The 144179-nt window shown below is 42.2% G+C and overlaps 4 protein-coding genes, 1 long non-coding RNA gene and 1 pseudogene across 16 annotated transcripts in view; 3 read left to right on the top strand and 3 right to left on the bottom strand.

Moving 5' to 3' along the window:
• pank1b (pantothenate kinase 1b) overlaps nucleotides 1-10326 on the bottom strand; it is a 14390-nt gene extending 4064 nt beyond the window's left edge. Inside the window, exons 1-6 of one of the 3 annotated variants that reach the window (XM_029629019.2) lie at nucleotides 10232-10326; nucleotides 3650-3996; nucleotides 3070-3329; nucleotides 2339-2515; nucleotides 2124-2247; nucleotides 472-597 (exon numbers count right to left, since the gene is read on the bottom strand). In XM_029629019.2, coding sequence (XP_029484879.1) covers nucleotides 472-597; nucleotides 2124-2247; nucleotides 2339-2515; nucleotides 3070-3329; nucleotides 3650-3979 — 1017 coding nt within the window. In that variant the 5' untranslated portion in view covers nucleotides 3980-3996; nucleotides 10232-10326. Of the gene's footprint in view, nucleotides 1-471; nucleotides 598-2123; nucleotides 2248-2338; nucleotides 2516-3069; nucleotides 3330-3649; nucleotides 3997-6684; nucleotides 6939-7685; nucleotides 8371-10231 lie in introns of those variants that run through there. The other 2 variants (XM_029629017.2, XM_029629018.2) reach the window with 2 other exon arrangements.
• LOC115106365 (5-hydroxytryptamine receptor 7-like) lies at nucleotides 8993-13080 on the top strand. The gene is made up of 2 exons (XM_029629020.2): nucleotides 8993-10469; nucleotides 11128-13080. Exons 1-2 carry the CDS (start codon nucleotides 9988-9990, stop codon nucleotides 11882-11884), a joined length of 1239 nt encoding a protein of 412 aa, XP_029484880.1. The 5' UTR covers nucleotides 8993-9987; the 3' UTR covers nucleotides 11885-13080.
• A 35176-nt stretch (nucleotides 13081-48256) lies between these two features.
• On the bottom strand, nucleotides 48257-60260 carry LOC115106366 (kinesin-like protein KIF20B; annotated as a pseudogene).
• Nucleotides 60261-60357: 97 nt separating this feature from the next.
• On the top strand, nucleotides 60358-65267 carry LOC115106369 (uncharacterized). 6 transcript variants are annotated; one of them, XR_010460667.1, is made up of 5 exons: nucleotides 60358-60840; nucleotides 60931-60987; nucleotides 61095-62666; nucleotides 62755-62830; nucleotides 63986-65267. It is a non-coding gene; the product is annotated as an uncharacterized LOC115106369 (long non-coding RNA). The 6 variants fall into 6 exon arrangements; XR_010460668.1 differs by having other exon boundaries at nucleotides 61095-61160; nucleotides 62598-62666; nucleotides 62755-65267; XR_010460666.1 differs by having other exon boundaries at nucleotides 61095-62830.
• On the bottom strand, nucleotides 65146-94776 carry LOC115106367 (ankyrin repeat domain-containing protein 1-like). Of its 2 annotated transcripts, XM_029629023.2 has the most exons (10): nucleotides 94728-94776; nucleotides 83168-83268; nucleotides 68679-68819; nucleotides 68273-68401; nucleotides 67631-67738; nucleotides 67419-67517; nucleotides 67138-67236; nucleotides 66650-66748; nucleotides 66142-66240; nucleotides 65146-65897 (listed from the first exon to the last, which is right to left on the bottom strand). In XM_029629023.2, the coding sequence occupies exons 1-10, from the start codon at nucleotides 94732-94734 to the stop codon at nucleotides 65778-65780; spliced, it is 1002 nt and encodes a 333-aa protein (XP_029484883.1). In that variant the 5' UTR covers nucleotides 94735-94776; the 3' UTR covers nucleotides 65146-65777. The 2 variants fall into 2 exon arrangements, with proteins under 2 accessions (XP_029484883.1, XP_029484884.1); XM_029629024.2 differs by lacking the exons at nucleotides 83168-83268; nucleotides 94728-94776 and adding an exon at nucleotides 69318-69402.
• LOC115106368 (polycomb group RING finger protein 5-B-like) lies at nucleotides 94241-111221 on the top strand. 4 transcript variants are annotated; one of them, XM_029629027.2, is made up of 9 exons: nucleotides 94244-94413; nucleotides 95452-95780; nucleotides 98911-99007; nucleotides 99399-99454; nucleotides 99596-99655; nucleotides 100224-100375; nucleotides 102964-103062; nucleotides 103888-103977; nucleotides 106844-111221. In XM_029629027.2, exons 2-9 carry the CDS (start codon nucleotides 95669-95671, stop codon nucleotides 106889-106891), a joined length of 714 nt encoding a protein of 237 aa, XP_029484887.1. In that variant the 5' UTR covers nucleotides 94244-94413; nucleotides 95452-95668; the 3' UTR covers nucleotides 106892-111221. The 4 variants fall into 4 exon arrangements, with proteins under 4 accessions (XP_029484889.1, XP_029484887.1, XP_029484888.1 ...); XM_029629028.2 differs by having other exon boundaries at nucleotides 99599-99655; nucleotides 100221-100375; XM_029629026.2 differs by having other exon boundaries at nucleotides 94245-94413; nucleotides 100221-100375.
• The last annotated feature ends 32958 nt before the right edge of the window (nucleotides 111222-144179 follow it).

Here is a 144179-nt window from a genome sequence, read left to right on the forward strand (position 1 = left end):
CTGAGCCATAAGACTGCTGAACAATTAATCAAATGGCCACCCATACCAACACATTGTCACTTTACCCCGACCTACATGTACAAATTACCTCGACTAACCTGTACCCCCGCACATTGACTCGGTACCGGTACCCCTGCATATAGCCTCGTTATTTTATTGTGTTGCTTTTTTATTTGGTTTATTTAGTAAATATTTTCTTAACTCTATTTCTTGAACTGCCTGGGCGGTTAAGGGCTTGTAAGTAATCATTTCACGGTAAGGTGAACACCTGTTGTATTCGGCGCATTTGAAGTGCTTAAATAAAAACGTGTAAAAAAGCATAGATTTCCTCAGTCTGAATCGGCCCCTTCGAGCATAGAAACATCCCTCACACTACACATACGTTATAATAGCATTGTGAAGTGACTCAGTGACACTGCCCTTAGATCAACGCATTCCAATGAGCATATGACCATATCGCAAACTACTTACCTCATGCTCTAAGAAGAGAGCTTTTAATTGTCCTTTGGACCAAAAATCCATGGCATAAGCAAGCAGCTTCGTTGACACAGTATTGATTCTCAGGAAATTCCCAACAAACACCACTCTTTCAATTTTCTGAAAGACAACATTGAACCATTTGTAAACCAGACTTTTTTAGAATGACTGTTTCACAAAGCAAGATGGAATGAGATATATTTTCAAAGTAAGATATGTCCACAAAAATATTTGTTTGAAGACCTTGGGCTTGCTCTCAGATTAATAGCATAGATGGGTGTCTGACTGCCATCTAGGGCTCCCAAGTGGCACAGCGGTCTAAGGCCCTGCATCTCAGTGCTAGAGGTATCCCTACAAACCCTGGTTCGATCCCGGGCTGTTTCACAACCGGCTATGATTGGGATCCCAAAGGGCAGCGCACTATTGGCCCAGCGTCGTCCGGGTTAGGGTTTGGCCCGGGTAGGCCATCGTAAAATAATAATTTGTTCTTAACTGACTTGCCTAGTTAAATAAAATGATTAAGATGAAATAGGGGAGAAAACCTGAAGTAGCAGTAGAATCAATCTTAAGCTTCAGTGACTCAGCAGCAGGGGAGAGAAAGGTTGAGCAGTAGCCAATAACGAACGGCTCAACTTCTGTTAATTACATAGTTACGGGGCTGCCAGAATGACAAGACTACTCACTCTAAATAACAATCCAACAAAGCAAAAAGGTGGTGCACTGTGCAGGGAAGTCAAAAGACTTCCTCCAATTCATACACTGTTCTCTACATGCATAAGTAGCTAGAAAGCTGAATCAAATGTACACTTGTGTACATTGCACTCAAAACATTACAATGGGGTTGCTCAAAGGGGAAGATAATCTTGCAGTGAACTGCACCACAGTACGAATTGAATCGGACTGAGACCACCCTTTTTGAGCGAACCACGGTGCGTTGTTTAGTGTGCTATTTAGTGTGCTCGCGAGTGTGGATGGTGTTCACACCAGTCCAAACACACCGATCTAATGGGTTAAATGCACCAGAGCTCAGAAAAAGCCCCCCCTAAGGTTCTATCTGCAAAAAGATGATTCTGAGATAATTGGCTTTAATGTTCCGAAACCTCATTGGTTTGAATGGTGTCGGCAATTTTAACTTGTATCCTTTTGAACGTAACAACATGAAATGAGCTATTTAGAGCACCATATACTGTAGGTAGAGAACATCATACAGAACAAGGCTATGTCAAAAAGTACATTTTGACAAAAATGTAGATAGAAACTTATAGTCCCAAGCTCTTGATTTGTGTCAGAAAGCTTACTGTTGTTGTTCTGTGTGCTTTGATAGCCCTGTACAATGCTGCTTGATCTCCATGCCACAAGGCAACACTGTAAAGAAGCTGAAAGCACACAGAGTCCATTCCCATCATCCATCACACTGGCTGTCCACTTCACTCCATTGTTTTATGATGAAAGAAAATAACTTTGTGAGAACTTGAACCCTTCTGTCACACCCCAGTGTGCTACAGGTAACTAACAAAATAAAAGAAACACCAACAAAGTGTTTCCATTATTCTTTTCAGTTACGTGTATCGTCACACTATTAGAATGACTCAACGAAGTCAAATGGAATTTGATTGCTGATGTGACAACAACCTTTGCCTTTGTACCTCATTAACCGCACACATACGAGCAATAGAGCCAATGTTGTTGGTGATGGTGACGAGAGTGGCTCGGGCTAGGTCCTCCTTACTGATGCTGTCACGCTTCTCCTTGCTCATCATATGACCAAAACTGCAATACATTAACAAATTGGGTTAGTTTCCATAATACTCTGTTTTCAAAGCATACGTTTACTTGAGGTATTAGTTAACTTAAACTTCACCTAGATGCAACAGTAGACCCCTGGAGACCGAAGCGTTCATAGTCTCCTCCGTAGATGTCCTTCACCAGTTTGTCCACGTTGCTGCTGTCCCCCTTCGCCGCCATTTCCAGGGCCTCCTCAAATGTCTCGCAGCCAGTCAGCAAGCAGCATAGGCCTAGGAACGTCCCACCTCCCAAACTGTGGGGGACAGGCAATTATGTGAGCTTCTACTCTATGGGTTGTGCACATCTGTTTAGCTTGCAGGAAACAACCCACTGGGCACAGACATAATTTCTACATCTAGTTTTGGTTTACATTTGGTTGAGTTGTCAACTAATGTGAATTCAACATGAAAACAAAACAAAAAAATGGCACTGTGTCATTGGATTTAGGTAGAAGTTTGGTGAAAAAACAAAATTCTAACTTTGATGACTTTTTTCAAATCCATGCATTTTTCCACTTTGATTCAACGTTAAATAAGATTATATAAAAACATTGAATTTTTTGTTGAAATTACATGGAAACAACATTGATTCAACCAGTTTTTTCACAGTTGTTTTGTTATATTTGTCTACGTTAGGAACCATGGTAACTTATCTACACTCAAAACATGAATACATCGAATACAGAAGGATGTGAGCAAAGGTATTGTGACAGAACTGTGTTATCAGATCAAATACATACAGCTATCATGACATTGAATGACACGATTACCTTGGTTTACCTAGAAGCAACAGATTACATTTGTTTACCTGGTGCCTGTGACCCGTTTGTAGTTGTCCTTCGAATAGACTGCCAGCATGCTGACGCCTGAGCCAATGTTTACCAACAACATGGGGAAGGGGTTGTCAAGGCAACATGTTTTCTTGACACAGTTCTCACTCTCGGGGTCGGAGGGGTTCTCGAAAAAGTAGCACTCTGGATGGCCATTGAACCCTACTGAGTCCACATAGAGAAGACCCTGGATGAGACAGTCCAGTTCATCCAGCTTCTGGAGCTTTAGGTTGGCGATCTGGGAGATGGAAAGCAGAAGATGTATAAGACTATAGGGCAGGAGTAGAAACTGGAGTGGTTTTGATATGCAATGGTAACTGCTCCAACTTTGAGCATGAGCTGTCTGTAACTAGACCAGGCGAGTCTGAACCAACCACATACATCAACTCTCATCTAATCACATGAGAAACCATGTTGCCTTCAATGATCATGCCACGCAATCTTTAACTGACTAATGACACATGTAATAACATGCAATAAACAAATACACATCGTCTGTCACTATCAGTCAGTCTCCCTGTCTGACAACACCCAAAAGTTCTTCCAACCATCACACACCGTCCTAAAGTCGTCCTCAAACTTGTAGGCCCCTCCGCCGGTGGCACAGAGTGTGGTGTGCAGGCTGGAGAAGTTCTTATCTCGGCCCATCTGGATGAAGCCCAGCATGTCCTGGGTGGGGAAGCGGATGAAGTGCAGGTTGCCCTTCCGGCCGCACATGGTTAGGTTCTTGAGCTCCAGGTGGACGTCGCGGATGCCCGTGTTGCCGTAGGCCACGTTGGAGGTCAGGAAGTGGCGGATGCTCTTCAGGCTCTCCACCTCCTCCTCCTCCGCCGTGAAGTCCTTGGGCTCGAAGTAGACCAGCTTCACCAGAGTGCCGCCGATGTCCATCCCAAACCAGGGGAAGGCTGGAATAGAAAACAAAATGTTTTTTAAGAGATGAATTGGAGCTTAGTCACCTTTGTCTGTAGAAAAGTACTGTTTAGCTCTTTAGAAGTTATGCTAAATTATCTTTCAACAAATGGATACACAAGCTCTCAAAAGAGAGGGCTCTAGTGTTCTGTCTATGTCACAACTAAGCTATTGCTCCATATAGGTCAGGCCTACCGATCAACCGTGCAGACCTATGTTGCATTTTCTAACTTGATTTCATTGAAGACGAAACCATCATGTCATACTATGCACACATCATGTCTTCTTATAAGCGATCACTGACATGTTCCTCTCTTTTTTGGAGAGAGGGAGGAAGGGAGCGAGAGGGGAGGAAGGGAGAGGAGAGGAAGGGGGTCCTCAAATTCACAGCAGTGTGTTCATTCTGCAACAAAAGCTGAGGGCTTTGTTGCCATGGAAACACCAGCATGGAGAGAAGATTGCCTGGAGAGTCTGCCCAACCCTCAAGTTACTACTGATTGTACAGTACAATGAATACTGTATGTAGTCAATACACAGGCAGGCTGGTTCCTTCCCCCTAGCTTTTCAATCAATAGCACTTCATTTGACAGAGGGGTGTAAAGTCCCTTATGGCTCATTCCACAAACCAGACTGGTTACATTCAACTCTGTGCAAAGCTACAGAAAAACTGTAACCAAAAGACATTCGTGGGTGCTTAAAATAGTCAAATTTGAGATGTAATTGTTGATATCAGAGGTGTAATGGTGGTGGACAATCAATTTCTAGTATATACTCTGGAATCTTTACTGACTTAATCACCCGATTTCAATACATCAGTCAGCGGTGCTACAGACAGATCTTGCTTTGCAATGATTTCACTGTTATTTTACAGAGGAGGTATTTGACTGAATGTTTCCATTTATGCCACTCCTCAGTTAATGTCTGAGCCCAGTCTCAATTGCTTTCATGAGCTTTTTCTCTCTCTGCCCTGAGTTTAAGACAAGGGTTTAGCTATCTTGGAATTAACAACATTTCCAAGAACTTTATTTTCTGATTTCTTCTTAACTTTTTGAAACATAAGAAATAGCGCAATGACATTTCCAATAACCTTTTTGAGGAATAGCAACTTGCTTAAATTTCTTCTAAAGTCTATAGTTAAAGAAAATATGACAGTTAATTAAGACATTTCTTCTTAATAAGGTTTTGTGAATCAGGGGCCCAGGGCTGTAACCAGGGCCCAGATTCACAAAACACTTCTTACGTAAAAACGTTAAAAAGTTCCTAAGAAACAAAAATAATTTAATTAGATAGTTTGTGAGTTCAATTCCTCAACAATATCTTAAGATTTTATGATTTTCTTACAACCTCAAATATCTCTTACAAATCTTCTTAAGATGTGTGTTGCTAGGCAACCATTTTAGCTAGCTATCTAGCTAGCAATGGCAATCATACTAGCATTTGTCTTACTGAGATTACTGTTCTAAAACATGTTCTTGGGTTTAAAATAATCCATGCTGAAATTTACAGATGAAGTATGTGAGTGAATTAAACATGTTCAATTGCTTTGATTAGCTTTTATCTCACTGCCCTGAGTTTAAGACAAGGGTTTAGCTATCTTGGAATTAACAACATTTCCAATAACTTATTTTCAAGAATCTGATTTCTTCTTAACTTTTTGCTTAAGGAGAAACATAACAAATAGTGCAAGTACATTTCCAAGAACCTTTTTGAGGAATAGCAACTTTGCTTATCTTTCTTCATAAGTCTATAGTTAAGGAAAAAATAACAGTTAAGAATAAATGTTTTCCTCAGAAGGATTTGTGAATCTGGGCCCTGGAAGCCAGGGCACCGTGACTGGCAGCACTTATAGGTGAAAGGTGTGTTTATTCCCCCACCCAGAGAGCAAAGTTCTCAGCAGCTAGTCAGAGTAGAGCCTAACAGTAGCCTAATATTAATGTGCAACAAAAGTCAAGGATTTAACACTATATATTTTCATAGTTGAGTGACTGGCACAGCATAACTTCATTTGCTATTCAATTTGTTGCATATAAGGGGAACTACCAATAAGCCGACATCAGCAAAGCATATTATGCTTATTCGATTGATCATACTGGAGGGCAGAGGAGGCTGGAGGGAGGAGCTATAGGAGTACAGGCTCATTGAAATGGCTGTAATGGAATAATTGGAACGATATCAAACGGATCAAACATATGGAAACCACGATCGACTGTTCCATTGATTCCATTCCAGCCATTACAATGAGCCCGTCCTCCTATAGCTCCTCCCACCAGCCTCCTCTGCTGGAGGGAAAACATGTGTATTTGTCTTCATGCCAAGTGCATTTTATCAACTTGCAGCTCTTGTTCACAATCAATACTATCCAATGATATAATAGAAGCTGTCTGTTTGGATTCCAGACATATTTGAACAGTGCCCAGAGGAACACAGACAAGCCAGCATAGTGTAGCAACTTCTTGGAATAATGGTTGAGCTGCATGCATTCACCACACAGATAAACCAGCCAAATCGTTCCTGAAGCACGCCCAAAGTGTATAGCATTGCAGTATTCAAGAAATTAGGAAAATTGCTGTTTGTCCGCTGAGATTTGATTCAGCCAAGGGAGCAAGAGATGTTAATATGCAAATAAAAGTAAGTAAATAAGTACATTTCAGCCCTTTAAAATACAATACAGTAGAAACACTTACCTGGTTTTTTAACAATAAGCTTCATTGTGATCCTCAGGTCAAAGTGCTTATGGTCAAAGAAACTTCAATCCAAGACTTGGGCTATAAGTAGTAGTATCACTCAATCAGCCCTATTGCATTGTGGCATAATGTCGTCACAGCAATAAAGCAGGCTACACTTAACTGACATGGTGAGTGACAAACTTGTTTTACAGTGTTATAATGCAAACAGAGAAACATACTGTGCTGTTAATAAAGCTGGCTGCTCTGTTAGTTTCTTCAGCCAACCCCCCTTATTAAGCAAGTACTGTCGGCTGATTGGTCAAAGGGAGTTGGCTCTCATATCAGCAGCGATTTCAACACACCTCCTGACTTTGAAACGACCAATGAAACGGTTCAACGGATAACATCAAAGATCTCACAATAGCAAGGGGGAGGGAGGATACACCTCATGTTCTATTACCGGGAGTGTTACATTGTGTCAAACAATATGATCGTCATATTAGTATATGATAAACATGTTTATAAACAATACAGAATTACTTATTTATGGTTCTTGATTCTTATTATTTGTGCATTTCTTAGAAATAGCTAGAATGTAGTTTGAGGATACAGGAATAGGCCTTCAAATGATTTCTCCACAGACATAGGCCGACATGCCGATTATTCGTTACAGAAGCAGTATACATTGGGGAATTGGGCGGTTAGGCTTGCTTGTTGACATTCTTGGCAAATCTTTAACACAAAGCGATATTCTATCATGCAGCAGCAAGTCTGACTGGTTCATTGTTTCATGAAAAGAGACATACCACCATAGAAAATCCAGGCGATCTTCACTTTCGATGTGTAATATCGGAAACACCGAATTATGTGCAATCAATGCATTGACAGAAAACCCTGCTGTGCTTGACATTTATGAGAGGATGCTTAGAAAGTGTAGGCAGACTTGACCGAATGTGTACAGCCGACATGACAGTTAGCATTGAGGCTGAAACGTTGTATTCAAATTGTATTCTACTTACGCGGTCTACTCTTTTTGCCAGAATCCATTCTTCTTCTGAGTCTACAGCGCTTTGGAGGCGACCCATTATTATGGACGTCTTCCTGGAACTGAAGATCGTGGAAATGTTCAATTCCATTATGTCCACTACCACCAGCAGCACTACTACTACTACTACTACTACTAATACAACACCCGCCACTGGTACTGGTTCCATTTGAACATAAGGCACTGCAGCTCCCGTTGCCAGTTTGTGTAGGATGGAATCCATTTGTCAAACCATTATCTTGGCAAACGCCTGTTCTTTTCTGATCCGATGCTTTGCCATTAGCGTTATCCATTTTTGGGGGGCGCAGGGAAAGCACTAGCGGGCAGTTTCAGACAATTGATCCGCTTTCCTCCGCGATGTTTCTTCAAAAGGACCGATGTCAGGCTATTTGGTAAATATCTATTGCGACAGAAAATAATGATGGCCCTTGGGTCGAAATGGATAGTGGAACAATGCAACAACTGCTAGGACGTTCGGCTGAGGTCACTGTCGTTCATTTTGCTTCTTCATGCTCATCTCCTGCAGCAGCTTCGGAGTTAAACAGCCGGCAGCCTACGTCATTGTACAGTCTGTTTCGTAGATCCTCCAAATAATTACATTTTTAAACTTCTCTTATTGCCATCTCCCATGGTCCAAATCAATTGAAGTTACACATGAACTGTTACACATGAACTGACTGGGCAAAATGGACAGTAGGCCTAATAGGAACAAAGTAACACGTATCATTACAATAGGCAACATTGTAGTCTACCTACAAGTAGGTTTAATAATTATATCGGTTACCCAGAAGCAAAACTCTCGCGAAAATATAATCTGTCCAAGCGAGATTAGCCTAATAAGGACACAGGGGTTTCCCAGTTTAAAAAAAATCTAAAACATAAATAGACAAAATAGCTAGCCCACATTTCTTGAAGTCTTTAAATTGGAAATCCGCAGACAATAACAATTAACAAAGCCTGTTTCGGTAAAAATCTGAGGGAAGACCATCCGTTATATGAAAATTATAGTTTTAACCATGGTATGCAGTGTTTGTTTAGATTTACTTTGTTTACAAACATTGGAGTATAACCATTTTATATTTTGGGTTCTGATGGAGTATGACAGTTTAACTAAATTAATTAGGCATTTCTAAATTCTATTCTCCAAGAATCAATGGGTAGGCCTATATCATTCATTTATAAGTCCCCCAAAAATGTATGCCGCAACTACAGATTGCCACTTTAAGATTACGTCCATTGTCATGTAAATATATCAATCCTAAATATAATAAAATCACTATTTGACAGTGTGAAAAAATGTGGATATTGTAAAAACATTTTGACCTATAATAAAGCCTCAGGATGGCGCCAAAGTGCATAAATCTGATACTCTCGCGATCTCTCTCAATTAAATTAAATTCAAGGGGCTTTGTTGGCATGGGAAACACATGTTTACATTGCCAAAGCAAGTGAAATGGATAAAGAAAGGTGAAATAAACAATAAAAAGTCAACAGTTAACAGTAAATAATCTCTCTCTCCCCCTCTCTCACACACATGCATGCACACATAAACACTAGCTACAATTGGTAAAATAATGGCAACAAGGTGTTGCTCCGTTCTAAAAACCCCAATAAAATATAAACTTCTGTGATATGCATATGCTTTATATTTATAGAATAATTTCCAACTAGACTGTTTGTCACTAGTTAGCACAGCCACAAAGTCAAAATTGTCTATATCCCAAAAATTCATGGTCTTAATTTAAGGTTTGTGTTAGGCATAAGGTTAGCTGTGTGGATAAGGTTGGGGTTAAGGTTAGGTTAAACATCTGATTATAAGAAGAGAAATTGTAGAAATAGACGGGGTTTAGCCATAATTATGACTTTGTGGCGACGATTAACTAGGCTAGCCTACACCTCTGCGGGTTCTTCTGACGTCATCCCGGTATATTTCCCTCCAGTCTAGCCAATACAACATTTCCAGAGTTCTTTCTGCGCTAGCCACTCGTGCGATGGTCACCATTGAACCGCCTTACATTTTACAATGTATCACAAACCAAGCTTGTTAACCGGAGTCTGTTTATCCTATTAATTTACTCTATCCCATTAACCTGCTGCCTTGGCGCCGCTGCATGGATAAGGGTACTACAGGGACTGGTAATTTGGAGAAATTATGGAAAAGACTAATGAATCAATGAAGTTGGGGGGAATAATCATTGTGCATTGATGGATTCCCAATGCATTATTAATAACGGATTAATATATAAGAATGGAACCAATTAAATCTTATTAATCTCATGAGATCATCTTTGACCAAAGACCTGATGAAGGAACTTGCCAGGACCAGTATGACTACAGCGGAGATGGATCTGCGTCTGCTGAGGGCGCACCAAACAACCACTGCAACTTTGCCAATTCTGAGCCCCACGGAAAATGACACGACATGCGGGATGCAGATTCTCAGCCACGGGAATGTGGAGAAGGTTCTTATCGGAGGAGTTCTCACTGTGCTCACGTTGCTCACCATTTGCGGTAACTTACTTGTGGTGATATCCGTGTGCTTTGTGAAGAAGCTGAAGCAGCCCTCCAATTATCTCATCGTCTCCCTGGCGGTCGCGGACCTGTCTATAGCCGTGGCGGTGATGCCTTTTGTCAGCATCACGGACCTCATCGGGGGACAGTGGATCTTCGGACAGGTGTTCTGCAACGTTTTTATTGCCATGGACGTGATGTGTTGCACTGCATCAATCATGACCCTGTGTGTAATAAGCATAGACAGGTGAGTCAAATGTTCTTCTTTTTGTCTTCCCCCAAACCATTATTTATCCAGGTTAGTCTCATAAAAAAAGTCAACAGCAATTAGCACCAATGAACAGACTTGCTTATGTTTTTTTTATTCAACCATTGAGGAAACACTGAGAATGGATTATTGTATCTATACCAACCCTGTCAACCCTATACCAGGGGTGGCCAACCCTCCTCTTGAGTTTCTGGGCTGGGGGAAGGTGCAGGTTTTTACTGTAGCCCTGCTCTAACACACCTGCTTCTAATCAGCTGCTCATCAGGTCCTTGATTAGCATAATCAGGTGTGCTAGAGAAGGGCTGGAGCAAAAGCCTGCACTGCAGCAGGAAGATGGTTGGCCACCCTTTGATCTACAGTATACCAGGGGTATTCAACTCTTGCCCTACGAGGTCCAAAGCCTGCTGGTTTTCTGGTCTACCTGATAAATAATTGCACCCACCTGGTGTCCCAGGTAAGTCCGTCCCTGATTAGAGGGAACTGGCTTCACTGTGTTCTTTCATTGTTTCCCTCTAATCAGCTTCAAGGTCCATAGTTGAGTTTGAGGAATCTATACTATCCTGTGATTATTTTGTCAATCATATTACTTCCATCGGAGACTTCTCAATATTTAAAACAAATCTCTTTGCCGTTACAGGTACCTAGGCATAACTAAACCCTTGACCTACCCTGTGCGACAGAGTGGGAGATGCATGGCCAAAATAGTTCTGTCTGTGTGGCTGCTGTCGGCCTCCATCACCCTTCCCCCGTTGTTCGGCTGGGCCCAGAACGTCAACGACGACAAGGTGTGTCTAATCAGCCAGGACGTGGGCTACACTATCTATTCCACCGCCGTCGCGTTCTACATCCCCATGTCGGTGATGTTGATGATGTACTACAACATCTACCGAGCGGCCAAGGTGAGTGCCGCCAAGCACACCATCCTAGGCTTCCCCAAGGTGGAGGACGAATGCAACAGTGTTGACTGCGTGGCAGCGGCCTTTAAGCTCCAGAAGGAGGTAGAGGAGTGCGCCAGTTTCTCTCGTCTGCTGAAGAACGACAGGAAGAACATCTCCATCTTCAAACGGGAACAGAAGGCGGCCGCCACCCTGGGCATCGTGGTGGGGGCCTTCTCCGTCTGTTGGCTGCCCTTCTTCCTTCTGTCCACGGCCAGGCCCTTCATCTGCGGGCCAGAGTGTAGCTGCGTTCCCCTCTGGGTGGAGAGGTTCCTGCTCTGGCTGGGCTACGCCAACTCCCTCATCAACCCCTTCATCTACGCCTTCTTCAACAGGGACCTGAGGACCACCTACCGTAACATCCTACTCTGCAGGTACAGGAACATCAACCGCAAACTCTCCGCCGCCAGCATGCACGAGGCCCTCAAACTGGCTGAGAGACCAGATCTGGTGATCTAGCTAGAACAGTGTTTCTTAAACTTCTCGTTTCACTCACAGAGACCGGCAAGCTATGGTTTGGATGAAAAATTGTATTTGACATTTGACTCAATTGAGGCAGATAACCCTCTGGACCAGTCAGCAAACATTGCTCTAGACTGAGGAATCCTATTCAGTTCACGAATAGAGGAAGGCTATATAAATGTATAGAAAATAACTGTTATTATTGTTCACACCTGGCACACACAAGAACATTAGCTCCACATTTTGTCAGGTTATTGGGACAGACCCAAACCAAGCGTCAGATTACAATCTTCCCTCAATCAATTATTTTCAATCGAGTGTTCTGATAGGCATTCTGAATGGCTGTTCTTCTGCATTTTAGAGCACACTGTCAGAAATTAAATGTTAGATGACGGTGAAATGCAGAGAACATTTTTAGATAGCATGGCACACTCTGATGTATTGGATGAGAGGACAAATAATAGGCTATGGCTGTGGTAGGACAAATGACGCCGTCATGTTATTTTGTTAGATATATCACTGTGCATTTGGTACTTGAAATTGAAAATCACACTCGATGCATAAAGTTTGTGTGAGAAATGTATTTTAAAAAAAAGAATAAGAAGAAACATTTTAAAGTTCAACAATATGCACCACAGATGGTGAGCCGTGGTTCCAGCTATGTATATTGAGCAACAGGAAAATTAATTGTTTTATGGTGTGTTCAATGAACCACCTTCGAAACCATTTGTGAAATTGTAATTATTATGTGTAGAATTTTGACCAAACTCAGTCATGCAACACAATTATGTTAGTAACATATTTATATGTGCTTGACAGTTGGTCATATGTACATATTTCGTCAAATGTACCATGTACTTTAGAGCATAACTAGTTTTGAGCCTTCAGCAGGGCACTTAGCCCTAATTGCTCCTGTAAGTCTCACTGGATAAGAGCATCTGCTAAAATGACTCAAATGTACATGTTGATATGTTAAGGACTGGGATTAACCCTTCATTGTACAGCACATACTGTGAATATATTTGATCAATGTATTACTATTTGATCAGTCATTAAGCTAGGCCTTTTTCAAGTATACTGAAATATTCAATGTTCAATGTATATTCAAGTATATTGTAGAGAAAAACCTTATGTTGATAGGGATGACATTGGCCAAGGTTGACTAGGGTGAATAGTGGTACATAAATGTTTGATTGTAATTGTTTTGATTTGTTCATTTATTCCAGATGTTTTTTAAATTTTTATTTAAATAGCATATCTGAGAACGAGAAGGAACAGGTTGTACAGTATGTAGGAACATTATATATTTTTAGTAGTAGTTCTTGTTCTACCTTAAAGTTTTGCGTTACATTATTGATAAAATCTAACTATTAGAAATGTTTATATTTTACGTCAAAATACACTAGGTCAACACATCATGCTACAACTCTAAATTGTGTTAATTTGACAGTGACGTGCTAGACTCTGTGCTTGTTTTCATGCCAAAGCTCAGTCAAACACCGTAGTAAATGTTGAAGCACCAAAAGGAACACAATGTACTAGAAGAGACCAGAGGATCATAGATGATCACACACTTTCATTTGGAAACATGCTGGGCTGGCCTCAACAGGGAGGATCACTATTATTATTATAACCAAGGCATTAATTGTCTTGCTAGGGGGGAGGCACTTGACATCAGGGAACCCACAGCTTCCACGTGAGTCATTGCATCTGAAGCAATTGGCTTGGCTATTTCTTTGAAGTGGCATTTGTTTTGAGGTGTGAATCATAGACCAGCGAGGGATAGCTTAACTTATAGTATTTGTATTATCTTGTGGTTAAATCTAAAATGTTCCTCTTGTGCACCCTGTGGATCAGCAACAAAAAAAAGCCATTAGGATTTAGACAAATCTGCTGTAAGGGAGGATTTTGGATCGCTCCATTCTCCCGTGCTAAGATGTGAACAGAGCTACCATTGAAACACATAGAACCTTACAACAACTATGGCATCATGATGAGGCCGTGGAACTGAAAGATATTACCACAACTCGAAAACCACATGAGAGAACTATTAAAGCCATTTACATAGTTTTCCAAAGGAAAGACTCAAGGAAAAAGTAATGGGATTGCATGAGGACTGACAAAAATACAGCAATAGAAGTTGAAGCCCCTACAATGAATCTGCCTCTGATAATAAGCAGGCTTTGCACACTCTCCGGCCTTTTATTGCCAAAGCAGACATCAGGGAGTGTCCTCTCTGAGTAAATTAAATGTATATCCGGCTACAGTGACGGTCGCATCACTGAGTCAGTCAGGATAATGGAACCAGGGCGTACAAACGATGACCTTGAGGTTTCTCGTCCTTCGGGTTCCTAGATGCACTCTAACCATAAATCAGAGATTCTGACACCTCTGAATTACCCTTTCAAATGGATCGTCCTCTTAAATTACTCAACGATATGTCCTTTTCAATGACCCAACGCTAACCTGACCAGTTCTGAAAAGAGAAGGAAAGCCACAGAATTGAGCTGAGGATACAGGTTGTTTCCATTTGTGCCTCTTTAAGGGGTAATTCTCAGTGATAATGGGTGGGTGGGAGTACTGGATGGACATTGCATTCCTGAGAAATTGCTCTACCTGGTGGGTCCTTGTTTTTAAAAAACTTTTGCTAATAATTACCCCAATGATGAACACTTTTAAAGACCCCTAAATGTTGAATTAGGGTGGTCCACAGTCCACACTCTGAATCAGTTTATCTATAAAATCCCAGAATTTTATAGACTGGTTTATTTAAAACTGGTTTATTTATGTATTATTCCCCTGGGTACAATTTGAAATAATTCCTTTGTCTTGTCAGAGTAAATCAGGAGTTCTCATTGCAATATACTTAATAGATTGTCCATGAAATACTTTTAATAATTGTATCTGTGCTTATAATCCCTCAAATGGCATGGTCACGTTCCCTGAAATGTACCTCATCTCTCTTTCACTAAAATGAATGTAACATTTTTGGTGTATGGACAGACATCCAAAGAATGAAAGTGGCTTTTAAACCTCCTAGTCAATAGCAAATTCAAGGTATTGTAACTTCTCTTGCTATGAAATATCCACTGAAATGAATGGACAGTGTGACCGGAGAGCGTACAACTCCGAACCTTGTGTCTTACATATGAAACCCACACGAAAAAGATGTTCACTGAAGACCTAGAGAAGATTTGAAAGGACAGATTCAACTCTGAGGCTGTGGTTTTTTTAGGCACCCCAATTCTGATGAGAATTGGCCTGCTTGTGGAAACGCAGCCTGAGTGGCCTGGGTGTTTACGTCCAGATAGGGCTCCGGCACACTGAATAATCCACCGCAGATAAATTACATCTGTATATTCATAGGCAAGCTGTTTAAACTCCAATGTTTATAATACACTGTAAATTGGCTGATTTTCTTGTCACATTTCATTTAAAGCTTCACCTACAGCATATGGCTCCACCTTTTGTATCTGCGCACATGCAGATTTTCAGCACAGATATGCACATTCAAGGTATAATTGCAGTATGACAAATGGCATACCATGAAACAGCACGTCAAATGAAATCCTCTGTGTGGGGAAAAATAACATGATATTGCTCATTACTGTCTCCACGCTGGAATTTCCTGCCATCTTTCTAATTTACCTTTCCACAGGCAGCGTCACAAAATCCTGTTCCAGTGTAGACTATTTATTGCTCTAACTTCTCACTCTAATAGGCATCCTAATGAATCAATATTCTAATTAGAATTAAGAATTGGATTTAAAGCTAACAATTAATAAAGGGGAAGTTGGGGTTCAACTTGAATAAAAAGCCCTTGGACGCCTGGTGTATGGACTTCCTGAAGCAGCGTCTGCTTTAATGATTTATAAACAGTATACATTAGAGTGACACACAGGGGGCGCTGTTTTGAAGTCACCACGCCTCTTTTTACGACTGCCATAATTTGGCACTCCCCAGTAGGAGCAGTCCACCATTGTAAAAAAAAATATTTTGGAAGCTTCCAGAAAGGCGTTTAATGTATACATTCGTTTTTTCTACTTATATTATATTAAAGACACCTTAATGCATACGTTTAAATTATATTATGTGAGCTTAACATACAAATAAATAAAAAATGTAGAAAGATTTTCCTAAAAGTAGAATTTTTGGAGCGTGTTAATATTAATGTCCCCACTACAACAACAAAAATACTTAAATACATGTAATTTTGTCTTGCAAACATTTAATTGAAATACTGTAGATTTCCATTCATTCCAATGGAGGACTGCTCCTACTGGGGAGTGCCAAATTATGGCAGATAGGTAGTTTCAAAGTCTCTCATTGGCCAATACATAGCATAAGATATCTAGTGTTTATATACTGTACATCATTGGTCTACTCCCCTCCACCCATGGTGGGTGAGCTAAACATGGGCAGACCCTGGTTCTCAGAGACAAAGCAATTTCAGGTCCAGTAAATCATAGTCCTGTGGAATATTCCCCCATGCATTTAAACAAGCAGGTGTCTGTATTAACAGACCACCACTATCAGAGTTCTGACACACGAACTGGACATGTGAGCTCACCAAAGACTCTTTTAGCTCAAGAAAGAGGAAGGGGACACTGTTTGTGGGGATCGGCAGATAGAGGGTGTAGGCTACATGCTACCAGTCATCATCATCATTAACATTGGATCAGTGTGGGAGGGGGACACACTGGTAGCAACACCTTCTGTGAACCGTGAGCAACATGCACTGGGGGGAGAAACATTGAGATACATTGCATTCTGAAAGTATTCAGACCCCTTTCTTTTTCCACATTTTGTTACGTTACAGCCTTATTATAAAATGGCTTAAATGGTTTTTCTCCTCTTCAATCTACACACAATACCCCATAATGACAAAGCGAAAACAGGTTTTTATAAATTTTTGCAAATATATAACATTTAAAAAAACGGAAATATCTTATTGACATAAGTATTCAGACCCTTTGCTATGAGACTCTAAATAGAGCTCAGGTGCATGCTGTTTCCATTTATCATCCTTGAGATGCTTCTACGACTTGATTGGAGTCCACCTGTGGTAAATTCAATTGATTGGACATGATTTGGAAAGGCACACACCTGTATATATAATGTCCCACAGTTGACAGTGAATGTCTGAGCAAAAACCAAGACATGAGGTCAAAGGAATTGTCCGTAGAGCTCCGAGACAAGATTGTGTCGAGGCAAAGATCTGGGGAAGGGTACCAAAACATTTCTGCAGCATTGATGGTCCCTGAGAACACAGTGGCCTCCATTACTCTTAATTGGAAGAACCTTAGAACCGCCTAGACTCTTCCTAAAGTTGCCGCCCGGCCAAACTGAGTAATCGGGGGAGAAGGGCCTTGGTCAGGGAGGTGAAGGACTCTCAGACCATGAGAAGTGACTCTCAGACAATGAGAAACAAGATTCTCTACTCTGATGACACCAAGAAAAAAAAGTGAAATATAACATTTACATAAGTATTCATGCCCTTTATTCAGTACTTTGTTGAAGCACCTTTGGCAGCATTTACAACCTCGAGTCTTCTTGGGTATGACGCTACAAACTTGGCACACCTGTATTTGGGGAGTTTCTCCTGTTCTTCTCTGCAGATCCTCTCAAGCTCTGTCAGGTTGGTTGGGGAGCTATTTTCAGGTCTCTCCAGAGATGTTCATTCGGGTTCAAGTCCAGGCTCTGGCTGGGCCACTCAAGGGCATTCAGAGGCTTGTCCCGAAGCCACTCCTTTGTTGTCTTGGCTGTGTGCTATGGGCTGTTGTCCTGTTGGAAGGTGAACCTTCACCCCAGTCTGAGGTCCTGAGCGCTCTGGAGCGGGTTTTCATCAAGGATCTCTCTGTACTTTGCTCCGTTCATCTTTGCCTCGATCCCGACTAGTCTCCCAGTCCCTGCAGCTGAAAAACATCCACACAGCATGTTGCTTTCCACCACCATGCATCACCATAGGGATAGTGCCAGGTTTCCTCAAGACGTGATGCTTGGCATTCAGGCCAAAGAGTTATGCATAGTTATGCACGCTCAAGTTTTTCACAATAAAAAATATTTTGCATCTTCAAAGTGGTACGCATGTTGTGTAAATCAAATGATACAACCCCCCAAAAAACTGTTTTAATTCCAGGTTGTAAGGCAACAAAATAGGAGAAATGCCAAGGGGGTGAATACTTTCGCAAGCCACTGTATATCACAGGCGGCCGGTGGCACCTTAATTTGGGAGAACGGGTTCATAGTAATGGCTGGAATGGAATTAATATAATGGTATCAAACATATGATTTCCATTTGTTTGATACCATTTCATTCACTCCATTCCAGACATTATCATGAGCAGTCCTCCCCTCAGCAGCCTCCTGTGATTAATACAACTCAAATGGGGGAAATCATCCAAGTGTCTCTAGACCTTAATATGTCCTTAAATGACACAACATGTCTGAAACCTCCCAGGCCTCTTTGTGACTGTCCATCTGTCCAGTGCCTTACTGCCACCCTCTGTCCTCTGCCCTGACGGGTCATGTCATTAGTGTCAGACTGGGAGGGATATCTGAGAGAAACTTTGACAGTAGGCAGGTTTCTATTGACCCAGGTTTATGTGAAGAAAGCAATGTTGCAAAAAATATAATTGTGTAATGGAACCAGCAGATATGAGACATTTTCTAAAGATCAACAACATTTTTATCCTGTTTGACAGGGTTGGATGATTGTTATTTTGTCGAGCTTTTCTTGATTTCTTTCTTCATCTTTATTCAGGGATCCCGAGAAGCGCAGCGGTCTAAGGCACTGCATCTCAGTGATTGGGAGTCCCATAGTGCGGCGCACAATTGGCCCAGCGTTGTCCGGGTTTGGCCGGTGTAGGCCGTCAATGTAAATATGAATTTGTTCTCAACTGACTTGCCTAGTTAAATTAAGGTTAAATAAATAAACAATTGCGACAAATGATGATGGAAACTGTGTTTTTCGAATAAATGATGATTGCCGAATCATTTGAGGGGCACGTAATGTCATGCATAACTATGAAACTCCACTCCTCATTTAATTGGAAACGCCTACTTCGTACAAAATAAAAAATGCAAACTATAAAAATAATGTTTCTTTGCAGGACAAGGATTGTCCTGACTTTCAATAATGCCCTGCTTTTCTGGTTGGCTGGATACAAGCTTCACCATCCACTTATTTCCGATCTACAGGAGTGCAAGTTTCACCATGGCGATACATTCAGGTACATGGGAAGTATTAGAATATGGCAAATATTAGTCAGTTATTGGATTCTATCCATTCTGGCTTTCTCGGGCTTCCTGAGACATAAAACAGATAGGTGGGAGTGGATACAGGCTGTAGCCAATTTATTTATGCGCAATTTTTCTAAATGGGTAACAGAAACGCTTCAACCACTACATTTTTATTTGACACTAGTTTTTTTTCTCTCGGTGAGATGCCATTACGTACAGCTGTTTTTAAATGCACCCTAGCATGCCATTGTCGCATCTATTTTCTATGCGATCCTTCTAAATGTCTACAAAAAAAACGAGTGCACAAGTTAATGGAAACCTAGCTGTGATTAATTCCAGAGGACAAAAGTTAGAGATAAACGGCTGACAGCAATTTAAAAAGAAGAGATCCTTGCCGGTTTATGCTACTCTCGACTGCACTCAGCACATCTGTAATTCATCCGCATTGAATTCATCACACTTGGAACCATCGCTTTAAAAAAAATGTAGGCGTGAACAGGATTCATTTGATGATTAATTGAAATGCACAAGGGACTGCTAGACTAGTTGAAAAAGCCATATTTGTGATGAGTCCAATAGGACAACTAATTTAACCCTATTCAGAGACAGAGAGAGCATAACTACATGCACTCTTCCAAGATAATAATTTCCTCCAGGCAATATCATGCCAATTCAACGTCAAAATGCTCAGCAGTGGTAGGTATTCAGGCATTAATTCATATCAGATGGCATGATCAGCTGATAGCCTATTTAAATTATAGGTCCTTCAACTTCTTCAAGGTGTTTGTTGGACAGCAGAGATCACAGTTCTAATTATCCCATCTTGTCACTCTGGTTTGTGGACAGCCCCATCAACTGAGACACTGCAGACTACCGATACCAAATATATATATTCAATTACGAGCTCTACTATTCTATATTTCATAACCAATACAATTTTTTTACCACATTGAAATTGCCGGTAAAATGTACGTATCAAATCTAGACAGTAAATGCATAAAATGTAATAGAAAGTAGCACTTCCTTATCACTTGTGTATCATTTTAATGAGGAAACTTGGTGAACCAGAGTTCCTCCACACAGCATACAGCAAGCAGCCTGTTCTCACACATCCCTGTGGAATCCTAATCAGACTGCGGACAACAGCATGGCAAGGTTGTTACAGACCCCTCCCCCCAGTGTCCAATTCCACCTTAACAAATTCCGATCGTGACCGCATAACCGCTGACCCACTAGCAGAGATGCAACAAATGCCTCAACAAAAACATTAATCAGTGTGGTGGGGCACCTGTGCTTTGCCGTGCTCCGTCTGACTGTGAGCCTTGTTTGAATATCAGGCGACCTAATTTGGACTCAACATGCATCCTCAGGGAGACGTTTACAGGGCTAGTGTATGAGCACTTAACATGGCCTGCATTTCTATAGACTTTTAAAAAGGCTCTCCCGCTTTGCTGCTTGGTAGAATTCAGTGTTAATTGGGCTATTTCTGTATCTACAAACACTAATTTAGTTTGTAGAACGCAATTAAACACTACATAAGCAAATAAATAAAAACAGGTCTTGAATAATACTGTAGCTAGTTTCATGCAACTGTGCCCGATTGCATAAAACACCTGACCCCTGGGTGCTGTTGGGCGGTGGTTTAAAATAGTATTCAAAGCGAAAGGCTCTACGTTGCCCTACTTTGTGGACCTGTAACTAACTCTAATTGGAGCGCAGCTCTTGTTTACCTTCTCTCTCTGAGCTCAAGGACTTTGCTCAGATTGACAAGGTGACAGGGTTCATGTCCAGGATTACAGCTGGCAGGTTTATAGTTTAAATTATGAACTGGATGGTTCGAGCCCTGAATGTTGATTGGCTGACAGCCATGGTATATCAGACCGTATAACACGGGTATGACAAAGCATGTATTTTTACTGCTCTAAATACGTTGGTAACCAGTTTATAATAGCAGTAAGGCACCTCAGGATTTATAGTATATGGCCAATATATCACAGCTAAGGGCTGTATCCAGGCACTCAGCGGTGCACATAAGAACAGCCCTTAGCCGTGGTATATTGGCCATATACCACAAACACCCGAGGTGCCTTATTGCTAAATCAGACACCTCTATAAAACATCCTCTCCGTGCATGTTTTTCAATGAGACAGCAAGAGGTCTGATTATTCAACACACATCAGGAGCCAACGGAAAGCTTAAAGTGGCAATATGTCACTTTTTGGGCGACCTGACAAATTGTACATAGAAATGTGAGTTATAGATCTATCATTCTACTTGAAAGCAAGTCTAAGAAGCAGTAGATCTGTTCTATGTGCGCTATTTCTATGCTTCCCGTTTTGTTTTTACCTCTTTTACTTTTGGTTTTGTGCGCCAGCTTCAAACAGCTGAAACAACAATATTTGTGGGAATGGAAAATATATTTCACAGCAGTTTAAATGGTACAATGACTCTATACACTATATTAACTTATTTTGTCACATAAACTGAAATTAGGTAAACTATTAGAGTTTTAGCAACCAGGAAATGGCGGAGCGATTTCTGAATAGTGAAACTCTAATATCCGCTCAAAAAGACAAGTTCCAAACATCAAATGTGTCATCTGTGACAACAGTTTACAGCAGAGGAAGTGTCAGTGTTAGAGATGTGTGCAGAATCAGAGTGCGAGGAGGAATCAAGGAATCTTCATTGACATGGCACTTGCATGACTGAGGATGGATATCAGCAGTACCTGATTGCTCAGGGGCCCATAAATCATCATAGCTGTTATGCTCTCTGGGAACTCTTGTCCTAGGGATTATTGCAGTGAGTGAAAGATTCTAACAACTGATACTGGTGGGCTAGTGGCTGTAGCCAAACTCTGCTGCCATAAGTATGAATGAGGAGGCCTGCAATGTCGCTCTGAGGACAGACTTGATTTGGCAGATTGATTCATGATGAACAAATCAAAGTTTATTTGTCACGTGCGCCAAATACAACAGGTGTAGTAGACCTTACAGTGAAACGCTTACTTACAGGCCCTAACCAACAGTGCAATTTTTATGTAAAAAAATAGGTATTAGGTGAACAATAGATAAGAAATAAAAACAGTAAAAAGGCAGTGAAAAATAACAGTAGAGAGGCTATATACAGTAGTGAGGTTATAACAGTAGAGAGGCTGTATACAGTAGAGAGGCTATAACAGTAGAGAGGCTGTATACAGTAGTGAGGCTATAACAGTAGAGAGGCTATAACAGTAGAGAGGCTGTATACAGTAGTGAGGCTATAACAGTAGTGAGGCTGTATACAGTAGTGAGGCTATAACAGTAGAGAGGCTATAAAAGTAGAGAGGCTGTATACAGTAGAGAGGCTATAACAGTAGAGAGGCTGTATACAGTAGTGAGGCTATAACAGTAGTGAGGCTATATACAGGCACCAGTTAGTCAGGCTAATTTAGGTAGTATGTACATGTAGGTATGGTTAAAGTGACTATGCATATATAAAAACATTGCCCAGTTCCATAGATGAAACATCAATTTCAATAAAAATAGCCTTGTACTTTAGCTATAAAGTCCTCCAAGTGACTTCAAATCAAGTAGACTACTACTGAGGTATATTGGGAAATTACATTAAGGTAAGGTTATCCCGACTGTTCTTAAATGACCATCATGTAAATGACAAGGTCAGCACATCCCATCTTTATTGCCATAAGCAATCTTGACGTTTCAACCCATTAAAAAAAACGTGTCTTCAAAGCTTTCTCAACTCACTTTCAAATGCATCAGCAAACATTTCCTCTGCATTTTTAGCCAAAAAATAATCAACTGTCAGGGAGTTATTACTTGGTAATAGAATTGAGACATTTTCAATCTTGAAATGGAATGACTGGGCAAATTAGATGAGGGGCTCCTATAGAATCAAACTCAATCCCAGAACTCAGGACACGGACATGACTCCTCAACTCCAAATGCCTGTTCACCGGTCTAACGTGAAAAGCCAATTTAATTCCCAATTTATTTGTTGGATGACAGACAGGTTATATTGTATGCAGCTATTGCAGTCCAATATTCAGAGTAAACCAGAACTACTGTATATTTACCCTGATATGTTCATCGAGGGTCTGAAATTTCTCCCCTAAGAAAATGTAAGAAAAAAAATACATATCTATTTGCACTTTAGGAAATATCAATAAAACCAATGGGGGGGGAAGGGGTTAACAAAACCTCTCAACATTGAAACTCCTACATCAATTATTCTAACCCTGAAAAGCATTCCAACTAACATAGCTCATGCATTTGTAATAGGTTTTCACCCCGACCCCGCCATTCTGGAAACATCTTTCCCAAAGCTATGGATCATGTTCTGAGTGCCTGTTATTTTACGCACATATTTTTTCTAAGTAGCTACTGTGCACACTCACCCCCTCTTCACCCACCCAATTGGCCCAGCGTCGTCCAGGTTAGGGGAGGGTTTGGCCGGCTGGAATGTCCTTGTCCCATCGCGCTCTAGCGACTCCTTGTGGTGGGCCGGACGCATGCACTCTGACATCGGGCTCCTCCGACAAATTGGTGCAGCTGGCTTCCGGGTTAAGCGAGCAGTGTGTCAAGAAGCAGTGCAGTTTGTGTTTCAGAGGACGCATGGCTCTCGACCTTTGCCTCTCCCGAGTCCATAAGGGAATTGCCGCGATGGGACAAGATTGTAACTTCCAATTGGGGAGAAAAAGGGGTAAAAAGGAAAAATAAAAATGTTGACAATATGAACTTATGTGAAAGTACATGAAGTTTTGACTGTAATTGACTGCACGTTTCTGCAGATGATCTTCACCAACTTCATCCTGCAGCCATCGCCTGCATTGTGGGATGCTCTTTTGTTAACTAATCATTAGGGTGTTTTTGTTTGATCCCTACGAATGTGACATGACTAAAACAGGAACCAACTTTTCAGTGATTCAATGTATACAGTAGATATATAAACTCAGCAAAAAAATAAACGTCCTCTCACTGTCAACTGCGTTTATTTAAAGCAAACTTAACATGTTTAAATATTTGAGTGAACATAACAAGATTCAACAACTGAGACATAAACTGAACAAATTCCACAGACATGTGACTAACAGAAATTGAATAATGTGTCCCTGAACAAAGGTTCAAAATCAAAAGTAACAGTCAGTATCTGGTGTGGCCACCAGCTGCATTAAGTACTGCAGTGCATCTCCTCCTCATGGACTGCATCAGATTTGCCTGTTCTTACTGTGAGATGTTATCCCACTCTTCCACCAATGCACCAGCAAGTTCCCGGACATTTCTGGGGGGAATGGCCCTAGCCCTAGCCCTCACCCTCCGATCCAACAGGTCCCAGACATGCTCAATGGGATTGAGATCCGGGCTCTTCGCTGGCCATGGCAGAACACTGACATTCCTGTCTTGCAGGAAATCACGAACAGAATGAGCAGTGTGGCTGGTGGCATTGTCATGCTGGAGGGTCATGTCAGGATGAGCCTGCAGGAAGGGTACCACATGAGGGAGGAGGATGTCTTCCCTGTAACACACAGCATTGCGATTGCCTGCAATGACAACAAGCTCAGTCCAATGATGACCAGACCATGACAGACCCTCCACCTCCATCCTGCTCCGCTCCCGCTCCGTGGAACGCTCATTCCTCTGATGATAAATGCGAATCCGACCAGTCCTGTCTCGTTCAGCAATGTTGCGTTTGTGCCCAGAGGTGATGTCTACTGAGGACCTGCCTTACAACAGGCCTACCAGCCCTCAGTCCAGCCTCTCTCAGCCTATTGCGGACAGTCAGGTGTGATGCTCGGATGTACCGATCCTGTGCAGGTGTTGTTACACGTGGTCTGCCACTGCGAGGACGATCAGCTGTCCATCCTGTCTCCCTGTAGTGCTGTCTTAGACGACTCACAGTTTGGACATTGCAATGTATTGATTGCCCTGGACACATTTGCAGTTCTCATGCCTCCTTGCAGCACGTCTAAGGCAAATTCACGCAGATGAGCAGGGACACTGGGCATCTTTCTTTTGGTATTTTTCAGAGTCAGTAGAAAGGCCCCTTTAGTGTCCTAAGTTTTCAAAACTGTGACCTTAATTGCCTACCGTCTGTAAGCGTATAGTGTCTAAACGACCATTCCACAGGTGCATGTCCATTAATTGTTTATGGTTCATTGAACAAGCATGGGAAACAGTGTTCAAACCCTTTACAATGAAGATATGTGAAGTTATTTGGATTTTTACGAATTAAAGACAGGTTCCAGAAAAAGGGACGTTTCTTTTTTTGCTTTACAAATGAATGTGATATTTGAGGCTCTCCCACCAATTGATTGTACAATGAACACACTTATGATTTCAGTTTGTAAGTGTGTGATATGGGGGTTGGAGACAAAGAAACACTTTTATAAACAATGGCAACCCTGCCATGTTGCAGTGAGCCTTGCTGTTGGAAAACCACATCAGTGTCTGACTTTCGCCTGTTGCAGATGCACCTCTCCCGACTGCAGACTTCGACTTTCGTCTGCAGTCGGTTTGCTTCAGCCATACCACTCAAATGAGCATTACAGCCTCATATTTATTTGATTTATTTAAGCTACCTCATAACAGCTGAAATAAAAAACCCTGCAGCGATCTGAACGAACATTCAAGGCCATTATGAAGGCTTCAACTTTCTTTGTCTTTTGTAAGAGATACTGCAGTTGCACAAGCAGGGCGCAGTCCCTACACATTGTATAGGAGCTTTAAAACAATCTGCGTTTTGTGTGATGATGTAGGTAGGCTAATCTGTGTAGTTGCTGCCATATCGTAGCCACTAGCCAGAGTTGCTGAAAAATAACTACTACTTACAGTGCCTTCAGAAAGTATTCATACCCCTTGACCTTTTCCACATTTGTTGTGTTACAACCTGAATTTAAAATGGATAAAATTATTCAAAAAATATTCCCAAAAATGCATCCTGCTTGCAAAAAAGGCATTAAAGTAAAACTGCAGAAAATGTGGCAAAGAAATACACTTTATGGCCTGAATACAAAGTGTTATTTTTGGGGGCAAATCCATCATAACAACTTACTAAGTACCACTCTTCATATTTTCAAGCATGGTGGTGGCTGCATCATGTTATGTGTATGCTTTACATCGACAAGGGACTAAGGAGTTTTTAGGATGAATAAACGGAATAGAGCTAAGCACAGGCAAAAAAGGCTCGTACAGTCTGCTTTCCAACAGACACTGGGAGACAAATGCACCTTTCAGCAGGGCAATAATATAAAACACAAAGCCAAATATAAACAGGAGTTGCTTACTAAGACAACATTGAATGTTCCTGAGTGGCCTAGTTCCAGTTCTGACTTAAATCAGCTTGAAAATATATGGCAAGACTTGAAAATGGCTGTCTAGAATTGATCAACAACAAACTAGGCAGAACTTGAAGATTATTAGTTAAAAACAATGTGCGAATATTGTACAATCCAGGTATGTAACGCTCTTAGAGACCTACCCAGAAAGACTCACAGTTGTAATAGCTGCCAAATGTGGTTCTGTTGACTCAGGGCTGTGAATACTTATGTAAATGAGATATTTACAGTTGAAGCCGGAAGTTTACATACACCTTAGCCAAATACATTTAAACTCAGTTTTTCACAATTCCTGACATTTAATCCTAGTAAAAATGCCCTGTCTTAGGTAGGTTAGGATCACCACTTTATTTTAAGAATGTGAAATGTCAGAATAATAGTAGAGATAATTATTTATTTCAGCATTTATTTCATTCATCACATTCCCAGTGGGTCAGAAGTTTACATACACTCAATTAGTACTTGGTAGCATTGCCTTTAAATTGTTTAACTTGGGTCAAACGTTTTGGGTAGCCTTCCACAAGCTTCTCACAATAAGTTGGGTGAATTTTGGCCTGTTCCTCCTGACAGAGCTGGTGTAACTGAGTCAGGTTTGTAGGCCTCCTTGCTCGCACACACTTTTTCAGTTCTGCCCACAAATTTTCTATGAAATTGAGGTCAGGGCTTTGCGATGGCCAGTCCAATACCTTGACTTTGTTGTCCTTAAGCCATTTTGCCACAACTTTGGAAGTATGCTTGGGGTCATTGTCCATTTGGAAGACCCATTTGCGACCAAGCTTTAACTTCCTGACTCATGTCTTGAGATGTTGCTTCAATATATCCACATACTTTTCCTGCCTCATGATGCCACCTATTTTGTGAAGTGCACCAGTCCCTCCTGCAGCAAAGCACCCCCACAACATGATGCTGCCACCCCTGTGTTTGACGGTTGGGATGGTGTTCTTCGGCTTGCAAGCCTCCCCCTTTTTCCTCCAAACATAATGATGGTCATTATGGCCAAAGAGTTCTATTTTTGTTTCATCAGACCAGAGGACATTTCTCCAAAAAGTACGATCTTTGTCCTCATGTGCAGTTGCAAATCGTAGTCTGGCTTTTTTATGGCGGTATTGGAGCAGTGGCTTCTTCCTTGCTGAGCAGCCTTTCAGGTTATGTCGATATAGGACTCGTTTTACTGTGGATATAGATACTTTTGTACCTGTTTCCTCCAACATCTTCACAAGGTCCTTTGCTGTTGTTCTGGGTTTGATTTGCACTTTTTGCACCAAAGTACGTTCATTTCTAGGAGACAGAACGCGTCTTCTTCCTGAGCGGTATGACGGCTGCGTGGTCCCATGGTGGTCATACTTGCGTACTATTGTTTGTAAAGATGAACGTGGTACCTTCAGGCGTTTGGAAATTGCTCCCAAGGATGAACGAGACTTGTGGTCTACAATTTTTCTCTGATGTCTTAGCTGATTTCTTTTGATTTTCCCATGATGTCAAGCCAAGAGGCACTAAGTTTGAAGGTAGGCCTTGAAAAACATCCACAGGTAAACCTCCAATTGACTCAAATTATGTCAATTAGCCTATCAGAAGCTTCTAAAGCCATGTCGGAATTTTCTGGAATTTTCCAAGCTGTTTAAAGGCACAGCCAACTTCGTGTATGTAAACTTCTGACCCACTGGAATTGTGATCCAGTGAATTATAAGTGAAAGAATCTGTCCGTAAACAATTGTTGGAAAAATTTGTTGTGTCATGCACAAAGTAGATGTCCTAACAGACTTGCCAAACTATAGTTTGTTAACAAGAAATTTGTGGAGTGGTTGAAAAACGAGTTTTAATGACTCCAACCTAAGTGTATGTAAACTCTAACTTCAACTGTATGTATTTCATTTTCAATAAATGTGCACACGTTACATGTATTATGATGTCATTATTGGGTATTGTCCATTTTTAATTCAGGCTGTAACGTGGAATAAATCAAGGGGTTTGAACACTTTCTGAAGGCACTGTTTGCAATGATAAATAAAACAGAATATTAATCTTGCTTGGTTTTGATATGCTACCGAGATAAATGCATGTAACTCTTGCATTGGGGCAACAAACAATCTACGAGTTTGTATGAACATGTTGATGATGTTTTCAGACATGTAGCCAAACTCCCCTCCGAACAAAGAACATGAAATCACGCTTTGGCTTAATATCCTACCGAGGCATAGAACGCAGTAGTTAGAACATGCCCTTTGTGTACAACATGAAGTTCGTATGCTACACCAGACAAAGGCGTTCACCAGAGGAGCGGCTGCTACGTAGGCAACGGAGTGTATCTTTAGCCACGGCAAATTGGGTTTCCAGAAACTCCAGAACAGCAGCCATTTTGTTTTTAATAAGGGACAGGAGAATCAAATACAAAACATCAATATTGCCTTTGATAATGTCTTTAAACTGGAAATACAAGAAATCCAATCACAAGGTTCCATATCAATGATACCTCTCTGTGCCATTTCTAAATAATTGGCCAGAGTTGAAAGACTCTGGAAATGAATCACAAGCCAAATGCTGCATGTTGAGATAGATTGGGGAGGAAGAGCACTCAATGGAGAAACTGGTTCTTAGAATCCACATACAGTATCAACACTTATCACCTCGGTGAACTGAGATTTTCCCATTATCCACCCTTGTCCTCAAAGTCGACCACAGATTGACCACAATCACTAGCGTAGCTATATATTTCTATGAGCATAGATAGTGTTTTCAACAGCTAAAAGGTTGACTTTCTTGTGGGTGACTGGCTGCCTAGCTAGCCTACATGCATGAGAAAGGGGTGGGCAGTTATTCTCAACACTGTACTGATGTGCTGTGCTGTGACCCCTTCAATCTCCCCAGGAAATTCAGGATAGGAAGTTCAGCCCGAGACTAACGGAGGAGAAAATCCAAACTGACTTGGAAACGACAATTTCAATATTTCATGTCTCCATAAGTCAATGTCAGTCTGCCCACAAGGTACGATGAAAACTATTACAGACAGGTTTTAGTCCTGCCCACCCATGCATGTTAAAAAGCATGTAGTGGTAGGATTGTTTTTGATTGATTGTCATATTCAGAAGTATAAACGTCATTGTTTCCCCTTATACCAGAGATGCTGCATTAAACTTACACTAGTGAAACAGTAAATCATTATATCAGATTCATTTGATTCAATGCAATTCAATCTTTGAGGACAGCAACCATATAAATACAATTTATGTATGCTTATTATTCCATTGTCAACTCCCAGTCTATGGTTATTTTGCTGACTGTCAATTGCACTGTTACCCTGTTTACATAGGCATATTATTGATATTTGTTTGCAAATGCAACTGGGGCCATGTAAATAACTGACCATAAATTGACCATAAATGTCGGTGTGCAACCGGGCACAGTAAAATCATTCGGTTGCTTAAAGTTTCTGGCTTGCCATAGAAGGCCCCTCACCATAGAAAGTAACTTCTATTGTGATACATAGTTGCCATGGTAATTCGGAATGTCCAGTCAATTATCATTATGGTTAATGTAGTTATTCTACAGATTCAAAATTGGCCTACAAACACTTATATCTGTCACGCCTACTCCCGCTCCCCCGCTCTGGCACTCAACGTCACTGGTCTACTAACCACCAGTCCTGGCAATCATCATTATTCCAATACTCCCGCTCCCCATCGTTAAGCACACCTGGACCTCATCATCACCTTGATTACTCTCCCTTTATTTAGCCCTTAGTAGCCTCAGTCATGATGCAGTACTGGTTTTGGTCACATTCAGTACGTTTCTCCTGTTTTAGTTTATCTGCCTTTCTTATTATTAAACTCACCTTCTTCACCTGCTTCCTGACTCCAAGGGTATATGTTACAATAGAATTTTCATTATGACAGCTAAATTTCTCATAGCAACAGTCATTCCAAATGGGAAAATATATATTTTTAAAAAAAGAAAAGAATGTCCTTCTTTTGTCTTTTAAGAAAGAAAATTTAAGAGCACTTAAAGTAATCAGGGAGCAAACACACTACAGATGACATTTCCTTGAGATGCTTATCCTCACGGGAAAAAGACAGGCTCTCAGGCTACCACCTATAATTCATGGTGATGTTTCTGTGTGGACACCCCTTCAAATTAATGGATGTGGCTATTTCAGCCACACCCGTTGGTGACAGGTGATAAAGTTGAGTACACAGCCATGCAATCTCCATAGACAAACATTGACTGTAGAATGGCCTTACTGAAGAGCTTTGGATTTTCGACGTGGCACCGTCATAGGATGACACCTTTCCAACAAGTCAGTTCATCAAATTTCTGCCCTGCTAGTGCTTCCCAGGTCAACTGTAAGTGCTGTTATTGTGAAGTGGAAAAATATAGGAGCAACAACAGCTCAGCCGCGAAGTGGTAGGCAACACAAGCTCAACAGAACGGGACCACCGAGTGCTGAAGTGCGTAGCACGTACAGTATGTCCTTGGTTGCAACACTAACTACCGACTTCCAAACTGCCTCTGGAAGCAACGTCGAGACTGTTCATCGGGAACTTAATCTTACAAGGCTAAGATCACCAAGCGCAATGCCAAGTGTCGGCTGGAGTGGTGTAAAGCTCGCAGCCATTGGACTCTGGAGCAGTGGAAACGTTCTCTGGCGTGATGAATCACACTTCACCATCTGGCCGGACGAATCTGAGTTTGGAGGACGTCAGGAGAACGCTACCTGTCCCAATGCATAGTGCCAACTGTAAAGTTTGGTGTAAGAGGAATAATGGTCTGGGGCAGTTTTTCATGATTCGGGTTAGGCCCCTTAGTTCCAGTGAAAGGAAATCTTAACGCTACAGCATATAATGATATTCTAGACGATTCTGTGCTTTTGTGGCAACAGTTTGGGGAAGGCCCTTTCCTGTTTCAGAATGCCAATGCCCCGGTACACAAAGTGAGGTCCATACAGAAATGGTTTGTCGAGATCGGTGTGGAAGAACTAGAGCCCTGACTAAACCCCATTGAATACCTTTGGGATGAATTGGAACGCTTGACTGCAAGCCAGGCCTAATGAATGGAAGCAAGTACCGGCAGCAATGTTCCAACGTCTAGTGGAAAGCCTTCCCAGAAGAGTGGAGGCTGTTATAGCAGCAAAGGGGGGACCATCTCCATATTAATGCCCATGATATTGGAATGAGATGTTTGACGAGCAGGTGTTCACATACTTTTGGTCATGTAGTGTAATGTAGAGAATCCATTGGGTGATTCCTTTGTACGTGGAATGAGGAAGAGCTCGGTTTTGTTTGTTTGGAAAGTTAGTTGTTTAAAAGTATATTGGAAGTTCTTGGTAGCTACCTAGCTTCTTATGTTGGATCCCGCGACACAGTTGGCATCTGTTTCTGGGACTGCTTGTATCTTTCCAGTGATCCTGCCAACCAAGGATGGGTCTGAGGAGCTATTTGGCATCGCAGCTAGCCTAGCTGCTAGCTAGCTAGACATCAAGCTAGCGAGGTGTTCTTGAACGCAGCCCGCGACGCGGTTAGCCATTGTGGTTGTGACCACGGATTGTCCAGGGTTTGTGGCTGTCTAGATCCCTGCTGTTTGTTGTTTTAAAATTTTCCCGTGACCTGCCCTGTCTGGAACTGCGAGGAGTAACAGCCTAACACACGTTGCTAGCTACCATGACAAAGACCAAAGCCGGCGGGAGTACTGTTGGGGACAGTGCCAGTGGAGTCTCTCTATAACACGTGAAGGATCTTTTAAACATACAAAAAGAGACCTAGAAGCAGTTGCTACAACAACAAGAAAATAGTTTCAAGTGTTTTGTCCAAATACTCGTGGATTCTACTAATAAAAGAATGGATGACCTGACCAGAGAGTTCCAGGACCTGAAGAACAGTTTGCAGTTGAAACAAGAAAACGGCAAGATGACAGCAATCTGTAAGTCATTGAGAGAGGACACCAGTTCTGTGTGTGAATCCATGATAGCAATGACAGATAAATTAGATTATCTCGAGGGACAAACAAGGTGAAACAACATGGTTGTGGACGGAATTGCAGAATCTCCACATGAGACCTGAATGGAGTCTGATGAAAAAGTGAGTGAAATGATCTCTGAGAAATTGAAGATAGACCACAGGAAGATTGAGGTGGATTGGAAAACCCACCACCAGCCCAGGTAATAGGCCCAGGCTGATAGTGTTCAAGTTCATGAGGTTCAAAGACAAGGTAGCTGTGCTGGGAAGAGCCAAGAACTTGAGAGAAACGTGAATCTTCCTCAACAAGGAATATCCCGAAGCTGTGCGCCAGAAGAGGAAAGAACTGATCCCAGCCATGAAAGCTGCCAGAGCGCGTGGGGACGTTGCGAACACCCACTATGACAGACTCATTGTCCACCCTCCCTCCCAGAAGCCTGGAAGGAATGAGATAGCCAAGCCTATGGGTTCGTAGCCTTAACCCTGCAGCACACACACACACCAATTGATTAATGGACTGCTGAATGTATATATTTTTTTCTTGATTTGTCTGCTCTTTTCAATATTATGTCTATGTCTTTTAAGCTAACCAGGAAAGGGCTGAAAATAGCCCATGTTAATATATGCGGCCTTAGAAATAGATAATATTCATATATTAACCATTTCTGAGACTCACTTAGATAATTCATAAGATGATACATCAGTAGCAATACAAGGATATAACATTTATAGAAGAGACAGAAATGCTTATGGGGAGGTGTTGCTGTATATATTCAGAGCCATATCCCTGTAATGTTTATAGGGGAGGTGTTGCTGTATATATTCAGAGCCTTATCCCTGTAATGCTTAGAGAAGATCTTATGTCAAGTGTTATTGAAGTGTTGTGGTTGCAGGTTCACTCGGCACATCTAAAGCATTTTCTTTTGGGGTGTTACTATAGACCACCAAGTGCTAACAGTCAGTATCTAAGTAGTATGTGCGAAATGCTTGATAGTGTATGTGATGTAAACAGAGAGGTCTACTTTCTTGGTGACCTGAATATTGACTGGTTTTCATCAAGCTGTCCACTCAAGAGGAAGCTTCTCACTGTAACCACTGCCTGTAATCTGGTTCAGGTTATTAATCAACCTACCAGGGTGTTTACAAACACTACAGGAACAAGATCAACCACATGTATCGATCACATTTTTACTAATACTGTAGAACTTTGTTCTAAAGCTATATCTGACCCATTGGATGCAGTGATCACAATATAGTTGCTATATCCAGGAAAGCCAAAATTCCAACAGTTGGGCCTAAAATAGTGTATAAGAGATCATACAAAAGATTTTGCTGTGACTCTTATGTGGATGATGTTAGAAATATTAGTTGGTCTGATGTGATTAATGAGGAGTATCTAGACGCTGCACTTGATGAATTTATGAAATTGGTTCTTACAATTATTGATAAACATGCACCTGTTAAGAAACTGACTGTTAGAACTGTTAAGGCTCCATGGATTGATGAGGAATTGAAAAACTGTATGGTTGAAAGAGATGGGCCAAAAGGAGTGACTAATAAGTCTGGCTATACATCTGACTGGCTTACTTACAGCAAATTTAGAAATTATGTGACTAAACTCAACAAAAAGAAGAATACACTTTGTTATGAAGCCAAGATCAATGATATAAAAAACTTTGGAACACTTTAAATGAAATTATGCCCAGAAAGACAAATTCAACTCCATCTTTCATCAAATCAGATGGCTTATTCATCACAAAACCATTCGACGTTGCCAATTATTTTAATAATTATTTCATTGGCAAAGTGGGCAAAATTAGGCAGGAAATGCCCACAACAAACAGTGAGCAATTATATTAATGCATAAAAAAACAAAGAATGAAAGAAAAGCAGTGCAAGTTTGGAAAGATTATTGTTAACGATCAATAATGACAAACCTCCTGGCATTGACAACTTAGACGGAAAGCTACTGAGGATGGTGGCTGACTCTATAGGCACTCCTATCTGTCATATTTTTAATCTGTGCCTAGAGGAAATTCTTTGTCTTCAGACCTGGAGGGAAGCCAAAGTAATTCTGCTACCCAGGAGTGGTAAAGTGGCTTTTACTGGTTCTAACAGCAGACCTATAAGTTTGCTGCCAGCTCTTAGCAAACTGTTGGAAAATATGGTGTTTTACCAAATACAATGCTATTTCTCTGTAAACAAATTAACAACAGACTTTCAGCATGCTTATAGAGAAGGGCACTCAACACCTACTGCACTGACACAAATGACTGATGATTGGTTGAAATAAATAGCTAATAAGAAGATTGTGGGAGTTGTACTGTTAGATTTCAGTGCAGCCTTTGATATTATTGACCATAACCTGTTGTTGAAAAAACTTAAGTGCTATGGCTTTTCAACCTCAGCTCTGAATCCACGATATGGCAATCTATCTCATAGAACTCAAAGGGTTTTCTTTAATGGAAGTGTCTCTAATGGCAAACATGTAAAGTGTGGTGTACCGCAGGGCAGCTCTCTATGCCCTCTACTCTTTTCTATTTTTACCAATGACGTGCCACTGGCATTAAACAAAGCATGTGTGTCCGTGTATGCTGATGATTCAACCATATACGCATCACCAACCACAGCTAATGAAGTCACTGAAACCCTTAACAAATAGTTGCAGTCTGTTTTGGAATGGGTAGCTAATAATAAACTGGTCCTGAACATCTCTAAAACTAAGAGCATTGTATTTGGTACAAATCATTCCTTAAATGCTAGACCTCAGCTGAACCTGGTAATGAATGGTGTGGCTGTTGACCAAGTTGAGGAGACTAAATTACTTGGTGCTACCTTAGATTGTAAACTGTCATGGTCAAAACATATAGATTCAATGCTTGTAAAGATGGGGAGAGGTCTAGCCGTAATAAAGAGATGCTGTGCTTTTTTTGTGACACCACACTCCAAAAAGCAAGATCTGCGGGCTCTAGTTTTGTCTAATCTTGATTATTGCCCAGTCACGTGGTCCAGTGCAGCAAGTAAAGACCTAGTTAAGCTGCAGCTGGCCCAGAACAGAGCAGCATGTTTTGCTCTTAATTGTAATCAGAGGGCTAATATAAATACTATACATGCCAGTGTCTCTTGGCTAAGCGTTGAGGAGAGACTGACTGCATCACTTCTTCTTTTTATAAGAAACATTAATGTGTTGAAAATCCCAAATTGTTTGCATAGTCAATTTACACACAGCTCTGACAGACACTTATCCCACCAAACATGCCACCAGGGGTCTTTTCATAGTCCACAAATCCAGAAAAAATTCAAGAAATCGTACAATATTATATAGAGCCCTTATTGCATGGAACTTCCTTCCATCTCATATTGCTCAAATAAACAGCAAACCTGGTTTCAAAAAGCAGATAAAGCAACACCTCACAGCACAACGCCTCTCCCCATTTGACCTAGATAGTTTGTGTGTATGCATTGATATGTAGGCTACATGTGCCTTTTTTTTAAATGTATGTAGTTCTGTCCTTGTTGTTCTTGTCTAACGATGTTCTGTATTATGTCATTCTGTATTATGTTTCATGTTTTGTGTTGACCACAGGAAGAGTAGCTGCTGCTTTTGCAACAGCTAATGGGGACCCTAATAAAATACCAAATACCAAATATATTTATACCCACATAGCAGTCAGCACAAACTGATATCCATAGACATGACAAATTGAATAGGCATATCAACTGCATTTATAATGTATTAGCCTCGGGGGCCCAGGTTTCTCACATTCTGTTGTAAGGATGGCCCCGCGAGACTGATAATGCACAGGCCAGCACACAGACAACAACGTGCAGTGTGCTGATAATGCAACTTTTCCTGCTTTGGCCTTGTTCCACCACAATTTCATGCAGCAAAAGTGTCATGAAAAACAACCACCCTCAAATTATGTAAGAATAATATGCTTCACCCCTCCCCCCAAGTGCTTACTGTGTGGCTCACCTCAGTCGTGTTGTTTCTGTACTGTGTTGCTGAGGTGGTCACTCTTCTCTGCTTCTTTCCGTTAGCTGCCCAGAGAGGAGCATGATGAACGGCCATGTCCGAGCTAAGCTGTCAGTCAATCAATCACTCAGAGACTGGGACAAACAGAAAGGCCAACTAATCCCTGTATTAATCATTGCCTCAGAGTTTAGGGAAGGCAATGCCAATTCAATAGAGTAGCTCTAATATACTTAATGCATCATTTGGGGAGTGTTGTTGCTATCTAACGGTTATTAAAGTGCTGATGGTAGTGAACTAGCTACATAAATCAATGGCCTTGCTAACCTTTAATCCTGAGCAGATGGGGAACTCTGAATGAAGTCTCAGATCTTCTAAGGGTTCCATCTTTTTGCTTCTTCTGGTCTGCTTTTACACTGACAACTGTAGGGGTCTGTTGACATGGGACAAGATATTGTGTAAGGCCAACAAGTGCAGTTCAACAGAGATTAGGCATCAATTTGTAACATATTGAAATATTTGAGCGTGGATCCCATATTATTTTCATCTCACCTCCACATTAACTCTGTTGTTGCCCCTCAACCGGATGTTGTTCTTGAGCTCACTCTCCACGGGGTCCTGAGACGCAGATTGCTATCTAACCCTGTTTAAAAAGTGCTGATGGTAGTAAACAAGATAGATCAATGCTCTTGTTACCCTGCTAAACAGATTGTGATTCTCTTTTAATGTGGCCTCTTTAACTCCTACGTCAAATAAAAGGTGACCATTTTCCTTCCACAGCATACACAAGAAGCATAAAATGGAGGTGCACCAGAGGTAATGCATTAACTCTGAACAACCTAATGCCATTAATAGTCAGTTTTGCAACGCCAAGGTTTTCTTGAGGACATCACATCTAGCTAGATGTATACTGTAGGCCTATTATGGATTCTCAATGGGGAGGGGGGTTACAGGTACAATATTCATGTCAATTTAAACACTTAGTTTATACCACAAGTACCGTAGACTGCCCCCCAGAAAAAAACAGGGAGAAATGATCATATTAATCACACAGGGTTTTGTAATAATAAAATGTCAAGGAAAAGAAAGAGGTGGGCCAACATCCATAGCATATATAGAACACCTCCCATATCTATATATTTTGTATTTTTTTATTTCACCTTTATTTAACCAGGTAGGCTAGTTGAGAACAAGTTCTCATTTACAACTGTGACCTGGCCAAGATAAAAGCAAAGCAGTTCGACACATACAACAACACAGAGTTACACATGGAATAAGCAAACATACAATCAATAATACAGTATACAGCATGTGCAAATGAGGTAGGCTAAGGGAGGTAAGGCAATAAATAGGCCATGGTGGCGAAGTAATTACAACATATCAATTAAACACTGGAATGGTAGAATGTGCAAGTAGTGAGGGAGGTAAGAGTCTCCAGCTTCAGTGATTTTTGCAGTTCGTTCCAGTCATTGGCAGCAGAGAACTGGAAGGAGAGGCGGCCAAAGGAAGAATTGGCTTTGGGGGTGACCAATGAGATATACTTTCTGGAGCGCGTGCTACGGATGGGTGCGATAAGGCGGGGCTTTACCTAGCAGAGACTTGTAGATGACCTGGAGCCAGTGGGTTTGGCAACGAGTATGAAGCGAGGGCCAGCCAACGAGAGCGTACAGGTCGCAGTGGGGGGTAGTATATGGGGCTTTGGTGACAAAATGGATGGCACTGTGATAGACTGCATCCAATTTGTTGATTAGAGTGTTGGAGGCTATTTTGTAAATTATATCGCCGAAGTCGAGGATCGGTAGGATGGTCAGTTTTACGAGGGTATGTTTGGCAGCATGAGTGAAGGATGCTTTGTTGCAAAATAGGAAGCCGATTCTAAATTTAATTTTGGATTGAGATGTTTAATGTGAGTCTGGAAGGAGAGTTTACCGTCTAACCAGACACCTAGGTATTTGTAGTTGTCCACAGAACCGTCCAGAGTAGTGATGCTGGATGGGCGGGCAGGTGCGGGCAACGATCGGTTGAAGAGCATGCATTTACTTTTACTTGCATTTAAGAGCAGTTGGAGGCCACGGAAGGAGAGTTGTATGGCATTGAAGCTCGTCTGGAAGTTAGTTAACACAGTGTCGAAAGAAGGGCCAGAGGTATACAGAATGGTGTCGTCTGCGTAGAGGTGGATCAGAGAATCACCAGCAGCAAGAGTGACATCATTAATGTATACAGAGAAGAGAGTCGGACCGAGAATTGAACCCTATGGCACCCCCATAGAAACTACCAGAGGTCCGGACAACAGGCCCTTCGATTTGACACAATGAACTCTATCAGAGAAGTAGTTGGTGAACCAGGCAAGGCAATCATTTGAGAAACCAAGGCTGTTGAGTCTGCCAATAAGAATGTTGTGATTGACAGAGTCGAAAGACTTAGCCAGGTCGATGAATACGTCTGCACTGTAATGTCTTTTATTGATGGCGGTTATGATATCGTTTAGGACCTTGAGCGTGGCTGAGGTGCACCCATGACCAGCTCTGAAACCAGATTGCAAAGCTGAGAAGGTACGGTGGGATTCGAAATGGTCGGTAATCTGTTTGTTAACTTGGCTTTCGAAGACCTTAGAAAGGCAGGGTAGAATAGATATAGGTCTGTAGCAGTTTGGGTCTAGAGTGTCTCCCACTTTGAAGAGGGAGATGACCGCGGCAACTTTCCAATCTATGGGAATCTCAGACGATACGAAAGAGGTTGAACAGGCTAGTAATAGGGGTTGCAACAATTTCTGCCGATCATTTTAGAAAGAGAGTGTCCAGATTGTCTAGGGGTCTGATTTGTAGGGGTCCAGATTTTGCAGCTCTTTCAGAACATCAGCTATCTGGATTTGGGTGAAGGAGAAGTGGGGGGAAGCTTGGGCGAGTTGCTGTGGGGGGTGGAGGGCTGTTGATCGGGGTAGGGATAGCCATGTGGAAAGCATGGCCAGCCGTAGAAAAATGTTTATTGAAATTCTCAATTATAGTGGATTTATCGGTGGTGACAGTGTTTCCTAGACTCAGTGCAGTGGGCAGCTGAGAGGAGGTGCTGTCTCCATGGACTTTACAGTGTCCCATAACTTTTTTGAGTTTGTGCTACAGGATGCAAATTTCTGCTTGAAAAAGCTAGCCTTAGCATTCCTAACTGCCTGTGTATATTTGTTCCTAACTTCCCTGAAAAGTTGCATATCACGGGGGCTGTTTGATGCTAATGCAGAACGCCACAGGATGTTTTTGTGCTGGTCAAGGGCAGTCAGGTCTGGAGAGAACCAAGGGCTATATCTGTTCCTGGTTCTACATTTTTTTTTGAATGGGGCTTGCTTATTTAAGATGGTGAGGAAGGCACTTTTGACGAATAACCAGGCATCCACTACTGACAGAATGAGGTCATTATCATTCAAGGATACCAGGGCCAGGTCGATTAGAAAGGCCTGCTCGCTGAAGTGTTTTAGGGAGCGTTTGACAGTGATGAGGGGTGGTCGTTTGCCTGCAGACCCATTACGGATGCAAGCAATGAGGCAGTTATCGCTGAGATCTTGGTTGAAAACAGCAGAGGTGTATTTGGAGGGCAAGTTGGTTAGGAGGATATCTATGAGGGTGCCAGTGTTTACGGATTTGGGGTTGTACCTGGTGGGTTCATTGATAATTTGTGTGAGATTAAGGGCATCAAGCATAGATTGTAGGATAGCCGGGGTGTTAAGTATCTACTTCCCACCCCACCCCCTACATCCAAAGTTGCTTTTACATCCATCCTTCTGCTCAGGTGGATCCATTTTATATATATATATATATATATATATATATATATATATATATATATATATAGTATACAGATTAGATTTGATATATATATCATATATATATATACACAGTGTATATATATACCAATCAAAAGTTGTTCTTTATTTTTACTATTATCTACATTGTAGAATAACAGTGAAGATATCAAAACTATAAAATAACACACATGGAATCACGTAGTAACCAAAAAACTGTTATACAAATCTACGTAGCCACCCATCGCCTTGATGACAGCTTTGCACACTCTTTGCATTCTCTCAACCAGCTTCATGAGGTAGTCCCCTGGAATGCATTTCAATTAACAGGTGTGCCTTGTTAAAAGTTCATTTGTGGATTTTTTTCCCCTGCATTTGAGCCATCAGTTGTGACAAGATAGGGGTGGTATACAGAAGATAGCCCTATTTGGTAGTTCATATTATGGCAAGAACAGCTCAAATAGGCAAAGAGAAACAGCAGTCCTTTACTTTAAGACACTAGGAAGGTGTCAATGCGTAAAATGAAGAACTTTGAAAGTTTCTTCAAGTGCAGTGGCAAAAACCATCAATCGCTATGATGAAACTGGCTCTCATGAGGAACGTCACAGGAAAGGAGTTACCTCTGCTGCAAACAAAAAGTTAATTAGAGTTACCAGCCTCAGAAATCGGCATTTAACTGCACCTCAGATTGCAGCTCAAATAAATGCTTCATAGAGATCAAGTAACAGACACATCTCAACATCAACCGTTCAGAGGAGACTGTGTACATTTGTATTTTTTCAAGTTTATTTTACCATATAGGCCAGTTGAGAACAAGTTGTCATTTACAATTGCGACCGGGCCAAGATAAAGCAAAGCAGTGCAACAAAAACACATGGCCTTCATGGTCGAATTGCTGCGAAGAAACCACTACTAAAGGACACCAATAAGAAGAAGAGACTTGCCTGGGCCAAGAAACACGAGCAATGGACATTAGACCAGTAGAAATATGTCCTTTGAGATTTTTGGTTCCAACCGCCGTGTCTTTGTGAGATGCAGAGTAGGTGAACGGATGATCTCCGCATGTGTGGTTCCCACCGTGAAGCATGGAGGGGGTAGTGTGATGGTGCTTTGCTGGTGACTCTGTGATATATTTAGAATTCAAGGCACACTTAACCAGCATTGTTACCAGAGCATTCTGCAGAAATATGCCATCCCATCTGGTTTGCACTTAGTGGGACTATTATTTGCTTTTCAACAGGACAATGACCCAAAACACACCACATGGCTGTGTAAGGGCTATTTGACAAAGGATAGTGATGGAGTGCTGCATCAGATGACCTGGCCTCCACAATCACCTGACCTCAACCCAATTGAGATGTTTTGGGATGAGTTGGACCGCAGAGTGAAGGAAAAGAAGCCAACAAGCGCTCAACTATTGTAAAACTATTGTGTTTGTAAAATGTGTATAATATATATAAACTGAAGGTAGAATCCTAAGTGTTATTGTTTAGTAGTTTACTCCAATTGGGGTAGGGGTGGTAGGGTTTGCGGGGAATAATAAAGGTATATTCAACTAAAAAAAAGGTATATGTACAGTTGAAGTCAGAAGTTAACAATACACCTCAGTTTTCACAATTCCCTGTCCTAGGTCAGGTAGGATCACCACTTTATTTTAAGAATGTGAAATGTCAGAATAATAGTAGAGAGAATGATTTATTTCAGTTTTTATTTCTTTCATTACATTCCCAGTGGATCAGAAGTTTACATACACTCAATTAGTATTTGGTAGCATTGCCTTTAAATTGTTTAACTTGGGTCAAACGTTTCATGTAACCTTCAACAAGCTTCCCACAATATGTTGGGTGAATTATGGCCCATTCCTCCTGACAGAGATGGTGTAACTGAGTCAGGTTTGTAGGCCTCCTTGCTCGCACACACTTTTTCAGTTCTGCCCACAAATTTAAGATGGCTGTGTGGCATGTCCATGTTCAGGACCTCCCATGGATGGAGTTGAGGGCCTGGGATGCATCATGCTCAGTTCCCTAACTATAAGAGCACTTCCTGCCCCCCGTGCTTGACGGTTGGGATGGTGTTCTTCGGCCTGCTCCCCCTTTTCCCTCGAAACATAATGATGGTCATTATGGCCAAAAAGTTATATTTTTGTTTCATCGGACCAGAGGACATTTCTCCAAAAAGTACGATCTTTGTCCCCATGTGCAGTTGCAAACCATGGTCTGGCTTTTTTTATGGAGGTTTTGGAGCAGTGGCTTCTTCCTTGCTGAGCGGCCTTTCCGGTTATGTCGATATAGGACTAATTTTACTGTGGATATCGATACTTTTGTACCTGTTTCCTCCAGCATCTTCACAAGGTCCTTTGTTGTTGTTCTGGGATTGCACTTTTCACACCAAAATATGTTCATCTCTAGGAGACAGAACGTGTCTCCATCCTGAGCGGTAATGACAGCTGCGTGGTCCCATGGTGTTTAGACTTGCGTACTATTGTTTGTACAGATGAACGTGGTACCTTCAGGCATTTGGAAATTGCTCCCAAGGATGAAGCAGACTTGTGGAGGTCTACAATTGTTTTCTGAGGTCTTGGCTGATTTCTTTGGATTTTCCCATGATGTCAAGCAAGAGGCACTGAGTTTGAAGGTAGGCCTTGAAATACATCCACAGGTACACCTCCAATTGACTCAAATTATGTCAAATAGCATTTCAGAAGCTTAAGCCATGACATTTTCTGGAATTTTCCAAGCTCTTTAATGACACAGTCAACTTAGTGTATGTAAACGTCTGACCCACTGGAATTGTGATACAGTGAATTATAAGTGAAATCTATATATAAACAATCGTTGGAAACATTACGTGTGTCATGCACAAAGTAGATGTCCTAACCAACTTGCCAAAACTATAGTTTAACAAGAAAGTTGCAGAGTGGTTGAAAAACAAGTTTTAATGACTCCAACATAAGTGTAGGTAAACTTTGACTTCAACTGTATATATGGGTATGTTTGGGGTCTCTTAGAAATGTCCCTGTTTTTGAAAGAAAAGCACCTTTTTTGTCCATTATAATAACATTAAATTGATCGGATACACAGTGGAGACATTGTTAATGTTGTAAATGACTATTGTAGCTGGAAACGGCAGATTTTTTAATGGAATATCTACGAAGGCGTACAGATGCCCATTATCAGCAACCATCACTCCTGTGTTCCAATGGCAGGTTTGTTTGCTAATCCAAGTTTATAATTTTAAAAGGCTAATTGATCATTAGAAAACCCTTTTGCAATTATGTTAGCACAGCTGAAAACTGTTGTTCTGGTTAAAAAGCAATAACACTGACCTTTAGACAAGTTGAGTTTTAGGAGAATCAGCATTTGTGGGTTCGATTACAGGCTCAAAATGGCCAGAAACAAAGATATTTCTTCTGAAACTTGTCAGTCTATGCTTGTTCTGAGAGATGAAGGCTATTCAATGCGAGAAATTACCAAGAAACTTTAGATTTCATACAACGCTGTGTATTACTCCCTTCACAGAACAGCGCAAACTGACTCTAACCAGAATAGAAAGAGGAGTGGGAGGCCCCGGTGCACAACTGAGCAAGAGGACAAGTACATTAGAGTGTCTAGTTTGAGAAACGGACACCTCACAAGTCCTCAACTGGCAGCTTTATTAAATAGTACCCGCAAAACACCAGTCTCAACGTCAACAGTGAAGAGGTGACTCTGGGATGCTGGCCTTGAAGGAGTTTCCACATGTAGAAAATGGTAAAAATAGAGAAAAACCCTTGAATAAGTAGGTGTTCTAATACTTTTGATTGGTAGTGTATACTGAACAAAAATATAAACGCAACAGGTAAAGTGTTGGTCCCATGTTTCATGAGCTAAAAAAAAAAAAGAGATCCCAGAAAGGTTCCAAAAAGCTGACTTCGCTCAAATTTTGTGCACAAATTTGTTTACATCCCTGTTAATGGGTATTCCATCCTCCTGACAGGTGTGGCATATCAAGAAGCTGATTCAACAGGATGATCATTACACAAGTGCACCGTGTGCTGGGGACAATAAAAGGGCACTGTAATATGTGCAGTTTTGTCACAACACAATGCCACAGATGTCTCAAGTTGAGGGAGCGTGCAATTGGCATGGTGACTGCAGGAATGTCCACCAGAGCTGTCGCCAGAGAATTTAATGTTCACATCCGGCTTCACCTGCGGGGATCATCTGAGACCAGCCACCAGGACAGCTGATGAAACTGGAGTATTTCTGTCTGTAATAAAGCCCCTTTGTGGGGAACAAAACCAATTCTGTAATATTTTAATCATATTAATGAAATTGGAGTCAAGTCCCATATGTTCCCAAACCGACCAAAGATATTACCACTCTAGTCTATCAAAAGCTTTTCATGCGACGAGAGATTGGAGTTTTGGCTTCTGATGAAGCATATAAGATATGTAATAGACTGAGGTTATCTGAGGATAATAGCTTAACAAACCTGCTTTGGTACAAATGTACCAATTTGGGTAAGTAAGTTTCAAGGTGGGATGGCAGAATTTTGGAAAATGGTTTAATATCTGTGTATACCAAAGATAGAGGACGATAGTGAGAGCACTGGGTGGCATCCTTATGTTTAGTTTATAAAAGCTGAATTAGTGCTGCATTTACATCCAGTCCAAATGAACAGCTGTGTTCATCATTTCAGTTCAGTGGACCCAATTGGTTCCAAACTGTTTAAAATATACCTCAGAAGCCATTTGCCTTTATTCATGTTATACAATACCCTTTTGAGTTCATGGAGAGAGATTTGGGTACGCTGGCTTCCTCAGTTGAGAGAAGAAGAGTTCTTATATCTTTTCAAAAGGACTCAATCTGGCTTGGTGAGGATTTACAATCAGAGGTGTACAATTCATTTCTGGTTCCGGTGGCATGTATTGAAACTGGTGGCCTATTCGTGTCTTTTCTTTTGGAAATTACTATGAAGTAAATGACTTATTTCCTAAAACTTGTCAATACTAAACATCATATTAAGGTGTAGGACATTAATTTCGTGACAAGCAATAACTAGCAGGTCTATTTAGGCTCCAGCAGGTAGAATTTGTCTGTCCACAATTCAACTGTGGGAACTTGGCGACTCTCAATAGTTGATAGTTGGTAAGGAGATTGATTATCTCTGCCCTCAATTTACAATTAAAACCGGTAAATTAATTATTGGTTGATCCCTATTCAACCAAAGTGGAAAGTCTGGAGGAGAGAGCCAATCCAACAGAGGTGCGACTCCATGACCTGGAAACAGCACAAGCTAAGTTGGAAAGGATAATCAAACTCCTAAAAAACAGAATCGCTCTAAAATAATTCCTGTAAATTCAATGTGCGGGTCACAGAACTTGAAATTGGTGTGGAAGCAGGCAACTCAACTTCCTTCATGAGCAATCTTTTCTATGAACTGTTCGGCTGGAGTAGCTGGTTCCCATGCCACTGATTAACATTGCGCACCGCGCCGGTCAAATCTGCAATGGCTCTGGTTGTATGATTGTATGGATCCAGAGCTTTGAAGTCAAGAGACAAATTGTTTGCCTTGCAGCGGAATCTGGAGGTCTGACCTACAAAATATGCAGGGAAGAGGAGCCGCATATACCCAGACCTGAGTGCCAAAACAGAAGGTGACCTACAACATGGTGAGATCCCAACTATGCAAGCTAAACCTGAGCTGTGGCTTCATCCACCCATCAAAGCTCACCTTAACCTTCCAGAACACAACAAATGTTTTCCACTGCTAAGGAGGCTCAAGACTTCGAGAAGCACATCAAACCCAACATGCAAGGGGACAAGCCGACAAAAAACAACAGCCAAGTATTGCAGAGAACAAAAAGCATGTAATCATTGGAAACATGTTTTCAATGACAACAGCAATGACAGACACAAACACTGGCCAATGTCCCATTAATTGCCCACCGGAGGCTGAACCACTGTGAGTGGGACCTGTCAGGGGCCCACCACAGAGAGGGGGCGAGGGGTGAGAGATGAAATGTATCACTCTCCTTAGATGACAGCCACACCTGGGTGCCACTGAGAATAAATGACCGTGACATACACTTGGCCCCAGTCGAGCAGGATTAAACCACGCCTACTCTATCCCCCAATGTGTCCCATGTGTACTGCTCTCTGATCACGGGCTGCATCGCCAATGTACATTGACAAAAACGTATGGCATTTGTCATGTTCCCTGTAGTGTGTACACTTTTTTGTCAATATAAAAATAATTTCTTCTAAAAAGCACAATTCAGTTTTTTTTCTCTCAAACATAATGGAAAATGAGAAACAAAATGACAGTATTCACATACGTACATAGGTTGTTAGAAAACCAAAACACTGATTTCCAAAAGAGGGTAATTTTTTTAAAGTATATATGTCTATACAGTGGGGCAAAAAAGCATTTAGTCAGCCACCAATTGTGCAAGTTCTCCCACTTAAAAAGATGAGAGGCCTGTAATCTTCATCATAGGTACACTTCAACTATGACAGACAAAATGAGAAAAAAAATCCAGAAGATCACATTGTAGGATTTTTAATGAATTTATTTGCAAATTATGGTGGAAAATAAGTATTTGGTCACCTACAAACAAGCAAGATTTCTGGCTCTCACAGACCTGTAACTTCTTCTTTAAGAGGCCCCTCTGTCCTCCACTCGTTACCTGTATTAATGGCACCTGTTTGAACTTGTTATCAGTATAAAAGGCACCTGTCCACAACCTCAAATAGTCACACTCCAAACTCCACTATGGCCAAGACTAAAGAGCTGTCAAAGGACACCAGAAACAAAATTGTAGACCAGCACCAGGCTGGGAAGACTGAATCTGCAATATGTAAGCAGCTTGGTTTGAAGAAATCAACTGTGCGAGCAATTATTAGGAAATGGAAGACATACAAGACCACTGATAATCTCCCTCGATCTGGGGCTCCACGCAAGATCTCACCCCGCGGGGTCAAAATGATCACAAGAACGGTGAGCAAAAATCCCAGAACCATACAGGGGGACCTAGTGAATGACCTGCAGAGAGCTGGGACCAAAGTAACAAAGCCTACCATCAGTTACACACTACGCCGCCAGGGACTCAAATCCTGCAGTGCCAGACGAGTCCCCCTGCTTAAGCCAGTACATGTCCAGGCCTGTCTGAAGTTTGCTAGAGAGCATTTGGATGATCCAGAAGAAGATTGGGAGAATGTCATATGGTCAGATGAAACCAAAATATAACTTTTTGGTAAAAACTCAACTCGTCGTGTTTGGAGGACAAAGAATGCTGAGTTGCACCCAAAGAACACAATACCTACTGTGAAGCATGGGGGTTGAAACATCATGCTTTGGGGCTGTTTTTCTGCAAAAGGACCAGGACGACTGATCCGTGTAAAGGAAAGAATGAATGGGGCCATGTATTGTGAGATTTTGAGTGAAAACCTCCTTCCATCAGCAAGGGCATTGAAGATGAAACGTGGCTGGGTCTTTCACCATGACAATGATACCAAACACACCGCCCGGGCAACGAAGGAGTAGCTTCTTAAGAAGCATTTCAAGGTCCTGGAGTGGCCTAACCAGTCTCCAGATCTCAACCCCATAGAAAATCTTTGGAGGGAGTTGAAAGTCCGTGTTGCCCAGCAACAGCCCCAAAACATCACTGCTCTAGAGGAGATCTGTATGAAGGAATGGGCCAAAATACCAGCAACAGTGTGTGAAAACCTTGTGAAGACTTACAGGAAACGTTTGACCTCTGTCATTGCCAACAAAGGGTATATAACAAAGTATTGAGATAAACTTTTGTTATTGACCAAATGCTTATTTTCCACCATAACGTGCAAATAAATTCATTAAAAATCCTACAATGTGATTTACTGGATTTTTTATTTGTTTTTTATCTGTCATAGTTGAAGTGTACCTATGATGAAAATTACAGGCCTCTCTCATCTTTTTAAGTGGGAGAACTTGCACAATTGGTGGCTGACTAAATACTTTTTTGCCCCACTGTATGTATGTATGTATGTATATATATATATATATATATATATGAGAGAGTAAGAAATAAACTCTCAGACACTTTGGACCAAGTTTGTAATCATTTCCTTGCTGTTCTCGACCATAGCTGCCTCTTGATAATGAGACGGTTGCTTTCTCTCATCTTGATCAAGACCAAGGATCTGCAACATAAGAACAAGACAACCCAATGTTAGCTCACACCAGTGGTTTGTTAATACCACCTAAATAGATAAAGATTTGACACAATCCATGTCCAATTCATCTTTTTAATATTTTCACATTAAAAGAGCAAACTATCCAAGTCCTATCTAGTCTCGCGAGGCCATCCTTCCAAATCTTGTCTTGTTGACACGAATATTAGAAGTATGGAAAACGTGTATTTTGCATTTGAATGGAAACCCTGGCTGTTAATGCTCGCATTTGATTCGCTATTACATTTCCCCTCGGGAGAGGCATTTCCTTGTTTTTCCTACCATGTCGGGCAGAGTTTTAGAAGCCGATGCAGTGTTACTTATTTGTATCTTATGCTAGCTAGCTGTTTGCAAGTGGGGAATATTTTCCGTTTGGTGCTCTACCTACATGAAATATTTATTAAGCGGCTACATGTCACTAGTTCCCATCTACACTCCACCATATTCTAGTCCCTTTTATCGTCGTCTGAGGAGAACTTTCCCAGGCTTTCAAACAGACCGTGAAAAGCCTGGGCTTCGGAGGCCAAGTCCCACTCAGTTGTCACTCACCAGATGAGACGGGATGTTCAAAGGGGAGGAGATGTCGGTCTTGTACAGTTTCCTCTTGGTCCTCTTCGGTTTCACTGCTGTGTCTTTCTCTCGCTCTGTAGGTCTTCCACTTACAATCCCCATAATTGTCTTCGCTATGGAGAGATAGACCGTTATAAAATAGAATAACATTTTGGCAGAATGTCTGATGTGTGTGCAGTACAACAGTGAAGGAGAACAGCCAAGTCTTGCTAACCTTTGCTTCCGAGCAGACTTGGGGAACTCTGGATGAAGTCTCCAATCTTCTGGAGGTTTCCATCCTTTTTGCATTTCAGACTTGCTGGGGTCTGTTGCTTCTTCTGGTCTGCTTTTACACAGAGCACGGTCGGCGACTGTTGACATGACGTACACACAGGTTAACCTTTACTAGTGGCTTTCAAATGAGTTATGACAAAGATCAAAGTTGTAACATATTTAAATGTTTGTCTAGATTCTCTTCTTACCTGCATGTTCACTCTGTTGTCCCTCCTCAACTTTATATTCTTTTTGTTTTCACTTTCCACAGGGTCCTGAGGCACAGAGAGACCATTTTAGAATTTGTGAGAGGACACACACACACACATTGTTGTATTACAATGAAGGGCTCAATTCGTCAGGCAATCAAGTCAGAATGATGCAGTCCTTTGATGAATGTATAGCATAATTGAGATCTTAATTTCAAAGGGATCTGGTTAAATCTGTGTTATGGGCAATTCCATTGTTTGACATACTTTTGACCCACACTTGGGCTCCCAAGTGGCGCAGTGGTCTAAGACACTGCATCTCAGTGCTAGAGGCCTCACTACAGACAACCTGGTTTGAATCCAGGCTGTATCACAACCGGCCGTGATTGGGATTCCCATAGGGCGGCGCATAATTGGCCCAGCGTCGTTCGAGTTTGGCCGGTGTAGGCCGTCATTGTAAATAAGAATTAGTTCTTAACTGACTTGCCTAGTTAAAGAAAGGTAAAACATTATTTTTTTTTTTACATTTTAAAGTGAAAAGTCTCAGCATCATTCAGTTACCGTGGAATTGCGCTTATACTTTTTTCCAAAATAACTTAAAAAGGAGGAATTGCAACCAGGACCTTGAAATACTATCCAATCTGTCACGAGACTGGAATGTGAAGGGATTGCGCCTGTAGTTTTCCAGGTTCTCACAACTGTTTATAAACCCATTATCTGTTGGCATTACTCTTGCTTCTTTGGCACAACTCAATCCTGCTGAACAGAGAAGGGTGCTTTTAGGTAGTTTCTCAGTTTAGTGAGAGTGGAGACATTGACCAGGTTTACATGCACACCAATATCCCATTATTATTCAGGATACGCATATAAACATCATATCCTGTTTGAAATAACCCAAATAAGCTTGTATCCTGGTTTTGAGAAACCCCAATAAGATGCTTGGGAAATGCTGATCTTCGACGGGATACTGTGGCATGTGAACATCTTATCCAGTTCGCTTAGTACCAACTTTTGATGTTCAGATAGAAAGAGTAATAGTTGGAATAGTAACTTATGTGGAACGGACTGTATGCCTCTGATAATATTAACTCCTGCAGAATGAAGTGCTTCTTGCAGTAAAATTAGAGACCAAATGTTAATTTGAGAAATACCTCATTTGAGAAATACCGTGAGAAAATGCTAATGCACGCTTAGGGACTGTATTGTAAAGGCCAAAAAAATGTTACCGTCATAAAAGCTGACTTAAAAAATAAAATAAAAAACTTTCAACCACAGAGTCGAAGACGAACTGAAATACTACCAGAAACATCCCAAATAGTTCACAGCTTTTCATTTCCTTAAAACAAACTGATGTCATTTCAACATTTTTGCACGGAAACTCCCCGGTACCTAAACGTTTTCGCTCTGCGAGAGAAACAGAAATGAAAGACAACTTTACCGATGTCAACTAGATTGTTGATGCATTCATTCTATTGATTTATGACATCATTCTGGTGAGCAAGGCTTTATTTTGTATTCTAGATCATCAAGTAATGACAAGGGAAACTGCAGGTTTCTAACTATAGACTACATGGAACTCTTCCACATCAAGTACCTCAAGCTAGCAGTAAAATCAGATTTATAAACACTGATAAAACACCTCATGGCACAACGCGGACTGTAAAACCACAAACACATTGTAATACTGTACATTTTATATTGTACATTTGTAGTGACAGCGTAGTGATGTAATAACTTCTTGTATGATGCATTGTTTTGTTTATGATGTAGGCCAGGGGTGTCAAACTAATAGGCCCGCATTCGTTCTTCAACAAGGTCCGGAGGGGCGCACGGAAAATTGGTTATATTTCCTATACATCAAAACGTATGTTTTTGTTGTTGTAGCTTTCGTTTCAGTGATTATTAGCGAGCTGGACAAAAAAAAACTGTACGAATGCAGGTCCATTATCCTTCCTACACAGTTTCAGTTTGGTTCTTGTCATTTTTTTCTCAAACTACCCACGGGCCAGATTGGACCCCCGCACGGGCCAGATCTTGCCATACGTTCAACACCCCTGATGTAGGTGGTTAAGTTGTTGTTGTTATAAACCTGTTTGGACACCAGGAAGAGTATATGCTGTAAGAGTAGGTGCACGTTAACACCTTATCCTGAATAAGACCTTAACCGGGAAATGAGCAACTATCTGGAATACTGTGTGAATGTAAACGTGGTCACTGTCGTGTTTGTTGTGCATCTGCTGCTTGCTCTCTGGAAGGGCTGGATTCTGGGTAATACCCAGCAGTCTGTTGAGATGTTCTCATCCTCTCACATGCATGCACAAGCACAAACAAAATAAAAAATGCAGGTCAACCCCAGGCTTTCCATGTCTAACATTTTGAGGAAGTGTAATGAGATTCAAGAGATATGCAAATGTTATGGTTTTCAGTCAAATTAACTTGAGATCTACTGGACCTTATTTTCAGATATTCTATCTGTTATCAAACACACACTTTGATCTGTACCTTCTCCATCTCGTTGCTTTTTCTCTTCCTGGCTGAGCGGGTGATTTTGTCCTCTCCCTGCCTCCGGATGTTCAGCTTGTTGGGTTGCAGAGTGGTGAATTGGATCTCCAGCTCTGGTTTGGGGAAGCGATGCTCTCGGCTGCCGTCTGTGGACACCTCCGAGAAGTCCAGTTCCTGCCCAGACAGACAGGCCAACATTATACACACAGACCACAAAATATAAAATAGGAATGTTCTTTTTACACCCATATTGGGATGAGTCCAGGGGCTAAAATGAACACCTGCCAAATGCTGGGAGATTTTTGAATTATCAGGTAAGATGTCTACTTCACCAGCCATGTTGGTGGGTGGTCAGGGCTCCACATTGTGAGCATTTCACTCATATTTGTGAATAAAAAGTCAAGTATGATCACATTTATAGCAAAATAAATGCTGCAGTAGCTGTTTTCAAAGTCTTTCTGCGCTGCAACACTGCCTGGCTGGGGGCTGTGCTTACGCACGTGAAGCGCTGAGACTAGGACTAAAGGAACAATTCATCAAAAGGGCCACCTGGACTATTTACATTGACATATCCCCCCCAGTGTTTTTACACTGCTGCTACTCGTCGTTTATTAACTATTCATAGTCACTTTATAAATTACCTCGCACATTGACTCGGTACCCCCTGTATATAGCCTCGTTATTGTTATGTAAATATCGTGTTACTTTCAGATTACATTTTTTTTCAGTCGGCATTTCACAGTAAGGTAAAAAAAAGAAGAAGAAAATCTACCTGCCAAAGTGGCTGGTGGACCAAAAAGTTACATTTAGGCCCTGGATGAGTCTATCCCTGATGTTGTGGCTGAAAAATGACAAGGAAACAGTCAACCACTCAGAATGGGAAGCAGCCCAATGATCCTCTGATCTATACTGACCTCTTGTGTTTGGAAGTTGGCGTGCTCGTTGAGCTCCCTGAGTTCTCTCTCTCGGTCTGCTTTCCTCTCCTGGAGTTTCTGCATCTCTAATTTGAGGGCCTCCACCAGAGAGCCACTCTCCTCCCTGCTCTCTTCTTTCCCAGAGGGCTGCTTTGGCAAGGTCTCCTGAAAACAGAACTATTAGAGGCCGACAGTCCTTATGGTGAGACATACTGTCAATTGCACCTGTCTGAAATTGCACCAGCTTTCCCTGCAACTACATATCATTTCATTGGAATAATGTGATAAGACATAGGCTGGTAATATTCTGCTGAAGAGGTCTCTACACTACATCAGATGGATCGAAGATCATGCGACTAGGGCCTCCCGAGTGGTGCAGCGGTCTAAGGCATCGCAGTGCTAGCTGTGTCACTACAGATCCTGGCTCGATACCAGGCTGTGTCGCAGGGAGCCGGGAGACCCACCGGGAGACCCATGAGGCGACGTACAATTGGCCCAGAGTCGCCCGGGTTAGGGGAGGGTTTGGCCGGCAAGCATGTCCTTGTCCCATCGCACTCTAGCGAACTCCGTGGCAGGCCGGGCGAATGCACGCTGACACGGTCGCCAAGTGTACGGTGTTTCCTCCGACACATTGGTGCGGCTGGCCACCGGGCTAAACGTGCGTTGTGTCAAGAAGCAGTGCGGCTTGGTTGGGTTGTGTTTCGGAGGACGCACGGCTCTCGACCTTCGCCTCTCTCAAGTCCGTACCGTACACGAGTTGCAGCGATGGGACAAGACTAACCACCAATTGGATAACACCAAATTGAGGATTAAAAAAACTACAAAAAAGCAACTTGAATATAAGTGATGAGGTAAAAGGTTTCCAATGAAAACTAGACTGTCACAGAGACTCCAAAATGCTATTTCTGTGACCTTATTCTGTACTCATTTCATCAAAGGAAGTTCCCGCTGCACATTCACTGCCTACGCAGTCAAACTGTTAAGTACTGCGTTTGACCCAGAGACGCCATTACAAGCCCAGCAGTTCGAATGCGTTCATTATTCAGAGTCAGAATGATCCCATTTACCTCTTCAGTCTGCAGCTGACTACAGCGGAGCTCTTCTGAACACCCTCTCAAGAACTCCAGGGCCAGGCACGGACTCTTCTCCTCCTCTGGCCCATTGGCTACCTTCATCAGAATGGCCTTCTCTTCAAGCCACCTCTCCGACTCATACTGTTCATTAGACAGCTAGGAGGATATCAAAAGGAATGGTTACTTTCCTCACCACGTGTGCGTACACCGTCCCATCTCAGACAGAAACGTAAATGGCTCGAGTTTCAGGAGGGACGTCGAGTAGTGATCTTACCCTCAAGCTCTCTTCGGTCCGTTGACATTCCCACTTCACGTTCTCGCACTGGCCGGGACAGTCGTTGAGGACATGGGAGGACTTGGCACCGTTTGTGTTTTTCTGTAGGCAGCCACCCTTCAAACTTGTCAGCTCTTAAATCCAAAATTTAGACATTCCAGACAAATCCACTTAATGTTTTTGAATGAAGATACATGTTGAAATCAATGGGGGAGGGGGTGGGGGGGAATTCTACAAAAGTGTATGACCACTCACCTTCACTTAAAGCCTCAATCTCTTTCATCTTGGCTTCCAGAATCTGCTCTTGTTCGGTCTGTGTCCTCTCCTGCTCTGTCAGTGCAAGACGCATGTCTTCAATCACCTTTTCCTTGGACTTTCCATGACTCTCCACCTCCTCCAGTTTCCGTTGAGCCTCTTCTAGTCTCTCTTGCAGAGCTCTGCACTGGGCCTTCATCTCAGCCAGCTGCTTCTCCAACTCTACAACCCTCCCCGAGCTGCCTCCAGAGGCCTGCACCTGCACCTCCAGGTCCACGATCTGCTCCTTCTGGTAGCCTGACACCTTTTTGAGGTCGGCGTAACTCTTCATAATTTCATTTGAAGCCCCGTTCTCTAATTCGTAGCCCTGTAGGTTGAATTGGGCCTCCGACCACTGTGTCTCCAGCTGGTTGCAGAGTTCCTCCTGTCCAGAGAGCTGCTCTCTGACCTGGTTGAGCTCCTGCTCCAGGTCAGCTATCCGCTGGCTCTTCTGAACCGACTTCTCCACCAAGATCTCACACTGCCTCTTCATGGCATCTATGGTGTCATGGAACTTGGAGTTGTTCCTCTGTGCAGAAGAGACCTTCAGTTCCTCCGCATCCTTCCGGAGTCGTTCTGTTTCCAAAGTCAAAGATTCAATGGTTTGGTATTTTTGGTTGGATTTGTCTTTAAGACCCTTCGAGAGTGCTCTGGCTGCTTCTAGCTCCTCTGGAAGCTTGGCGGACCTCTCAGTCTGTTCGGTAAGTTCTGTTTGGAGAGTTTTCACCGAAGACTCCACTTTCAATGATGTCTGCTGGAGCTGGAAAATGCCGTTGACCAGAGCTTTGTTGTCTTTGGAGAGCCTGGCTGTCTCTTTTTTTTTTTTTGGAGGCCAAAACAGCTTCACAACAACCATTCTGCTCCTCCAGATCATCGCTGAGCTTCTGGACAGTCTGTTCGAATGAAACCCTCTCACGTTTGAGCTCTTCAGCGACTTCGTTCTTTATCTCTCCTTTGACAGTCTCCAACTTCTGAACCGTCGCCTCGTTTTCTTCTTTTAACTGTGAAATGGTCATGTCTTTTTGGCGACATACCACCTGGAGTTTCTCCAACTCGTCTGCCAGAATGAGACGCTCGACCTCAAGACACCCTGGAGAGAGTAAAGGAGAAGGTCAGACAGATACAGAACCCTATAAGTAAATGGAAACATAAGGACTATTAGCCTGATACAAGATGAAACCCTTTTGGGGTGGGGGGGGGGATACGACGACGACGACTACCTTTCTTCAGGGCAGGCTGATCATCAAGGTCTTCCAGGACATCTGCATGGCGTTTTCTGCCCTCCTCAGAACTGGGACTGCCCCGGTTCATACATTTACAATTCTGTTTCAAGCTCAGGATCTCCTCCTTGATGGAGTCAACCAAGGCCCTCTGTTGACAAAAACAGTGAAAGGGAATGCATATTATCATATACAGAGGTTCTGTGATGGATCATACTACATACACTTCAACTGATAACAATGCAACCCCACATATGCCATTAATGCAGGTGCAAGTATGAAATAATTTACTTACATCCCTAGTTGAAGCCTCACTATTCTGGTCCATTGCTTCCTGCAGCTTGGTTATCACATTGTCTTTCTCATGGCAGGTTTCCATTAAGGCCTCAAAATTCTGCGTCTGAGATTCCAAATTCTGCATGCAATCAAAATATGGAAAACCATCAAGTCTAACCCAACCTTTCATTCAGTGCTCATATGCAACAAAAGACATCAGGCATCAATATCAAGCCAGGCTTACCTCCTTTGCTTCCTCTAGCTGTCCGCACAATGTTTTCATTTCAATGCTCATTTCGGCCATTTCTGTAAACAGAAGGGAAACACACTTGAGCTAAATACAGAATATTTATCATGATCAAATCCCAGTAAGTGAGACACATTATACATACCATTGGTTTTGAGTTTGAGTTGCTGTTGGGTCTTGAGGAGCTCCTCTGATAAGTCGTCCACTTGCTTCATCAGGCTGGCCACAGTGCCAGGTGACTCAGGAAGGTCCACCAGGCAGGTCTGTGCAGCCTCCGCATCCCTCCTGATTCTAGCCAGGTCGTCTCGCATAGTGTCAACGATCCCCTCCAAGAGCCCTACCTTATCCTCCTGTGATGGAAAACAAAGATATCAGAAATAATTAATCATGCTATTCAAACAAGAACAGGTAAGGATGATAGTGGTGAAGTTGTATTTTCTGCCAGATCTGATATTATGACCTGTGATCTGAATGAGACTTACCCTTGTTGTTTCCTTGTCACAAGAGACACTTGCACACTCGCTGACACTCTTGCCGACTAAATTTTTCAGGATTTCCAACCTCTTGTCCACTCGGTCCTCTGTGATCTCCCTCTCTTTCGCAAGACGCTCGCTGCAAGACAAAAACATTGTTCAGTCAATGCATCTACAGACAACAGCTAAGATTGACAACTCTTTTAAAGAGAGGGAAATGCATTGACTACTTACTTGTAATCACTTTCCATTTTGGAGAATAGCTCCATGAACTCGATGGTGACCTCTTCACGGATGTGAGACTCCAAAGCCAATTTCTCAGCTTCCTCCTTCAGAAGCTTCTGCTTTAGTTCCTCCACCAGAGCAATTAAAATACACAACAAAATCAATATTTAACAGTCAGTGAAAATTAATTAGTATCACAACATATTGAATATGGACAAAACATTGCTGAAGTCTTCAAGTGCCATCTTGTCCTCTTCTCTCACCTCAAGAATGGTTTCCTCTGCCATTCCCTCATCACAACTTTCCTCTTCATCATCCTCATCTTCCTGCAAATCCTCCAGAGTGGTTTCCCAAGCCACCATGGAGCTCTTCCTCCTACTCCATAGGTCTTTGCAGTCAGCATTGTTGATGATGAGGGACACCTCTCTGGCAGATATATTTGGGGCAAGGACTGGTTTGATATTGAGGACCACCACCTGAGAGACCATAAAGAAATAAGATAAATGAGCATTTTTCCCCACCTATATTACCAACCACAAGCTTACGCTTCCTTATAAAGCTCCACCGACTGACCTTTTGGGCGACAGCGGAGAACTTGAGGACGTTGAGCGTCTCGTCGTACATGGAGGCGCATTGGTTGATGTTGATGATCATGCAGGCTTTCCCTCTACCAGAGAAAAAGCCCTGGAGGTAGTGTGTGAGCTTGCTCTCTCTGAAGGGCACATGTTGTCGGAACCTGGAAGATATGTACATAAAAGGAGCATTATATTGGTTTATTAGAAACAAACACGCAGTCAGTGTGTGTAAAAGCATTCATCTCTATACAGGTCAAATACTCACTTGGCTTGCTGGTTGAGCCTCAGAGTGTTGATGCATTTGCCCAGAATCAGCAATGAGGTGTTGATGTTGCCAGCCTCTTTTAGCTGCACTCCTTTATTCTGAGTCCTTCCACATCTCTCCGATCCAGCCAGATCACACAACGACAACCTTAGACATAACACACAACCATGAATAAAAACAGGACAACCTGGAGAAGAGCAAGGGGGGAAAAAAACACTGAATAACTTGGTCACGTACTCGCTAATTGTGTGGACTCTGGGTACACCAACATCTTCAATACGCAAGATCCGAATGGAGAATATGCTATGGCTTCTGCTGGAGACGTTGTTGAGCTTCGTGCAGGAGAAACTCTGGTTCTTCTTTCCGATCTTCATGATTTTGTACGCCTCCTCGAAATTGCTTACTTGAACCCACTTTAGAGCTACAAGAGAAACCATGTGTATGTTCCGTATGAACTGAAATCTAATAGTATCTAGACTAATACCTCGCATATTCAATCAAAGGGATATTACCTTTCACAAAGGTGTTGCCATTGATGTCCTGGGACAGCCGATGGACGGTTCTCCTATGTGAGCCATTAGGAATGGGCTCCAGTAGGTCGTGGATATTCTCATTGTAGATTTCACAGAAGGACACCCACACAGAGTATTTAGTGTGAGAGTCCACATCCAGGCAGAACCTGTCTCCTTCCCCCCGATCACTGACATCGCTTAAGGAAGAACCTGTCAATCAGACAACAAATCTTACATTGATATAACAACAGTGTCAATTAAAGTGTTTATTTGGTGTCAAAATGAGTATCAAGAAATTCTCAAAATACATAGCTGCTGTACTTAAAATATTCAAAGCCTGAAAAAAAGTTTCTTACCCTCCAGTATTGTTGACCTGCAAGCGGAGCTCATCGTACTTTTCAGAAAACCACACTGAAGAAAAGAAAGATGGAAAGAAAGTAGTCAGACTCATGTACATTCAGAGAGAAAGCAAAGTGGGCATTGTGCATGAGGTTTTACTGGTAAACCTCACCTCCTTTGACAGTCTCAAGAGGTTTAGCTTATTTGTAGTCTCTTCATCTTGCTGGAACTTTGTGAGCCTGGTGAAGTCTCTGCATCGATGTGGTTTGACATCGTTCCGCGTGTAGACTCTGCCCTCAATGCTGTTGAAGATCACGTTCAACGACCTTGGCAAAATTCCACCATCACTCTCAGGGCCTAGATGTAAAAATAGATTAAGAGTTAAAAAGGCACAATGCCAAAAGTGTTTAACATGAAGCTGTATCTGTCACACAATTGTTTTATTGTGGTGAGCGGCGGGTATAAAACAGAGGTCAAAGTGCACATTGGAAACATGCAAAAAAAAAATAATGTTTTATAATAATAATGTTTCAATAGATTCTGACCGAGTAATGTGAATGTCTTCCCAGCGTTGGTGACTCCATATGTGAAGACAACAGAATTCCCTCCTTCTAGAACATCCCTTACCAGACGTTTCACTGTGCCATCAAACATCTGCCTCTGTGTAGTGTCAGGGCCATACACCTGGCACGGATGGGGGGGGTTAAGAAAAATGTCCACACTAATTTCTTAGAAAAAGTACATCTTTACAAATAGCTACTAATCAAACAGCCAGCGAAGGCCTTACCTGGGTGAACTGAAATCGTTGGGCTGTCTGAGAGACTGGTTTGTCACCATCTGAGTGACTGGTTTGTCGTCTGGTTGATAAAGAGGTCCTAGGTGCCCTGAGTAAAACGGTGTCTGGTGGCTCCATGGAGACACATTCCTAGATTCAAACGGAGGAAAAGGAGTATGTACCACAGCATTCGGATCAATCATAATGCTCCTTAGTATACTGAATGTGTGTCATGGGAAAATACCTGAGATTCACCACTTTCATTCTCTTCTGCGGTAAAGGGACGTATCCTGAGGTAGGCCCGCAGATGCTCTTTCTCAAATAATACAGAATCCTGTACGCAGATAAGTAGACAGCATTTTATTGGGATTTAGTTAAAAGATGAAGCTATGAAACAAATTCCTACATCTAGCTATATAGCATAACAAGTTAACTCGTCACATCAAGAAACAAACCTGTGGCATAGCAGATGGAATTGCACAACAATCAGCAAACAAATTCTCTCTCAAATCCTCAACCACAATCGGTCCCACTTTCTCTGGTTTCTTGTCCAAACACGTATCCATCACTCTAAAAGACAGACATTTCACATTGTTTATGATGTCCTTTACTCTTTTGATACAAGCATTTCGCTACACCCGCAATAACATATGCTTAACGTGTATGTGACAAATACAATTTGAATAAGCTAGCTAAAGGCTAGCCGTTAGCTACTGGAAAGACGACATAACGCGTTGGCTTAGAGAGTCCAAAGGTTATGCACCTATCTTTTGTAGCTATATTTATAAAAACGTTGAAATACTATAATAACTGACATACTGTGTATTTTTATTCACACAAACATTGATCTGCAGTCCTCTCGATCTGGTTCCAAACAACCTGGCCGGTATAATTTTCAAACTGGACCAATCAGACAGCATGCTGCAAGCAACAACCGGATGCGGAAATATAAAAAACGACATATCCCATAAGGCATTTCAATTAACTCACTGTCGACATGTAAGTTTAAAATGATACACATGGAAACATGGCTGTGTTTATGGATTCGAATATTAGCTACACAACCGATAAAAAACGACTTCAGAATGTTATTGCAACAGCAGCGCACCGTAACTATGTTTGATCCTTTTTACATTTGCATAACTGTTTAACTAGCACAAACCTTTATTCATAAAGAAGACCATGGCTGCCTGGATAACGTTATGTTAGCTAGCAGCTCACCGTAACTAGCTATGTTTTTATCTTCTCATTTGCAAAACTGTTAAGCTAACACTAACTTCAGATTCGTCTTTGCTAACGTCTACGCGCTAGTTCATCGCTTGAGGCAACCCTCAATATGTCGTCGTACGATGGACCAGAACTAGCTGAAATATGTCTTGATTGATTTGCTAATCAAGTACTGTAACGTTTTCATGTTTCAGTTGGATACTGCACAGTTGCCATCAATTATGTGGTTAATTTGCAACAAAAGAAACAGGTAGGCTCGGTGTTCCCTGTTTTATAACTCGCCAAGTCAAGAGAGCTGTACTTCCCTTTGTTAATAACATTTGTTTGCTTATGTTTACAGGGAATTGGCCAACCAAAATGTGTCTCAGATCTGTATGATACATTTCCCGTAGTGCAGGTAATGTGGAGTAAAGTTGATGTATAAGGTCATACTTTTTCATGATGATAACTATCACATTTCTCCATGCAGTGGGATAATAACTAAATATATATTTTTTTGCACAGGGTAAATCCAGAACAATCAAGGTTTTAAACCGACTGACAGTTGTGGCCTCAGACCCATCACACTTTGTGAGTCCAATATACACTGTATAAAACCATTAGGAACACCTTTTGTAATATTGAGTTGACCTCTTTTGCCCATAGAACAGCCTCAATTAGTAGAGCATGGACTCTACACAAGGTGTCAAGCGTTCCACAGGAATGATGGCCAATGTTGACTCCAATTCTTCCCACAGTTGTCAAATTGGCTGGATTTAGGTGGTGAACCATTTTTGATACACACGGGAAACTGTTGTGAAACCCAGAATCATTTCAATTCTTGACACTCAAACCGGTGTGTCTGACGCCTAACGTAAACTCACCCCATTCCGTATAAATGTGTGCAACCACGACATTCAAAAGAAGCTGCAAAGAAAACTAATGGGACTGTAGCGACTGTGTTGACTTAAAAATCTGGGGTGTGAACTAGGTTTCTATTCAAGCGTTGATCGACATGGTTATGGCTCTATAGTATTGGAGAAAAGTTGAGAGAACTGACCCTCTGTTACATCGTGACGTGTCATGCCGTAACGTACAGCAGGCGTAAAGCAACTATTTCTGTCTTACAATCTCTCCACCAGGTGTAGCACTTCTTTCATCGTTTAAAAACAAGAAATGGACAGTGACGGAGGTAAGGGGGATACCTAGTCATTTTTTGCGTCGTCGCTGTAAGCGATCATTACTCTCAAAAGACAATGTTTACTTCTGAAGATCACTTTAGCACCGCCCTAAAAACCTGATTCAAATTCGACACAGACCTTCAAATAGGTATGTAATGACCCATTATATTAACTCTTTATAGTGTTTTATTTACATTTTAGAGGCGATAAGGTGATCAATTGGACAGATCGAGTGAAAAAAGTCTGTTTCCCCACAGGTGATCTCTCCTTCTCACTATCACGCATTAGTTTCACTTCCCCACCCGCCATTTTTCAAAAGACCCGATGGCGCTCATCGCCTTCTTGAATTATGCAGAAACGGGCAGCGTGAAGGTCATGTAATTTATTTTGTTGGAAAGGGGAGAAATTGTGCTTTACTATGGTATTAACATTACAATTGATCTGGAAGTATTATGTTTTGGGGGCGCTAAAATAAGGTAAATTGTACGGACCAAGGCGATGTACAAAAGATGTACCAAGATGTACAAAAGTGAGTGAGTTTACGTTACTACTATACCCCATTCAAAGGCACTTAAATCTTTTCTTGCCCATACACCCTCTGAATGGCACATACAATCCATGTCTCAAGGCTTAAAAATCCCTTTTTGACCTGTTTACTTCCATCTACACCAATTTTAAGTGGATTTAACAGGTGACATCAATAAGGGATCATGTCTTTCAGCTGGTCAGTCTGTCATGGAATGAGCAAGTGTTCCTAAGGTTTTGTATACTCTGTGTGCAGTAGAAGTTTAAACATTTGCTGTATTCATATTGCATGATTCTTCAAATAACATCTGTCCCTTGCCAGAAACCAACTGCAGAGTACAAAGCCTATGATTTAGTGGCTGTCTATCCTAAAACAGAGAAGTTGTTTCATGTAAGTACATTTTTCAGCATCATTATCCACTACTGACAATGTATGTTAGGATAACCTGCTCATTTTGGTGTTCTACTTGTTTCAATAGGCAGCTTGCATGACATTCGATGTTGATATCATCTGTGTAGCAGTGACAGAAAAACAACCCTTCTCCAGTAAATGGGGTAAGTATGTATACAGTGCCTTGCAAAAGTATTCACACCCCTTGGTTTTCACATTTTATTTTTACAGCGGGATTAAAATATATATATTTTTTATCAGCAATCTACACACAAAGTACTGTCAGTGGAATTATTATTATTTTTTATTTTTTTTAGATACAAATTAATAACTACAATATAGTCATTGCATCAGTATTCATCACCTTTGTTTTGGCTAGGCTAAAAAAATCTATGTGAAATAATAGGGGTTGACATGATTTTTGAATGACTAACCCTTCCTCTGTCCCCCATAAATACATCTGTAATATCCCTCAGTCAAGTATTGAATTTCAAGCACAGATTCAACTACAAAGACCAGGAAGCTTTTCAAAAGCCTCATGAAGAAGGGCACTAAGGTTATATTGCAAAGGAATACACTTTTTGGCCTGAATGCAAGGCCTTACGTTTGGGGAAAGTCCAACACATCACTGAGTAACTGCCTTATTTTCAAGCATAGTGGTGGCTGCATCATGGTATGGGTATGCATGACATTGGCAACTATTGGGGAGTTTTTCTAGGATAAAAAGAAACGGAGTGGCGTTAAGGACATGCAAAATCCTCGAGGAAAACCTGGTTCAGTCTACTTTACACCAGAGACTGGGAGTTGAATTCACCTTTCAGCAGAACTATAACCTACAACACAAGGCCAAATAATGTTCCTGACTGGCCAAGTTACAGTTTTGACTTATCTGCTTGAAAATCTATGGTGAGACATTTAAAATGGCTGTGTAGCCATGATCCCTAACATCTTGACAGAGCTTGAAGAATTATGAAAATAATAATGGACAAATATTGCACAGTCCAGGTGTGAAAAGTTCTTAGAATTACCCAAGAAGACACAGCTGTAATCAATGCCAAAAGTGTTTAACATGTATGGACTCAGAGGAGCTGAATACTTATGCAACAACTATATTTTAGTTATCATATACTAAATATAATTTATTCCACTTTGACAGAGTATTTTGTGTATCCAAGGGGTCTGAATAGTTTTGCAAGGCACTTGTCAGTATTTGAATTAACAACTTATTTGGTGACTCACTTGCATCTTATTTCTTTTGGTTGGAGTGGATACCTTTTTTTATATACAGTAAAAGTGATGTAACTTATTCTTGTTGAAAGAGGTGTGTTCTTTGAAATAAGTTACGCACCTGCAATCCGAGACTCCACCTTGAGAAGATACACCATCGCAAATTCCATCAGTCTCGCGGAGATGTGCAAAGGAAAGGTAAACAAATACACCCATCGCGGTTCATTGTTCACCTGTTAATCCACCTGCCATTTTCAAACGGTGTATGTAACCACAATCTTTCAATTAGAATGTAACTGTGACGAGCGGGGCAGAAAAGGTACGATAGAAATGAGATATTGTCTTACCCTCTTAGATGACAATCACATAAACCTTGAGCACGTTAACATCATCCTGAAATGAACTTTACTAATGTAAATGTGTTTTGTGTCCCTCCTCCTCGTTCAGTCCCTTGAGTTGAGGGGACCCTACAACATTGGCAACTTGTATCCTTACATTACCTTCTACAGTACTTGATGTAGGCTACTAGAATAGAGTGCAGACTTATGCAGGTGTGATGAGGCCAACCTGTGTCCGTGCGGTTGTCCTGAATGAGGTCCAGAGGCCTACTTTTTGGCAAATCTGCAACCTCCACCAACTGTCGTGTTGTCCACTTACATGGAGGTGAATAGGATGCTGTTTATTGATCGATCAATTCCATACGTTGGGTCAAATCACAAATGTTATCTTCACTTGGGCTACTCACTGTCCCGTTTAACCATCTATGGAATGTTATTTTTTTGTAATTTATCAAATAACAGTCATTAAACTATATTTACTACATAATGATCAGTCTCAAAGCAGAATTTGTGGCACAGGGGAACCAATTAATGTACTGTGTTGTCATTCCAGAAACAAGAAAGACTGCCTTGGGTATTGTACACACTATGAAGAAAGAGCAGCCATTGAGAGACAGCCTCAGAGGGCTAAGATTGAGACTGCATAGTAGAAAGTAAAATACTTTCGGATGAATAGAGAATGTGTTTATGTAAATGCCCTTTTATGAATATCTTTGTGTTAATGTGACTGTTTTCTAATGGTCAGTGGTTATATAGTTTGTCATGGATTAGCAACTATGATGATGCTTGTTCCTTTTAGACAAAGGAATCTAATTCAGATAGCAAAGGCAATGCTGTCTATTTAATACATTTACAGGTAAACATGTAGTGGAAACATTGCAGTTACTTCAGGAAGTGTATTAATACTACACAAGCATTTTCAAATCCTTTTATTCTCACTGACTACCACAAAACCAGGTTGAAGCCACAGGCTTGCTTTCTGTGGAACAGTATTGTTTTGTGACTCTTTTTATATTAAAGAGAAATTAAGAATGTATCAATTCAGTCATTTCTTTCTAAAAATGTGACTGTATACTATAGTCATGCTGATGTCATAAGGCAAGTCACATTTTCCAAGCGTTGAACTTTCTCTTTTCCCCCCCTCATAGTTCATTTGTCAACCTTTAGCATTTCAGACTTCCAATAAGCTGCCTATAAAGAAACAAACATCCCTGGGAGCAAATGCAGTTAGCTCAAAGTTCCAGACCAAACCTCTGCTAGTTCACAAAAATTGACTCCGGTCCTTGAAGTCAGCCTAGTGTAAATTAAACCAAAGATGATCTATTGACAAGACAGTCGCGTGATGGGCTTATCTCGCGCGGACAGATTTTGGGCTGAGTAAATCCTCTTCCTTCGCCTCTTCATCTATGATGAAACCTTGGAGGCTGTATGTCTTTAATCAACAGATAAATAATCACTTTGACAACTACTCTGCACAAAGGAACTGGGCTATCGTTTGCTGTTATCTACTCATTCTGAGTGAGTTCCGACCTGTATAAAATGCAATTTAATTGAACAGGACTTTACTTGACTTGACAGGAGTTTTTGCATCATCCTTGAAGTTGCTGAGAATCGATTTAGCCCCACTCTGCCACTCCAGAGTGCTATCCAATGCTGACTTTCCCAACTGTGTTGGAGAAAAACAAAGATGTATTTATTATCTCAATAGTAGTTAGTGGTATGTTACAGCAATTACTTTTGACTGATGTTTTCTTGTGATTTGATATTGGGTGTATTTCTTCTGATCTCAGATTAAATATTACTCATCACCACAAGATGGCACCGTGTTCATGGATAAATCCTGTCACCTTTTGCTATCACTAGTATGATTCTCTGACTACATGATGCATGTAAGTTAGTAAAATACTTACACAATTCTTGAGTTTTGGATTGGCTCCGTGAAGCAGGAGTAGTTGGATGATTTTGAATCTGTTCAGTCTCACTGCATCGTGCATGGGAGTGTCTCCTTCCTGTGTAAAATAAATAAATAAACAAAACCATAGTTAAAGACCTATTACATTGGTGTTTCATACTTAGTTAAGCAATAAGGCCCAGGGAGGTGTGGTATATTACCGATATACCACAGCTAAGGGATGTTCTTATGTACAACACAGAGTGCCTGGATACAGCCCTTACCCATGGTATATTGGCAATATACCACAAAACCCCAAGGTGCCTTATTGCTATTATAAACTTGTTACCAATGTAATTAGAACAGTACACATTTTTGTGTCATACCCATGCTATACGGTCAGCTATACCACGGCTGTCAGCCAATCAGCATTCATGGCTTGAACCACCCAGTTTAAAATTCTGATTAGATTCTAAGGTATATATATCGGAGCAAATTAATTCCCACACTGAATGAGAATAGCTCACCCTGTCTTTGGCATTGACGTCAGCTCCACAGTGGACTAGTTGTTCAGCACATTCATAGTGACCGGTTCTCACGGCAACATGAAGGGGAGTGCTGCGGAGCTAATGAATGAACAAAGAAACATTTACAGATGTAAGATCTTCATTTGATCACCCTGTTGCAGGATAACTTTCCTGCAATCTTGGAAATGTCAAACTGGTAGTGTGTTTAAGGTTTAGAGGCTTATTTTCCACTTTGACATTTCAGACTTCATTTTCTCTTCTGGAAAATGTATCAACCCCTACAAAAAAATGTAAATGAATTATAATCCACATTATTTCCCAGCTGTAACAAACTGGCTCAAATTAAGATCTGTAAGGATAAATCACATTGAACCTAATCTCAGGTCCAGGTTTGTCATGAGAGATTACATTGGCCCTGATGCATTTAGTCATATTTGTGCGTGTTCTGACCCACAGTGGCATGTTAGCTTTGTGTTCTGTAGTCTTACCTTATCCCTGGCAGAGAAGCTGCCGTCTTTGTTGAGCAGCAGTTCTAACACAGACGTGCTTCCTCCTCGGCAGGCAGAGTGGACAGCAGTAGCATCCAGCTAAATGAAGGCAACCAATGGGATTATACATTATACAAAAATCCACCTTGTTTGTCTCTGTTCCTTTCTCTCATCAACACCAACTGATTTTACAGTAAAGGATCAAAGACGTGTGCAATATATTGCCAAGAGCTTGCCTCCCGTGGACCTGCAGTTATTTTTGAGCTTTTCCATTAAAGTACCTTGTCTTTGTACTCAATTGAAGCTCCAGCCTCCAGTAGCCTCTTCACAACATCCACGTGTCCCTGTGTGCAAGCTCTGTGCAGGCCTGTGCGTCTGAACTGTAAAGGCATAGAAAGGAGGACATTGCATTACAACACACATTACACACGACACAGCTGAGCTGACGTGCATTGGCAAACTTCAGCTTGGTCGGTGTTGTCTAAACACTCACATTGTCACAAGCGTTGATATCTCCCGATTTTTCCAGATACCTTTCGATCAATGGCAGTTTGTTCTCCTCGCAGGCCTTGAAGAAATCTTCCTCATTCACATAATAAGGCTGCAAGGAGAGATGGTGATTCAGCTGAATGTAGCCTGGGGCGGACTGTCAGAAATGCCAGATGGGCTAGTCCATTTTTAGCCCAGTGGGCCTGTCTGACTTGTTGGGGGGGGGGGGGGGGGGTTTGCACAAAATAATAATAATTGTCACTAATATCACTAATAATGGGTGCCTCAAGGAAAAAATTGTCCAGTGTGTTATAAATGCCAGGGCCAATTTCTGGTCCTTGTCCACCCCTGAACGTAGCAGTTACTTAGTAGTTATCAGTCTTCTTATGCTGGGTCAAATCTTATTAATTGCCTCTATTCTTAAATCTCAAATTCGATTCTTTATCAATTCAATTCAAGGGGCTTTATTGGCGTGAAGTAGATAATATACAAAAGTGAAATAAACAAAAATTAACAGCAAACATTACACTGACATAAGTTCAGAAAGAATAAAGACATTACAAATGTAATATTATGTATATATACAATGTTGTAACAATGTGCAAATGGTTAAAGTCATCCTACTCAACTACTAGGCCTGTCTTACCACAGTCTCTGGTGGGGGTGGTGGCTTGCGAACTTGTACTCTTCTCGCTCTCTTTCTTGACTTCCTCAGTTGCAGAATATTCTGTAGGTCATCAATTGTCTCTAATCTCAGATGTCCAGATTTGTCTACCTGCAGAATCAAACATTTCAAGTAGAGAGATGCTATACATCTTGCCCTCCTATAAAGTTGCTTCGCAACTGGGGATTTAATACTTGGTACCATGATCTTTATGATTACTCTTTTTGTGCCAAAACTACTGCAGCAAATTCACAGGGTTTCCAAACCAAGATTCAAACCGCAACCTTATGTCTGTCATTTCAACACATAAACATACCTCATTAGGGCTGAACCTCTTAACAAGATCGCTGGCATTGCACTAAGGATGCTACGATAGTATTCGACTTACATTTAAATTCAAGGGGACATCCGTGTTAGCCAGGCTGTCCTTGTGAGATCGCAGGTCATCTTGTTTCTCCTGGTTAACTGATGTCTCGTATTCTCCCTCTGAATACTCCGCTTCTCCAGGCTCGCATTTTTTGGCGGTAACCTTGAATACAAAACACTGTATTAGGAATATGTGAGCAACTGAGACAATCCTGTGTCCTGTGACCCCATGCCCATTGGTATCTTTGATAGAGGGAGTGAGTAGAATACACCCAACAGCAGGTGTAAGAAGGCTTTTCACAGAGAATGTCAGTCTTCATGTGATTATCGTTCTCAAACTGTTACTGTAGAAGTTAATATTCATCTCAGAGTTGTTGAGGTTGCAGCTCAGCATCATGAACACAGTCCAACATCCAAAATCCTAATTGCAGACTCTAACCCTAAATTCTTTGCTACTGTGGTCATTCTGTGGATCACAATAAAAATCTAGTGGAACGAAAGCAGATAGCTTTCGAAAAAATTGCCAGAGGAATTGTTACATACCACTCCACTGTCGGAGCTAGGAACACAAGCATTTCGCTACACCCGCAATAACATCTGCTAAATATGTGTATGTGACGAATAAAAATTGATTTGATTTGAAAAAGACATAAAGACCCACTCTTTGAATACCCATCAGCTCAAATCCCCAGTCAATGGTCAGTGTGAACTGTCTGTGTTCTACGGTTGCAGGCCTCAGTTCAACGTCTTATATGTATTTGAAGCTGGCAAGCAATGAGATCATGTTCTAATCCGGGTGTCTCGTCTGGCTCCGCCACAGGGCAAGGTTTCCTGTCATGGCCCAGCTGGCACGTTTGGGAGAAGGAAGGGGTGAGCTGAGAAAGCCATGGGACTGAGTCGGATGCCTTTGGCTGCCATCGCCTCTATCAGTCAGTACCAGGAATGGAAGTGAAACCTGAATTGCGGAACCAACTCTATGACTACATGTCGCCATGCACGGTGACCAAAGGCTCCAGTCATGTAATGGCCTTCCACTCCCCCCTCAAACAGTAGTTCCCACCAACAGCTGGCCCCGGGCCCAGTAGCCTCTGCCACATAGAACATAGTGTAACTACAAGCCTCAGCTACGACACAGACAGGACAGGAAGGGATGACTTGGTAGGGTTACAGCATCCAAACATCTATTTATACAAATCAATGACTTGTGTTCTGTGTTCTACTACCCCGTGACATATTATGTACAGACTGATATGAGTAGCTGTTTGTTTCTCAGTGGGTCTACTGACTGACGGACGGACGGACTGCATTTTCTGTGTCGTTTTTATCGTATTGGATTTCTGTACCATTGCATTACTTACACTGGTCAATAAAATTATTACTACCTGAAACTCACAGGAGGTTGGTGGCACCTTAATTGGGGACAATGGGCTTGTGGTAATGACTGGAGTGGAATAGATGGAATGGTATCAAATAGATGATTTCCATGTAGTTGATACCATTCCATTTGCTCAGTTCCGGCCATTATTATGAGTCGTTCTCCCCTCAGCAGCCTCCTGCCCTTAAACTATTTTTATTGGAGCCGGTGATAAATCAAATTTTATTTGTCACATGCTCCGAATACATCCTTACAGTGAAATGCTTACTTACAAGCCCTTAACCAACATTGCAGATTTAAGAAAATAGAGTTAAGAAAACACTTACTAAATAAACTAAAGTAATAAAAAAATATAAGTAACACAATAAAATAACAATGATGAAGCTATATACAGGGGGTACCGGTACCGAGTCAATGTGAAAGGGGTACAGGTTAGTCGAGGTCATTTGTACATCTTTCTACTGAGTCACATGGATGGGCTACGTGTTTAACAGCTGTCGTATTTTTACAAGCACACACTAATCTGTAGAGCTCAAAATGAACAAGTGAAACATAGCTCATTTTTAATGGTTACACCGGACTAATCCAGCCTGTCACAATTACCTTATTCCCATGTCCAATTGACAAATAGCACCATAAATGTTATCTTTAGCAAAGTGGGTGGCGCAGTATTCAGGCATGCCTTAATTATACTAAGAATATGTCAGTGACACAGAACATTAAGATGTAACCATTACATCTACATTAAAATGTATCTCTTGCCCTGACATAGAAGAGACTACTTTATTAGGACTTTGACGATGTCTGGAAAGACCATACCAGGGGCTAGCATGCCTCTTAAAGATCATATTCATTCTAAAGGACAAACAGCACTTCATCCTCTTTTTTAAAATTTTATAGTTGCGATACCTGCTCCCAAAGATACTCTCAGTTTTCTTTCTTAAAACGTTGTGCAGTAGGCCTAATAGTTATTTCACTTTTCACTGAAGTGAGATTCCATGATTGGGAACATTTTAGAATCTCCACCTGTTCTTGTTTTGTATCTAAGTGCCTGTTTGATTCACATCGATTGGACCTTGAATAGTCTATCCTGTTGATGTAATACCATGAACTGCATGTGTGTTTACAGCGCAGTGGGTGGACATGGTTGCACCTCAATTGCTCTCTGATCAAGTGATCATTAATCCTACCATACATCACAATGAAAACTTTAAATATGTAACACAAACCAATGGGATTACTATCATAATAATAACTTCACAAATATTTGCGCAGTATTTGTAGTATAATTAAACAAGTGCGGATGAAAATAAAACTAGCCTGGTGAAACCAGCCTGATCTCGGAGTTCACTATTCAATTTGACCAGGCTAGAAAGAAAAACATAAGACCCACAAACACTGAAAGGCAAATATAAAAACATCCAAAAGCTTAAATATCAACATTCAAGTAGTGCCATGGATATGATCAGTATACATATTTGATTACAGTAGATATTATAATCCATGTTTGTACCAAACCCCTCACAGCTACTGTTGAGAACCTTTACAGCAATGCTGGTTGATTTGACAGGCTGTAAAGCAACATTTTGTCATTGTATCATCAACCAACATTGCACATCATTATTGTCAAAGTTTAAGTTGTTTGATTAAGTTGTTGTTTGATTATATGAATACCGTATATTTACATTTTCTGCAGTGGCAGGATCCATGGCCTCAAGTTGTCCCTGCAAGGGTCTCCCTCTACCTGCAATTATAGTTTCTCAGTTCAGCCCTGTATTGACAGGTGAGGGGGATATGATCTCTTGTGCCGTCAGATCAAAATCTTACTCCTGTGGGGAGGTTGTCCCTCTTGAAAACATTGCTTTACAGCCTGTCTGCTACATCCAGCCAATCACATCCCACCCTCATCACTTACCCCTAACGCTGGAACGACCGGGAGATACGTCACTCCTGCTTACCTCCATCCTCATTTGGCAAGTTATGTTTTTTTTTGCATTTCTCATCTTTAATCTCCACTAAGTGTTTTTGTTTATTTTCTTTAATTTAAAAAAAAAAAAAACCAGTGTAATACTTTCTTTTGTTACAGGAAAAAGTCACTTGAAAATGTTTATCTGATGGTAGTTGAAGATGTAAACCGGGCAGGAGTGAGCTATCAACATAAATGGGTGACAGGACATCGACGTACATAAGGACTGAGATACAGTTTCAGAACAACATACAAGTGAACAAGATATTTTCATGTTGTCAAGTTGTAAAAGTGTTGTAAGTCATGAGCCACAGCATGAGTGGAATAACAAGCAAGCAGAACAGAAACAAAACCCTTGACCCAAAAGCTAAAAAAAAAAAATATTAAACCTATTTATGCAGGATAGTTTGTTAGGTCTCTTGCTCAGAGACTGCAGCAAACAGAGTAAAGTAGTAAAAAAGTTTTTTAAAAGTTAGCAATTTTATGAATTATTTAATGAATTATTTTAAAGGTTTGGTTGTTTTTAAATCAACAAAGACTGTGCTCTGTTTTCCAGTTTAAACACGTACAGCATAGTGGTAATGGGATTTAGAATGACAGGGCTGGTTCCCCAGACTCAGATGAAGTCTACTCGACATGGACTAAAAAGCACTTTAAATATAAAATCTCGATTGAAAAAGGTTTTAGTCCAGAAGTAGGTTTTCAGACATGAAAAGTCAGACATTGTCCAATAAATATTACTTTATCATGAGGTAATGTTCTTTAAACTCTAGCTGAAGTGGCAATCCTATCTCTGGCATGGTTGGCATACTTTTTGGATAGGGAATGTTGAATAGGACAATAAAACTATAAATAATATGGCAGACATAAAAAGACCACCAGCACAGGGATCAGGGGTGAAGTTCTGCCTCCTTGACCATCTTTCCTCCCCTCAGAGTGTCACGTGGATCCTTGTAAAACTAAATCTGTAATGCAACACAGCTGAAGGGCCAGTCTCTTTGCATATCAATACCTCTCATTCCTTGACCCTTTAACTGGTTATACCATCTGCTCTGTGCCTTTAGAGAGGGCCAGGTATGTCAGATCACCCACCACCCACCTTGAGATAAAACAGAGTTTGTTCCGTGCTATCTTCATCAAATTTCAGGGACGGTTGAATAAGTAGGATTGATTGCACATTTTAGAATTCAAACAATGCTTGAGGAAAGCACTGAGATTCAGTTTTGTTTGATCTGAGGCACAGCACATATTTTAAATTACTCTGGAGTCTGGACATGTGAATGTGGTTTGATGATGCCATGGAGTTGTGTTGTATGTTGTGTGTAACTTAAGAAATGCATGTTGTTCTAATGGCGCCGGAGAGGATGGCTGCCATTTTATTGGCTCTTAACCAACCATGCTATTTTGTTTGTTTTTTCGAATTGTTTGTAATTTGCTTTGTACATAATGTTGCTGCTACCGTCTCGTATGACCGAAAAGAGCTTTTGGACATCAGAACAGCGATTACTCACCTTAAATTGGACAAATAATTTAATGAGAGGGATGTACTCCAGATACCCAAACAGGCCCTCATCCCGGTCATTTGCAGGAGAAAGAGACGGAAGAGGTATCGCGGAAGGAAATTGGGGTGCCTTGCTGAGGATCCACCGACAAGTGGCTAATCTGCCTTTGCCATCGGTCCTATTGGCCAACGTACAATCGCTGGATAATAAATTGGACAAACTAAAAGCATGTATATCCCATCAATGGGACATTAAAAACTATAATATCTTATGTTTCACCAAGTCGTGGCTGAACGACGACATGAATAACATTCAGCTGATACAGATACACTGTATCTGCAGGATAGAACAGCAGCCTTTGGTATGACAATGGGTGACGGTCTATGTATATTTGTAAACAACAGCTGGTGCACGATATCTAAGGAAGTCTCAAGGTTTTGCTCGCCTGAGGTAGAGTATCTCATTATAAACTGTAGACCACACTATCTACCTAGAGAGTTTTCATCTGTATTTTTTGTAGCTGTCTACATACCACCACAGACCGATGCTGGCACTAAGACCGCACTCAATGAGCTGTATACCAACATAAGCAAACAGGAAAACGCTCATTCAGAGGCGGCGCTCCTAGTGGCCGGGGACTTTAATGCAGGGAAACTTAAATCAATTTGACCTCATTTCTACCAGCATGTTAAATGTGCAACCAGAAGGAAAAAAACGGTAGACCACCTTTACTCCATACACAGTGACACGAGCCTACTAGACGAGCTAAATAACTTCTATGCTTGCTTCGAGGCAAGTAACACTGAAACATGCATGAGAGCATCAGCTGTTCTGGACGACTGTGTGATCAAGCTCTCCACAGCAGGACCAGACGGTTTACCAGGATGTGTACTCCAAGCATGCACTGACCAACTAGAAAGTGTCTTCACTGACATTTTCAGCCTCTCCCTGTCTGAGTCTGTAATACCAACATATTTCAAGCAGACCACCATAGTCCCTGTGCCCAAGAACACTAAGGTAACCTGCCTTTTAAGATGACGCCGAAGAGGATGGCTGACTTTTTACATGACCGTTTTACATGTCCGTAACGAAATGTGTTTTTTGCGTTGTTTGTAACTTATTTATTTATTTTGTACATAATGTTGCTGCTACCGTCTCTTATGACTGAAAATAACTTCTGGACATCAGAACTAGGATTACTCACCATGCACTGGAAGAAGCTTTTTCCTTTAAGAGTCCGACGAGAAAGATATACTGCTCTCACCGAGAACAGGCCCAGATCCACGTCATTTGCGTGAAGAAAAGACAGAGTAAAAGAGGACACAGATCGGGCTGCCTTTGAGAATCCGTAGGTGAGCAAGTAAACTTCCATTGCCATCAATTCTACTTGCTAACATGCAATCATTGGAAAATAAAACTGATGACTTACGATTACGATTATCCTACCAAAGGGACATTAAGAACTGTAATATCTTATGTTTCACCGAGTCGTGGCTGAATGACGACACAGATAATATAGAGCTGGAGGGATTTTCAATGCACAGGCAGAACAGAGAAGCTACGTCTGGTAAGACGAGGGGTGGGGGTGTGTGTCTTTTTGTCAATAACAGCTGGTGCGCGATGTAATATTAGACATCGATATGATAAGCTGTACACCACACTATCTCATCTATATTATTTGTAGCCGTCTATTTACCACCACATACCGATGCTGGAACTAAGACTGCACTCAACCAACTCTATAAGGCCATAAGCAAACATGAAAATACTGACCCAGAAGCGGTGCTCCTAGTGGTTGGGGACATGAATGCAGGCAAACTTAAATCACTTTTACCACATTTTTTGTGCAACCAGAGGGGAAAAAAACCTCTAGACCACCTTTACTCCACACACAGAGATGCATACAAAGCTCTCCCCCGCCCTCCATTTAGCAAATCTGACCATAATTATATCCTCCTGATTCCTGCTTACAAGCAAAAACTAAAGCAGGAAGTACCAGTGACTCGCTCAATACGGAAGTGGTCAGATGACACAGATGCTACGCTAAAGGACTGTTTGCCAGCACAGACTGGAATATGTTCCGGGATTCATCCAATGGCATTGAGGAGTATACCACCTCAGTCATCGGCTTCATCAATAAGTGCATTGACGATGTCGTGCCCACAGTGAGCTTACGTACATAACCCAACCAGAAGCCATGGATTACAGGCAACCTTTATGAGATAAAGGCTAGAGCTGCTGCTTTCAAGGAGTGGGACACTAATCCGGCCTATAAGAAATACCACTGTGCCCTCGGACGAACCATCAAACAAGCAAAGCATCAATACAAGATTTAGATTGAATACTACTACACCGGCTCTGAAGTTCGTCGGATGTGGCAGGGCTTGATAACTATTACAGACTACAAACGGATACCCAGACGTGAGCTATCCAGTGACACGAGCCTACCAGATGAGCTAAATGCATTTTATACTCGCTTCGAGGCAAGCAACACTGAAGCATGCACGAGAGCACCAGCTGTTCTGAATGACTGTGTGATAACGCTCTCAGTAGCCGATGTGAGCAAGACCTTTAAACAGGTCAACATTCACAAAGCCGCAGGGATTTGAGTACACATGGATTACCAGGATGTGTACTCAAAGCATGTGCAGACCAACTGGCATGTGTCTTCACTGACATTTTCAATCTCTCTGAGTCTGTAATACCTACATGTTTCAATCAGACCACCATAGTCCCTGTGCCCAAGGAAGCGAAGGTAACCTGCCTAAATGATTACAGACCCGTAGCACTCATGGCGGTAGCCATGAAGTGCTTTGAAAGGCTGGTCATGGCTCTCATCAACAGCATCCTCCTGGATACCCTAGACCCACTCCAATTTACATACTGCCCCAACAGATCAACAGCTGATGCAATCTCAATCGCACTCCACACTGCCCTTTCCCACCTGGACAAAAGGAACACCTATGTGAGAATGCTGTTCATTGACTACAGCTCAGCGTCCAACACCATAGTGCCCACGAAGCTCATCACTAAGCTAAGGACCCTGGGACAAAACACCTCCCTCTGCAAACTGAATCCCGGACTTCCTGATGGGCCGCCACCAGGTGGTGAGGGTAGGTAGCAACACGTCTGCCACGCTGATCCTCAACACTGGGGCCCCTCAGGGGTGTGTACTTAGTCCCCTTCTGTACTCCCTGTTCACCCACGACTGCGGGGCCAAGCACGACTTCAACACCATCATTAAGTTTGCTGACAACACAACCGTGGTAGACCTGATCACCGACAAAGATGAGACAGCCTATAGGGAGGAGGTCAGAGAACTGGCAGTGTGGTGTCAGGACAACAACCTCTCCCTCAATGTGAGCAAGATAAAGGAGATGATCATGTACTACAGGAAAAGGTGGGCCGAACAGACCCCCATTAACATCAGCGGGGCTGTAGTGGAACGGGTCGAGAATTTCAAGTTCCTTGGTGTCCATATCACCAACGAACTATCATGGTCTAAACACACCAAGATAGTCGTGAGGATGGTACGACAAAACCTATTCCCCTCAGGAAACTGAAAAGATTTGTCATGGGTCCTCAGATCCTCAAAAGCTGCACCATCGAGAGCATCCTGACGGGTTGCATCACTGCCTGGTATGGCAACTGCTCGGCCTCCGACCGCAAGGCACTACAGAAAGTAGTGGGTATTGCCCAGTACATCACTTGGGGCCAAGCTTCCTGCCATCCAGGACCTCTTTACCAGGCGATGTCAGAGGAAGGCCCAAAAAATAGTCAACGACTCCAGCCACCCTAGTCATAGTGTTCTCTCTGCTATCGCACGGCAAGCGGTACCCGGTGCGCCAAGTCTAGGTCCAAGAGGCATCTAAACAGCTTCTACCTCCAAGCCATAAGGCTCCTGAACATCTAATCAAATGGCTACCCAGACTATTTGCACTGCCCCCCCCCCCACCCCTCCTTTACGTTGCTGCTACTCTCTGTTATCTATGCATAGTCACTTTAATAACTCAACCATATTACCTCAATTACCTCGACTAACCGGTGCCCCCACACATTGACTCTGTACCGGTACCCCCTGTATATAGTCTCCACATTGACTCTGTACCGGTACCCCCTGTATATAGTCTCCACATTGACTCTGTACCGGTACCCCCTGTATATAGTCTCCACATTGACTCTGTACCGGTACCCCCTGTATATAGTCTCCACATTGACTCTGTACCGGTACCCCCTGTATATAGTCTCCACATTGACTCTGTACCGGTACCCCCTGTATATAGCCTCCACATTGACTCTGTACCGGTACCCCCTGTATATAACCTCCACATTGACTCTGTACCGGTACCCCCTGTATATAGTCTCCACATTGACTCTGTACCGGTACCCCCTGTATATAGTCTCCACATTGACTCAGTACCGGTACCCCCTGTATATAGTCTCCACATTGACTCTGTACCGGTACCCCCTGTATATAGTCTCCACATTGACTCTGTACCGGTACACCCTGTATATAGCCTCCACATTGACTCTGTACCGGTACCCCCTGTATTTAGTCTCCACATTGACTCTGTACCGGTACCCCCTGTATATAGTCTCCACATTGACTCTGTACCGGTACCCCCTGTATATAGTCTCCACATTGACTCTGTACCGGTACCCCCTGTATATAGTCTCCACATTGACTCTGTACCGGTACCCCCTGTATATAGTCTCCACATTGACTCTGTACCGGTACCCCCTGTATATAGTCTCCACATTGACTCTGTACCGGTACCCCCTGTATATAGTCTCCACATTGACTCTGTACCGGTACCCCTGTATATAGTCTCCACATTGACTCTGTACCGGTACCCCCTGTATATAGCCTCCACATTGACTCTGTACCGGTACCCCCTGTATATAGCCTCCACATTGACTCTGTACCGGTACCCCTGTATATAGTCTCCACATTGACTCTGTACCGGTACCCCCTGTATATAGTCTCCACATTGACTCTGTACCGGTACCCCCTGTATATAGTCTCCACATTGACTCTGTACTGGTACCCCCTGTATATAGCCTCCACATTGACTCTGTACCGGTACCCCCTGTATATAGTCTCCACATTGACTCTGTACTGGTACCCCCTGTATATAGCCTCCACATTGACTCTGTACCGGTACCCCCTGTATATAGCCTCCACATTGACTCTGTACCGGTACCCCTGTATATAGTCTCCACATTGACTCTGTACCGGTACCCCTGTATATAGCCTCCACATTGACTCTGTACCGGTACCCCCTGTATATAGCCTCCACATTGACTCTGTACCGGTACCCCCTGTATATAGTCTCCACATTGACTCTGTACCGGTACCCCCTGTATATAGTCTCCACATTGACTCTGTACCGGTACCCCCTGTATATAACCTCCACATTGACTCTGTACTGGTACCCCTGTATATAGTCTCCACATTGACTCTGTACCGGTACCCCCTGTATATAGTCTCCACATTGACTCTGTACTGGTACCCCCTGTATATAGTCTCCACATTGACTCTGTACCGGTACCCCCTGTATATAGTCTCCACATTGACTCTGTACTGGTACCCCCTGTATATAGTCTCCACATTGACTCTGTACTGGTACCCCCTGTATATAGTCTCCACATTGACTCTGTACCGGTACCCCCTGTATATAGTCTCCACATTGACTCTGTACCGGTACCCCCTGTATATAGTCTCCACATTGACTCTGTACCGGTACCCCCTGTATATAGTCTCCACATTGACTCTGTACCTGTACCCCCTGTATATAGTCTCCACATTGACTCTGTACCAGTACCCCCTGTATATAGTCTCCACATTGACTCTGTACTGGTACCCCTGTATATAGTCTCCACATTGACTCTGTACCGGTACCCCTGTATATAGTCTCCACATTGACTCTGTACCGGTACCCCTGTATATAGTCTCCACATTGACTCTGTACCGGTACCCCTGTATATAGTCTCCACATTGACTCTGTACTGGTACCCCCTGTATATAGTCTCCACATTGACTCTGTACCGGTACCCCCTGTATATAGTCTCCACATTGACTCTGTACCGGTACCCCTGTATATAGTCTCCACATTGACTCTGTACCGGTACCCCCTGTATATAGTCTCCACATTGACTCTGTACTGGTACCCCTGTATATAGCCTCCACATTGACTCTGTACCGGTACCCCCTGTATATAGCCTCCACATTGACTCTGTACCGGTACCCCTGTATATAGTCTCCACATTGACTCTGTACCGGTACCCCTGTATATAGTCTCCACATTGACTCTGTACCGGTACCCCTGTATATAGTCTCCACATTGACTCTGTACTGGTACCCCCTGTATATAGCCTCCACATTGACTCTGTACCGGTACCCCCTGTATATAGTCTCCACATTGACTCTGTACTGGTACCCCTGTATATAGCCTCCACATTGACTCTGTACCGGTACCCCTGTATATAGCCTCCACATTGACTCTGTACCGGTACCCCCTGTATATAGTCTCCACATTGACTCTGTACTGGTACCCCCTGTATATAGCCTCCACATTGACTCTGTACCGGTACCCCCTGTATATAGCCTCCACATTGACTCTGTACTGGTACCCCTGTATATAGTCTCCACATTGACTCTGTACCGGTACCCCCTGTATATAGTCTCCACATTGACTCTGTACCGGTACCCCTGTATATAACCTCCACATTGACTCTGTATCGGTACCCCCTGTATATAGTCTCCACATTGACTCTGTACCGGTACCCCCTGTATATAGTCTCCACATTGACTCTGTACCGGTACCCCTGTATATAGTCTCCACATTGACTCTGTACCGGTACCCCCTGTATATAGTCTCCACATTGACTCTGTACCGGTACCCCTGTATATAGTCTCCACATTGACTCTGTACTGGTACCCCCTGTATATAGTCTCCACATTGACTCTGTACCGGTACCCCCTGTATATAGTCTCCACATTGACTCTGTACTGGTACCCCTGTATATAGTCTCCACATTGACTCTGTACCGGTACCCCCTGTATATAGTCTCCACATTGACTCTGTACCTGTACCCCCTGTATATAGTCTCCACATTGACTCTGTACTGGTACCCCCTGTATATAGTCTCCACATTGACTCTGTACTGGTACCCCCTGTATATAGTCTCCACATTGACTCTGTACCGGTACCCCCTGTATATAGTCTCCACATTGACTCTGTACCGGTACCCCTGTATATAGTCTCCACATTGACTCTGTACTGGTACCCCCTGTATATAGTCTCCACATTGACTCTGTACTGGTACCCCCTGTATATAGTCTCCACATTGACTCTGTACCGGTACCCCTGTATATAGTCTCCACATTGACTCTGTACCGGTACCCCCTGTATATAGTCTCCACATTGACTCTGTACCGGTACCCCCTGTATATAGTCTCCACATTGACTCTGTACTGGTACCCCTGTATATAGTCTCCACATTGACTCTGTACCGGTACCCCCTGTATATAGTCTCCACACTGACTCTGTACCGGTACCCCCTGTATATAGTCTCCACATTGACTCTGTACTGGTACCCCCTGTATATAGTCTCCACATTGACTCTGTACCGGTACCCCCTGTATATAGTCTCCACATTGACTCTGTACTGGTACCCCCTGTATATAGTCTCCACATTGACTCTGTACCGGTACCCCCTGTATATAGTCTCCACATTGACTCTGTACTGGTACCCCCTGTATATAGTCTCCACATTGACTCTGTACTGGTACCCCTGTATATAGTCTCCACATTGACTCTGTACCGGTACCCCCTGTATATAGCCTCCACATTGACTCTGTACTGGTACCCCCTGTATATAGTCTCCACATTGACTCTGTACTGGTACCCCCTGTATATAGTCTCCACATTGACTCTGTACTGGTACCCCTGTATATAGTCTCCACATTGACTCTGTACCGGTACCCCCTGTATATAGTCTCCACACTGACTCTGTACCGGTACCCCCTGTATATAGTCTCCACATTGACTCTGTACTGGTACCCCCTGTATATAGTCTCCACATTGACTCTGTACCAGTACCCCCTGTATATAGTCTCCACATTGACTCTGTACCGGTACCCCCTGTATATAGTCTCCACATTGACTCTGTACCGGTACCCCCTGTATATAGTCTCCACATTGACTCTGTACCGGTACCCCCTGTATATAGTCTCCACATTGACTCTGTACCGGTACCCCCTGTATATAGTCTCCACATTGACTCTGTACCGGTACCCCCTGTATATAGCCTCCACATTGACTCTGTACCGGTACCCCCTGTATATAGTCTCCACATTGACTCTGTACCTGTACCCCCTGTATATAGTCTCCACATTGACTCTGTACCGGTACCCCCTGTATATAGTCTCCACATTGACTCTGTACCGGTACCCCTGTATATAGTCTCCACATTGACTCTGTACCGGTACCCCTGTATATAGTCTCCACATTGACTCTGTACTGGTACCCCCTGTATATAACCTCCACATTGACTCTGTACCGGTACCTGTATATAGTCTCCACATTGACTCTGTACCAGTACCCCCTGTATATAGTCTCCACATTGACTCTGTACCGGTACCCCCTGTATATAGTCTCCACATTGACTCTGTACCGGTACCCCCTGTATATAGTCTCCACATTGACTCTGTACCGGTACCCCCTGTATATAGTCTCCACATTGACTCTGTACCGGTACCCCCTGTATATAGTCTCCACATTGACTCTGTACCTGTACCCCCTGTATATAGTCTCCACATTGACTCTGTACCGGTACCCCCTGTATATAGTCTCCACATTGACTCTGTACCGGTACCCCCTGTATATAGTCTCCACATTGACTCTGTACCGGTACCCCCTGTATATAGTCTCGTTATTGTTATTTTATTGCTTCTGTTTAATTATTTCTTACTTTTTGAAAAAAAAAGTGTGGGGTATTTTTCTTAAAACTGCATTGTTGGTTAAGGGCTAAGGGCTTGTAAGTAAGCATTTCACTGTAAGGTCTACACCTGTTGTATTTGGTCCATGTGACAAATTTGATTTGATTTGTGTGTAACTTAAGGCATGCATTGTGTCAAAGAGAGTGGGTGAGAATCATGTGACCCTAGACTGCTGCTGCGCTGTGTAAAGACAGCAACACACAGAGGAAATATGCAGAACACCCTGTGTGTGTGTGTGTGTGTGTGTGTGTGTGTGTGTGTGTGTGTGTGTGTGTGTGTGTGTGTGTGTGTGTGTGTGTGTGTGTGTGTGTGTGTGTGTGTGTGTGTGCATGAGTGTGTGTGTGCATGAGTGCTTGAGTGCATGAGTGCATGAGTGTGTGAAATAGAGGGTTATGCATGCAATACTGACAGGTGATGCCTGTCAAATGTGATGGAAAGACTCACACTCATGTCAAATATTGATACATCACATGGGGATGGGGTTAGAGGGTAAGTGTGGACAGTAATAGATGTGTCAAAAACAGAGGTGTAGTCACATGAGATAGAAAATTGTTTTGGTGATATAAGGTAATACAGGACCAGCCACAACTAATTGTCACTCAGTAATTTAAAGAAAATAACAAAATGTGCATATTATGTAATTTACTGTTTGACATGTTCATACCATAAAAACACCATTCGCCTCCTCAAACTCTTCCTCCTCATCATCAAACAGGGACAGGGTGTCCCAGAGGGCAAGCAGCTTAATCACAGAAATGTCGGATCCTAGATAAAAAGGACACATAACTCGTTAAAATGAAGATTATTGTTAGGAATCCTGGGAGGGAGACATTTTCCAGGTGGCCATTTGGTATTTGGTTGTTGGGAAAAAAACAATGGGAAAAAACATTGTCAATGCAGCCAGCCAATTACCTTGCAAAAATACAAAGCCTCACAAGTGTGGTTGATCTCTCTTTGGTCAACGTGGTGTTGCATACTATCTAATGATCATGGACTATCTTCCTATGTGAAGCTTTCATAATATACCCTCACAGAATGGAGATGTTTATGTGTGTCCTCTTACATGACATGGTTACTAAACAAGCAGGCCAGACGTGCTGAATGTGCAATGGACAGGAATGTGAGGCAATCTACTGGGCATACCACATCATTCCAACGTTGAAAAGTGGGTAATATTTGGTTGAGACGTTGATCAATGAGTTTTCAACCTTTATTCACCCACTCAAAAAGACAGGCAGAAGTTTGTTGAATTCCCATTGTGTTATCACTATGCTTTCAACCATCCAAAAGCACAACAAAATTCCTACAGAAAAACTTGTCTTCTAAATGTTTCATCACGTCGCTATCATCCATTTAAAAGCACAACAAAGTTCAAATGGGAATACAATGTCAGATATTTTGTATGTATACGACAATATAGCATGTTATCACTGTGCGTCATCTAATAGCACAACCAAATGACCTGGATTATAGCTGAGATTACATTAAAAGTACATTGCGCAAATGACTAATTCTGTACGAGATTCTGCACAGATTATTATACTGTGGCAATATTATATCTCCACAGACCTGCGACCTTTGCATGATGTCTTGAATATGCACGTTTTTTATGATTACATAAGAAGACATTTATAGTTAGTTACCTCAAAATGTCTACATATTGTCTATATATTAATAATAATTGATATGTTGGGTTCACGTCTCCATCTCAACCAAAAATCTAAGTTAAAGAATAGGACTAAATTGGGGGGGGGCAGTGCCCCTGTAACAACAATTTTGGACCCCCTTGTGGCCCCCCTAAATGTGGAGTATGAAATCATTTTTACATAACACATTTTTGCTATCGTTCTTTTTTTACATCGGTTATTAGACAGTGGCAACGATGATGATTATGAACATGGGCTTTTGCCTGCTAATGCCTGCAATGCAGTGAAGAAAACGATGACAACAATGACATCTAATGTAACTGGCCCCTCTAACAGTACAACTGGCCCCAGCTTGGCCCCTCCCATTTGAAATGGTCTAGAACCGCCACTGGAAGTCGGAAGTTTACATACACCTTGGCCAAATACATGTAAACTCAGTTTTTCACAATTCCTGACATTTAATCCTAGTAAAAATTCCCTGTTTTAGGTCAGTCAGAATCAGCACTTTATTTTAAGAAAGTGAAATGTCAGAAAAATAGTAGAGAGAATGATTTATTTCAGCTTGTATTTCTTTCATCACATTCCCAGTGGGTCAGAAGTTTACATACACTCAATTAGTATTTGGTAGCATTGCCTTTAAATTGTTTAACTTGGGTCAAACGTTTCGGGTAGCCTTCAACAAGCTTCCCACAATAAGTTGGGTGAATTTTGGCCCATTCCTCCTGACAGAGCTGGTGTAACTGAGTCAGGTTTGTAGGCCTCCTTGCTCGCACATGCTTTTTCAGTTCTGTCCACACATTTTCTATAGGATTGAGGTCAGGGCTTTGTGATGGCCACTCCAATACCTTGACTTTGTTGTCCTTAAGCTATTTTGCCACACCTTTGGAAGTATGCTTGGGGTCATTGTCCATTTGGAAGACCCATTTGTGACCAAGCTTTAACTTCCTGACTGATGTCTTGAGATGTTGCTTCAATATATCCATATAATTTTCTTTCCTCGTGATGCCATCTATTTTGTGAAGTGCACCAGTCCCTCATGCAGAAAATCACCCTCACAACATGATGCTGCCACCCCCACAACATGATGCTGCCACCCCCGTGCTTCGCGGTTCATCGGCTTGCATGCCTCCCTCTTTTTCCTCCAAACATAACGATGGTCATTCTGGCCAAACAGTTCTATTTTTGTTTCATCAGACCAGAGGACATTTCTCCAAAAAGTACGATCTTTGTCACCGTGTGCAGTTGCAAACCATAGTCTGGCTTTTTTATGGAGGTTTTGGAGCAGTGGGTTCTTCCTTGCTGAGCGGACTTTCAGGTTATGTCAATATAGGACTCGTTTTACTGTGGATATAGATACTTTTGTATCTGTTTCCTCCAGCATCTTCACAAGGTTTTTTGTTGTTGTTCTGGATTGATGTGCACTTTTCGCACCAAAGTACGTTCATTTCTAGGAGACAGAACGCGTCTCCTTCCTGAGCGGTATGACAGCTGCGTGGTCCCATGGTGTTTATACTTGCGTACTGAGATATCAGCTGATGTATGAAGGGTTATATAAATACATTTGATTTGATAAATTTGAATTTGATTTTGATGATACTATTGTTTGTACAGATGAACGTGGTACCTTCAGGCATTTGGAAATTGGTCCCAAGGATGAACCAGACTTGTGGAGGTCTACAATTTCTTTTCTGAGGTCTTGGCTGATTTCTTTTGATTTTCCCATGATGTCAAGTAAAGAGGCACTGAGTTTGAAGGTAGGCTTTGAAATACATCCACAGGTACACCTCCAATTGACTCAAATTATGTCAATTAGCCTATCAGAAGCTTCTAAAGTCATGACATAATTTTCTGGAATTTTCCAAGCTGTTTAAAGGCACAGTCAACTTAGTGTATGTAAACTTCTGACCCACTGGAATTGTGATACAGTGAATTATAAGTGAAATACTCTGTTTGTAAACAATTGTTGGAAAAATGACTTGTGTCATGCACAAGTAGATGTCCTAACTGACTTGCCAAAACTATAGTTTGTTCACAAGAAATTTGTGGAGTGGTTGAAAAACGAGTTTTAATGACTCCAACCTAAGTGTATGTAAACTTCTGACTTCAACTGTATTTACATTCTCAATTTATTTTCCTTTTTGCACCTATCACAAACAACTTCGCTTCACCTCCTTGGACAATGACAGTTGAAGGTTCCTCTGAGTATAATGCACCTCCGTTAGCGGTCGTTACCCACAGAGGACAGCACTAGACATCTTCAGGGACCAGGCGAATGTATAAGGAATATATTTGTGTCAGATTCACTCCCACCCATTGATTGTAAGGCTCTGGCCTTTTTCTCTCCTTCAAATGAGCTACAGCAGTGACTTGAACTTGCTGCAGCCCTAATCAGTCTTGGGACCTGTCAATACCAAGTGGCTCAGAGTCCAAGTGAAGTCACTGATCCATCTGTATGATCAATACAGCATCAAGTACACTGAATAGTGTTGTGTAATGTATTTAAATCCATTTTTGAATTCCCAAGTACATATGTATCATTGTTGTTTTAATCATGGACCAGCCCATCTGGCATTTATCAAAAATGCCAGATATCCAGTCCACCCCTGGTAGACTACCATGTCAATCAAGTTTGCAGATGACACAACAGTGGTAGGCCTGATCACCGACGACGATGAGACAGCCTATAGGGAGGTCAGAGACCTGGCAGTGTGGTGCCAGGACAACAACCTCTCTCTCAACATCAGTAAGACAAAAGAGCTGATTGTGGACTACAGGAAACGGAGAGCCCCTATTTACATTGACGGGGCTGTAGTGGAGTGGGTCGAGAGCTTCAAGTTCCTCGGTGTTCACATCTCTAAGGAATTACATGGTTCACACACACACACAGTCGTGAAGGCTGAAGAGATTTGGCATGGACCCTCAGATCCTCAAAAAATTATATAGCTGCACCATTGAGAGCATCTTGATGTGCTGCATCTCCGCTTAGTATGGCAAAGGTTTGGCATCCGGCCGCACTACCCACTTTAGAGGGTAGTACGTACAGCCCAGTAGATCACTGTGGCCGAGCACCTTGCCATCCAGGACCTCTAGAGGAAGGCTCTAAACATTGTCAAAGACTCCATCCACCCAAGTCATAGACTGTTGTCTCTGCTACCGCACGGCAAGCGGTACCGATGCTCCAAGTCTGGAACCAACAGGACCCTGAACAGGTTCTACCCCCAAGCCATAAGACTGCTCAATAGTTAGTTAAATAGTTAACCAAATAGCTACCCGCATTGACCTTTTTGCACACACTTTTTTTGACTCATCACATACGCTGCTGCTACTGTTTACTATATGTCACTTCACTCTTAGTTATACTGTATGTACATATCTACCTCAATAACCTCGTACCTCTGCACATCGACTCGGTACTGGTACCCCCGCGTACATAGCCAAGTTGTTGTTACTCATGTGTATTTAGAATTACTTTTATTATAAAAGGTGTTTTACTTTTCTATTATTTCACTATTGTATTTCTCTCTGCATTGTTGGGAAGGGCCTATAAGTAAGCATTTCACTGTTAGTCTACACCTGTTGTGTACAAAGCATGTGACAAATAACATTTGATTTGATTTAACACAGCTCTGGACAGAATTGAGGGCATGTCCTGTCTAAGACTGACGTAAACGACTGAAAGGTGGCTGACACAAAGTTATTGATTGATACATACAATAATAAATTCCATAGGAATAAGAGTTAATCCTGAAATATAGCAAAATGTATGTTCATTGAGATTCTATTTACATGTGTAAATAAACTTCATAGCGGACTAAAGCTATGTAATAACATGCTAATAACAGGCTACTTATCACACCAACACTGTTTGAAGATATGAAGACAACTGGTTATGTAGGCTAAATTTGTTTTGATGTGTTGGTGAATAAGCTATTTGTTGTATTTTTATAGGCTAGGTAGCTGAGGGCATAGGCTTTCATTCTAATATATATATATATATATTTTACCTTTATTTAACTAGGCAAGTCAGTTAAGGACAAATTCTTATTTGCAATGACGGCCTACACCGGCCAAAACCGGACGATGCTGGGCCAATTATGCGCCGCTCTATGGAACTCCCAATCACAGCCGGATGTATTACAGCCTGGATTTGAATCAGTGACGCCTCTTGCACTGTGATGCAGTGCCTTAGACCGCTGCACCACTCTGAAGTAGCCACTCTAGGCTACATCAGATCCATAGGTCCACAGGTCCCTCAACCAATACCATACCAAATCAAATCAGAATCAAATCTAATTTTATTTGTCACATACACATGGTTAGCAGATGTTAATGCGAGTGTAGCGAAATGCTTGTGCTTCTAGTTCCGACAATGCAGTAATAACCAACGAGTAATCTAACCTAACAATTCCACAACTACTACCTTATACACACAAGTGTAAAGGGATAAATATGTACATAAAGATATATGAATGAGTGATGGTACAGAACGGCATAGGCAAGATGCAGAGGATGGTATTGAGTACAGTATATACATATGAGATGAGTAATGTAGGGTATGTAAAGATAAAAGTGGCATAGTTTAAAGTGGCTAGTGATACATGTATTACATAAAGATGGCAAGATGCAGTAGATAATATAGAGTACAGTATATACATATACATATGAGATGAGTAATGTAGGGTATGTAAACATTACATTAAGTGGCATTGTTTATAGTGGCTTGTGATACATTTTTTCCATCAATTTCCATCAATTTCCATTATTAAAGTGAGCTGGAGTTGAGGGCAGCAGCCACTCAATGTTAGTGGTGGCTGTTTAACAGTCTGCTGGCCTTGAGATAGAAGCTGTTTTACAGTCTCTCGGTCCCTGCTTTGATGCACCTGTACTGACCTCGCCTTCTGGATGATAGCGGGGTGAACAGGCAGTGGCTCGGGTGGTTGTTGTCGTTGATGATCTTTATGGCCTTCCTGTGACATCGGGTGGTGTAGGTGTCCTGGAGGGAAGGTAGCTTATCCCCGGTGATGCGTTGTGCAGACCTCACTACCCTCTGGAGAGCCTTACGGTTGTGGGCGGAGCAGTTGCCGTACCAGGTGATGATACAGCCCGACAAGATGCTCTTGATTGTGCATCTGTAGAAATGTGTGAGTGCTTTTGGTGACAAGCCGAATTTCTTCAGCCTCCTGAGGTTGAAAGGGCGCTGCTGCGCCTTCTTCACAACGCTGTCTGTGTGGGTGGACCAATTCAGTTTGTCCGTGATGTGTACGCCGAGGAACTTAAAACATATTACCCTCTCCACTACTGTCCAGTCGATGTGGATAGGGGGGTGCTCCCTCTGCTGTTTCCTGAAGCCCACGATCATCTCCTTTGTTTTGTTGACGTTGAGTGTGTGGTTATTATGCTGACACCACACTCCGAGGGCCCTCACCTCCTCCCTGTAGGCTGTCTCATCGTTGTTGGTAATCAAGCCTACCACTGTAGTGTCGTCCGCAAACTTGATGATTGAGTTGGAGGCGTGCATGGACAAGCAGTCGTGGGTGAACAGGGAGTACAGGAGAGGGCTCAGAACGCACCCTTGTGGGGCCCCAGTGTTGAGGATCAGCGAGATGGAGATGTTGTTACCTACCCTCACCACCTGGGGGCGACCCGTCAGGAAGTCCAGTACCCAGTTGCACAGGGCGGGGACGAGACCCAGGGTCTCGAGCTTGATTACGAGTTTGGAGGGTACTATGGTGTTAAATGCTGAGCTGTAGTCGATGAACAGCATTCTCACATAGGTATTCCTCTTGTCCAGATGGGTTAGGGTAGTGTGCAGTGTGGTTGCGATTGCGTCGTCTGTGGACCTATTGGGGCGGTAAGAAAATTGGAGTGGGTCTAGGGTGTCAGGTAGGGTGGAGGTGATATGGTCCTTGACTAGTCTCTCAAAGCACTTCATGATGACAAAAGTGAGTGCTATGGGGCAGTAGTCGTTTAGCTCAGTTACCTTAGCTTTCTTAGGAACAGGAACAATGGTGACCCTCTTGAAGCATGTGGGAACAGCTGGTCTGCGCATGCTCTGAGGATGCGGCTGGGGATGCCGTCTGGGCCTGCAGCCTTGCGAGGGTTAACACGTTTAAATGTTTTACTCACGTCGGCTGCAGTGAAGGAGAGTCCGCAGGTTTTGGTAGAGGGCCGTGTCAGTGGCACTGTATTGACCTCAAAGCGAGCAAAGAAGTTATTTAGTCTGTCTGGGAGCAAGACATCCTGGTCCGCGACGGGGCTGGTTTTCTTTTTGTAATACGTGATTGACTGTAGACCCTGCCACATACCTCTTGTGTCTGAGTCGTTGAATTGCAACTCTACTTTGTCTCTATACTGACGCTTAGCTATTTTGATTGCCTTGCGGAGGGAATAGCTACACTGTTGTATTCGATCATGTTTCCGGTCACCTTGCCCAGGTTAAAAGCAGTGGTTCGCTCTTTCAGTTTTGCGCGAATGCTGCCATCAATCTATGGTTTCTGGTTTGGGAATGTTTTAATAGTTGCTGTGGGTACGACATCGCCGATGCACTTTCTAATGAACTCGCTCACCGAATCAGCGTATTTGTCAATGTTGTTGTTGGACGCAATGCGGAACTTATCCCAATCCACGTGATCGAAGCAGTCTTGAAGCGTGGAATCAGATTGGTCGGACCAGCGTTCTTGTTTTAGTTTCTGTCTGTAGTTTGGAAGCAACAAAATGGAGTCGTGGTCAGCTTTTCCGAAAGGAGGGAGGGGGAGGGCCTTATATGCGTCGTGGAAGTTAGAATAACAATGATCCAGGGTTTTACCAGCCCTGGTTGCACAATCAATATGCTGATAGAATTTAGGGGGTCTTGTTTTCAGATTAGCCTTGTTAAAATCCCCAGCTACAATGAATGCAGCCTCAGGATATGTGGTTTCCAGTTTACATAGAGTCAAATAAAGTTCGTTCAGGGCCATCGATGTGTCTGCTTGGGGGGAAATATATACGGCTGTGATTATAATCGAAGAGAATTCCCTTGGTAGATAATGCGGTCGACATTTGATTGTGATGAAGTCAGGTGAACAGAAGAACTTGAGTTCCTGTATGTTGTTGTGATCACACCACATCTCGTTAATCATAAGGCATACCCCCCCGCCCCTCTTCTTACCAGAAAGATGCTTGTTTCTGTCGGCGCGATGCGTGAAGAAACCAGCTGGCTGCACCGACTCCGATAGCGTCTCTCGAGTGAGACATGTTTCCGTGAAGCAAAGAACGTTACAGTCTCTGATGTCTCTCTGGAATGCTACCCTTGCTCGGATTTCATCAACCTTCTTGTCAAGAGACTGGACATTGGCGAGTAGTATCCTAGGGAGTGGTGCGCGATGTGCCCGTCTCCGGAGCCTGACCAGAAGTACGCTTCGTTTTCCCCTTTTACGGCGACGTTGTTTAGGTTCGCCGGCTGGGATCCGATCCATTGTCCTGGGTGGAAGGCAAAACACAGGATCCGCTTCGGGAGAGTCATATTCCTGGTCGTAATGATGGTGAGTTGACGTTGCTCTTATATTCAGTAGTTCCTCCCGACTGTATGTAATGAAACCTAAGATTACCTGGGGTACCAATGTAAGAAATAACACGTAAAAAAAACAAAATACTGCATAGTTTCCTAGGAACGCGAAGCGAGTCGGCCATCTCTGTCGGCGCCGGAAGTATCTCTCGGTTGATGCTCGGTTGATGAACCCAAGGCTGAAACTGGTTGAATTAACGTTGTTTAAACATAATTTGTCACCATACTGTGAAAAACACATTGGATTTGCAAAAAGTAACCAACAAAACTGTTGTTTTGAGGGTGAAATGTATTATGTCATCATGGTAACCAATTTTCAACATAGACAAACCTTGTATAAAATATGTGGAATTTGTACCTTTGAAACAACTTAAGATCTTCAACGTTATATCCACTATCAGAACAAAATACAACAGGCTGGACAGCACCTCCTACTGGAGAGTTGATCTATCTACAGCTATCCCTTTGGTCTCCCATCCAGGGTTTTAACCAAGCACTGCTTTGATATTAGTCATTGACTACTACCAATTTGCTATTATGAGAATGATTATTGAGGCATCTCTTAATAACTAAATAGACTCACTGTTGCTATCGAAGTCATTCCAAAGGGTAGGTTAAACAGAGCAAATGAAATGGGACCATACTTATAATATATCATCAATGAGACTATTTAGGCCTATATACTGTAGCATCATTTTGTGAAGTCATCAACATCTATTGTTTCTATTCAACCCAGGGTTCAACAAAAAATATACAAAACATATAGGCCTATGGTTTCAAGGTGTGGTTGATTTCAAATGTAATCATCAAGTTAATAATTCATATGTTGAATTCACGTCTCCATCTCAACCAAAAACCTAAGTTGATTTGATTTAGTCCTATACATATACATATACAATAGTGTATGTAACTTTTTGGGCAACCTGGCCAAATTCCCATAGAGATGTGTGTTATAGATCTGTCATTCTCATTGAAAGCAAGTCTAAGAAGCGGTACATCTGTTCTATGTGCACTATTTCTATGCTCCCCGTTCTTAAGTTTCGTTCTTGCATCTTTTACTTTTGTACACCAGCTTCAAACAGCTGAAATTACAATATTGTTGGTTATTGAAAATATATTCCACAGTGGTTAAATGGTACAATGATTCTTTACACTGTACTTGCTTGTTGTCACAAAACCTGAAATTAGGCAAACTATTAGAATTTATGCAACCAGGAAATGGCGGAGTGATTTCTGCATAGATTTATGGTTGAGATGGATACGTGAATCCAACATCAATTGTTAATTTGTAGACAAACTGGATGTTGAGTTGTGTTGGTTGTCAACGCAACCAGATATCAACATTTGAAGGAGATGTATATTTTGTGCCACTGACTTAAATCTGGCTTTAATTCCAATTTGTCTACAAATTTAACAATTCTATGTTGGATTCACATTCTCCTTCTCAACCAAAAATCTAAATGAAAGAATATGACTAAATCAAACAAAACTTTAAATTACTTAGATTTTTTTGTTGCAATGGAGACATGAATCCAACATATCAATGACTAATTTCTAGATGGAATTAAAGACAGACTTTGTCAGTGGCACAAAAGATACCTTCAAATATTGATATCTGGTTGCGTTGACAACCAAACACAATTCAATATCACTTTTGCAATACAGTAAATAGCCTATTAACTTTACAAAAAGTTAACAAATGATATGTTGGATTCACATGTCAAACTTAACCAAAAATAAAAGTTAAAGAAACGTCTCAGATGAAACTATCCAAGCATTAGATCTACATGTCCTCTAAATGTTGATATTTGGTTGCATTGACAACCAAACACAATTCAATATTACTTTTGTAATACAATAAATAGCCTACAGTTAAGGCTATCTTACAAACTAACGTAACAGTATTTATTCAACCTTTAAATGAGTAACGTATCCATGGCCACATTTTGAGGTTACCTTAACTATAAATGTCTTCTTATGTCATCATAGAACACTTGCATATTCCAGATGACATGCAAAGGTCGCACACTTGCACTGTGTACTTTTAATGTAATGTCAACTGCAAACCAGGCCATTTTGTTGGTTGTTCTAGTATATGAAACACTGTAACAACTCATTGAGTTTTAGTATAAATACAAAATATCTGACATTTAATTCCGATTAGGACTTTCTTGTTCGTTTAAAAAGTTGAAAGCGCAGTGCTAACACATTTATATGACAACTAAACCAAAAATCAGACATTGTTTGGAATTTGGTTGTGCTTTTAGATTCTTGAAAGCATAGTGATAACACATTGGGAATACAACAAATTCCTGGCTGTTGTTGAGTCGTGAATAAAGGCGGAAATCTCATTGATTAACTTCTCAACCTAATATTACCAACATTTCCGCGTTGAATTGAAGTTGTGTGCCCAGTGGGTTGTGTTAATCATATTATAGACAACATTTTACTGGACTACAGAAGTTGTTAATTGAAGGCTGCGTCCTAGTTTGTGTCCAATCAGAATGTATCTGTCGTGGAATGAAAATAAAGCAGCAATGCGTAAACAAGCGCTGGATCCTCCTCCGCCGCTCTCTCCTATCATCTAGCCTATATTCTGAAACCAGTTCCGTATTCAGCGCTACTTTAATGTAACGTCGGTGCGCACACCATACAGCGTGTAGGTTGTATAATTATCGGATAAGATCACACCATCTCGACCATGGAGCCTTGAACTGGAAGGTAAGCAATGCGTTTACTACTCGATACTCAGAAGCCGAGCAAGCGATGCTTGTTCGTATCCTTTTCCGGTAGGTGCTGTGATAGTAAAGTTTGGGTGGGTTGGGAATGCGATCATGTGTCATATGGGCTATCAAGTTATGGACATGTGCTTTTTGATCTTAGTCAAGTGTGTGCCGTGGCGTTAGTTTATTTTATATCTTAGTGATCGACGTAACGGTGTACGGTCCCAACAATTTGCCTACACGACTTAAATGGCAGCAACTTAAATCTTAAGTCAGTTTTTCAGGGTATGTAGCCTACTATGTCAAACTCACCATCCATAGTGTTGTTCGTGCAATATCGTGGGTGACGCAAAGAATGACGCGTATGATTTCCTGGTGATGATGAGAGGGACATAAAGACACAATTGTGTCACTGTAAAGGGGACCATCCTCGATGTATTTCCTTGCTGCGTGTTGACGATTTTTTTGCTATCAAATCTGTGACAATTCTATCATATGACATTTCCTCTCAGAATATTCTAGTCATAGCCTACCCAAGCTAGTCAATGCCTGAACTCTAAACTGTTATTATAAACAACGTTGGGATCATGCAACTAAGCATAATGATCCTGCAGCGAAAATATCTTGCAAGCCCGTCCAATGGGTACATATTGTTCTCGATACATTGTGTAATTCCGCTTGAATAGGCTAACCAAAGTAGTCTCCAAACGTTGGATTCCAAAGTACTATTTCCATTATGTTACTATTAAGGGATTAACCACTTAAATCATAACAATCTTTGGAAGGAACTGAAGTTGCTTTCGATGCTTAGAAAACATCGAGGGGCGGGGCATAAAGGTGAAACGCACGTATGCACCTGTATCCATTTGTTTTGGTCAAATATGTAGAAGATGAAGTGATGCCTTGGTACATGTTTATTCAATTTCATTAAACTAATGTAACTTTGCAATCAAGTTGATATATTTCTGACATAACCATGTCATACGTGTAGCATGGGATATACCCAAATAACACTGCTTTCTACTTTAATTGACAGACACCCACAGCACCACAGAGATGAAAACGCAGCACACTTGATATCTCCCTGGAGGGGAAACCTGAATTAAGATGAAGCGACTGAAGGGGAAAACCCAACAGTGTGGAGCATTGCAGAAAGTCCTGTGAACACTGACCTCCAGCCCCCATCCTCCCATCATTCCTTTCCCCCAAATACACAACACTCCCATTCATCACCACTCCTGCTCTGGTCCAAGATGACCTCACCGAGAAAGCACCTGGTCAAGGATTTCAACCACTTTATCACATGCTACGTGTGCAAAGGATACCTGATCAAGCCCACCACGGTGACAGAGTGCCTGCACACCTGTAAGACCACCCCCCTTTTCTCTTTCTCTCTCTCTCAGGTGCCACAATCATCATGGCATCATGTAATGTAGGCTATACCAGAAAAACACAATTTCACTATTGCATAGGTTACAGTATATCCAGGCATATTTGTGTATTCTATTAGATATACATTACATCTAACAGCCCCTACTAGAAATGATTGTTTATTTTGGTGTAGTATGGACATTTAATAAAATGTCAAATGGCATCTATGGCACCACTAAAAGGTGGCTGGGATTTAGAGCTCGCAGAATCAGTTGGCTGTGTTATTTGTTGTTTTATACAATGGCCTTGCACAGTCACAGTGCTATGAATGTCAAGAGCGTGCTCTGTCCATCTCCTCTGTGTCATCCTGCATGATTTACATATCATATTACATGGTCTCCTTCTCCATTTCTGCCCTCTCCATCTGAACTGAATGTTTTATTGGAAGAGAACGGCAGATGCAAAAGCTCACTTCCAGGAATGACACATCTCAAGTGATCAGTGGGTTCAGTCACCATGACAACAAATATCCTCCACACAGGATGAGCAGTTTGGTTCCAGTTTGTTTGAAGCCAAAGTCACTTCTTTACTGTCATAGAAGTCAGATTGAACCCTAGCCCTAATGAAAAATATCAGCAGCTGCTTAGTACAGCATGGTTTGGCTGTTTTATGATTGCTTTCCCTGTGTATGTCAGTATATTTCGGAGATCCCCAGCAAAACATGTTTTTGATATTAGTCTACGCTATTTCATTGTAACCTCCAGAGTGGCGCAGAGGTCTAAGGCACTGTATCTCAGTGCTAGAGGCGTCACTACATAGCCAGAATCGATTCAAGGCTGTATCACAACCGGACGTGATTGGGAGTCCCATAGGGCGGCACACAATTGGCCCAGTGTCATCCGGGTTAGGGTTTGGCCGGTGCAGGCTGTCATTGTAAATAAGAATTTGTTCTTAACTGACTTGCCTAGTTAAATTTTAAATAAAAAATACAGTAGTCATAATGCAATTAAACAGCTATACATTAGTTTAGTTTATATGGGACAATTATAACCACTTTGACACATTTAACAAACAATCGTCCAATGCATTCCACTATAGTGTTTCTAGCTCACATACATTTTCAACACTCGTCCCTAAATGGACTTTAATGGAAACAAAAGTGTGTGCCGCGGTGTGCTGGCTATTGAAAGAGCATGTGACATGTTGTTCTGACATAGTATTGGTCGATTAAGACAGCAGATGGATGTATCTGAGGATTGTTTATTTGTTGTTGTTGACTTTATTAGGATGCCCATTAGCTGACGCCAATGGCGACAGTTTTTCCCATTAATCTCTGCAGATCCTCTCAAGCTCTGTCAGGTTGGATGGGGAGCATCGCTGCACAGCTATTTTCTGTTCTCTCCAGAGATGTTCGATCGGGTTCAAGTCCGGGCTCTGGCTGGGCCACTCAAGGACATTCAGAGACTTGTCCTGAAGCCACTTCTGCGTTGTCTTTGCTGTGTGCTTAGGGTTGTTGTCCTGTTGGAAGGTGAACCTTCGCCCCAGTCTGAGGTCCTGAGCACTCTGGAGCAGATTTTCATCAAGGATCTCTCGGTACTTTTCTCCATTCATCGATACCTCGCTGCTGACTGGTCTCCCAGTCCCTGCCGCTGAAAAACATCCCCACAGCATGATGCTGCTACCACCACCATGCTTCACCGTAGGGAAGGTTTCCTGGCATTCAGGCCAAAGAGTTCAATCTTGGTTTCATCAAACCAGAGAATCTTGTTACTCATGGTCTGAGAGTCTTTAGGTGACTTTTGGCAAACTCCAAGCAGGCTGTTATGTGCCTTTTTACTGAGGAGTGGCTTCCGTCTGGCCTGATTGGTGGAGTGCTGCAGAGATCATTGTCCTTCTGGAAGGTTCTCTCATCACCACAGACGAGCTCTAGACCTCTATCGGAGTGACCATCGGGTTCTTGGTCACCTCCCTGACCAAGGCCCTTCTCCCCTGATTGCTCAGTTTGGCCAGGCGGCCAGCTCTATGTTCTTGTCATATCGTGCGCTAGCGACCCCTGTGGCGGGCCGGGTGCAATGCACGCTGACACGGTCGCCAGGTGTACGGCGTTTCCTCCGACACAGGCTGGCTTCTGGGTTAAGCTCTCGACAAGACTGTAACTACCAATTTGATATCATGAAATTTGGGAGAAAAGGGGTGAAAAGAATAAGACTGTAATGTAACTAAATGTGGAAAAAGTCAATGGCTCTAAATACTTTCCCGAAGTCACTGTACGTACATTTAAAAACATTAACATGTAACGTGTGTGTGTGCGCATCTATCAGTTACACATACATATCAGTATATACACACAACAAGTAGGTCACATGGGGGAGTGTCGCCATAACGTGTTGCTTTATCTGTTTTTTGAGATGGAACGTAATCATGGCTCCCTATAATACTATACGTTGATCTAGGCTATAGGCCAGTGCATAGTGAATAAGCATATACTGTTTACATGGAAATTGCTAGAGTGCAGACTGACCTATATTTCTGCTCTTGTGACAGATATTGCTGATCTGATTTTTTTTGTATTTGATTTTTTCTGATGTTTGGTGACGTCACATCATAGGATATAGGCCTAATCCTCCGCTCAGTATTGCATGGAATCGGATTAGGTGTTCTTCAAAGAAAGATAAAGCTATACATTATAGTGTGTGTGTTGTGGTATTGACCGCTGTTGCTGTGTGTCTGTGTGTTCTGTCGTATTGGCTACAGTGTGATGGATGCATCTAGAACCGGCCAGGCTATACCCACTACTTCCTTATCTCCCTGCTTGTCAACAGTTTCAATTTCAACTGCAGGACTGAGTTTTTAGTCATGCTTCGAGGCTCAACAGATACTCTGACGCGTATCAAGTTCAAACTTTAGAAATTAGATGTTAGAATGCTATTCCTTCTGGTTTTCAACACATCATCCTTTTATTGTGAAGGTTATCTGAGAGAAATGGATGTGAAAAGAGAAACTGCAGTCATCTTGGCATTTCTTTGCCACCTGAATGGTGTGATAAAAATCCATATTTCCTTTAGGTCTGTATTTGGAGAAAATCAACCATTCTTTGTCTCTCTCTCCTTTCATCTGTCAACAGTTTGTAAAAGTTGCATCGTCCAACACTTTGAAGACAGCAACGACTGCCCCAAATGTGGCATCCAAGTCCATGAAACCAACCCTCGAGAGATGTTAAGGTAATACACCTAATTTTACATCTAACAGAATCTCATCTGCATTTATATTTTCCCGATTGAGAATCACAGGATGATAATGAATGCTACTGAATAGATTACCATCAGTAAAGTAAAAACATGCTGGCCTTTGCACTACTGAACTGGCCCTAGCCGGAATTTGGCAAATCTGAGTTTACACCCTTTAGTTGTCTACCCGACTAGTGAGATGGTAAGACTGGTGTGGGCTGGGTTGGGGGAGGATGGCGTGAGATCCAGGCAACAGCTGGACACCATTCTGGAGCCAAGGTTACAGCTGAAGACCTCACCCAGTGCTAAGCCCACAGATGCAATGTCTGGGAATAAGTGTGTGTGTGTACTTTTATTCTTCCTTTACGTCTCATTCTATCACCAGGTTGGACAACACTTTAGAGGAAATCATTTTCAAACTTGTTCCTGAGCTAAGAGAAAGTGAGTGATGTCATTTTAGTATCCACCAACATCAGATATAAATCTTGCATTTGATCGTAGGCCAAGCGGTTTTCTACTTGACCTGAATGATATAACCCCTACCCTGTGTATTCATATGTTCTCTTTTTGTTTATTGACTAGAAGAACAACAGCAGGAGATCGAGTTCTGGAGGAGTCGAAAGTGGAAGGAGAATGGAGAAGGTAAATGATCTGTGTTAGTGTATCCATGAAGACCAAGACCCTCCTCAGGAGGGACCAGAATGAACCCACTCGGGTGGGCAGAGGTGGGCTGTGATTGGTTATTGAGGCGATGGGTAAGGAGACTATGTGGGGAGAGATCAGTGAGCAGACAAAGACAGAGAGGAGTTGTGACTCAGGTTGCATTGTTGCAGTGACTGTAGGTGGCTGAGAGAAGGGGAGGAGGAAGGGGGACGTTTTAACAGCACGCTCTACAAGGCATTGATGAGATCCCCCTGTTTATGATGTCCAAATCACATGGAAACAACAGAATGACTAAAAATATGGATGGATTCGGTCCACCAGACGAAAATGCCATCCCCATGGCAATATGACGATCGACAGTTTGTCCCAAAGGCCTATTATGATATTGCATTTCTAGGTGAAAAGCGAAAGACATCGGTATCAATCAAAACCGCCCTATTGTGAATGGTCTTTTCACAGTTTTACATGAATTCAAGGAAAACAAGCTCAACTTGTATACTATCTTGCTCACACGTAACATACTTATCCATTTATTTTGTCATAGAAGACGGCCCCCGATCGAAGAGATCCAGGCTGGATGACGACGATGATGATGGTGGTGGTGGTGGGGATGGAGACTACCACAGGAGTGACCCGCAGATAGCCATCTGTCTTGGCTGCTGTTGCGTAGACAGTCTGGTGGGAGAGAACGTTGTTAAGGTAAGTCATGGTGGAGAGGTATCTCTTCCCTGCTGCTCTGTTCTTTTCTCTTCTGTTCCCTCTTCCCTGTGTCCCTAACATTATTCCTCCCACTTTTTTAGGTTGATGTCCTTTTAACTATGTCCTTCTAACTGTCCTTTATGTCCTTCTAACTGTCTAACATCTCAGAATGTGAGTTGAATAGAATATAGATAGACAATGATGCTGTGCCCTTACAACAACAAAGAAAGCACATGTTAAATTTGCAGTTTCACATGTGAAATGGCTGTTTTTCACGTTGAGCTTAAATTTCTCACGTGAAACCGTATTTACTGTATTCAATTTAGATTTCACATGTTAACGCCACCTTTTTCACGTGTGAGGAGAATAACATGTTTTCACCTCCATAAGAAAATTGGATATGCAGTTTTACATGTGAAAAACATTCACATGAAAATCACATTTGCAGTTTCACATGTAAAATGCTGGTGAAAAACTCACTTTCACATGTGGGGTTGAAATAATGTTATTCTCCTTACAAACTCAAAATGTCGCTCACAACAAAGGGAATTAACAAAGCAAATCACTGACAACCAAAACAAAAAACGGATACAGTTGGGTTTTAGTAGGGGTTCTCAAAGAATCTCACGGGGGTTGTCCACTGAACATTGGCTATGCCCACTAAATTTGTCCAAGAAAAGGCAAACCAAAATAAAAACCCACACCAAGTTATAATATGGAGCTAAAGGCAAGTTGAGCAAACCAAAGGGGAGAACGCATGATAAAAGGCTTTTGTTTTTATCACACTCAAAGAGGAAGTGCTATTCCGCGTTAAAGCACTTCCAACATCTCTCATTCCCACTCTCTCAAGAACCACCGGTGCACTGGCCCAGCCACTCTTTTTTAAATACCACCTGGGCTAGCACCTTCTGACTAACGAGATGGGCAAGCCAGCACTGGTGTAACACGTACTTACTAATGAGGTGATACCGATCGGTGCACCCCACCTACTAACGTGCTACCTTGAAATATGAAAGGAAAACCCTGAATCTGGAACAGGTGACCACATCTAAACAGCCCAAATGTGGGACAAGGGAATGATTTTGCAAGACATTCGCAGAACAGTGGGCAGAATAAATGTGTTGTAGGCAGGTTAATGGATCAGGTTGAAACGGAGACATGGTTCTGTTGTCTGAAGGTCACTGCTTGCTAAAAGGGCAATCCTTAGTTGCCACATACATTTTTGGACTTCTAAGTTAATGATATGAACCCATTAATTCTTAAATATAAAACGGATAAATGAGCTTAGTTCAACTGTCGTACCCACCAGAACCCAAAATTATACACTTGTTTTACTCCATTGTTTGTAAACAAAGTAAATGTAAACAACCACTGTATAGGCTAAAAACCTGGTTAAAACTATAATGTTGATATCATGGATGGTCAGTCCTTGCATCCATAGCGTAGTCAATGGATTTGAGTGGTCGCATTTCTCCAGCCCCATCCCTCAGGTTTTTACTGAAACTGTGGCAGGGAGTAATAGTGTTTATTACATGGTGCAATTCTCTAGTGAGCGAGTTACTTTTGTGCCAATAAGATCAAGGAAAACTACTGAAGTCCAGAACAAAAATTCTTAGGATTTCAAACAAAAAATAATGACATCTAACGAAAAACAGGAACCCAAAGTTTTTTATATTTTTTTATTGCAAGGAAATAATTTTGAAATGCAAGAACAAAATTAATTGTAAATGGATGCAAAAAAATGTTTTTCAGTGATAAAAAAATAAATAACTGACAATGTGATTAAATAAAATGTCTCCCTTTTCCCAGAAGTGTTCCCTATCTTTGGTTATGTTACCCTGGCCTTTGCTTTCGCTGTCTTTTTTTCCAGTTGCAAGTTTTGGCACATTCATTCCAGCAACATAGCACCCTGCATCCCACTGCTGGGTCGGTCTCTGGATGGGAGACCAGATGTAGCTGGAAGTGGTGAAAATGAAACGTGAAAAATAAACGTGCGGAAAACAAATGTCATGTGGGGATGTTTTTTCTTCACATGAGGGTAAAACAATGTATCTGTGAAACTTCAGAATTATTATTTATATTTTTCACAAGTCATACACGTGGTTTTCAGACAAGTGTGATTTGTTCACATGTCTGAAAAACACGTTTCTTTCACGTGATTTTTTGTTGTTGTGTGGTTATCCTTTATTTCCTGGGCTGTCATTGAAAGCTGGTCAGCAAATATGTGGTTTGGGGTGGGGGCGGGGGGTGGGAGAGGAGAGCAGAGCAGAGCAGGAGGGAGAGGAGGAGAGCAGGAGGGAGAGAGGAGAGCAGGAGGGAGAGAGGAGAGCAGGAGGGAGAGCAGGAGGGAGAGAGGAGCGAGGATCATAATTGTTTCATATTGAGGTATAATATAGAATGATTCTCTGTGCCAAAGGGATGCTATTAGTACTAAATGCACTAACTGAACTTAATTATGCATTCATAAAAAAAAAAAATGTATTAACCAGAAAATGGCTCTTTGAAACGTATGGATTTGCATGCTCTTCACATAATTCTGAATAAATGTGCCTGAATCGTTGAATTCATCTTCTGAACCTCCACTCTAGGGTTTAATGAAGAAATTTATACGCTGCTCGACTCGAGTGACAGTCGGAACAATCAAGAAGTTTCTCAGCTTGAAGTTAAAGCTACCAAGTTCTTATGAGGTAACTAAGCTTTTGTACGTGCTCTATACCCTTTTGTATGTATCTACTGTATGACCGATATTAAGCCCATGCTATTGAATATTCGTTTTGTGTGGGCCTCACATAAAGCAGTCTCCAGCAGCCTCTCCTGTGTCTTCAGTGTTGAGGGGGAAAGGGCTGGCCTTGTTCGCAGGCAAGCTGTACTTACTCTCGCTACACTCTTAGAAAAAGACCTGCACTCTTTGGGAAAGACCTGCGCTCTTTGGGAAAGACCTGCACTCTAAAACCTAAAAGGCTTCTTCGGCTGTCCCATAGGATAACTCTTTTTGGATCCAGGTAGAACATTTTTGGATCCAGGTAGAACTCTTGGTCTACATGGAACTTTTTCCAAAAAGGGTTCTACATGGAATCCAAAAAGGGTTCTCCTATGGGGAAAACCCCTTTTGAAACCCTTTTGTTTTCTAAGAGTGTGGGTTCCAGAGCACTAAGATTGCATAGATGCTATACACACAGTAACACTTTCACTAACTATTTAGAAGTAGTGACTGTACCATTGCTACCTTTGCCTTCTAGCATTTATAAACATTTGTAGGCATTTAAAAACATTCATACACATTTCTAATGGATCAATAATGAAAGCTATTATAAAATGTTACCCAGCTTTCTCTATGTACAATGTCTGTCACATTCTCTCCATTGAGATATTTGAGTCCTTGTTCTTTTGTTTGAACAGTATGAGAAAGGGAGATATGTATAACTCTAGTCCTCTTCTCTAGCAGCCTGTGCTCTGACTGTCATCCCATAGTAGTCTAATTCTTAGTCACCAGCCTCCGTGTCCCCTTGCAGCTAGACGTCCTATGCAACGGGGAGATCATGGGAAAAGACCATACCATGGAGTTCATCTACATGACGCGGTGGAGACTTCGCGGTGAAACCGTAAGTAAACCCCCAATGATATCAATGCCCCCGCCCCCATTTCCTTCATTTATAAAGATGCTAAACCCCGTACCGTTCTCTCCAGGGGATAAGCTGTGGCCGCTGAATGACGGTGCTGTAGTCATACTAGTCTCCATGAGAGTCAGTGCTTGGCTTTAAGCCGATTAGCTGGTTAGCCGTCTAAAATGCCACCATCACTCTACTGTGTGAACTGATGCAGGAAGTAGTAGTGACATGGTTAGCAGAGCTTATTAGAGGCCAGCAGTAAGATGTGTCTGGTACTATAGGTTCGCATCAAAGCATGTTTGGATGCCTCTTCCGTGAAAGAAAGAAAGCTGCAAAGTGGAACGGTGAATTAAGTTGTTGTTTCCCAGTGTGTCGTAATGGTACTATACACTATTGGAGACATTTGCAAGGCTAGTAAGGTATTGCTAGGTCATGGTAAAATGCTGTTGAAATATGGCTGCTTCTCTTCCTCAATTAATCCACTTTCCTCTTGTTCACCTCACAAAAGATAGGCCTATGTTGTGGTCACTATAGCCTCACTTGAACTTCAGTCAACCATGCTTAAACTTAACTAAGTGCCCCCAAGTCTTCTGCAATGTGTGCTAGGCTAACTAACTAACACACTTCAGCTTGACCTCATAAGCACTTTTGCTAGCCTTGGCTGCTCATTCCATTGCTCACGATTGTCACTTTTAGATGGGCAGGTCTGGGATCCGGCAGTACAGGGTTAGGTCATAAATCGCTCTATTCGTCCAAGAAAACAGGTGAGGAAAGCAGTGAAGGCCCCTGACAGCTGCCCCAGCAGGGTGCCTGTTCCTGGGCTCATCGCCTGACACTCTACCCTTCCACAGCCAGTTTATCACCACTGGCTCAATAGAGGGGTCTTTTAATAGTGCTGAGCGATTAGTGCTTTTTGAGGTCTGTTCGGTTTCAGTTCAATTCTAAAATTATATTCACCGATTTCGGATTCTATAATTTTGAACAAGAAATGCACTATGCATTATGTGGGTTGAATGCTCTAACTACACAAAATAAAACAATTAATAAAAGTTCCATGATGGTAGTAATTATTAGCCACAATTTATTCACATTACTTCAATTAAATATTTTAGTTGTGTATTTTACATTGGTTTTATTTGATGACATTATGTCATTCCAATTGATCATCTCTATAGAGCTGCTGCCTATGCTGTCTGACAAAATCAATATTTTAGTAGTAAATAAGTAGCAGTAAATAAGGCATACTTTTATGACTGCTGAATACCTATTATCAATCACCAAGATCATGTATTTTCAGGTAGAGATACTTCCCGAAACAACTGCTCTCTATCCTCTCCAACGCATGTTCTTCTTCCGCCTCTTCTCTCTCCCGCTCTGTCTGCCATACACAGACCAGACAAGTAGGCACGCAATGGATTATGGTCATTGTAGTTAATTACCATGTTTTCTGCCCAAAACTATGTAGAATATTGGCCTGTTGGAAACTACAACTCCCTACTACATCGCACAGTTTGGGCATGATCTGATTTCTCTCTAGAGGAACTGTGCATTGAGCTCACATGAAAAAGTAGAACGAAATGAAATTAAAATAAATGAACCGTCAAAGTGGGACAATCTGTTTAAAAAAAAATTCCCAACATTTTGGTTAATCATTCAGCACTAAGCCCTGGTTTAGTTACAACATACAACACCCCTAAGGACAAGTAAACTGTACAGTTTTAATCATTCAATTGATTTCCCTGTTTTGAATGATACACTGCTAATTTAGTGTTAAAGACAGGTTCTGGCAAGCTTAAAATACCCTCGTTTCTCACTCCTCAGTCCTTACGCAGAATGTTCTGATTCCAAGAACAGAATCCAAGGAAGGCAGCAGTAAAGTCCTCTAGCTTATAAGAACAATATTTAATGTAGTATAATCAACGTTGAACCCCCCAAAAAAAAATCAGATGACAGTATTACTGACCTCACATGACCAAATTTGGCATCTGGGGCAGATTGTCCCACTGTGCAGAATAGGTGATAGTTCTGTGCCTAGAATGAATCCCTGTCCTCCCCTGGACCAAATGACCAGAAAGTGGGTCAGTGTGGGCCGACTAATTCCCCTTCTCTTAGTGATTGTACGTAGGTGTCTCCTGCCTACCGCTGCTGCATGTCTACCGGCCTGTCTAAAAATAGACCGGCTTGATATGATGTGTCTGTGGAGTGTCTTTCTCTTTCACCTGCTTTGGCATCAGACTTTTCTCTCCTTATCGCGCTCCCTCTGCTCTGCTCTCATACCTTTCCTTCCACTGCAGCATATCCTGGCTACGAAGCTACAATCCATATAGATGAAGCAGCACGTCAGATTGTGTTGTTTTTGTGTTCTAGGTAGAAAGGCCCCCTGCAAGCCTACTGTTCATATGCTATCCTTACAATGCAGTGGTGTAAAGTACTTAAGTAGTACTTTAAAGTATTTTTACTTAGTCGTTTTTTGGGGTATCTGTACTTTACTATTTATATTTGAACTTTTACTTCACTACATTCCTAAAGACATTAATGTACTTTACTCCATACATTTTCCCTGATACCCAGAAGTACTTGTTACATTTTGAATGCCTGGTTGGACAAGAAAATTGTCAAATTCCCGCTCTTAAAGGGAAAATCCCTGGTCATCCCTACTGCATCATATCTGGCGGACTCACTAAACACAATGCTTCATTTGTAAAGAAGAAAAAAAAACGTTTTTACTCAAGTATGACAATTGGGTACTTTTCCCACCGCTGTTACAATGTTAGAACGTCTACATTACTTACTCTCTGATTATTGTCTCCATTGTAGTGGATTCTGTCCCAGGGTGACCAATGTCATCTCTCTCTTTCAGGCCTACCCAATGGTACTAGAATATCGGCCACGGATAGACTTTGGTTGACGGAGAGAGACGTGGGACTACTCCTGCACTAACAGCCCATTGACAGACTACACAATGAATGGATGTGCCTGGCACAAGAGACAAGGACCACGTCTTCCTATCATCTGCATGCAGTAGTCCGTTATTGCCTCTAATCTCATTCTGTTCTTGTATGTTATCTTCCAGTTTCACAGATATCTTTCTAAAGCGCAACAGTGGTTTAAGAACATGCCTGCATATCATGGCGTATTAATGCTTGGAAACGTACCAAAATGTAATTGACTGAAGTGTGAAGACCTGCCGTTGGTCCACATCACTCGAAAGTGTTGAGAATAATACAAAGTGAAATGACTAGTAATCCACTGTTACGCAACACAAGAAAGATATTCCAAGACAAAGTTGTACACTGGCAAACGGCCCATAATATTTCCCCCTATCTCCTATCTATGCTGGATTTAGTGTCTTACATGACCTCTCCCCTTACTTCTGTTTTTAATCATTAAAGGGGCAATCAGCAGTTGCAACATCCATTTTTGGCCATATAAATGAACCATATATACCCATTGATTCTTGAAGAATTTAACTTATAAATGCCTCACGAGCTTAGTTCAACTGTCGTACCCAATCTGAACCCAAAATATAAGCTTGTTTTACTCCAATGTAAATGTAAACAAACTGTATATATCCTCAAAAACATGGTTAAAACTATAATTGTAATATCATGGAAGGTCAGTTCTTGCATCCATAGCTCTGTCTATAAATTTGAGAGTGGTTGCATTTCTCCAGCCCCATCCTTAGCTTTTACTGAAATAGGGACGGGGGAATAGGCTTTGTTATTGTTTCTACTAATGAGTGCCGCTTTAACTATGGTAGTGCCTTTCCCCACGTGTCTCTCTTTCAGTGGAGTGCAAAATCCAAACTGCTCTTCATATCAAATTCCTTGTTTTGTATTTATTTTTTTACCTTTATTTAACTAGGCAAGTCAGTTATGAACAAATTCTCAATGACGGCCTAGGAACAGTGGGTTAACTGCCTGTTCAGGGGCAGAACGACAGATTTGTACCTTGTCAGCTCGGGGGTTTGAACTTGCAACCTGAATGGGTCTACCCTGCCGCTCCATTCAGCCTAGCGGAGTCAAAAGCCCCATGTTATAGCTTATGGGTCATTCTACAGAAAATGTGCAAATCGGGGGCTGAATTTTTGTAAGAATTTGTATCCTATTTTTTTTCCCCAAACTTGTCTTCCAACATATGTCAGGTAGACATACTGTATAAGCTACTTGTACACTTTGTATTGCATATTTGACCTGTATTCCTTACCACCCTACTAAATATGTAACTATGGCAACATAGTGAACAAGTTGCGGTAAAGGGAGAACCGTGCATAGTAGTGATCATTTTGATTTAACATACTACAGATTAAATTTGCATAACAAAATAGTAAAAACATAAATATAATCTTGTTTGTTCTCTGTGAAATGTTGATTGATTGAATTACTTCTGCATCTAATTTAATTGTGTTTTTAGTTGTTTAAATGATCACTTTACCTAGCTTTATTTTGGCAAAATACTAGGTGTTTCTGTGTCAAGTGTCAATCATAGAGATCCATGGAGCGAACACACTAGGTGGCTATAACCCTGAATTTGTGTGGTTTTGAGTTCATGAGCCCTTTTAATAAATTGTAAGAAACTCAAGTAGGATGAATTTGAGTATAGTAGAGCACAGTACATTATAGTATAACACAGTATAGTAGGGTACAGTATAGCACATTAAAGGTGTCTATGTTTTGGCCAAATGTCAGTGTTTTGGCTCTTGGAGGGTTGGAGCCCTCCTCCTGGCCATGCATCTTAATACTTGACACTTTTTCCTGAAGTGTGCACTTGTCCACTACCCACATGGTGGTCCTCTCTTCCTCAGTTGGTAGAACATGACGCATAAAACCTTTACTTGGAGATAGCCTCACTGGTGCTGTCACAGATACCATAATGGCACAGATACAAAGATGAGAACTCTATATATCTGTATGGTGTAAATTATTTTCGGTCGTAACCGTTTTGGTTTGGACAATTCTGACACATTTTGGACTTTTAAAGAATCGCCATAGCTAACATATAGCTGGCTATCTTTCATTTGGGCAGATGTACATCGCAGAACCGTGCTTTACATATTCATTGATTATACTAGATGTTCGGCAGTGACACTGCTTAAAAATACACGAAGACCTACATGCTCACCATGTGGTCATGCTGGAGAGGGGTGGGCTAAGACACTGCATTTCAATACAAGAGGCGTCACTGCAGTAACTGGTTCGAATCCAGGCTGCATCACATCCGGCCGTAATTGGGAATCCCGTAGGGCGGTGCACAATTGGCCCAGCGTCGTTAGGGTTTGGCTGGGGTAGGCCATCATTGTAAATAATCATTTGTTCTTAACTGACTTGCCTAGTTAAATAAAGGTTAATGTAAAAATAATCCCATCACCTGGTGATATTTGTAGGGGTGTGGTTTAAGGCACATTCATTCTACAGTCTTTACATGTGTGTGTTTCAGTAGTGCCATCAACAGAAGGGACAGCATTTATTTGAAAAAGAAATGTTAAATTAAACAAAACTACTAATTAGATCAGTATCTTTCAATGTAATAATATAATAACTCGAGATGTTCTTTTCAAATTGTAGCATAAAAAAATGTGCTTTATTTTCAAACATGGAGTTTAGGAGTCAGGGTTTGGGACAACACATCTTAATAGAAATAGCTGTATAAACAATGACTGTACTAAATTGTTTTGCCTTGGATTGAATTAGAAAATATCATGATGTAAATAAATGTCCTAGGTTTGGAGACTTAACTGTTTAAAAAATATATTTTGGGGGATGGGACTTCAATTTGCACCACTTCTGTAGAATCGCCCATATACAAGTACAAGGAAGCTATGGCTGCCTACCATATCCCTATCTAAAAATGAGTTATATTCTTTCTTTCAATGCCATTTTGATGTTATTACCACATATAATGCAATATGAGTACTGTAAGACTAGATTTTCTGGAAGAAGGTTAGAAAAAGCGGAGTATCGCCAACACTGTCTGAAATGTGTAGCTGTCTGTTTGTGCACTATGTAAAACGTATTGGGCATTATGGTTCACTTGTACATAGTGGAGATTTGTTTAGACTGTTTACTACTATACTGGAAGTCCTACTGGATGGTTTAACATTAATGTATTATCACTGCCCTATAAAAACTGTCCAGGCTGGCGTGATAGGGTCCCGCCATAACCCTCACCATTTGTTTCTGATGATGGATCATTAGACAAATGTTTTAATGGCTTTTTCCCCTTCACATACCATTTATCTTTTTCTCACTCTCCTCGAAACACCAAAGAATAAAAGCAGACATAGCAGTGGTTGTATTTTATCTGTTCAAGTTTGACAGAGATATTATAATCCTAACGTAGACAAATGTTTGGGGGGACAACTGAATGCATTAAACCGAGATGTACATAGACAAATGTTGAGGGTACTGAAGTCATCTTGGTAGGAAACAAAATGTGGAGTGCAATTTGCCAATGTATTGGGTCTTTGCACACAGATCTCTGACAATAATACGTTTATGTTAATTTGCAGTTATGTGAGAGAACCACTCAATGGACAGATTGGACACATTTCTGGCAGCCCCTAAAAGTACAAGTCTTTACAAATTTCCACAAGTAAAAGTTGTAGTTGAAGTCTACACTCTTAGAAAATAGGGCTCCAAAAAGGTTATTCAGCTGTTGCCATAGGAGAACCCTTTTTGGTTCCAGGTAGAACCCTCTGTGGAATGAGTTCATCATGGAACCCAAAAGGGTTCTACCTGGAACCAAAAGGATTCTACCTGGAATCAAAAAGGGTTCTTCAAAGGGTTCTCTTATGTGGACAGCCGAAAACCCCTTTTAGGTTCTCGATAGCACCTTTTTTCTAAGAGTGTGCCTAGCATTCTTGTGTATTTTCCTGTTTCACACATGCTTTTTCCTGTTGGAAATGGTATCTCTTATTTTCCCTAAAAACCCACCTGTAGTGGTTTTAAAAGTCAGCAAAGTAAATGTTTAGACTGAATCATTCTTGAAATGTCCCTGTGCTGCAATGAACAATATGTATTTTTGTAACAAGAAGAACTTGTAGATATTTTCTTTAAAAATGAAATTGTATGTTGTATATTTAACAAACTTAAAATGCTGCTTAGAATAATCTATTCTATTTTTCAATGTCAATGTGCCTGATAAGCATTCCTAGAGAGATTAGAACTGTACATATGCAAGAGCTGCTCTATATGTGACATGATGACAAAAATACCAAAATACAGAACTCATTGAATTAACTTGGTGTCATTTCATAATTTTATTTGTATTTATTTTTTATTTAACATTTATTTAACTAGGCAAGTCAATTAAGAACAAATTCTTATTGACAATGGTGGCCTACCCCGGCCAAACCTGAATGATGCTGGGCCAATTGTGCGCTGCCCTATGGGACCCCCAATCACAGCCGGTTGTGAAACAGCCTGGAATCAAACCAGGGTCTGTAATGACACCTCTAGTACTGAGATGCAGTGCCTTAGACCGCTGCACCACTCATCATTGACAAGTTACTTATTGTTATCTGTCCAAAAAAAATAATGTTTTGGAGTATCAAAGATTTTGTTTCAAGACTTCTGTTCTTAAGAATAGGAATGGTCTGCATTTTGTGATTGTCATTGACTCCCACTAAATCTCTTTCTTTCGTATAGAGGTATAGTTGATCTTTCTGATTCACTCCTGAATAAAAGGACCCCAAACAGTGTCCCATTTCCTTTCAGTGCTATCTTTAAACCTGACAAAGTGTGACCTAAACCCTCTGTCTCTCATGGACAAGCATGGCCTCCCCGGTGCTCTACCCTGTATGAGGAAGCCTTCAGACAGGCTCTCATACTTTCAACATGATTTCATCAGTGCTTTATCTGCCAAGGATAAGGTTTCTCCTATATTAAAACCAATCAACATCTTGAATACTTCTGCCTTGGCTTTTGGCAGGAGAAAACCCATTAAGAATGTGCTGAAGAAGTGCCAATGCTGTTTTGGAGTGGGGCGAGGAGTGGGGTGTTTACTGTCCACAACCACAGCTGTCCAGGCTAGCTTTTGTATTTGCTTGAAGAACCCTGAACTTAAGCTTTAACCCCCAAACCTAACCCAAATTTTAACCCTGACACTAATTTGAACCTTATCCCTAAATCCCCTCCTTGCAGGGACTGACAAAATGTCCCTAGTTTGTGCATTGTTTTCTTAGTTTACTATTCTTGGTGGGACTTCTGGTCCATACAAGTATAGTTAAATATGTCCACACACACACATTTGAATGATCCCCTGAGAGTGGTCAACACTGTCTGAATCCTGATCCAGTTGCTTTCCTTGGATTGGCCCAAAATATTGTCTCTGGATTTCCATTCAGTCCTTCAGCCAAACAGTCACATTTTCCACAGGCCCCCATTCTTTCTTCTCTGTCAGAAGACTTCCATAACTAAATGGCCATGATTGTGGGGCCTGGAAAACAAAACATGGCTGACCTGAGTTAAGTGTATTCTCCTTGGAGACAATAGAGAACTGCTGTAACCCAGCTTAGGTTCTGCTAGCTGCAGCATTCTTATCTGTGCTGAGAGTAGCATCAAAGCACCAGCTGGGTTTAAATTAAGATAATTTCTTTCCCACTTTTTTTCCTCCCTTTGCAAGTAACTGGCTCCTCTGCTGATTGGCTATAATTGGAGGAGTATTTACTCAGCTGCAAACATTTACATGACAATGCCAAGTCCCCCTATGTTTTCACATTAAACAGGTCACATATACTGCTGGCGTTGTGCTTGCATACAGACACAAACTACGGACAATGTAACAAAAAAAAATGGAGCTAATAGTTTAATCAGCATTATTCTGTAAATTGAATGGACTTCAAAATAGCATTATAGTCGATTCATCTTAAAATATCAAGGCAACCATCTGCAAGACAATTTCTAGTTTGCTCAACACTATATTTTAATTTGCTCAAGATTGTTCTGTGTGTGAGTTGCACTTTTGAAAAAGCTTGTTGAGTAAAATTACAAATTCATGTTTGCTCAAAACCACCCAAAACCACTCCCATCATTATCATTTCCCAGCATGCTCTATTGCAGGTTGATTGCTTGGAATTCCTCATCATCAATATGTGACTTGCAGGCTCGATATGGCCTGTAAACCAGGAATTTCAGATTACTGTGTTAGGGTGTAACTAGGTCCTCAAAGAAAGGTCTTATGATATACAGTTGAAGTCGGAAGTTTACATACACTTAGGTTGGAGTCATTAAAACTTGTATTTCAAACACTCCACACATTTCTTGTTAACAAACTATAGTTTTGGCAAGTCTGTTTGGACATCCACTTTGTGCATAACACAAGTCATTTTTCAACAATTGTTTACAGACAATTGTTATAATTCACTGAATCACAATTCTAGCGGGTCAGAAGTTTACATACACTAACTTCACTGTGCCTTTAAACAGCTTGGAAAATTCCAGAAAATGATGTCATGGCTTTCGAAGCTTCTGATAGGCTAATTGACATAATTTGAGTCAATTGGAGGTGTGCTTGTGGATGTATTTCAAGGCCTACCTTGAAACTCAGTGCCTCTTTGCTTGACATAATAGGAAAATCAAAAGAAATCAGCCAAGACCTCAGAAAAAACATTGTAGACCTCCACAAGTCTGGTTCATCCTTGGGAGCAATTTCCAAAAGCCCGAAGGTACCACGTTCATCTGTACAAACAATAGTATGCAAGTATAAACACCATGGGACAACGCAGCCATCATACCGCTCAGGAAGGAGACGCGTTCTGTCTCCTAGAGTTGAATGGACTTTAGTGCGAAAAGTGCAAATCAATCCCAGAACAACAGCAATGGACCTTGTGAAGATGATGGAGGAAACAGGTACAAAAGTATCTATATCCACAGTAAAACGAGTCCTATATCGACATTACCTGAAAGGCCGTTCAGCAAGGAAGAAGACACTGCTCCAAAACCACCATAAAAAAAGCCAGACTACGATTTGCAGCTGCACATGGAGACAAAGATCATCATCGTTATGTTTGGAGGAAAAAGGGGCAGGCTTGCAAGCCGAAGAACACCATCCCAACCGTGAAGCACGGGGGTGGCAGCATCATGTTGTGGAGGTGCTTTGCTGCAAGAGGGACTAGTGCACGTCACAAAATAGAAGGCATCATGAGGTAGGAAATTATCGGGATATATTGAAGCAACTCAAGACATCAGTCAGGAAGTTAAAGCTTGGTCCCAAATGGGTCTTCCAAATGGACAATGACCTCAAGCATACTTCCAAAGTTGTGGCAAAATGGCTTAAGGACAACAAAGTCAATGTATTGGAGTGGCCATCACAAAGTCCTGATCTCAATCCTATAGATAAGTTGTGGGCAGAACTGAAAAAGTGTGTGCGAGCAAAGAGGCCAACAAACCTGACTCAGTTACACCAGCTCTGTCAGGATGAATGGGCCAAAATGTACCCAACTTATTGTGGGAAGCTTGTGGAAGGCTACCCGAATTGTTTGACCCAAGTTAAACAATTTAAAGGCATTGCTACCAAATACTAATTGAGTGTATGTAAACTTCTGACCCACTGGGAATGTGATGAAAGAAATAAAGCTGAAATAAATCATTCTCTCTACTATTATTCTGACATTCCACATTCTTAAAATAAAGTGGTGATCCTAACTGACCTAAGACAGGGAATTTTTTATACGATTAAATGTCAGGAATTGTGCAAAACTGAGTTTAAACGTATTTTGCTAGGGTGTATGTACATGTCCGACTTCAGCTGTACATTCAGATCCGACCTGGCGCATCCAGCGCCATCAATAAACGAGGGATATTGGCCAAAGGAGTCACATTTACATGTCCTTAAAAACAGCCTTTAATCAATTACAGAAACACTGTTCCTTGTGGTTTGATGTCTAACATATGTATAACTTTATAGCCTATTTTGTTATTGGTTTTTACTTTCCTTAAACAATAGCTGTCCATCTCCCGGTTCAGCTGTAATAGATTTCAGCACTAAGTGCATCAGGGCATTACATGCATAGGCCTATAGGCTTAGGCATCCACTGTATGATAATATATTATATATAAATGAAGAGAAACTTAGGCCTAGAGTGTTACACCCTGATCTGTTTTACCTGTCTTTGTGATTGTCTCCACCCCTTACAGGTGTCGCCCATCTTCCCCATTATCCCCTGTATATTTATACATGTGTTCTCTGTTTGTCTGTTGCGAGTTTGTTTTGTTTCATAAAACCTACCAGCATTTTTCCCTCTGCTCCTGTCTCTCGATTGTTCCTGTTTCCTAGTTTTCCCGGTGTTGACCACTCTGCCTGCCCTGACCTGCCTTCCTGTACATTTGCCCCACCTTTCTGGATGACTGACCTTTGCCTGCCCTGACTCTGAGCCTGCCTGCCATCCTGTACCTTTGCCCTAACCTATCTGGATTACCGACCTCTGCCTGCCCTGACTCTGAGCCTGACTGCCGTCCTGTACCTTTGCCCCACCTATCTGGATTACCGACCACTGCCTGCCCTGACTGCCGTCCTGTACCTTTGCCTGCCCTGACTCTGAGCCTGCCTGCCATCCTGTACCTTTGCCCCACCTATCTGGATTACCGACCACTGCCTGCCCTTGACCTGATTTTTTTCCTGCCCCTGTTCGATTAATAAACTGTTGTTACTTCGACAATGTCTGCATCTGTGTCTTACCTGAAACGTGATAGTCCAAACTTGCCCTGACTGACCCAGCAGACACAGACCAGCTGCGCAACGCCATCTCCTAAGGAGCCACCATTGGTAGGCACAAGGAATTGCTGCATGGCTTTATGGAGGGGTCCACACCTTGGCCGAACGCAATGGCCGGGCATTGGACATCTTGCTGGAGCAATTCCGCAGGTTTGCTGGGGGGCAGCCTACTACGACGGTAACCTCACAGCTCCTCAGTAACTCGGCTGTTGGCAGCGCCGCCTCACCGGTCACTCTGCCTTCCCGGGAGCCATGCTTACCTCCCCCAGAATGCTTCAATGGAGAGCCGGGCACCTGTCAGGCATTTCTAGCTCAGTGTGCCCTCATCTTCAAGCTTCAGCCCTCCCCCTTCCCCTCAGACCACTCTAAGATAGCGTACTTTATCACGCTGATGTCCGGGATGGCGCTCGCCTGGGCTACAGCTGTATGGGAGCAACAGCCGGCCATATGCGTCAGTCTGAAGGAGTTCATGGGAGAGGTCAAGACGGTGTTTGATGCCCTATTCTCCAGAAGAGAGGCTGCCCGGAAGCTACTCAGAAGCTTCGGCAGGACTCCCACAGTGTGGCAGTCCGCACGTTGGCAGCTGAGAGTGCCTGGAACCAGGAAGAGCTGTTCGACATGTTCTTACACGGAGTCTCGGATGAGGTCAAGGACGAGCTTGCAGCCCGGGAATTACCGATGGATCTCGATGCCTTCATCACCTTGACCATCAGGATTGATGGGCGACGGAGGGAGCGACGGAGGGAGAGGAGATTCGTTTTCACTCGCTCGTCCAAGGAGTTCACCTTGCCTCCGAGGCATCTCGGAAGTCCCCAACGTCCCCATTGCAGAGAGAACCCAAGGTTCCCTGAGAGTCGCCGAAGACGGCCGAGTCACCGTTTCCCAAGCCTATGCAACTAGGCATAGCTGGCTTGTCTCCAGTGGAACGGCTATACAGAGTTGCCTGTATATTGCAGGACTTGTGGTAATTTTGTGTCCTCTTGTCCGTTAAAAGACCAGGCTCACCGATAGGAGCGAGTACTCTGGTGGGCCATATGGAGAACTTTTCTGCTTCCCTTACTCGCACTCATGCCATTCTGCTGTGGGGAAAACAGTCAATCTCTCCTGGTCCTCATTAACTCTGGGGCCGATGAGAGCTTTTTGGACTCTACCTTGGCTTCCGAGCTGGATATCCCCACTCAGCCCCTCTCCATTCTCATGGACGTTAGAGCGCTGTATGGGCACTCTATAGGCCGGGTCACCCACAACACCACTCCTCTCATCCTAAGTGTGTCAGGGAACCACAGCGAGGCTATCCAGTTGCTGCTCCTTAAGACTCCTTAGATTCCCATCCTTAGATTGGGTATTGGGATTCTCCTGGCTCCAGCAACACAATCCCCCATTAACTGATCTACTGGTGCCATCATGGGCTGGAGCCCGTTCTGCCACGCCCATTGCCTGAAGTCAGCACAACCTGCCCCGGGACGTCTTCCTGGGGGCTCGGAAGTTGCCCCGGACCTCTTTGCCATTCCCGCAAAGTACCAGGATCTCCGGGAGGTGTTCAACAAGGCTCGGGACACTTCGCTTCTGCCGCACTGACCATATGACTGCAGGATTGACCTTCGCCCTAGCACTACTCCGCCCAGGGGACGACTGTACTCTTTATCGAGACCAGAGACCAAGGCAATGGAAACCTACATTGTGGACTCCCTAGCTGCAGATTTCATCCGTCCTTCTTGGTGGAGGAATGGAGGCACTGGCTGGAGGGGCCGGAATATCCGTTCATCGTGTGGACCGACCACAAGAACCGACTCCCAGCGCACACGTTACACCTACTTAAACTAAATATGGAGCACACAATTAAGAAGACAGATCCAACTTAATTTAGCCAATGAAAATGTCTCAACAGAATTAAACAAAACAGGTTTTGCATATTTAAAGAACTGGCTTTGATTAGTAAATTGGCTAACAATAATAACAATGATATACCATAAATTATAAAACATATTATTATGAATATGAAATAAATACATTTAAAAGATACACTATGCACAAATCGCTCCACCATTTCCTGGTTGCTAAAATTCTAATAGTTCGCCTAATTTCAGTTTATGTGAAACAAGCAAGTATAGTGTAGAGAATTATTGTACCATCTAAACAGCTGGGAAATATATTTTCCATAACAAAAAACATAGTATTTTCAGCTGATTAAAGCTGGTGTACAAAACCAAATGTAAAAGAAGCAAAAACTAAATTTAAGAACGGGAAGCATATAAATAGCTTACATAGAACAGATCTACAGCTTCTTAGACTTGCTTTCAATGATAACGACAGATCTATAACTCACATATCTATGTGAATTTGGTCGGTATGTACCAAAAAGGTACATATTGCAGCTTTAAGTTACAAAATTGCATCCTACCTGAATAGCGGGTTACAAAGTAGCCTGCACTTGGCCACGCCAACATTCTTCACATCAGATGACATCATTCATCATGACATAATGTAATGTAGGCTATACCAGAAAAACACAATTTTACTATTGCATAGGTTACAGTATATCCAGGCATATTTGTATATTTTATTAGATATGCATTATACCTACTAGAAATAAAATAAAATGTTGGTGTAGTACGGATATTTAATAAAATGTCAAATTTGTCACCACTAAAAAGGGGCCTGGGATTTAGAGTTCACAGAATCAGTTAGCTGTGTTATTTGTTACTTCAATGAAAAAGGCCTCAATTTTTGCAATCAACAGTAGCCTAGGCCTCTCTCTCTCTCCTCAGAAGCAGGTGCAGGTGGGCAGGTGCATGCAATGAGTGAGAGCCCCATTAACATTGACAAGGCTGAAGTGGTGCAGGTCGAGAGTTTCAAGTTCCTTGGTGTCTACATCACCAATGAACTGGCATGTTGTGAAGTTGTGAAGAGTACTCCTGCACATTGACTCGGTGCCGGTACCCCCTGTATATAGCCTCATTATTGTTATGTAATTTTTTTGTGTTACTTTTAGATTATATACTTTTTTTTTTTAACTTTCTTTTTCAAAACTTTTTTCTTGAACTGCATATTTGGCATTGTTGGGAGGGGCAGGTAGCCTTGTTGTTAGAGCGTTGGGCCAGTCACCGTATGGTTGCTAGATCGAATCCCCGAGCTGACAAGGTCAAATTCTGTCGTTTTGCCACTGAACATGGCAGTTAACCCACTGTTCCTAGGCCGTCATTGTAAATAAGAATTTGTTCTTAACTGACTTGCCTAGTTAAATAAAATAAAAATCTTAAGGGATTGTAAGTAAGCATTTCACGGTAAGATCTACCTGTTGTATTCGGCGCATGTCAAATTTGATTTGGTGCTGAAGCACAAATTCGGGGTGTAGGCTATGATAAACAGCCTCTCCTAGACAGTTTTGCCCTCTACCATTTTATTCATACTTTTTTTAGCAGCCAAAAGCCTGCAATTAACAGCTAACAGAAACCCTGGTGCATTTTCCCAACAGAGTTGTCTTTCCATCATATTGATTGTTGCAGATAAAATACATAGTGCTCAGTGGCGACCAGTCATTCTATTTTGAGATGCACATTTTTGGGGTCTTGCCTGTTTTGCATGTTATTTTGGCATTAACACGTTTCTCATATCAGTCTGCAAACAATGTCAAAAATATATGTATATCTGTAACGGCTTTCGTCGTCGGATGTGGAAGAGTAGTCGGACCAAAGCACAGCGTGGTAAGTGTTCATGTTTGTTCATCGGAACTGAACACTAATACAAAATAACCAGAGAATAAATTAAACCAAAACAGTCTCGTAAGGTGCAAACACTAAACAGAAAATAACTACCCACAAAACCCATGTGGGAAAAAGCTACCTAAGTATGGTTCCCAATCAGAGACAACGATAGACAGCTGTCCCTGATTGAGAACCATACCCGGCCAAAACAAAGTAATACAAAACATAGAAAAAGGACATCACACCCTGACCAAACCAAAATAGAGACATAAAAAGCTCTCTACGGTCAGGGCGGGACAATATCATTGAGTTAATAAAGCCGCATACAAACATGATCTCTTTTTTGTTTTCTTGAGTAAGGCACCTCCAAAATGCAGGTGTTTCAGCCTAGCTCAGTACTTTCTGTGGTGGTGGGGCAAGCCAGCAGAAAATATGGAGCGTTGCGCGTGATTGGCTCAGTGTTCTGTCACCCATAGGGACACTAAGTCACCACCAAGTCTAAGGGTAGAGCTCGAAAATCCAAGCCCCTTGGGTGCTGCCATAGAGTTACATTAGAAGTGCCCATCCAAGAAGGCTCAAGGTCATTGGCCACAGATAAAATGACATCAAATCACGTTATATCTACAGTAGCTTTGATTGGACTTTCAAAATCTTAGCTAGCCATCGTCATCATGAATCAAGTCGACAATCAACTGGCATATCCTTTTTAATCCTTGTTATATGAAGATAAATAATGAAGAGAAATTATAGATAAAACGTATCGGTGCTCATCGGCCATTAGACATAAGCATTACACAACAAGTTGGAAATCGCAAATTCAACAATGAGTGGTTTGGATGGAATCAGTGGCTAACTGCAAGCATTGCAAAGCAATCATTAGCCTGCTATTCAGTGGAGTGACTGTGTGGGCCCAAGTCTAAGATTAAGGGTCTCTTTTCCTATCTTAAAATGATCAACATTCAATATTGGCCATGCTGTCAAATCAACTGCTAACTCGGAACTGCAAAATCTGACATTAGTGAGTTCAAGACAACTGGGGATTCTGGAAAAATGAGCTACGACTAGGAAAATACTTTTTAAGCTTTCTTCCCACTCAGAATTGTAAATTGTAAACTTGGGCCTCTTTATAAAGCTACAACCTGAATATCACTTACGTCATCATGATTCAAAACATTTTTTTTTAGTTCCCAGTTGTCTTGAAAGCACCATAAGTCCAGAGAATGCCAGACTTTGCCCACTAAGGACCGCTGCGCCACCTTCCTGTTCAAGTGAGCACAGGACAACAAGGTGAGTCCAAAAATGTATTGTATGCTGCTGCATAAATGATGTACTATGCCAGGGAGTATGCATACTGTAGCTAAGAAAGTAATACTAAGTGTATGTTGTGTAGTAAGCTGTTAGTTGCCCATGTGCCTCACCGTAATCATTTGGTCTATTTTCACCTCTTAATTTCGCCTACTGTTCTGACTTGGTGGTGCACATGTAGCCTATAACCTGTTTTTGAGAAATGTAATCATCGAATATTGTAAGAGCTTTCATTGTCTGCTCATATGCCCCCTTTATTTATCCTACGGTTCTGACTTGTTGTACAAGGAGAGACTGTAAGAACGGCCCATGTTCTGAATTCTGTCGCTATACATTTCAAAAGTGTTGAAATAATAGTTATATTGACTACGTCCGTCCTAACTCGCTCATTAATGTCTTAATTGAAATTACGGATTGCCTCTTATCCACTTGTCGTCCCCTTATGCCATAGTTTGTATATCTCAATTGTCAGTAGAAACCACATTTTCTAAGCAAGTCAGTCAAATCAGCTATGTTTTTTTAAAAGGCAGTAAATGAGGCTGAATGAACTGTTTTGCTGCCAGACAAGGCTCTGCTGATATTCAGGTGTAGCAGTGGTAAGGTGCAATGAATGTATTGTTTAGTGTTGTGTTGTGTAGTGGCTTTGCTGGCATGCATCCCACATTTTTCTTTTTTTGCCCCACCAATATTTACATGCTAAAATACATCAAAATTACTTTTGCGTTTAAATTTCCATGTACCCAATAACAAAATACAAGATAAATGGGTTTCCATTGTATTTCAACTCTGATGGTTTCGTCACAAAAAAAGGTTGTGTACTGTAGGTATTGTGAATGTGCCAACTCTGGTCTTGGGACATGCACTCCAGCATACAGCTCACAGATACAGTGCGGATATAGCCTACTACATGATAAGATTATTATGGACAAAAGTGTGAGATTATTTTACTTGTCAAATGGCAGCCAAGCATCAATCATCATGTCACTGTGCACTTTCACCACCCTGTGAAATTCATCGTAACTTTTTTCATCTGTAGCCTAATAAACTGCATGCTTTTCCATTATGTCCTGAAGTGTTTTATTTGACATGTAGGCTACTTTACTCACATAAAAAGGTTGGATAGAAACCTGGTTAATGTCAAGCCATTTTGAGGATGCTGAAATTATATTTTGGATGAACGTGTGCATGCCTACAGGAGACTTTTAAAGTAGCCTAATCAGATTAAAACATTGTGACTGGTTGTGTTTATGCCACATTTAAAATGTAATACATTTTAAAAGTTAAATTATTCATATTTCGGCTATATTGAAGCGTTAGGTTTCTAGGTGCACGAGGAACAGTCGCACGGATTGGAGAGGAGGCAGAGCATATGTAAAGCTTTCCTGAATAAGTGGGCCTGCTGGAGGATATTTGGCTACGTTATTATTGGAGGACTTGGGAGAAAGATGATCTGCAACAGACAGCGCATTCAGTATCAGAAGTAAATATCCAGCCAGAATGGCCTGCTACTGTGCCTTTCTAGACCTTATAAACTGCCGAGTGTAGACCCATAACTGATCCAAACGGAATGAAAAATTCAAATCACAGGACTTTTGTGCCATTATTCAAATTATTCATTGCATTGTGGTGTTGTAGCCTAGTCTAGGTAGGATAATTGTATTGTCCCTAAACAAGATCAAAAGGGGAGCTTTTTAAACTGTGTCTCATGTCTTCACTGTTCTTAAATGCGCAATGATGCACCTGGCCTCTGCGCTGCATATCAGCTATTCCTATTTGTTTTTGTGGATTCATATTGAAAATTGTTACCATTTTGAAGGCTTTTATGTATGATTGCAGATCTGGACAAACATTCCACGTACCACTATTGTTGCTATGAAGGGTGGATATAGGGCAGGATAGACAGTTATACTTAGACTATTTTGACCTGGGGTATAGTAAAAATCTGTACACAGAAAAGCATAGTGCACAAGGGAAGTACTAAAACACTGCATGCAAGCAGATAAGGAAAATTGGCTAGGATGGAAGAAATGATATAGTAAAACCTGCAAAAGAGTGAATGTAAACGAGGGAGGAAACACATTACATTTCCCCGTACCCAATAAAAAAACACAACCTGGGGCGGCAGGTAACCTAGTGGTTAGACCGTTGGGCCAGTAACCGAAAGGTTGCTGGATCAAATCATCAATCAATCAATCAACTGACTGGCTTTCTTGTTGTCTATAGTATTCTCTAGGGTATGCATTCTGATTTCTGCTCAGGTTATGGATGTGTCACTGAAACCTTAAAGGCCCTCAATGATGTCCCCATTACCCTTGATTCTAAGTAATATTGTGCTGATATTTTTTGTTGACCAGGCCAAAGCTTTTGATACAGTAGACCATTCCATTATTTTGGGCCGGCTAAGGAGTATTGGTGTCTCTGAGGGGTCTTTGGCCTGGTTTGCTAACTACCTCTCTCAAAGAGTGCAGTGTATAAAGTCAGACAATCTGCTGTTTCAGCCACTGCCTATCACCAAGGGAGTACTCCAAGGCTCGATCCTAGGCCCCATGTTCTTCTCAATTTACATCAACAACATAGCTCAGGCAGTAGGAAGCTCTCTCATCAACTTATATGCAGGTGATAAAGTCTTATACTCAGCTGGCCCCTCAGATTTTGGGTTAAATGCTCTACAGCAAAGCTTTCTTAACGTCCAACAAGCTTTCTCTACCCTTAACCTTGTTCTGAACACCTCCAAAACAAAGGTCATGTGGTTTGGTAAGAAGAATGCCCCTCTCCCCACAGGTGTGATTACTACCTCTGAGGGTTTAGAGCTTGCGGTAGTACTTGGGAGTATGGCTAGACGGTGCACTGTCCTTCTCTCAGCACATATCAAAGCTGCAGGCTAAAGTTAAATCTAGACTTGGTTTCCTCTATCGCAATCGCTCCTTTTTCACCCCAGCTGCCAAACTATCCCTGATTCAGATGACCATCCTACCCATGCTAGATTACGGAGACATAATTTATAGATCGGCAGGTAAGGGTGCTCTCGAGTGGCTAGATGTTCTTTACCATTCGGCCATCAGATTTGCCACCAATGCTCCTTAGAGGACGCATCACTGCATTCTATACTCCTGTGTAAACGGGTCATCTCTGTATACCCGTCGCAAGACCCACTGGTTGATGCTTATTTATAAAATCCTCTTAGGCCTCACTCCCCCCTATCTGAGATATCTACTGGAGCCCTCATCCTCCACATAAAACACCCATTCTCCCAGTCACATTCTGTTAAAGGTCCCCAAAGCACACACATCCCTGGGTCGCTCCTCTTTTCAGTTCGCTGCAGCTAGCGACTGGAACGAGCTGCAACAAACACTCAAACTGGACAGTTTTATCTCAATCTCTTCTTTCAAAGACTCAATCATGGACACTCTTACTGACAGTTGTGGCTGCTTTGGGTGATGTATTGATGTCTCTGCCTTCTTGCCCTTTCTGCTGTTGTCTGTGCCCAATAATGTTTGTACCATGTTTTGTGCTGCTACCTTGTTGTGCTGTTACCATGTTGTGTTGCTACCATGCTGTGTTGCCATGTGTTGCTGCCTTGCTAAGATGTTGTCTTAGGTTTCCCTATATGTAGTGTTGTGTTGTCTCTCTTGTTGTGATGAGTGTTCTCTTCCTATATTTATATTGTATTTATTATTATTTTTTATTCCCAGGCCCCCGTCCCCGCAGGAGGCCTTTTGCGTTTTGGTAGACCGTCATTGTAAATAAGAATTTGATCTTCACTGACTTAACTAGTTAAATAAAGGATAAACAAAATAAAAATGTATAAAAAAATCCCAGAGCTGACGAGTTAAAAACCTGTTGTTCTGCCCCTGAACAAGGAAGTTAACCCACAGTTCCCCAGTAGGCCGTCATTGTAAATAAGAATTTGTTCATAACTGACTTGCATAGTTAACATTTTTTTAAAATTAAAAATCATCCCCAAAGCAAAATAAAAGTTTGACAATCCTCCACTATTTTGGACCACTCTTCCCACCCAGTAAAGTTTGATCTGTTCCCTTTCCTGTGACCAATAAAAGAAACACACAACCCTCCCCAAAGCAAAAATACAAAAGTTTGACAACAGAATCAAATCAAATTTCAAATCAAATTTCACACCTTCCACTATTTTGGACCACCCCTCCCACCCAGTAACTTTCGATCTGCCCCTAATGCTCTAACTTCTAATAGTAACTGTATCCACTGGTTAAATGGGAGAGGGTGAGGTGGTTGCCAACTTAGAGCAATTATTTTTGCCTGCCAGCAAAAATCTTCTCTGAGTGAGAGATTCTAGGTGCTATCATCGTTAAGTAACATAATAGATACAAAGTATTGAATATTTAAATTCATGCACTTCGAAAATGATTTTGAAACGTTGCCCCAGAAGCATTTAACTGCAGGGCCCTCCCACATCGTATGAAGGAATGTGCCTACCTGATTTAGGGGACACAGTAAACAGTTGGGGACAATTTCATCGTAAAACATAGAGTCTATGAACAAACTTAAAATGTCTAAATTGATGGTTCGGATTATGGGATGCCAAGGTCAAAATTTTCCAGATTCTTTTCCGCTTAAAGGGTTGTTCAGATTCAATTAGATCTGTGTGGACTATACTTTTTTTAATGGCTACCTCAGAATATCAGCTTTCTAAAAGATATTTCTATATTATAGAGATCAGTCCTTTTGGGGGCCCAGATCATTTCTGTATAAATCCATTGGGTGGTTCGGCCATTTTGATTCCCATTTACATTGTTTTTCAATTTTGTCCCAAATATAAATTTTGTCAGCAATAATAGTTTACATTGTTTAAGTGAAGACCACCTCTTCCAGGCAATAGGAGACACCATATTTATTTTTACACTCGGCCAGGGGGCAAAATAATCATGTCTAAACAAATTAAGGATGGGGAGAAATGCTAGTGCCTGGAAATACAATTTAAAATTTGGTACGGAGAGTCCTCCTACGTCTTTCCCTCTTTGTAAATTTGTTAATTTTATCTGGGATAGTTTACATTTTTAGATTTAAAATTTTAGTCATTTAACAGACGCTCTTATCCAGAGTGACTTACAGTAGTGAGTGCATACATTTTACCTTACCATATACTTTTTGAAACCATATTATGATTTTTTCCCCCCCAATAGCCAGAAGGGGGAGCCATGGGAAGCATTGAACTACAGAAATTCAGCTGTGGCACTATACAGTATTTATTTTGACAGTAGATATTCTGCCAGTTAAAGCAACAGGGATATTATTCCATCTACTGAGGTTGGATTGAATTGATTTGAGCGTTCCATAAATGTTTCTAGAAATGGTTTTATCTAAGGAAGGAAATATATCTACTCCTAAATATTTAAAGTGGGGAATGATTAGGATTCCATAAGTAGTGGGGTCCTCTATCGGGGTCTTGGGCGAGAATAGGGCTGATTTGGTTAAATACATTTTATAACTTGAGATGAAGCTGATTTTATCTATGATCTTCAATGCGTTTGTGAGCGATTGAGATACATTGTCTGGACGTAGTAAAATATAACCTGCATATAATGAGATTAAGTGATCTGCAGATTTGAGGGAAATGGGTGTTATTTCCTTTGATTGACAAATTGCCTGGTCCAGGGATTCAATGGATAATAAGAATAGCATTGGTGATTTGCCTTCATTCATGTTGAGAATGGAGAGTTGAGAGTTCTTTATTATTTTAGAAAGGACTTAGTCTGGCTTGGTGTGGATTTACAATCAGAGGTTTCAGATTCAATAGTTGCTATATTAGCTAATTGATCATTAATGCGTAGTTTACTGTCCAGTAAACGACTGAGACGATTACCATAGAAGTAGTGGTTGAGTTTAACTAGATGGATGGCAAATTCTGCTCTCTGTCTTATCAATAAATTAAGTGCTGTCTTGACATTGGAAATAGAAATAGCTACCTGGTCTGAAAATAGTGTTTGTTGAGAATGCTTAACACAGCTAAGAACATTTCCAAATCTGATAGCTTCTTTAATGGTGACTTATTCAACCCAGATGCAAATGCAGTTGCATTGTTTTTAATAAAACCTTTGGTGGCATGCCATAGAATCCGGGGGTGATCGACTGAACTGTTATCGATCATTATGAATTTAGTTAAGATTCAAATTGATCACAGAATGTAGAATGAAATGCCATATTGTGGCCCTTTTGGGAAATTCAGAAATGTTAAGTTGGCAGTAGAAAGCATGGTGGTCAGACAGGCTCATATGTCGAATTTCTATTTTCTTGATTTAAGAAAATAGAGGTGTAGATAATAGTATGAAATCGATCTGTGAGAATAATTTACAGTGCATTCGGAAAGTATGCAGACCCCTTGACATTTTCCACATTTTGTTACATTACAGCCTTATTCTAAAACTGATTAAATCGTTTTTCCCCCCTCATCAATCTACACACAATACCCGATAATGGCAAAGCAAAAACAGGTTTTGAGAAATATCACATTAACATAAGTATTCAGACCCTTTACTCATTACTATGTTGAAGCACCTTTGGCAGTGGTTACAGCCTTGAGTCTTCTTGGATATGACGCTACAAGCTTGGCACACTTGTATTTTGGTAGTTTTTACCATTCTTCTCTGTAGATCCTCTCATGCTCTGTCAGGTTGGATGGGGAGCGTCGCTGCACAGCTATTCTCATGTCTCTCCAGAGATGTTCAAGTTCAAGTCCGGGCTCTGGCTGGGCCACTCACTGAGATTCAGAGACTTATCCCGAAGCCACTCCTGCGTTGTCTTGGCTGTGTGTTTTGCCCCAATCTGAGGTCCTGAGCGCTCTGGAGCAGGTTTTCATCAAGGATCTCTGTACTTTGCTTCGTTCATCTTTCCCTCAATCCTGAGGGAAAGATCCTGCTGCTGAAAAACATCTCCATAGCATGATGCTGCCACCACCATGCTTCACCGTAGGGATGGTGCCAGGTTTCCTCCAGACATGATGCTTGGCATTCAGGCCAAAGAGTTCAATCTTGGTTTCATCAGATCAGATAATCTTGTTTCTCATGGTCTGAGATTGCTTTAGGTCCCCTTTGGCAAACTCCAAGCGGGCTGTCATGTGCCTTTACTGAGGAATGGCATCAGTCTGGCCACACTACCATAAAGTCCTGATTGGTAGAGTGCTGCAGAGATGGCTGTCCTTCTGGAAGGTTCTTCAATCCCCATAGAGGAACTCTGCAGCTCTGTCAGAGTGACCATTGGGTTCTTGGTTACCTCCTTGACCAAGGCCCTTCTCCCACGATTGCTCAGTTTGGCCAGTCGGTCAGCTCTAGGAAGAGTCTTGGTGGTTCCAAACTTGGGACCTTCAATCCTGCATACCTTTTTTGGTACCCTTCCCCAGATCTGTGCCTCGACACAATCCTGTTTCTGAGGTTTAGGGACAATTCCTTCGACTTCATGGCTTGGTTTTTGCTCTGACATGCACTGTCAATTGTGGGTCCTTATACAGACAGGTGTGTGCCTTTCTAGATCATGTCCAATCCATTGAATTGACCAATTCAAGTTGTAGAAATATCTCAAGAATGATCAATGGAAACAGGATGCACCTGAGCTAAATTTCAAGTCTCATAGCAAAGGGTCTGATTACTTATGTAAATAGTCTATTTCTGAAAGTGTACTCTTTTGCTTTAGGATTATGTGCTTGCAAGGATGAGGTTGTAGTCAGAGAGTATATTATGCTGGAGAGCCTTGGTTGGATTGTTGTTGGTCTTATTAGATTTCTCCCCCATGTCCAAAATGGCATTCATGTCTGTCCCAATAACCAGATGGAATTCAGGTCATTCTAACAAGGGACATTAATAAAGGCAATTTTCTTTCCTTTATGGATACAATTAATTAAATTGCCTTCTTGGTCTTTGCCTTTACTCATGATGGTAATATTGAGTTTATTATATATCATTATAATTACACCTTTAGTTTTGTTTGGGGCTGATGAAAAAGCAGTCAGTTTGTACAAATTGTTCTCAATTCTATGTGAGTCCTTTTGGAGCAGTAGCGTTTCTTGAAGCATTGCTATATCAACATGGTTTCTTGCTGGAACATTTAATAGGATGAGAGAGAATAGCTAGCGTTGCCATTGTTAATAAAGACAAAGACACCTATTGGTCGTTCCCCACACAGAACCCGCGTTCCCCACACAGAACCAGGGTTCCATAGCCGCAAGCAGAACAATTGAAACTGGAGCAGCAGCATGACCAGGTAGGCTGGGGACAGCAAGGAGTCATCAGGCCAGGTAGTCCTGAGGCATGGCCCTAGGTCTCAGGTCCTTTAAATGTTTTTTTTAACCTTTATTTAACCAGGCAAGTCAGTTAAGAACAAATTCTTATTTTCAATGACGGCCTAGGAACAGTGGGTTAACTGCCTGTTCAGGGGCAGAACAGCAGATTTGCTCTGAGAGAAAGAAAAAAAGAAAGAGAAAAAAAGAGAGAATACTTAAATTCACACATCCTTCTCAAATCCCATTGGAGGTCTGAGGAACCTTGGGTCGTCTCCTCCAATGGGGGGGTTTAAGGAGGGGCGATGGTCAGTCCTTGCATCCATATACCACGTTTCAGGTATGACCCAGATGCAAACAGTGTCAAAGAAACAAAAGTTTATTTCTAATACAGGAGCACTTTGCACCCCCATCCAGAGAGGGTGCAAAGTGTCCAGAACGGCAGGCAGCCTCAAGTTCAGGGCAGGCAGGTGTCAAGAATCCAGTGAGGTGTGGCACGGTATAGAACAGCAGGCAGGCTCAAGGCAGGCAGAATGGTCAAAACCGGGAAGGACTAGAAAACAGGTGCAAGATACAGACATGAGCAGGGGAACGTACGCTGGTAGGTTTCACAAACAAAACGAACTGGCAACAGACAAACAGAGAACACAGGTATAAATACCAAGGGGATAATAAGTAAGATGGACGACACCTGGAGAGGGGTGAAGACAAGCACAAAGACAGGTGACAGATCAGGGTGTGACACCATAGCTCGGTCTATGATTTTGAGAGTGATTACATTTCTCCAGACACATTCCTCAGCTTTTTACCAAAACGGGCAGAGTACGCTTTGTTATTGTTTCAACTGTGCATTGCCACTTTAAAAAATACATAAATGAGCATACAAGTATGTTTAAGGATACTGTTGGGAGTGTGGTGCCATACCTTTAGCTCCCAGGTGCAACAGAGCTGACACACTAAAGATGAAGTTGCAGCAGATGTCTTGACCACCCTCTGGCTGTTCTCTAGACCAGTGGTTCCCAAACAATTTTGTTTTTTTAGCCCATAGATATCATTGTAATATCATAGTCATTCAAATATCACATAAATACACATTAGACATGGCAAAATGTATAGAATTGCAAGAAAATAAGCATGAAACCAGCTCAATTATCTCCAACAACAAGAAGGGTGTGAACAGTTTGTGTCATGAACAGTGCTTGTGCCGATAGAAATAGACGTGGCGTGTGCGCGCGCCACGGGATGTTCCCCAATGCTGGAAGGGGGCCCCAAGTGACAAAGTTTGGGAACCCCTGGCTCTAGTCAACAGTAGCACTGGAAGGTGTCCCAGTCACTGGAAGTTGTCCTGGGTGCCGGAAGGTGACCCGGGCGCCGGAAGGTGTCCTGGGTGACGGTAGGTGACCCGGGCGCCAGAAGGTGTCTCAGGCATGTTTTGTGGCCACGTCACCTCCCTCAGAACCAGTAAAGATCTCCAGGTTCTTACAGTGGGGCATCAGCATAATCTATAGAGGGGGCAGAACAATACAGGAGATGGAATTAGATTTAGTATGGAGTCAAAGTCCCAACTTAAAATCCTTGTACAATAAAAAGGAAAAAAGGTCAACAAAAGTATGACGCTGGAGTTTGAGGAAGGTGGAGCGATACATATGCGCTGAGTTGTGTAAGGCATAAGATGAGTTGGTGACTCACAGGTCCAAACTTGGCGTCCTCTGCCTCTTTGGTGTACTGGTCCAGGTCGATGAAGTAGAAGCCTGACTACCTGGTCAAACGTGTTCTCTCTACACACACTGACCTGTCTTCTGAGAACAACTGGAGTGAGAGAGAGAGGGAAATAAGATAGTCAGTTAATGTCACAGACAGAGTTCAATTGTTTTAACATCTTCATGTTGCAGTCCATTTTATGACTGCTGTGGCTGTATCAAGAGAGGCAACTATGGATAATCATTTAGCCAAATAAGTTAACACACGCAATATGAGACTGGACTGAGTCGAGTTGTGGAGAGTTGTAGGGCAATTCTATGGTCACAGAGTGATACTGAGAAAGTGATACTTTAAAATATATGTCAAACAAAAACCAATGACTTCAAAGTGAAACAAACCATACAACTATATGCACAAGGACTACTTTTAACAATTTGTAATCATTGGTTTGTTTGACATACATTTTAAAGTAAAAAATCTGAGCATCAGCATCAATTTGTCACCGTGTAACTGCCCTGTACCAATCCACGCCACTTGTCAATCAGCATGGCTCAGTATTGAACAGCCTTCTGTCATCTAATGTCCAACCCATTTACCTACTGTCACGTCTACTCCCTCTCCCCCCTCCGGCATTCAACGTCGCCGGTTTACTAACCACAGGTCCTGGGAACCATAGGCACCTGGCTTTCATCATTACGCGCACCTGGCTTTCATCGTTACGCGGACCTGCGCTTCATCATTACACACACCTGGACTCCATTACTTCACTCATTACCTCCCCTTTATCTGGCACTCACTTAGGTTCCTTCCCCAGGCAGTATTGTTTCTGCTGTTTATGTCTATACTCTACCACCAGTCGAGCCAGCACAACAGCCCATTCAGCAACCTGCTCAGGTCAGCGATGCCCGTTTGTCACTCCCGGATAAATATGACGGCACCCTATTTAAATGCTGTGGCTTCCTACTACAGTGTTCCCTCTACTTTGTGCACCAGATGGGAGCTCCTACCACCGAGAGCTCCAAGGTTGCAACGGTTATTTCTCTGCTGACTGGACGGGCGTTGGAATGGGCCACGGCAGCCTGGGAGAGAGGAGGAGCTGGATTCGTATGGAAGGTTCATGGCTCGGTTCAGAGGTATCTTCGATCACCCACTGGAGAGCAGAGAGGGGGGTGAGTGCCTACTCTAACTATGGCAGGAGGACCAGACGGCTGCCGAGTATGCGCTCACCTTCCGGACAGTTACAGCATCGGATGGAATGATTTGGCGCTTAGTACACTATTCAGAAGAGGACTGCGCAAGGAGGTTCAGACAGAACTGGCCTGTCGAGACGACAACCTCTCCTTGGACGCACTCCATCTGGATAACCTTCTGCGGGAGCGTCGGCACTCTCATCGCTTCTCTCCCTCCCTCAGTGAACACTTTGGATCAGAGCCTGAACCCATGGAGGTAGGGGTCACACGCCTGCCCGCAGCAGAGCGACACATATGGAGACAGCTAGGGCTCTGTCTCTATTGCGGTCAAGGGGGGCACCAGCTCAAGCGGTGGCCGGTACTTCCCAACTCGGGATCCACTGCTTTTGGAGCAGTGGCTTCTTCACTGCTGAGCGGCCTTTCAGGTTATGTTGATATAAGACTTGTTTTACTGTGGATATATCATTTTGTACCTGTTTCCTCCAGCATCTTCACAAGGTCCTTTGCTGTTGTTCTGGGATCGATTTGCACTTTTCGCACAAAAGTACTTTCATCTCTAGGAGACAGAATGTGTCTCCTACTTGAGCGGTATGACTGCTGCGTGGTGCAATGGTGTTTATACTTGCTTACTATTGTTTGTACAGATGAACGTGGTACCTTCAGGCATTTGTAAATTGCATCCACAGGTACACCTCCAATTGACTCAAATGATGTCAATTAGCCTACGAAAGCCATGACATAATTTTCTGGAATTTTCCAAGCTGTTTAAAGGCACAGTCAACTTAGTGTGTGTGAACTTCTGACAGTGAATTATAAGTGAAATAATCTGTCTGTCAACAATTTGGGGACAAATTACTTGTGTCATGCACAAAGTAGATGTCCTAACCGACTTGTCAAAACTATAGTTTGTTAACAAAAAATGTGTGGAGTGGTTGAAAAACAAGTTTTAATGACTCCAACCTAAGTGTATGTAAACTTCCGACTTCAACTGTATAAACAAAACAAACACCAAACACAAACAACGCACTGGCATGAAGCAGAGTCAACAACACCCGAGGAAAGAACCAAGGAGAGTGACAGATATAGGGAAGATAATCAAGGAGGTGATGGAGTCTAGGTGAGTGTCATGAGGCGCTTGACGATGGTGACAGGTGTGCGGGATAATTAACAGCCTGATGACCTAGAGGCCGGAGAGGGAGTATACGTGACAGTACCCCCTCCCCGACGCAGGGGAGCCTGGCGATCCGGCAGAGGCATGAAAGCCCGATGAGCCGGCTGAGGCAGGGGAGCCTGGCGATCCGGCTGAGGCATGAGAGCCTGTAGCGGCTCCCAGACCCGAAGTCATTTACAGTGACACAAAAAATAAAAAAAACACTCCCTGATGCTTTCCTTAGGTGAGGGTTACTGTAACGATGTACGCTGAGAGTCAGGAAGCAAGTACAGGGAGTGAGTGTTTTACTAAATAAACACAAAACACAAACAAAGTACCGACATGAAACATTTTCACGTGTGTTGATGTTGGGGTGGTGCTAGAGATTTTGAGATTTCCCTTTAACAGATTTGTATACAGTATTCAGCTGAAACACGAACTGTGTTGACTACTGCCAGATCAATCACACATTCATAGCCTGCAGACAGATTTAAGTCTCGCTGAAAGAATATCACACTTATAAAGAATAACACACTTATAAAGAATAACACACTTATAAAGAAGAGAACCTGATTAGCTTTGAAAAGCTCCTCTCTGCTTCAGCTACAATCACTGGAAGAGTAAGACTAATTCTGAGAGAAGTCCACAAATTTGGGATACATTTCTGGGAGCTCCCTTTTGTGCATAAATATCAGCAGCTCAAGCAGGGTCATGGTCTTCGACAACAAGTCAGGCAAGTTCTTCAGATCCTGTGCAAGCTCTCTGCCATCCAGATCTGAGTGTTCTTTATAGTGCAGTGTCATACTAAGGGCCTCACAGTGTTCTGTCAGCTCCTCATTTGAGAGACTTTGGAAGGTTGACAGAACTCCAAACTTCTCTCCCACATTTTGTGGAAAATCTTTCCTGAAGGGCTCAACACAACATTGAAAAATGTCACCTCCAGCTTCTTCAGGGCATCACTCAAAGGCTCATCAAAAGATCTGTATGAAAGTGCCGCTTTGAGGACCTCAGTCTTTTATGTTGTAGAACGGCCTCTACATTCACACCCTCGCAAATATCCTTGGCTGATGTTTGTGCCCTGTTGCCCTGTAGTTGCTGAGACCTCTCTCTGTCTTTCTGAGAAGACTGACTGCAACATCCACATGCATACTGGGAGACTGTATCAGCTTGCTCACATGTTGGATCTGGCTCAAGATGTCATATTACACCACTGTACAGATGCTGAAGCGGTATGATCCCACCTCCTCTGACAAGGACTGGGCCTCAATCTTTATCACAGGGTCTTTTGGTTTGATCCCTCACCTCAGTCAGTTCCTCTCTCACCGCTGCTGTCTGATACCTCAGTGGCTCTACACTCTTAAATTTACTCTCCCACCTTGTCTCAGTCCACATCTTCAAAGTGATGTCCACATGTTTTTTTCAGGTTGGCCTATTGCTGTGTGGAGGCTGAGAACAAGGTGTACAGTTTGTATAAGATGCCAAAGTAACCTGTGGCATCGACAGAATGTTTAGCAGCATCAGCCACAACCAGGTTCAATGTGTGAGCCCCACATCGCACAAATATAACTCTTGGAATAATTTCCAGGAGTCTGGCTTGGACACCTTTGTTATTGCCTCTCATGTTGGCCCCATTATCATAAGACTGTCCTCTACAGTCCTCAAAATAATTTTTGAGAATCAGTGATGCCAAATGTTGGCCCGTAGACTCTTCTGCCTCAAATAACCCCATAAAATCTAGAATGATAGAGAAGAATTTTGCCAGCTTGATGTCACTCACCATTATTAAAATGACCTTGCTGCTCAACAAATCAATGAGTTAATTCTGTATTTGGTGGCCAAGGTAACTGGTGATGTGATGTCAGTCCTGAGTTTGCAAAATACATTTTCTTCTTAGAAAATAGTTTGCAGCAGAAGCAGAAGAGGCTGTTGTTTCTTTCATAATACACCAAATCAAATCAAAGTTTATTTGTCACGTGCACCGAATACAACAGGTGTAGACCTTACAGTGAAATGCTAACTTACAGGGTCTAACCAATAGTGCAAAAAAAGGTATTAGGTGAACAATCGGTAAGTAAGTAAAGAAATAAAACAACAGCAAAAAGGAAAGACAGGCTATATACAGTAGTGAGGCTATAAAAGTAGCGAGGCTACATACAGACACCGGTTATTCAGGCTGATTGAGGTAATATGTACATGTAGATATGGTTAAAGTGACTATGCAGATATGATGAACAGAGAGTAGCAGTAGAGTAAAAGAGGGGTTGGCGGGTGGTGGATGGGACACAATGCATATAGCCCGGTTAGCCACGGTGCGGGAACACTGGTTGGTTGGCCCAATTGAGGTAGTATGTACATGAATGCCATGCATATATGATAAACAGAAAGCAGCAGCAGCGTAAATAGATGGGTTGGGGGGAGGCACACAATGTAAATAGTCCGGGTAGCCATTTGATTACCTGTTCAGGAGTCTTATGGCTTGGGGGTAAAAACTGTTGAGAAGCCTTTTTGTCCTAGACTTGGCACTCCGGTACCGCTTGCCATGCGGTAGCAGAGAGAACAGTCTATGACTGGGGTGGCTGGGGTCTTTGACAATTTGTAGGGCCTTCCTCTGACACCGCCTGGTGTAGATGTCCTGGATGGCAGGCAGCTTAGCCCAATGATGTACTGGGCCGTACGCACTACCCTCTGTAGTGCCTTGCGGTCAGAGACCGGGCAGTTGCTGTACCAGGCAGTGATGCAACCAGTAGAACCATTTGAGGATCTCACGACACATGCCTAATCTTTTTAGTTTCCTGAGGGGGAATAGGCTTTGTCGTGCCCTCTTCACGACTGTCTTGGTGTGTTTGGACCATTCTAGTTTCTTGTTGATGTGGACACCAAGGAACTTGAAGCTCTCAACCAGCTCCACTACAGCCCCGTCGATGAGAATGGGGGCGTGCTCGGTCCTCCTTTTCCTGTAGTCCACAATAATCTCCTTAGATTTACGTTGAAGGATAGGTTGTTATTCTGGCACCACCCGGCCAGGTTTCTGACTTCCTCCCTATAGGCTGTCTCGTCATTGTTGTGTTGTCTGCAAACGTAATGATGGTGTTGGAGTTGTGCCTGGCCATGCAGTCGGGGGTGAACAGGGAGTACAGGAGGGGACTGAGCACGCACCCCTGGGGAGCTCCAGTGTTGAGGATCAGCGTGGCAGATGTGTTGCTACCTATCCTCACCGCCTGGGGGCGGCCCGTCAGGAAGTCCAAGATCCAGTTGCAGAGGGAGGTGTTTAGTCCCAGGATCCTTAGCTTAGTGATGAGCTTTGAGGGTACTATGGTGTTGAACGCTGAGCTGTAGTCAATGAATAGCATTCTCACGTAGGTGTTCCTTTTGTCCAGGTGGGAAAGGGCAGTGTGGCGCGCAATAGAGATTCCATCATCTGTGGACCTGTTTGGGCGGTATGCAAATTGGAGTGGGTCTAGGGTTTCTGGGATAATGGTGTTGATGTGAGCCATTACCAACCTTTCAAAGCACGTCATAGCTACAGACGTGAGTGCTACGGGTCTGTAGTCATTTAGGTATGTTGCCTTTGTGTTCTTGGGCACAGGGACTATGGTGGTCTGCTTGATGCATGTTGGTATTACAGACTTAATCAGGGACATGTTGAAAATGTCAGTGAAGACACCTGCCAGTTGGTGCGCACATGCCCGGAGCACATGTCCTGGTAATCCGTCTGGCCCCACAGCCTTGTGTACGTTGACCTGTTTAAAGGTCTTACTCACATCGGCTACAGAGAACGTGATCCCACACTCGCCTGGAACAGCTGATGGTCTCATGCATGCCTCAGTGTTGCTTGCCTCGAAGCGAGCATAGAAGTGATTTAGCTCATCTGGTAGGCTTGTGTCACTGGGCAGCTCGCGGCTGTGCTTCCCTTTGTAGTCTGTAATAGTTTGCAAGCCCTGCCACATAAGACGAGCGTCGGAGCCGGTGTAGTATGATTTAATCTTAGCCCTGTATTTACGCGTTGCCTGTTTGATGGTTCGTCGCGGGCCATAGCAGGATTTCTTGTAAGGGTCCGGGTTAGAGTCCGGCACCTTGAAAGCGGCAGCTCTAGCCTTTAGCTCAGTGCGAATGTTGCCTGTAATCCATGGCTTCTGGTTGGGGTATGTACGTACAGTCACTGTGGGGACGACGTCCTCGATGCACTTATTGATAAAGCCAGTGACTGTTGTGGTGTACTCCTCAATGCCATCGGAAGAATCCCGGAACATGTTCTAGTCTGTGATAGCAAAACAGTCCTGTAGTTTAGCATCTGCTTCATCTTACCACTTGGTTATAGACCGAGTCACTGGTGCTTCCTGCTTTAATTTTTGCTTGTAAGCAGGAATCAGGAGGATAGAGATGTGTTCGGATTTACCAAGTGGAGGGCGAGGGAAATCTTTGTACGCGTCTCTCTGTGTGGAGTACAGGTGATCTAGAATTGTTTTCCCTCTGGTTGCACAGTTAACATGTTGATGGAAATTTGGTAGAACTGATTTAAGTTTCCCTGCATTAAAGTCTCCAGCCACTAGGAGCGCCGCCTCTGGGTGAGTGGTTTCCTGTTTGCTTATTTCCTTATACAGCTGACTGAGTGCGGGTTTAGTGCCAGCATCTGTCTGTGGTGGTAAATAAACATCCACGAAAAGTATAGCTGAAAACGCTCTAGGCAAGTGGCGTGGCCTGCAATTTATCACAATATACTCTACTTCAGGCGAGCAAAATCTTGAGACTTCCTTAGATTTCGTGCACCAGCTGTTGTTTACAAATATGCACAGACCCCCCCCCCCCCCCCCCATCTTGCCGGTGCAGCGTGTATCCCGCTAGCTGAATATCCATGTCATCATTTAGCCACGATTTTGTGAAACATAAGATATTACAGTTTTTGATGTCCCGTTGGTAGGATATTCATGATCGTACCTCGTCTAGTTTATTGACTAATGATTGCACGTTGGCGAGTAGTATTGACGGTAACCTTTCCCACTCGCCTTTTTCGGGTCCTGACCAGGCATCCGGCTCTTTGTCCTTCCTCTTACAAATAACGTGGATGTCGGCCCTGCCGGGTGTTTGGAGAATGTCTTGTGCGTCTTGTTTGTTGAAGAAAAAATCTTTGTCTAATCCGAGGTCAGTGATCGCTGCCCTGATATTCAGAAGCTCTTTTTTTTGCCGTAAGATACGGTTGCAGAAACATTTTGTACAAAATAAGTTACAAATAACGCGAAAAAAAAACACAACTTCAAGGGATTGTTTCACCACTCACCAAGGTCATCCTGAAATACTGGTGGTGGCAACTGCTTCCATCACTCTCATTCCTTGGGAAAACAAAGTTAGGTGGTACCTCACTAGGTCCTCTGCAAACTATTTGTGTCCGAATTCTGTCAGTCAGAACTAAAAGCCAGTCAGCAGGGTCTGTAGACAGTGTTTCATCCTCAGCAGCAGGATTTGGTGGGGATGCTGCTACAGGCATTTCTAATGGAGAGCATTCGTTTGCATACGTTATTCATAGCATTTATAGTGGTGGAACCTCCCACATACATACCCAGTAATAATAAAATCATCATTGTTATCTACAATATAGAAACTTAAAACTTTACTAAAGGGAAATTATTTATTTTGTTTATGTTATGCAGGGATGCACACATAAACACATGTGTGTGTACCCACACAAATGTGCACATGTACACAAACACACCTGAAGAATCCTGCTGGTGAGAAGTGGAAGCAATTGGGTCTTCATCCTCATCCTCAGACAACATTTGTGAAGAGGCCTGTGTGGCTGAGGAGGTAGATGGCTCCTCATCCTGGCCAGTGCCAGAGGGTGCTCCAAAATATTTCAGAAGTGCCCCTGAATTTGCATTGAAATACAGTATATGAGTCTGACACCCTAAATACATTTGTTGCACAATTAAATATACATGTCATTATGCACAATGTATCAAACTTTCAGAATAGGAACCAAATTAACCACACATCCTCCTTGGTTAATTCTAGGCATAAGACACCCCAAAAGACTCAATATATCACAAAATATACAACATATCAGCATAATATAGACGTCTTTTAAGTTAGCCTACAGCATTGGAAATTCCCCTTACTGAGCTCAGGACCTAGACAATACAATCACAGAAAACCTTTATGTCACCTCAATGAAAGTTAACCAAATCAATAATGTGCTAGTTAGGTTGTAATCGTTTTGCTGCAGGCTACACACATTATCATGATGAAACTGTGTGAAATGATATCCAATGGTATGGAAGCTAGTTGGACAGAAAACGGAATATTGTCACCCTATGTGTAATAGCATAGCAAGCAACATAGGCTAACAAACATAAGTCTTGTACTAGCCTACATCCTTACATGCAGAAAAATGATACTCATAAAGAGATGACATAGCTGCATTCCTTTATCTTTGCCCATTTCTCCTCTTCTTCTTTCCTTCTTTCACTAAATTTGACATCTGATGGCTTAGACCTTATCTTATCCATTTGTGTTGATTTGGCACTGGAGCATCAGTACATTACCCATCCCCCAACACTGTCAACCAAGAGTCAAGACTAAACCAATTCACCTTGGTGGTGTGCAGACTGGTTTTAAACTCAGCAAAACAAGAAACGTCCTCTCACTGTCGACTGCGTTTATTTAAAGCAAACTTAACATGTGTAAATATTTGTATGAACAGAACAAGATTCAACAACTGAGACATAAACAGACATGTTCCACAGACACGTGACAAACAGAAATGTAATAATGTGTCCCTGGACAAAGGGAGGGTCAAAATCAAAAGTAACAGTCAGTATCTGGTGTGGCCACCAGCTGCATTAAGTACTGCAGTGCATCTCCTCCTCATGGACTGCACCAGGTTTGCCAGTTCTTGCTGTGAGATGTTACCCCACTCGTCCACCAATGCACCTGCAAGTTCCCAGACATTTCTGGGGGGAATGGCCCTGGCCCTAGCCCTCACCCTCCGGTCCAACAGGTCCCAGACATGCTCAATGGGATTGAGATCCGGTCTCTTTGCTAGGCATGGCAGAACACTGACATTCCTGTCTTGCAGGAAATCATGCACAGAATGAGCAGTATGGCTGGTGGCATTGTCATGCTGGAGGGTCATGTCAAGATGAGCCTGCAGGAAGGGTACCACATGAGGGAGGAGGATGTCTTCCCTGTAACGCACAGCATTGAGATTGCCAACAATGACAACAAGCTCAGTCCGATGATGCTGTGACACACCACCCCAAACCATGACGGACCCTCCACCTCCAAATCGATCCCGCTCCAGAGTACAAGCATCAGTGTGACGCTCATTCCTTCGACGATAAACGGGAATCCAACCATCACCCCTGGTGAGACAAAACCGTGACTCGTCTGTGAAGAGCACTTTTTGCCAGTCCTGTCTGGTCCAGCGACGGTGGGGTTGTTCCCATTTGTGCATTGTTTCCTGGTGATGTCTGGTGAGGACCTGCCTACAAGCCCTCAGTCCAGCCTCTCTCAGCCTATTGCGGACAGTCTGAGCACTGATGGATGGATTGTGCGTTCCTTGTGTAACTCGGGCAGTTGTTGTTGCCATCCTGTACCTATCCTGCAGGTGTGATGTTTCGGATCCTGTACAGGTGTTGCTACATGTGGTCTGCCACTGCGAGGATGATCAGCTGTCCACCCTGTCTCCCTGTAGCGCTGTCTTAGGCATCTCACAGTATGGACATTGCAATTTATTCCCCAGGCCACATCTGCAGTCCTCATGTCTACTTGCAGCATGTCTAAGGCACGTTCACGCAGATGAGCAGGGACCCTGGGCATCTTTCTTTTGGTGTTTTTCAGAGTCAGTAGAAAGGCCTCTTTAGTGTCCTGAGTTTTCATAACTGTGACCTTAATTGCCTACTGTCTGTAAGCTGTTAGTGTCTTAACGACCGTTCCACAAGTGCATGTTCATTAATTGTTTATGGTTCATTGAACAAGCATGGAAAACAGTGCTTAAACCCTTTACAATGAAGATCTGTGGATTTTTACAAATTATCTTTGAAGGACATTTCTTTTTTTGCTGAGTTTATTTATTCACAGTATTATGAATGAATTGTGGTTTATTTGGTAGCATTTCATAGCGTGACTGATTTTACTAATTGCATTAGTACTGTACAAAGTTAGAGGTGCGCTATTTGATAGATTCCCCCTCTCCCCTTCCAGTGGTGAGACCTGAGGTCAACCTACCTCCGCCCCTCTCCCCATCTCGTACTTCTGAGTGGGAGACCTTCCCAGGCAGTAGCCTGCTTAGCTCACAAACTAGAATCAGGGTGCCCACTCCAACAAGGTTAATTTACCCACATTCCCATACGGTGACATGATATCATTGACGTGACGTGCAAATGAGCGTTAGAAAACCGATCGCGCAAATGTTACCATTCCAAAATTTTTGGTGCGGGCGCCCTGTGCCGACCCCGGCAAGATGCCGCCCTGGGAGGCTGCCCATGTCGCCCATACCTAAATCCGCCACTGCTTCCAGAGTATGAGAGGTGATAAATCTTGACTGTCTGTTGTAGATCATGATGTAGCTTATGATACCTAGCACTGATTGATTGACGTCGGGGAAATGCAATGCAGTCCCCATCTATCCCCACACAGTACTGACTTTTTCAAACATAATGCAGGGGTCATCATTTGTCCTTCACTTTGATGCGCTGGGCTGTAATATTGGTTGGAAGTCATAGTAAAAATCCATTATAGGATAAAAAAAAAGGTGCTTATGACTTTTTCAGTCTTCATACTAGTGTCACTAACAGGATTGAGGCCAGTCTCCGAAACTTTGTCACAATCAGCCTTTGTTCAAGAACAAGGTAGAAAAACGGAAAGGGCATAAATGAAGGCATTGGGTCCGGGCCATACCACTGGCCAAAGACTTCTGTTCTGCCTCCCTTTCAGCTGCTCTCAGCAGTGTGAGAGCCAGCCAAGTAAAATAAAAGCTTTGTGCCTGGGCTCTCACACACACACACGCGCACACGCACACACACACAGTACCAGTCATTAGGTGCCTGGGAAGGTCTCCCACGCACATACACATACTCACACACACTCTCTTTCTCTCTCTTTCTCTCTTCCTATGATAATTCAAACACAAACACAAACACATACACACACACGCACACACACACACACACACGCAAGCACACACACACACACACACAAAGTACCAGTCATTAGGTGCCTGGGATGGTCTCCCATGCACATACACACATTCACACACACTCACACACTCTCTTTCTCTCTTGCTATGATAATTCAAACACAAACACAAACACATACACACACAAGTCTAGCAATAACTGGGCTGACTCGGGAAGTCCTTCAAAGGGCTCTTTATGTTGCAACAAAGATAAACAAACTTTCTGTCAAAAATGCAGTGCTGAGGGATGTTGTGTGTGTCTGTACTCAACATTAAATAGGGATTTAAGAACATTATACTAAAATTAGGCTATATTTGTTCTCCATAAGAGTATACATGTATGTGAGATTTTCCCATCCTAAGTCAGGCATAGTAAAAGGCTTTGAAAGCAAGCCATCCACATGTCAGGGAGTGTGTCAAAATCAACAAGTCATTGATTACGTAAAATAACTGATAATCGGATAGCCTTGTAGTTAAGGCTGTAGGGCATCACTCCTCCCAAATGTTAGCATTAGTCTAAGAATCCGGTGTTAATGCACGTACATGCAGTCTCACCGTACTATTGCAATGATAAATCAGCAAAGCCTTAAGAGCAAATTCTGACGAATAGATCTCATTACGAAACCATGACGGCATCGCAGTCGGGAGGTATAAAATTAGCGTTCACTCAGCACCGCTCGGTCACAGAATGTAATTTCTTTGAAAGCCGTACACGTTCAGCCATGACAAATGCTCACTGTTTGGGAATAGCTCTCAAAATGAAGCTCTCAAAATGTAGCCTAACATAGATGGGTTGGACCAACTACACTGCAGCCTATGTCTGGCAGACCTGGTAAAACACGCCAAAGGCATGACCGCCACCAGACGGGATGCTAGCCTGTGAGGCTAACAAAGTCCTTAACACTGATGGCGCATGAGTGCACAGGTTCAGTAGTTCCCAGATATGACCGCCACCAGAGAGGATGCTAAGCCTATGAAGCTGACAAGGTCCTTCCCATTATTAACACGGATGGCGCGTGAGTGACACTGTGACTCGATGTCCAAAATTCCCAGGTTTTCTAGCTTTAAGTAATGGATACAGTAGTGCAGTCTGGCTGGCTAAAGCTAGAACATATTGATCTAATGTAACAGAAGTCCAATAGTTAGAGTGGTTGCTCTGTTAGGGAAACTACAGAGAGTACGGCACTGAGTAAAAAACAAACAAACAGACAGACAAATATGTGGACGCACAGTGCTGTCAGGTACAGGGTGAGATATTACCACACACCTCTTGGAGATGATGACAATGATTCATACATCATGTGGTGTTCCACGGCCGTTGCTAAGCATCAAGGATGTGAGTGTGGACAGGAGGCAGAACAGAAAGGTAATCAAACCAAGCTGAAGAAGTTATCCCTTTCAATGACTTTCTGGTATCCCTATAATAACTAATCATAGACAGCTAACCTATCAGAGTGGAACTTGATATGTCACCATGTCCAGCTAATGTACTGTTTTACAGTATCTAAAGTGCCTTCAGAAAGTAGTCACACCCCTTGACTTAATCCACATTTAGTTGTGTTACAGCCTGAATTCAAAATTAATTAAATATATGTATTTGTCATCTACACATAATACCCTAAAATGACAAAGTGAAAAAATGTTTTTAGAAAGGTGTGCACATTTATTGAAATACAGAAATATCGAATTTGCATAAGTATTCACACCCCTAAGTCAATACTTTGTAGAAGCACCTTTGGAATTAATTAATGCTGTGAGTCTTTCTGGGTAAGTCTCTAAGAGCTTTCCACACCTGGATTGTGTAACATTTGCCCATTATTCTTTAAAAAAAAATTCAAGCTCTGTCAAATTGGTTGTTAGACAACCATTTTCAGGTCTTGCCATAGATTTCCAAGTAGATTTAGGTCAAAACTGTAACTCGGCCACTCAGGAACATTCACTGTCTTCTTGGTAAGCAAGTTCTGTGTCGATTTGGCCTTTTAGGTTATTGTCCTGCTGAAAGGAGAATTAATCTCCCAGT

This window comes from Oncorhynchus nerka, linkage group LG23 (assembly GCF_034236695.1).
Source record: "Oncorhynchus nerka isolate Pitt River linkage group LG23, Oner_Uvic_2.0, whole genome shotgun sequence".
Taxonomy (NCBI): Eukaryota; Metazoa; Chordata; class Actinopteri; order Salmoniformes; family Salmonidae; genus Oncorhynchus; species Oncorhynchus nerka.

Excerpts from the sequence above, each read along its gene's own strand:
- LOC115106365 (XM_029629020.2), top strand. The coding sequence starts at position 9,988 with ATGAGATCATCTTTGACCAAAGACCTGATGAAGGAACTTGCCAGGACC. Across the intron at positions 10,470-11,127 it reads TGTGTAATAAGCATAGACAG|GTACCTAGGCATAACTAAAC; the intron begins GTGAGTCAAATG and ends TTGCCGTTACAG.
- LOC115106367 (XM_029629023.2), bottom strand. Across the intron at positions 68,820-83,167 it reads AGGCGAATGGTGTTTTTATG|GTTACCGCCAAAAAATGCGA; the intron begins GTATGAACATGT and ends TTTGTATTCAAG. Across the intron at positions 67,518-67,630 it reads ATATCAACGCTTGTGACAAT|TTCAGACGCACAGGCCTGCA; the intron begins GTGAGTGTTTAG and ends ATGCCTTTACAG.
- LOC115106368 (XM_029629026.2), top strand. The coding sequence starts at position 95,669 with ATGACCTCACCGAGAAAGCACCTGGTCAAGGATTTCAACCACTTTATC. Across the intron at positions 99,656-100,220 it reads GTGGAAGGAGAATGGAGAAG|AAGACGGCCCCCGATCGAAG; the intron begins GTAAATGATCTG and ends ATTTTGTCATAG. Across the intron at positions 100,376-102,963 it reads TGGGAGAGAACGTTGTTAAG|GGTTTAATGAAGAAATTTAT; the intron begins GTAAGTCATGGT and ends CCTCCACTCTAG.